Source organism: Podarcis raffonei, chromosome 2, assembly GCF_027172205.1.
Source record: "Podarcis raffonei isolate rPodRaf1 chromosome 2, rPodRaf1.pri, whole genome shotgun sequence".
Classification (NCBI taxonomy): domain Eukaryota; kingdom Metazoa; phylum Chordata; class Lepidosauria; order Squamata; family Lacertidae; genus Podarcis; species Podarcis raffonei.
This window is the reverse complement of record NC_070603.1, coordinates 3,175,001-3,286,763: the sequence shown is the minus strand read 5'-3', so window position 1 is coordinate 3,286,763 and position 111,763 is coordinate 3,175,001. Positions and strand designations below refer to the sequence as shown.

The 111,763-nt window shown below is 45.7% G+C and overlaps 4 protein-coding genes across 15 annotated transcripts in view; 2 read left to right on the top strand and 2 right to left on the bottom strand.

The window, feature by feature from the left end:
• The first annotated feature begins 4,601 nt into the window (after positions 1-4,601).
• Positions 4,602-17,319, top strand: NEMP1 (nuclear envelope integral membrane protein 1). Of its 2 annotated transcripts, none has more exons than XM_053370399.1 (9): positions 4,602-4,832; positions 6,623-6,738; positions 7,781-8,000; positions 9,167-9,239; positions 9,829-9,922; positions 11,574-11,688; positions 12,857-13,082; positions 14,905-15,081; positions 15,492-17,319. In XM_053370399.1, the coding sequence occupies exons 1-9, from the start codon at positions 4,730-4,732 to the stop codon at positions 15,682-15,684; spliced, it is 1,317 nt and encodes a 438-aa protein (XP_053226374.1). In that variant the 5' UTR covers positions 4,602-4,729; the 3' UTR covers positions 15,685-17,319. The 2 variants fall into 2 exon arrangements, with proteins under 2 accessions (XP_053226374.1, XP_053226383.1); XM_053370408.1 differs by having other exon boundaries at positions 4,605-4,832; positions 14,908-15,081.
• A 1,998-nt stretch (positions 17,320-19,317) lies between these two features.
• On the bottom strand, positions 19,318-32,182 carry IGFBP6 (insulin like growth factor binding protein 6). The gene is made up of 4 exons (XM_053370419.1): positions 31,709-32,182; positions 21,436-21,587; positions 20,653-20,772; positions 19,318-20,259 (listed from the first exon to the last, which is right to left on the bottom strand). The coding sequence occupies exons 1-4, from the start codon at positions 32,055-32,057 to the stop codon at positions 20,146-20,148; spliced, it is 735 nt and encodes a 244-aa protein (XP_053226394.1). The 5' UTR covers positions 32,058-32,182; the 3' UTR covers positions 19,318-20,145.
• Positions 32,183-47,110: 14,928 nt separating this feature from the next.
• Positions 47,111-91,750, top strand: SPRYD3 (SPRY domain containing 3). 7 transcript variants are annotated; one of them, XM_053370254.1, is made up of 11 exons: positions 47,111-47,212; positions 49,382-49,528; positions 51,402-51,477; positions 52,259-52,383; positions 54,277-54,412; positions 55,089-55,280; positions 77,931-78,080; positions 80,841-80,898; positions 86,252-86,371; positions 87,338-87,492; positions 89,778-91,750. In XM_053370254.1, the coding sequence occupies exons 2-11, from the start codon at positions 49,401-49,403 to the stop codon at positions 89,910-89,912; spliced, it is 1,275 nt and encodes a 424-aa protein (XP_053226229.1). In that variant the 5' UTR covers positions 47,111-47,212; positions 49,382-49,400; the 3' UTR covers positions 89,913-91,750. The 7 variants fall into 7 exon arrangements, with proteins under 7 accessions (XP_053226229.1, XP_053226228.1, XP_053226227.1 ...); XM_053370253.1 differs by having other exon boundaries at positions 47,157-47,264; XM_053370252.1 differs by lacking the exon at positions 47,111-47,212 and adding an exon at positions 47,223-47,264 and having other exon boundaries at positions 49,386-49,528; positions 55,089-55,268.
• Positions 91,751-93,267: 1,517 nt separating this feature from the next.
• TNS2 (tensin 2) overlaps positions 93,268-111,763 on the bottom strand; it is a 138,524-nt gene continuing 120,028 nt past the window's right edge. For all 5 annotated transcript variants that reach the window (XM_053370130.1, XM_053370150.1, XM_053370140.1 and 2 more), the window contains 10 exons: positions 110,087-111,009; positions 108,157-108,243; positions 106,295-106,426; positions 104,557-104,649; positions 103,152-103,229; positions 100,658-100,735; positions 99,724-99,892; positions 99,443-99,511; positions 97,922-97,951; positions 93,268-97,496 (listed from right to left, as the gene is read on the bottom strand). In XM_053370130.1, coding sequence (XP_053226105.1) covers positions 97,355-97,496; positions 97,922-97,951; positions 99,443-99,511; positions 99,724-99,892; positions 100,658-100,735; positions 103,152-103,229; positions 104,557-104,649; positions 106,295-106,426; positions 108,157-108,243; positions 110,087-111,009 — 1,801 coding nt within the window. In that variant the 3' untranslated portion in view covers positions 93,268-97,354. The remainder of the gene's footprint in view (positions 97,497-97,921; positions 97,952-99,442; positions 99,512-99,723; positions 99,893-100,657; positions 100,736-103,151; positions 103,230-104,556; positions 104,650-106,294; positions 106,427-108,156; positions 108,244-110,086; positions 111,010-111,763) is intronic.

Genomic DNA, 111,763 nt, shown 5'->3' with positions numbered 1-111,763 from the left:
CTTTTACAGTACATACTGTGTGTTCTTGTTGGAAAAGGGATGCACCAGCAGAAAGTTCAGGTAACAGTAGCCACTGTTCATTATCAGTGCAGGTATCTGTTTCATGACGTGCCAGACTGAGCACCTCAAGTTCCTTTTACGTCAAGTCACTTTTTGCAGCAATAAACTCAACCAGCAAACCAGTTATAGAGAGGGATTTCTGAGAAAGCCATCTTGAATTACATCAGGCTGGACTATCAAAACAGGTTGAATGGCTCCTTTCTCAGCTAGAATGTGCTCCTTAATTCTTGTGAGGTCTGTTGTGCTCCAAGGCAAACAAAAAATATGGAAGAATCCCTGTCTCTTACCCTAGCACTTTTTTTTGGTCGAGGTCTCTTTTCCTCTCTTAATCTGACTTCCATCCTGTTTTGTTCCTCTGAGGCCAGGGTCTCTCTCTTTCTGGACTGCTGGACTGGTAGGATAGCGATGTGACCTTGGCACGGGAACAAGGGTTATCCATAGACATATATTTTAGATAGTGTGGGTGTGAACATGCTGTTCTCACACAGCCTTGACAGTCATTATCCCTGCTGGGGAGACTTACAGGGTATGAAAATAGGACAATGAACATAACAAAGCAAAAAAGAAGATTTCACCCTGAAGTGAATAAGTTAGTTATGCCTCTGAACTGTTCATGCACTCTCTCTTGATATTTCCCTTTCAAATGAAAGAGACTGAGATTGCACTCCTAGAGCCAATTACCTAGGAGAAGTAAGACCCATTGAAGTCACTGGGGTGTACTGAGTAGATAAACATAGGATTTCACTGAAAAGCTGCATAATTACTTGGCAGTATGTTCCACTGAATCAAATGGGGTTTACTTCTGAGTAGGTTAGCTCAGGTTAGATTTATTAAATTTATGACCCACATCCTACACCAAAAAGTCCTGAAACAAGGTCTGTATGGTTAAAGCTATGGTTTTCCCAGTAGTGATGTATAGAAGTGAGAGCTGGACCATAAAGAAGGCTGATCGCCGAAGAATTGATGCTTTTGAATTATGGTGCTGGAGGAGACTCTTGAGAGTCCCATGGACTGCAAGAAGATCAAACCTCTCCATTCTGAAGGAAATCAGCCCTGAGTGCTCACTGGAAGGACAGATCCTGAAGCTAAGGCTCCAATACTTTCGCCACCTCAGGAGAAGAGAAGACTCCCTTGAAAAGACCCCGATGTTGGAAAAGATTGGGGGCACAAGGAGAAGGGGACGGCAGAGGACGAGATGGTTGGACAGTGTGCTCGAAGCTACCAGCATGAGTTTGACCAAACTGCGGGAGGCAGTGGAAGACAGGAGGGCCTGGTGTCCTCTGGTCCAGGGGGTCACGAAGAGTCAGACACGACTAAACAAAAACAAGGATTGCACTCAGTCCCTTAAATAATGGCCTGCAAACTGATAAGCAGCATGAAAGTGGGATAACTGCTTACTAAACAAACAAACAAACAAACAAATATTGTATCCTATCATGTTCTTAAGTTGTGTAAGATAGAGCCTCAATCAATATCATGCAAAAATTCTGTGTGGTCAATACCATGTGCTGCTTGTCTTATGAAGCACATTTGAGCTTACTTCTGAGTAGACTTGCATAAGAACAGGAATTCTAATCTGAGATAGCAATGGGGAAAATTGGAAAAGGGCAATCTTTATTCCGGATTAGTCAATCCAGAACACTTTTGTCTCTGATTCTACCCATCATTGGCATGCAGCCCCACAGCGATTACTCCCCCCTCCTGCCATTGCCACCACCAGGGGAATGTGGTCCCCCACAAAATGAAGGTAGTCCACCTTTGCACTAGAGAAAGCAGCAAAGGATTGCTGGGCTTCTTGGAAGCTATTATTTCAACATTGCAACAGTTACTGTTTTGCTCCACTCCTAACCTTGTCTTTTTATTGCCCTAGCTTCTGGCAATATGACAATGCATTACATCAGAAAATTATTAATTTCTTTCTACAATTGTAAATGATTACAAAAGCAATAGGAAACAAAGCCCATTAACATTTAATGGTTTAATATAATGCCATTTTTACTCCCCACTTTCAGGTTAAGTATTTCCAGAATTCGTCTTAGTGTTTTCCTTCCTCCTACTGCAGGAAACACTGGAATTTTCCCATTCAATCATGCATCCATATTTTTTACTTCACTGGAGGGAGTATACCACCACTCTTTATATTTCTGGAAAAACAATAAAGTGTACCCAAACTATAAAATGAACAATCCTGGATATAGCATCTGGCTAGCAGAAGCATTTGTGTTAAATGACCCCGAACTTGGCCCTGGGCCAGTTGGTGCCTGGGGCTACACACGCCACATGCGCACATGCGTCTGACGTCAGTATACCCACTGATGTGCACGTGTGACATCAGCAGGGCATGCTGATATTGGACGCACTTGCTGCAAGCATGCTGACGTCAGGTGCACAAGTCCTTGTGGTGTGCACAACCCCAGGACAAAAATTTGCGGGTGCCCGGCCCTTCATGGGAAATGTGGTGGGAGCTGGAGAACTCAAGACCAGGTGCCTATGACCTCAAACCACACTTTTAGGTAACAATGTTCTGTTGTATTTTGAACTTTATTTTTTCTAAGTTTAGTGTGCTCGTTTTTATTTCCTCTGGCAATTACAGCTACAGGGAAGTGAGATATTGATTGAGTTTGGGGGGTTGAAATGGATAATGTCAGCCTTGGCTGACAAATGAGAACTGAAACCCAAGTGATGTGAGCTAACTTCCCCATCAAAACATGTATAGAAGTTTCTGTTATATTAAGAGCTACATTGGAGACATCCAGCCATTGGAAAAAATATGGACCCTCCCTGTTTGTCTATGGTATAAAGCAGAGCTTTCCAAACTGTGTGTCACAACACATTAGTGTGTCAGCTGCAGTGTGTAAGTGTGTCATGCAAATGCTTTCCTGCTGGAAAGGGGTTAGTTTAACCTCCAGTTTGCCAGTAAAACCTAATTACTGGGTCATGAAATGATGCATGTCTAAAAAGTCTGTCACCAATATGAAAAGTTTGAAAAGCTGTGGTATAAAGGGAAGTCATGCTCCTGCACAAACATATGCATCAGTTTCACCTACTTGTTGGTTGCATACACACTATACTGGACCTTTAAAGCACATTCAAAGCACATTTCCCCCCTCAAAGAATTCTGGGCATTGTAGTATCCCTCATGGAATTACAATCCCAGCAGCCCTTAACAAACACATTTGAAAATGTGTTTCAAATGTACTTTATACACTATGTATGGGTATATTGTTCTAGACCTAATTTCAGGGGGCATGGGGTAAGAAAAAGGGGCAAGTCTTCTTGCACCTGCATATATTCTTGAGCAGGGCTTCCACTGATGGGACTCCATATATTAATCCTGCCCATCATGTATACATGTTAGGAGGGAGCTGACAGGCAACACACTTGGCGTACAGCTGAGAGAAACCAGGCTCGCAGTGAGCTTCTTTATCTGTTCTTTGCACAGCTTCGCTCTCAAAAGATAGGGTGATGGTCACCAACTTTGAAAGAGGATCAGATAAATTCTTGGAAGATAAGCACGATGCCATGTTCTCTGCAACTGAAAGCCATTGTGCCATTGTTGGGAATCACAAGTTGGGTGAGTGTACCTCAGGTGGCAGGATCCACAGGGGCAGCAGATTCTGATGCAGATCTTTATTCCCTCTCTTGTTCCTGATCTAGATCTTGTGGTAATTATACTTTACAGAGTTTTATAAAACTTACTTTTTATTAAAGATTTTATTGGTTTACAAAGGGGCTGTCTCCTTATGGGATAGTTTCCAGGTGTATATTACTTTTGTAATTTAAAGTCTGCCTTCTGGGATCCATCTGTGAACAGAATGTGTGAGTAAACTCTTTTTATACTTTTATAGAAGACTGTGTCATGTCTATCTTTTTATGAGGGACTAAATGGGAAATTACCAAAAGGAAAACGTATTTTAGAGGCTTTAGCGAGCCTGAGCAAATGCATCAGCTGTGCAAGTTTAAAAAGGGGAATGTTACTCTGCTAAATTGTGGAACTTGTTAATACAAGTTGGAAAGGATATAATCAATATATCCTCTCCTGCATCCCTGAACGAATATTCCCACAAGGTGGAGTCGTTTTCTTTCCCTCCACTTGGAGATATTGAATTCTAACAGTTGAAATCTAAAGCGAGAGCTGAAACTGCGACTTGTCACTCAGGCGGTTGCTCAGCAACGAGGTTCAACAGCTGCGCGCGCGCGAAGCGAAACTCGCTTCGATTTACGTCAGACATTCCCTCTTGGTTGCTATGTTGCCGCTTGAAAACGGCGGCGGCGGCTTAGCTTTAAAAACTGTTCCTCTGATTGGCTGACAAGGGACGTCCGCAGCCCAATACGAGTCTGGGGGCGGGCTCAATGTCGGGCGATTTGACTTTGTCGTTGGCCAGAGAGCCAGCGAGTTAATGTGCTGTTTTGCCGAGAGGCGTTACCTCACAGAGGCCGCCGCGGCGATAGGCTTGCTGGCACGTCATTCAGCGCTACCGTCAGGCAAGGCGGCCTCGAGAGTTGGAACTCCCGACAGCGGCCGCGCTCGAGCAGCCTGCCATTGGCTAAAATCCCTTTCGGTCATGCGCAGGGGAGGCCGCGTGGCGGCGAGCCCGGCTCTCCGATAGGGTGCGAGAGGAACCGCGGCGAGAAAGGGACCTTTCGGGATGGGCGGCGGGTGAAGGCCATGGCGGGAGGGACGAACGCGGCCTCGGGGCGGCCTAGGCTTGGCCGCCGCTTCCTCCTCCTCCTCGGGGCCGCGGTCCTCGTGGTGCCGGTGGGCGGCTCAGGTAAGCGGGCGGGAGGAGGGCGGGCCTTCTTCCCCTCTCCCGGGCGGCTGCAGGCGCGGAGCTGCTTCCCCGCTCGTGGAATGGCAGGAGCGCCGAGCTGCCTCGAGGGACGCCCGAATCTCGGCTAAGCTGCCTTCCCTTCCCAAGGCAGGTTTTGCATTTCTAGCCTGATCTTCGGATGAAGGGCGCCATAGAACATTGCTACTAATAAAAATAATTCACACGAAATGTACAGTTTCGTTAAAATGCTGCAAATTCCAGCCAAAACTAGACAGCATAATTTATCCGTGGTCTTGATTGGGAAGTGAAGGCAGAAAGGCGACGTGATTTGTTCCTGGGCTTCGACATAAGAGGCGTTAGTTTGGTGTTTCCCAAAATGTTCATAATTAATTCACCAAGGAATTGGAACTGAGGGACCTAGCTCTATGTGAGACAACTTTATAACAATTGTTATGTATGGTAAGATACTACTACTAATAATAATAATAATAATTGTATCCTGCTCATCTGACTGGATTGCCCCAGCCACTCTGGGCGGCTTCCAACGTACTGTTTATAAAAACATAAATGTTGTCAGGCACTACGTTTCTGTTATTTACCAGCAAGTCTCAAGAGAGCAAACTGGAAATGCCAGAAATGCTTGGCTATGATTTTGGGGTATATTAAGTTTCCTTTAGCTGTAAATGATGGCACTTGTTTACTGGCAAATGTCATATTTGAACAGCCCAGGTGAAAATTGTTGGTAAAAGGCAGGATTCACTAAACTTCTGACACTGACAGCGCAGTCCTGTGCCTGCTAACTTGGAAGGAGGTCCAGCTGAATTTGATAAGGCTTCCCCCCAGCAGTGCCATTTCCTGGAGGCGCAGGAAATCAGCGCAGAGTATGATTTTAAACAATTGAAAACAATAGCTTTATCCGCATCTCCAGTGGCTCTAAAACCTAAGTATATTTAACTGCATTGTGCTTGTTCGTCCCTTGCTAATCCTTGCCACTTTCCTTCATGCATGCACACACACCATAGTGAAATTTAGTTTCTAACTTCCTGAGACGGGAACCTTTTTAGTTATTCTGCAAAGCAGCCTTCTCTAACCTGGTGCCATCCACATGCTGTTGGACTACAACTGCATCAACCTCAACCTGCATGGCTGTTGGTGAGGGATGATGGGCACTGTAGTCAAAAATTTCTGGAGGACACCAGGTTGGGTGCTGTAGTCATAAAAGTATCCCCCCCCCAGGATTAACAAGTTACTTTTTGCATGCTTGTGAATTATTTGAAATTTCCTCTTTGCCAAGCACACATAATTTTTATAGTGCTTTGCAGAATCTACACAATCAGGTGCTTGCCCTGAGGATCTTAAAATTTCAAATTCAACGTAGGAGAAAAAAACATGGTGGTATGTGTAGAAGGTGCATGTGTACATTCATGTCCATGAATGTGCAGGCTCCCTCTCATTGTCCACTGCGTGTAGATTTTGGGGCACCAAACCCTGTGTTAGTGGCTGCTTTTAAGTTGCCTATTGCAGTTCATTGGTGCAGTATAACTTGTGTGAAAATGAATAGTGATGTTTTGGAATTTTTTGGGTCCTCTTTCTAATACTGCTCTTGGAAATAGTGCTTTCTTGGTGTAGGCTAGAGAGCATCATTCCAGCACCTTACTGAATAGACTAATCCTGATCTACATTTTGTATAAAACAATCCAGTTCTCTCAATTCTCAGGCAGCAACTCTGATTTCAGGCAAATATCTTGCAAATGTCTTTAACGCAGTCTTTGGTTATTGTTTGAACTCAGTTGATCGCGTGTTGCCTCTTGAAGATCATCGCATGCAAAAAGAGAATTCCTCTAAGCAGTTTTGCTACACAAACAAGGTGACCCCAAAATGGCATGACATATGGACCAGAATTCAGGTAAGAAATGGAGTCCTTTAAGTTTCTGGCAGTTGACGAACCTCAGCCGAACTTTCTGTCTGCATACTTGCTAACAAAATTAAAGGGAACTAATCCTAGATTATGTAAATCTCTGTTAAGTAGCTACATGTAGCTTTCATAAAAACCTCCATTGTCTTTTGTTTCTCAGCATACTGGTTGGGAGTGTGTGGTGGATGAACGATATGGGGTGCTGTGTAATGCATTTCTCAAGGCTCAGAATTGGAGCCATGATTACTGTTGAAGTGCTCTACTGTGTTACTGTGATGCTAGTTTTGTATACAGTCATACCTCTTGTTACGTTTGCTTCAGGTTGAGCGTTTTCAGGTACCGTAACGGGTTACTTCCGGGTTTCGCTGCTCATGCATGTGCAGACGCGCAAAATGACGTCACTCGCATGCGCAGAAGTGGCGAATCGCGACCCACGCATGCGCAGATGTGGGTTGCGTTCTTTTCAGGTTGCAAACGGTGCTTAACTGCTTGTGTCCTGGGAAACAGCAGGATCAATAATTAGTGGTGAGTGTTGCTCCTGCCCACCCACTTGAGCCACGGTGTCTGGAAAGGCCCTCAGCCTTGATTGAATGGAATACTCACACCGTCTCTTGTAAACTTGTTTTGCTGCTCAGTTGTTTGCATAATGAAGTTCAGCATTGGAACTTTGGCCATCTGTCTCCTCATTCTCTCTCCCTGCCCCCGCCCCCACCCCCATTCTGATCCTGATTTTTCCCTTTCTGATCCTGTTCCTTCAAGTGAATGCTTCTACTTTTCCTTTATAATAATTGTACATTATACCAATCTTACCAGCTTCCTTTGCTGGCACGCTTTCCAAAAGCCCCTTTCTCTTCCTTGGTACTTTCCTCTGAACCAGCCTGTCATTCATCTTTGTAGCGTGCATTTCATAATGGCACATAAGTTTTGTGTTGTTTATTTAGATACCACTTGAGTGGTGATATTCTGATTTTTCTGTATTTTAATGTTGGAATCTCTCTTGTGGCTAACCCTTTCCCACCTCTGTCTTTTGCAGATACGAGTAAAAAGCAGCAAGATGATCCGAGTCATCCAGGTGGAAAATGAGGAAAAGCTTAAGGAACTGGAGGGATTCAATGTGTGGAACTACATTGGCTCCTTCTTCAAAGAGAAACTCAATGACACCTATGTTACTGTAGGTCTCTACAGTAATAAAACTTGTTTGAAAGTTGATGTGCTTGAAGAAGGCTCCAATTACACCATCATCGTTGCTCGTAGTATGTCCTCTTTTACCTTAGTTGCTGGCTTACTGGGGAAGCTGTTAGTTGTGCATCTAGTACTGCTAAATGAATTAGATTAAGCTGCTTACTTCCTGATACTGTGAACTGCAGGCCTTCTGGTTGCACAGAAATGTAGTAGTGATGCGAGGGCAGGAATATCAGGACACTAGCTGGGCAAGTGAGTTATGTAATCTAGATGCTTTGTACTACATGTGGTGCCATAAGTAGGATGAATACTAGGATTTCATGCTGATGTCAGAGGCTTCACTATGTCAGGTTGTGAGGGCCAAATAAGTCGCAGTGACCCAAAGTTCTTTTTTTTAGCTTTTTAACGAGATGTAAGCTTGACTTATATGGTATTCTTCAGGTTTTAGTGATCTCTTACCATTCCTTGTGAAAACCTATGTGTCTAGAATATTTTCTATTGCAAAATGGACACATGACACTCGTATACCAAATGTTTTTTAAAAGTAGATCCTATTGCTTAGTGTGAAATTTCAATTAATGGTTCATTCTTCTATACTTGGGTGCAAATACCCATCACTTGTGAATGACACATATGCACTGATCCTGTATATATTGCGCAGGAGCTTGGTCATTTCAGTATGCATGCACCTTTTGCAATTAGTGAACTGCTGTGTGTGCATTATCTCAGAGTACCAAAGTTTGAGTAAAGTCAAACTTCGTTCAATTCATTTTTGTCTTTTACTTGGGAGGGGTGTTTATGGTGAGAACTACTATTTTAAGGAAAAGTATTAACTGCTTGAATGAGTTATGTGCTATGCTGTGTTGTTTCTTCTTGGTAAGTTAGTGAAGGGACAGGTTACCCAAACCCAGGTAACCTGTCCCTTCATTAGGATGTAGTGTGCTTGTTCCTACAGTAGATCAGCATTCTTATGTTGCTGTACAGGAACTTTGTACTCTGCCCTTTGAATTAATTTAGATTTGCACAAAAGTATAGGGTGGTTTTGGATGATGCCTATGAAAGACAGGAAGCGGTCATCACAAGTGTTGTGTGTCTGGCAGTATTGCTATATGAAGCCTCATCATAAATGGGCACTTGGTCTGACAGCATTTGAGGTTACCTTACACCCTAATCCAAAAGATTTAGCAGCTCAAAGGTCAGTTCAACACAACGGATGAACTGTTTCATTTTCTTGCAGCATTTGATCCCAAGCTCTTCGTGGTTACATTTCTGGGCCTTCTGCTGTTTTTCTGTGCTGACTTGATGAGCAGGTGAGCACTGTAATGGGCGGCAGAAATGCCAGACATAATCTACTGCAGCCATCTGCTTGCCCTGTAACAGCTACCAGATTGATCTTTCCTGTCTAAAGCAATGGTAGTAGGTTATATGGTTTTTGTTTTAATAATGAAAGGCTAATGCAGGGGTGGGGAACCTCAGACTCAGGAGCAAAATATTCTCCCCCATCCCAGGGCTCTCTGTCTGGCCTTTGAGACCCGGGACTCAGGACTGCCTGTCTCCAGCTGTGCCATGGCTAGCAAAGGACATGCTGCTTCTTTGTTCCACAGAAAGTTGCCTTTTGCTCTGCTAAATCATGGCTATGCTGCCTCCAGTGTCTCTCTGGACTCATGGCTTTGTGGGCTTTGCCAGAAGCAACAGAATGAACAATCTGCACCTCCACATGGCAACTGTAAACTCCGGCTTGTTACCCAAAGGCCAGCCAAAGGTTTTGGCTCTTGGTGTATTCCAGCCATTTCCCCTTGTTCTTGTGGCGTGTGTTGAATATTTGCTGCTCCTGACAACCTTTGTGGAAGTATAGATGTTATTCCTGCACAGCAACTGAAATAACAATTGTCTTTGCAGAAGTCCACTTTTCTTCTATTCGGCTGGAATAAGCATTGGCGTGCTAAGTTCATTGCTAATTGTCATCTATGTAATGTCCAGAATGGTGCCCAAGGTGAGTGAAAGTACTGTTCTATTGACAATACTAGATTCTTTGGCAACAAGCATCCAGAAAGCCACGAGTTCAGAGTTCATCTTTCAAAATGTTTAAGCTTTAATTTCAAATGCCTTATTCAGACTGTCCACGGCTTAAAGAACATGCAGGACACATTGACCACCCAGTCTTGGCTAGAGGGATTGTCTTCCATACAGCTTTGTTGTCCATATTCCTCCTTTCACTGTTTTAAGTTAGCAAGAGGAATGAGTGAGATGGCGGCAGCAAGAGGAGAGGAAGCAGGATGTACAGCGGTGCTCTTTCCCTTGCAAATGAGGAACTAACAGACGTAATAATCATTGACCCCAGAGAGGGGAATAATTGAAAATAGGGAAAAGAGAAACATTTGCTTGCTGTGGGCAGATGAACATGGCTCACATCATCACAGAGTGGGATTTTTATTGCACCCTTCTCAATATATGGCTCTTGCCTGATATATAGTAGCTCAGAAGCACTTCAGTGCACGTTTTATGAACTAACTTAATATGATAAATGCTTTACTACTGTGGTTGCCATATATACTAGAAAAAATAATTTTTGGCAGTGTGTGTGTATGTGTTAGTGGGTATATTCCATTTTTGCTTGACTACATTCCGTCAGCTTACCATATGCAAATTCAAATGTTAGTGGTTGTGCAACCACTTATAAAAATCCCAGTTGTGGTATTTTGCAATGTAGGAAAACCCATGCCATCAACCGCACAGTTCAAATGGTATATTTCCCTATGAGAAAAAAATGGCATTCAGCAAATGAAAATGCCCGTCTTTGGACAAGTCTATTCATCTGATAGTTAAATACCGTATTTTTCGCTCTATAACACGCACCCGACCATAACACGCACGTAGTTTTTAGAGGAGGAAAATCCGTAGGCATACCACCCGTAGGCATTCCCTCCATAACACTCACAGACATTTCCCCTTACTATCTAGGAGGAAAAAAGTGAGTGTTATGGTGCAATACGGTAGCTGCTTGAATTGAAATTGCCTGTTTCTTACTGTGTTTCATATTTCATATTGTGGAGTTGTGAAAAGTGTTTGTGTGTCCTTTGTGAAAGCGTTTGGACCAAGTCAAGTGCAGATACACAGTTCTGTAGAGTACCATGGCTGCCCCGCCCCCTGCAATCCCTCATTCAACACCAAAATTGGCCACTGTACTCTAAGACCTGGTTCTCATAAGTGGGTAGAATGGGTAAACCTGTGTCTCAGTGGTATCCATCGAATGATTTAATTCTCTTCTATTAAAAAAAAATAGACCCTCTCCCTGCATGTAGAGTGCTGGGAAGAAGGATTCTAGTAGGGCATGTTGTGTTGTGTGAGCCCCCACCAGCAACCTGCATAGTATAGTCTACATACAGGTTTGCCACTCCACATGCTGTTGTGAGAACTAGGCCAAATGCTTCTCATCAGTCGCAACCAAAGAATCTGGCCTAACTTTATCTTGCCAGCCTATGCTGAAATATGCCTGCCTGCCAGAACCCAGCCATAGAATTTAAATTGTGCAGTTTGCATATGGTAACAACCTAGTAGTGTTGTATGCCTAATTTAGGGCAAGCTTGGATTGTCTGCTCTGTCGAGAATGCGAAAATAGCTTGCTTGTTCTTTTTGTGCCCTAGAAAAGTCCCATCTACCTCATGCTAGTGGGAGGCTGGTCTTTTTCTGTTTACCTTATTCAACTGGTCTTCAGAAACCTGCAGGAGATCTGTAAATTGTACTGGGAATATCTGTTGGGTGAGTATTTCTTGACTTTCTGTGCTTTCTTTTTCATCAAAGCCTGTGCCTTAGGCTATTCTTCATATTTTTGAGTGAATCTAGAATTATAAAATCAGAGAATTTTAGAATTGGAAGTAGCACCAAGGGTCATCCAACCCCCTGTAATGTAGGAAATGCATTGCCTTCACACTTGGGAAATGCTTAGCCTCCACACTTCATCCTCAGCTCCTAATTAGCTTGAGTAAAGAGTACCTAGAGATCTAATTAAGGCAAATTAAGCTGCACTGATACTTGTTCACACCAAAATGACAGCTAAAAAGTGTTCAGCAAATTCTGCTCAAGTATGATTTGGAGTCACTTAAACAGAAATTTAAGTAAAACTGGTATTTGGATGGTATTTGACTTCTGGTGGGATGAGGCACTGAGGTGGGAGTTATGAAGGAAATAATGGCATCAGTTATACTACTGGATACAGTGGTACCTCGGGTTACATACACTCCAGGTTACAGACTCTGCTAACCCAGAAATAGTACCTCGGGTTAAGAACTTTGCTTCAGGATGAGAACAGAAATCGTGCGGCGGCAGTGGGAGGCCGCATTAGCTAAAGTGGTGCTTCAGGTTAAGAACAGTTTCAGGTTAAGAACGGACCTCTGGAACGAATTAAGTACTTAGCCCGAGGTACCACTGTATTGTATGTGTCTTGAAAGCAACCTGTTTCAGGCTTCTAGTTATGCAGTCCTTGTCGACCGTACCAAACCCTGACTTGGTTTTGACCTTGAGAGGTTTTTCCTTTTAATATCCCATGTGAGAAGCACACACTGTGAGCACAGGAGTCATTGATTTAATTACACTTGGTATGATGCAACCTTTCTAGATCAGCATCCCATTCATTTTAAGGCTTTTTGGTCCAGTCTTCCTAGAGCAGACTGTGTAAAAGACCTGAGTTCTTGGCTTTTGTTGCCTTCTGGAATCTACTGTTGGAAATATGTTTTAATCCTCTTGCTGTTAGGGAATAGTCAATGTTTTCTATTTATTTCTGGCTGATTTAGCACATTGTTTTGCTTCCTGGGGTGGTGCTTCATTCATTAAGTCACTCACCATGAGGATAGTTTAGGCTCCAGATTAAAAATAATACTTGGAGTATCTCTTTATGTTTCTTCCTTTATTTCCTTTCCTTTCTTTGCAGGTTACTTGCTCGTTGTAGGGTGTATCAGCTTTGCAGTGTGCTACAAATATGGGCCCCTGGAGAACGAACGCAGCATCAATCTCCTCACTTGGGGTTTGCAGGTTCTTGGCTTGCTTTTCCTCTACGCAGGCATCCAGATACGGCAGATCGCCATCGCACTGATCGTAATTGCATTCTGCACTAAAAACCTGGAGTACCCAGTCATGTGGGCCTATGCTATCTACAGGTGACGGATGGGAAGCAGGGCATTGCTCATCCTAGAAGGCACAATCCAATAATAGACATTAATAGACTAGTAAGATCAGGTGTGTGCTTGTGTTTGTGTGTATGTACTCAAAACACAGTGAAATTTCTAACATGTACGAGAGAACAAGGATTGCCTATTCAAAGATCACTTACTATATTTCATTCAGTGTTGGCCAAGTCTGTAGTTTATATCTGGATAATCAGAAGGAGAATATTTTGCATATATATACAGGGAGTGTCTAGACACTCCTGTAGAGGATAGTTGCTCAGAATGGGATGATTGTTGTTAATCATTTAAACACTTAAAATTCTGGGGCACTGTGCAGCAATCTGCTGTGCAGCATATTAGATTCCCAAACTATATTGTTTCTTTAATATACTAGTGTAAAGGAATGGAGAGGAAAGCAGGCAAATTCACGTACCAGTTGTTAAAAGTTATAGCAAGTTATGTAATTGGGTAAAGTTTCTTCTAATGACCAGTTGAAATAGGTGCTATGGGGACAGTGTTCAAAAAGGAGGACCTTTGACTGGATCCCAACCAGCTCAGTCAGACCTCAATTGCAGCATTCACGTGCCACTGTAAACCATCGTTTTACTCCTCCCTGATTCTCTCCTCCTTCGTAAGGTGGGGCAGAAACAAACCATGATCCTGGCTTACTGCTGTGTCCAAACAAGGATTATGGTTTGTTTTGTTCCAAAGTTTGCTTTCTCATCATCGTTTGTTTGAATAAAACAAAACATGATCTCCAGTTCAGATGTGATGCCAAGCCAGGGATTGTGGTTTGTTTCCTTTGCATACTAGTGGGGAGGAATGAAGCAGACATATTTACAGTAAGCCATTACTTATGGTTTACAGTGATGTTTGAACACACCCATTATCTCTTTTTTCCTCCCTCAGGTGAAGCCAGGTGAAATGGTAGCTGATGGAAACAGGTTGTGGGAGGGGGAATAGCTAACCTAATGCTTTAACCCCCAATTAATGGGTATGCTTTTGCTCCATGCAGCCTGGGTTGCGGCCTGTATGGTGGAAGCTGGGTTGAATTGTTGGTGAGCTTGCTCTGGATGTTGAGTGGCAAATATGGTCAAATGGATATTGTGTTGAAACCGCTAAAATTGGAATTTCAGTTGCTGGATTGAAACATACCACTAGATGGTGCCTTCAGAGATTTTTGCAAGCTCTATCTCCCTCTAAAGACTAGCATCATGTTTAGATGCCTGGGTCCTCCTGCTCTCTGTGTCTTTTCTTCTGTCAGGTGGGCCTATGAACATAGCATATGAGAACATATATATTTACAATACCTGGCAAACCTCTTTTCAATTGAACTTTACAGCAGTAAGACACAAGAGACGTAAGACTGCTCAAGGCATAAAATTTGAGGCTGGGAGCGAATCGCCCTAAAAAGACAGTCAGTCTGTAAAAGGTCTCTCTTTGGGTCTGATGTAAGAAAATGACACACAGGTCTGAGGTCTGTTCAAATGTCTACCTGGTGTTCACTAATTCAAAGAATACCCTACTCCGATTACTGCCAAATTGTGTTTAGTTGTTGTGCATCACAAGACTGTCTTGGGAAGAACCATCAAGATAATGCAGTAAAACTAGTGGGATAGAATCTTTCTGAAGAAGGTCTAGTCCTAGCCCAAAATCACAGTCTTGTGCCCTTTTGGTACAGACTCCCAGTTGCACCCTATCCTAGTGAAGCTCAAGAGTAAACACTGTTTCCTGAGCTGCTCAAGGGTTCTTGGAAGGCACCAGACTTTGATGTTCAGGCTTGCAGCTGCCACTAACGTCATTGCTATCCTAGCAGGAAGGTCTCCACAGCCCCAGAAAAGCCCAGCCCACCACGTCTGCTGACTGAGGAGGAGTACCGGATACAGGGGGAGGTGGAGACACGCAGAGCCCTGGAGGAATTGCGGGAGTACTGCAGCAGCCCAGAATTCTCTGCCTGGAAAGCAGTCTCCCGCATCCAGTCTCCCAAGAGGTACTGTCCAAGATGATTGGAAGATGGGAGGGGAAAGCTGCATGGTGCTTTGGGATCCTTACACCCTTTGGGAGCCTTCAGAAGGACAGCCTGGTTACAAACTCAGCTATAGGAGGGTGGTGGGATCTGGGGTAGTTAAGGAAAGGGCGGGGGGGGGATGAGATGCAGGTTTGAAGCTGGCTTCTCTGCTAGGGCCACACGCCAGGAAAAACTACCAAGTGTGCATTGCTTTATTGAGTGCATGCTACACATGGGGGCTATTCCCCTGGCCATGCCTGCAGTTTGGACTTTGTCTGACAAATGTTTAATTGGCCCATGTTACATGCATTTCATGGCAGGCCATTAAATAATAGTCAGACATCTGCTGGTTGCTGCAGTACTCTCACTGCTCTCTGCTGGTTTTTCCCCAGATTTGCTGATTTTGTAGAAGGTGCTTCGCATGTGGTCCCCAATGAGGTCTCTGTCCATGAGCAGGAATATGGGCTGGGAGGTTCTTTTCTGGAGGATCAGCTCTTTGAAGAGGAAGATGGAGAGCGAGACTACAGCTTTGAAGAAGAGGAATGCGTGGACACCGCTTGGCCCCAGAATCATCTGAGTTTCTGAAACAAAGCCGGCTAGTATTCATGCAGATAGATTGGTTGGTAATGCCCCTTGTTGACATGGGGTAGGAGTTGCAGCGTTGCTGCTCTCATGTTAGAGTGAGCACATGTATACCTAGTCTACTGTGGATGGCACATACAGAACAAGGTGTATATGCTTGGCAGACTGCGCAAATGGGCTGGGGTTCTATTAAAGCCCTACTGCCTACACTAAACAATGAATCGAACGTGCAGTGAGCTACACATGGGGCAGAGTCCTGGACTCAGTATCTTGTGGGCTGTGAGTGAATAAGGCTAGGCAACTGGGGAGCAAGGTGGAGTTGTGACAATCTATTTAAAACCTGCCAGTAATGAATTATTTTGCCTTGATTAGACAGGGGCTCCAGAGGAAGGGCTTACACCAGTGTGTAATGTCCAGCTGAGTTAGGGTTTGCTGTAAGTACCTTAATTGGTGTCATACTTTGTTTCTTGGAAGCCCAGAATGCTGTCGTCCGAGGTCTGACTTTTCATGGTGTCTGTGGTGGTTGGTAGAGATACTGCCCCCTTGGTGGCTCCTGTGCTTATCATCTGTTAGGCAACTCTTTCTTATGCTATCAAACTTGATCCTGTGCTTGGCACAGTTCTTTAATGAACAGCAGATGACCCACATTATGCATGTTTCAGCTCAAACAGGATTTTGTCTGCTTGCAAACAAGATGCAACCAATTTTTTTGGGTGGCTTTCTACTGCTTTCTATGTTTTTGTTTGTTTTGAACTAGTCTCCTCCCAACGTAAGTTTGCCTGTATAGCTTTCTGAAGCTGCTGTTTGGTGTCAGAAAAGACCAACGAACCGATACAGGTACTATAACAGGATTTAACTTATGCCTTGCTACTTTCAAGCACCTGTTTGGTCCTCTCGTTACCACCTGGCTTTAAAAATTCTGACAGCCAAGTTGGGTTCTCGGGGGTTTGTTCCTTTTAGCAGATGCAGCTTGGCATAATCTAATAAAGAGCTGTTAAATTTTATAGGCGACTAAGCCTGTCAAATTCTACCACCCTTTTAACTTCAGGGATAGTTCCTAAATCAAGAATTACAGACATAATGGCAACCCGGTTCACTTAGGTGTAGGTCCTTATTATCATATTTCTTGAGCCTTTTTCAAATTAGTTTCTACAGAGAAATGTAGCAAAGGCCTACGTTTTCAAAATGGTTGTTTTTCCAGAGATCAGTTGAATTGTATCTTCCAAGAGTGGCATTAGGCTCCATGAAGTTCTTTCAGGAATAACTCCCTCAAAATAGTTGACAGCATATGACAGAGAATTTGACTAGTTATATGTGCCTTATTTACCTAGTCTTGGAGCAACATGAGCAAACACAAAAAGGTGATAATAGCTGTCATGTCCTGTGTTCTGGCTATTCTGTTTCTTCTCTGTAGCCTGATACTTGTGCAAATGGTGCCCAGTATATTTGGCAGAACCTGGTCAGCAGGATTTTTGGGATCGGAATTCTTCCTTTTCTCCATATTCAGAGATCATAAAAACAATATAGTTGATCAGAAAATGGGGAGAACTCCATGCTGTTGGTATACATTTTGAATGAATTTAGTGTTACAAGAAACATGGGACTACCTCTGAAAAACACAACCCCCTGTCTGCATCCTGCTGCCTTTCTCCAAAATGGTACAGATTATCCCATGCCCTGATGTACTTTGCTGTACTTTCTCCACCAGCTGCAGCTAGTGATGTGGAACACAGGGAGGAAATGGGAAAGCATTATGATAATGGGACCAGAGCAAGTTGTACTAGACTCTATGGGGAAGAGCAGGAGAGAAGAAATGTCATGGGGCTGGCCTTGGCCACTGCCTTAAGTTTTTTCAGTTCCAAATTCAGGGCTGGGGGGTAAATTGCTGATGCCCTTTCCCCATATTGAGAGCTAAACAGATCTGATCAGACAGAAGCACCTGACCTTGTATATTGCAAAGTTCACTTGTTCAAAACTTAAAACAAGGGTATGTGTAAAATGTCTTCCTCCAAGTGTTACAGTCAATGCAAAATGCTGAGTTCACTTTGTCACAAAAGCAAAACACTTCATCTATGCAAACGGGGGATATAAGCCATGACGTATTTCTGGGATAGTGGTGGAGGGGAATACCTCCTAACTGTGGTCAAACTGCCTACAGACGGTTTAAATAAGTGTGTGTTTCTCTTTTATTTCTCCTACGAGGTGGTCAGTATTTTTAAAAAAGTTACTTTTGACTGTGAATGTACTGATATGCCATATCAATGCTTTCTCAGTTGTGTAGTGAAGGTTAAGATTTTTAATAAAGTCTTTTTTGATAGAAAATGAAACTTGTGGTGGTGTGAGGGGTAGATAAACCTTTCCACCTTATGGAAGGTTTAGTAGAAACCTCTGCTTTGTTTTTTGTCTAAAATTGCCTCTTGATTGTTCCAAGCAGCTATTTGCTTGTTGGACTGCTCTCTAGCATTATGTACAATAAACCGCTTGTGAGTTGGAAGCTTTATTGAAGAACAACAACCTGCCCCCAAACATGAGAATCTTCTTGCAGGTGGTGATTGCTGTTATTGCTTGATCAGAAAGGCCTGTTGATGCTTCCTTATATAGCAAGCCTGCAATTTATGCGGATCTAACTTGTACACATTATTTTTTAGCCAAAAGCTAAAGGCACTGGTCAAGCTGTAATTTCTGGAGTTATGTTACGGTGGGAATAATGTGCCTTAGGCATGCAAGGCCGTAGGGGTTTTGCAGAATAGTAATGGCACCCACACAACTAGTGTCCAAGGAAGGGTAGCAATAGCAACCCTCTAGTCAAATCTGCTCATGTTTAACCTTAAGGGCGAGAAACTTGCTTTTTATAAAAAACACACACAAGCCCAAGACTGAACTTGGGTGACTGAACTCTGTGCCCCAGACTAGTTTCCCTGCTTTCAGAGCATGGTGAAGAGATTGACTACAAAGAACTTCTAAACAACTCAGCTTAGAGACAAGATGCAGTTCTAACAGAAGGTCAGGCACAAGTGTTTACTTGTTGAATTTGATTCCTTTAAAAAACATACAAGTGAGGTAATATAGAGTAACCACATTCATCAGAAAGCACACGGGGGAGAAAAAGAGTAGATAGCAGCCCAGCTCTATCCCACACCCTTCTGTCTTGTCACACGCAGAAGGGTGGTCGCTACTGAGAAGAGGAAAAGCATGTAACCGTAGAAGCTCTTGGGATAGCCCTACCTGACTTCAGCTTCCTTTTCAGGGAGTTCGCTGGAGACTGATGCCACAAATGCATGAAGGAACAGAGCATGCTATTATGTAAAGTAGCATCCACAGGGCTCCTCCTTGTAGAACTTGGACCTCTCAGAACTGATGGTAGCCTCCAAACTTACTTTATTTGCTACTAATTGTTTAGCAGACAGGTTTCCTGAGTAAACAATGTGGCAGGTTATGCTTAGGTGCAAACAATAATAACGGTTAAAAATCCCCCACAACAATGCTGGTGTAGTTCTAATTACCAGATGCAATTATGATCTTTTCCAAGCATTTCTTAGGGACAAGGTTTATTTCTTTAGCTGAATCCTTTTCATTGATGGTGCCAGGAGATTTTCAGAAGCCAAAGAAAAACCAGACTTTAGGACTAATAGCAAGCATGTTATATAGTCCTCAGATTTATTGAATCCAGTGCCAGTGAAACATACAGAATCCACCCCCCGCCCAATTGAAGCACATGGCAGAGAACAGGGAGAACCCAGGCAACCACAGACCCCCTCCATGTAGCTCTCCCCACAATCTGCTTGAGAGGAGGCTGTAAGGCAACATGATACAGAGGGCAGGCTAAGGACCAAGCAGGTGTTAGTGGGAAAAAGAACCACCACGAGTGTCCCAGTGCCCTGTGCCATTTATCCCTTCCACACTATCTAATGATAATTCTAGGTGTTGGTAATAGTGTGAGGTTGCTGTTCTCATCCTTTCCCATTTCATAGTGCCCTTGCGGGCTCTCTATGGTCATTGTTTTTACAAAGTTGTCTCCTTCCCCATTTTTCCTATTACTTCTAGCTTGGTAAAAAGCTTTAGAGCAGCCCTGGTTCTCCTCCCCACACCCAGCATCTGGCTACTCATGTCTCCCTACCGGCTTAGAACATAGGATGCACGCAACATCTACTAAATGTAAAGCTGGCTTAGGTGCCAGCTTATCTTTGCAGTGCAACCACTGATAGCTTATCCAAGAAAACATCTTTAGTCATGTAGTCAGAAGCCTCCTCTTGGCCCCTGTTGTGATGCAGCCAGTCCAGGCCCCTCCACCCTTCTGTAAATTATCAGATGCAACAGCTGCTCCAAGGTTATTCCAGGGAATGCAAGGTCCCAGCAAGGCAGCAACAGCACAATAAGTTAAAAGCAAATATTTGCAACAGTTCTAGTAGAGAGATTCTTCCTGGACAAGCATCTCTGCTGCTGGAGCACTCTACTCCCAACCGCTCAGTCGACATTGGGAAGCAGGCAAAGGGGTTTTTCTTCCATGCCCTCCAACCGGCGGCCTCTCTTATCCACACACCAGCACTGGCCTCTCTTCTGTCCCTTGGATGCCTGACACTGTAGGGGGCAATGATGTTAGTGGAAGATAAGACTACTGTGAAACAGCAGCTTCTCTAGCCCATAGATCCCAGCAATTCCCCATTTGTGCGTGATCAACATGCGCAAGCCACATTGGCTCTGCAATGGGGCTGGACAGGGTCGGGTGGGCTTACATGCATCCCACTGACACACACTGCCTCAAAGCACAACCTCTGTGTATATGGGGAGTTGCCTGTAAACAGTGGGAGAGACTGGATATTTTTAACATAAGATTCTGGTAGGAAAGTTGAAGGCAAAAGAACCAGAACACTAAACCAACTGAGAAATTACTCAGCTTATTACTCAGAGTTACGGCTTGCCATAAAAGCCCAAGAGTAGCTCACTTTGCCTCTAAGCAACTTTTCAGTATACCTGCTTACGCCTGTAGAACCCTTTGGTGTCACAGTTGGGAATGAAGATGTCTTGACCATTCTGGTAGAGCGGGGCCTTCAACTCCTGCAAGATGGCTGCCAGGTGCCTGCGGCAAGGAGCCTGCCAAACAGAAATAGGACAGTAGTTGAGTTGTGGTGGGAACCTGTGGCCTCTCAGATGTTATTAGATCACTCCATCGGCCACAGCCAGCATGGCCAATGGAGAGGGATGATGGAAGTTGTAGTCTAACATCATCTGGAGAGCCACAGGTTCCCTGCTCTTGGATTGACAAAAGAGCTATGATACCCATAGGTGGACAGAAGCCAGAAGAGTCAGCCTGGGTTTAACAGTACTTTAAATACAAGTGTTTGGGTCCCCTTTACAAGTCAAGGGTTTATACAGAAGGCACCGTATAAAAGTGTTAGCATGGCAGGGAGTGATATGCTCACTTCCCATATAGGAAGGAAGGCTGTGAGTATGTGTTAAACCATGAGGAAGTGTTCAATTACAAAATCCTTCTCTGGCTTACTGAACATAATGCAATCCCAGAAAGATTATACCTCATGCTTTTCTGTAAGTAGGAATTTGGTGGTGTGAGAAGGAGAGAGAGAGAAATAGAAGCAGACAGTTAAGAGCAACAATGTGCAGGTTCCTCAGTTCTTCTAGCAGCACTTTCCTGTGCCGGAAGGTCCATACAGAGCAGGAAGCCAGAATGCCAGCAGGGAAGCAGTCCCTTCTATTCTTTCTCTGGGTGGGAAAGTGCAGGCTGCTTGCTCCACGTACCATATCACGCTCCTGTTTGGCATCACTGTCCAGGGACAGCTGCTGTAGTTGGGTTTTGCCAACCGTGACCTCTTGCAGTGGATCCTGGCTCTGTAACAGGAGAGGCTCTGCTGTTGATTGACCGGCATGGTGATTCTCCTCCCAACCATCACCTAGAGAGATGGAAACAGACTTCAGCCTTTCAGTCGCCTTCTTAAGGAAGACAAGGGGAGGGAGGGAGGACCAGCTGCAGGACAGCAGTTCCCAAACTCTACAGAGAACAATGTTGAAGTATTGGGTGCATCCACATTCTCTTCCAAACAGAACATGAAAACAGAAGATGAATGGAACAGTCAGCCTCTGTTATTTCTATCAATATAACTGGTAACATTTACCACCACCCACCCTATGCATGGGGTGTGATTAAGGATGCACTGCATGAGCTGCAGCTGACGGGGTCTGAGGGATCCCAGAAATCCAGCCCTGCCTTGAGTCCTGTAACTGGGCAAAAGGGAAGCAGGACACAGTAGGGATGTTAACTAAACTGCCCTGCGGTTGAAAGAAACATATCTGCCCATTGTTCTGGAAGCTCATCAAGAAAATACATGTGTGAAACCCATCTAGTATTAATTGCAAAGTAAACGTGCCTCTATGCCAGGTATCAAAAGTTGTGATCAGTGAGCAATACCTCTCTAAAGATGGTGGGATTTGCAATACAGGCTAAGACTTTGGTTAGTTTCTCCTCCTTGACATTTCAAATAATCTTACCCTTACCTAGTATTTTGCCAGATGCTGCAACTGGGACATACTCTGCACTTAGTCAAAGAGCTGGAACAGACATTAGAAGCAACTCATCCAGAAAAACCCTCAGCCATGAAGCTATACTGCCCTGAAAGGCACGTAGGATAAAAATGTAAGAAAGAAATGTAGACTGGAAAGCACTGTTTCGCCTAACAGCTATTTCAAATAACCATTTGTCCATCTCCAGCCAAGAACTAGCAGTGTCCAAAGGACAATTTTTAAAGCTAATATTCTCCAGAATGTAGTTTTGGAGGAATCTTAACAGTCACATGCATTTCCCATTTTTTTAATATATAAAAAATCCTAATCTAGTTATCCCTATCTCCTCCAGCCCCATAATGTTGTCACTTGGGACAATAAGCGTTGAACACTTCAGTTCTCCCTTTGCGACCTCAATCAGAATGGAGGCTAGCTGAATTCACACCCAGATATATTGTTGTCAAGTTATGCTTTTCCGGGGGGGCGGGGGCATGTTCAGAACCTTAGCCCAGTTGTGCTTTTTACTGTAGAATTTAGAAAGGAAATAGATGTATAATGCAGCCTTTCTGTTCCCAAATTCCAGCCACTTACCATTTAAGTGAGCATTTCTGTACACAAAAAGCACCTGAGACAAAAATCAACAACAAACCAACCCACCCACCCACCCAAGAAGTATATTTTTGCTGTTCTTGTTGGGGGACTTTTTCTCCCAGGCAGTTTTAATGTATTGGGGAAAAAGAAGGTTAAAAAAGTCCCATTGGGTTTTTCGAACAAAAGCTGATCCAGGGACTGCAGAATTTTGCATGCTGATTTAATAACTGACTGGCATCAGCAAGTCTGGAATAATGGAGAAACTCACCAAGTCCAGGTGTGTCAAAGTAATCATGACAGATGATTTTAGTATCATTTGGGGCAGTTTTAATAATTATGCAGTCATGAAGGAACATGGATTTTTCCCACCAGCAACAAAGGGATACTTCCAGAAAGGAAAGCTCAGTGGGCAGGTTTAGTTGAGAAAACTGTTTCGCTCCACCATCCATGAGACCCAAGTGAAATAAACAGCTTCTAGTAGTCAATAATGAAGATGTAAAATTAGCTCCGCTAAAAATTTCTGCACATGAATGACGTGGGTAAAACACAATCATATACACATTACCCCTTACAGCAGCACACAGAGGACCTGAAGATTATCACTGGTTACGTCTATAGACACATGTGGAGCACGTTACAGATTGTGATCATTGACAACCTGTGGATTTGCTCCACAGCTGACCACTGGCTCAGCTCTCACATGAGACTTCTGCATTTTCCACACAGCTCCTCAAGGGGGCAGCAGAGCTTCCTTGCATCAACCCCTTTCCTGTGAGGTCCTGTACTACTAGTACAGTGGTACCTCGGGTTAAGAACTTAATTCGTTCCAGAGGTCTGTTCTTAACCTGAAACTGTTCTTAACCTGAAGCACCACTTTAGCTAATGGGGCCTCCCGCTGCCGCTGCACGATTTCTGTTCTCATCCTGAAGCAAAGTTCTTAACCCGAGGTACTATTTCTGGGTTAGCGGAGTCTGTAACCCAAGGTACCACTGTAGCTCCAATTCAGTCTGGATTGTACATACAGCACCCTGGCTCAGTGGAGACCATTTAAGGCTGTTGAAACGGTAGCAGCAGGAAGAACGACGGGCCATAATGACAAGTTCCATGCAGGACTGAAAGACAGAACAGGTTCCAGCCATAAAAGATTCACATGTGTTTTGGAGGCTACATGCATATTTATTAGAGAGCATGATGAATCTAAAAACTCAGGGTGCTTCTAGGCTGCCCAATCACATACATGTTTAACTCAGAAGCAATTCACAGTGTGATCAGTGGGACTTGCCTCCGAGGATGTGGACAGGCTGCTTGGACGAGTGAGACCAACCACCTGTCTCCTGGATCCTTGCCCATCCTGGCTTATAAAAGCTAGCCGGGAAGGACTGGGCGAGGGGCTTCGTGGGGTGGTGAATGCTTCCCTCCGTGAGGGAGCCTTCCCAGACCCGCTGAAAGAGGCGGTTATTAAACCGCTTCTTAAAAAACCATCTTTAGATGCGGCCACGATGGCCAACTATCGCCCAGTCTCAAATCTTCCATTCTTGGGCAAGGTGATTGAGCGAGCGGTTGCCGAACAACTCCAGGCACGCCTGGAAGAAGCGGACCATTTGGATCCCTTCCAGTCGGGATTCAGGCCTCATCATGGGACTGAAACTGCCTTGGTCGCACTGGTTGATGATCTCCGGCGGGCTAGAGACAAAGGTGAGAGCTGTTTCCTAGTTCTGCTGGATCTCTCAGCGGCGTTTGATACCATCGACCATAACATCCTTCTGGACCGTCTTGAGGGGCTGGGAGCTGGGGGCACTGTCATACAGTGGTTCCGCTCCTTCCTCCTGGGCTGTGTTCAGAAAGTGGTGGTGGGGGATGAGTGTTCAGACCCCTGGGCTCTCACTTGTGGGGTGCCTCAGGGTTCTGTCCTCTCCCCCATGCTTTTCAACATTTACATGCAGCCGCTGGGAGAGATCATCAGGAGGTTTGGGCTGGGTGTTCATCAGTATGCGGATGATACCCAGCTCTACCTCTCTTTTAAATCAGAACCAGTGAGGGCGGTGAAGGTCATGTGTGAGTGTCTGGAGGCGGTTGGAGGATGGATGGCGGCTAACAGATTGAGGTTGAATCCTGACAAGACAGAAGTACTGTTTTTGGGGGACAGGAGGCGGGCAGGTGTGGAGGATTCCCTAGTCCTGAATGGGGTAACTGTGCCCCTGAAGGACCAGGTGCGCAGCCTGGGAGTCATTTTGGACTCACAGCTGTCCATGGAGGCACAGGTCAAATCTGTGTCCAGGGCAGCTGTTTACCAGCTCCATCTGGTACGTAGGCTGAGACCCTATCTGCCTGCGGACTGTCTCGCCAGAGTGGTGCATGCTCTGGTTATCTCCCGCTTGGATTACTGCAATGCGCTCTACGTGGGGCTACCTTTGAAGGTGACTCGGAAACTACAACTAATCCAGAATGCAGCAGCTAGACTGGTGACTGGGGGCAGCCGCCGAGACCATATAACACCGGTCTTGAAAGACCTACATTGGCTCCCAGTACGTTTCCGAGCACAATTCAAAGTGTTGGTGCTGACCTTTAAAGCCCTAAACGGCCTCGGTCCAGTATACCTGAAGGAGCGTCTCCACCCCCATCATTCTGCCCGGACGCTGAGGTCTAGCGCCGAGGGCCTTCTGGCGGTTCCCTCATTGCGAGAAGCAAAGCTACAGGGAACCAGGCAGAGGGCCTTCTCGGTAGTGGCGCCCGCCCTGTGGAACGCCCTCCCACAAGATGTCAAAGAGAAAAACAACTACCTGACATTCAGAAGACATCTTAAGGCAGCCCTGTTCAGGGAAGTTTTTAACGTGTGATATTTTACTGTATTTTGGGTTTTTATGGAAGCCGCCCAGAGTGGCTGGGGAGGCCCAGCCAGATGGGCGGGGTATAAATAATAATTATTATTATTATTATTATTATTATCTAAGGATGAGTAGAACTGCAGTCTTATCCTGGAAAACTCCAGGGGCTTCCTGGCTGTGAAATGCTAGACCATTTTCACCAGTGATTGATAAATCCAGGATGCTGCACCAGTGTCAGGCTTTGGGGGATCGGCTTCCTCCCCTGTGGCCATAAATGAGCAGATCAAACGAAAGGGTATTCTTACCAGTTAGTTTCTTTAATAAACACAGCGAAGGTCAAAAGAAAGCCTCTAACCAGAATGGCAGTGCTCCCAATTAAGGTCACTCCCCCCTCCGTCCCTATTAATCTACGTCACTCCTATGTTTTGTAATCTGAGATTGTAGCCTCTGTGCTTTCTGTTCTGCCACTTTCTGAGCTCTCTGGGACTTTGGGGGAAGGGGGTGGATAGTACCCAGGGACTGTGAATCTGTTAACTCTCTCTCTTCTAGTGTTATATCTGCTAGCTGTTCCCCATCCAGTATTTCCCAGCTTCTGCCTTCTGAACTATGCCCCTCTGCAAACCACTGTTCCAAAGCTATACTGTCCTCCTGCTCCTGGGAAGATTCAGGATCAGGAGGGGGGTGGCGGCTCCCACCATTCCTCCTCAGTGCAGCCCTCCTCAGGACAGTCCCTGACAATCTGCAAGTTATCCACATGATAAATTATACCTTTACCCAGGTCATTTGATCAAATGGAATCAAGGTTCAATCGATTAGATACAAAGCCCCACTTAGCCTAGCATAAACAGCAGGCAGATGTTGGTTAAGTGTTTTCCTAACTGCAAAAACAAGGCATGGGTAAAATGGCAAAATAGGAAGAGAGATGTATGCATGAGTTACTGAAGATCCCATCCAGATCACAACTGGTCTAGACTCTACACTGCTTTCATCTTTCAAAAACTACTTCTGCACTAATAGTGTCTAAAAGTTTGATATTAAAAAGCTGGATTTTTTTTAGTATTCCAAAGAATTTGTTGGATATTGCTGTCTCTAAGGCAGCTTCTACAACTCATGTAAAGGGTAAAGGGGACCCCTGACTGTTAAGTCCAGTCGCGAACAGCTCTGGGGTTGCGGCGCTCATCTTACTTTACTGGCCGAGGGAGCCCGCGTTTGTCCGCAGACAGCTTCTGGGTCATGTGGCCATCATGACTAAGCCACTTCTGGTGAACCAGAGCAATGCACGGAAACACCGTTTACCTTCCCGCCGGAGCGGTACCTATTTATCTACTTGCACTTTGATGTGCTTTCAAACTGCTAGGTGGGCAGGAGCAGGGACCGAGGAATGGGAGCTCACCCCGTCGTGGGGATTCGAACCGCCGACCTTCTGATCAGCAAGCCCTAGGCTCTGTGGTTTAGACCACAGCGCCACCAGCATCCCCCAGTGTTCCTAGGTTTTGACCACTTGTGTAATCCTCTGCATGTTTACTTGGACATAAGCGTCCTTGAACACTTTATTCCCCAAATAAGCATGCATAGGATTGCAGCTTCAAATGCAGGTTTATTCTGATTTCCACACAATGTTGGCTGTAGTAAATGTTTCTGAGCAAGGTTTGATGCTGCTCCTCCTTACAATGTCAGGCTACAAGTGTATTACAAGGATAGAAAGCTGTCATAAATTCATGAAACAATGTTCAGTGCTACATTTGTAATGTAAAAAACTGATGTCTCATTTTTGGGTTTGTTGAACTGCATGCATGCACACACTTGAATTCACTCCAAGAGGCCTGAATAAGGTTGCCATTTAAAATATTTTAAAGTAGGAGGTGGAGGAAGATGCACTCAGTGCTTCTTAATCATCAGGACAGTGGCATTCAGTGCTTCTTAGTCATCAGGAGCGGAGTGAATTTTACAAGCTCAACACAAGCAGTTCTCCAACCACAATCCCTCAGCAGAGGGAAGGGTTTGGCATGATCTCCACATCTCCAATATCCCTTCTTACCTCTGGATTTTATTTTGAGAAGAGAATGACAATTTATTGCACAAGCCATTTGTGGGACATGCTGACCACAATTCCTTGCTGCTAACTGTGGTTTTCATCTTCTCCATATTAACAAACTAAGAGATCTTTTTATTTTTATATCAGCCAGCGTAACTGGGGCACCTGTTTTGCATGTTCAGTGCCAAGCTAAGCTCAAATCTGCATACCTTAACATTACATTTGCATAAAATCTGCATAACTAGACATTACATTGGAAATCCATTGCACTGGAAGGGCTACCAAGATAGCTGTTTTCTCCAGAAGTGACATAACTTGCTCACTTGGGAATGTTGGAGAATCCAGATGATGTTGGTATGACATCATTCTGTTCCAGTGTTCTCTCCGTTGTCCTTTTGACTTTATAGGCCTAGTTCACTGCAAACTGTCTGACTTTTAGTACAATCCTAGTGCTAGCCTCAGCTCACCCAGCACAGGAGTGGTCCATGAGGCAGCTGTTGCTGAGGCTGGCAAACCCCAACCGTTCTGCATTTCTTGGTTGCTCTGCCACCATTATTGCCCCTGCATCTATGGAGTTCTATTGAAAAAGGTGAGAATTCTCCATATCACCTGTTCAGGAGAGCAAAAGAGATTGGATTCAGACCTCCTATTTTTCCTGCCAAACAGCTGAATGTCAGGATTTTAATCTGCAATGCTTTATTTTTTTTTTAATGTTAAAGACCATGGCTTCCCATATTAACTTGTCTGTGCTTTAAAATCTTCTGCTGATGTTCATTCTCCAGGTGCCTCCTTCATCAGAGATTTGTTATTCAACAGTAAGGGAAAGGGTTTTCTCAGCAGTGGCACCCCAGTTATGGAATGCCCTCCCTATAGAGGCTTGGCTTCCACCAACACTGCAGTCTTTCCAGTGCCAACCAACATTTTTATTCACACAGGCATTTTAAAATTTTGTTTTATCATCATTTTATGCTATAAACCGATTGTATACCACTCTGAAATCCAAATGAGTTGAATGGCAACAAATACATGTTTTAATAAATAAGACCACAGGGTGGGGGGTGGAGGCAATGTCAGGGCCACATGCCAGGTATCAGGGTGTATGGGATGTTAGGAGAGGGATAGCACCTCTGGTGGGGGACACATCATGCTCCTTCTGAGTTAGTTTGCCCACTTTTGATCTCCATCCTGCACTCAGCTCTCGCCTGTGGCTCCTAGAAGCTGTCAGCATGTGACAGCAGCCACACCCAGGGAACGGCTTCGACTGGCCAGCTAAACCAGGTGAGGGGAGCCGATGGGTCTCAGACCCTTGGCAATTTAGGGACTTCCCCTGCATGGGAAAACGGGCTCTGGTGGATTGAATGGACGAGACCGATAGTGGGTCCAGTGGTCAAGAAGGCAGTTTCTGCAAGTGCTGCAGAGGGAAGTGAGGGGCAGGTGGGGTTTGTCAAACCTGGAAGGGAGCCCATCTAGGAGAAGGAAACTCTGATCCTAAATCTCTGCTGCCTTATGAGCAGAGGCATGGGGGGGGGTCTGTGGCTCTGGGCACAATTTTGTGAGGGGGCACCAACAGGCACCCTACAGCAGGCTCCTCCATCAGAGCCTGACTCTGATCAAGAAGCAGCTGTGCCTTGGCTGTGGCGCTCTTGCCTCCAGCCCCACTGGGAGCACACCCCATGCAGTGCAGGCATACGCTCTGCCGCTGCTTGTGAGATATCTTCAGAAGAAGAAAAGGCTATGGAGTACCCCTACAGAAATCCACATTTGGATGGTGCCTTGTATGCCTTCTGGCAATTCCTGCAGCCCAGCTGGTGCCAAACATATTGCTCTGCTTTCCTTTGGACCACATCAGTGAAGCAGAGAGGGAGTTTGCCCAAGACCTCCAGACACACTGCCCAGGCTTGCACCCTGAGAAGGTCACATCTGTGCTACTAATGCAGCGGTTGATTTCATCTCTTGAGACAGATGGATGCCAACAGAAGCCAGGAATCTCATGGCCTGATGTTAACACTTAGCCTTGGCTGTTTCCATGGACTGGACGTGTTCAACTTCAGAGAGCATCAGGAACGGAAGGAACTAAGAATGCACATTATCAGCCTCTTCCCTGTTGCACTTTCAGGATCCAGATTAACTGCTTACTTGTTGTCCCAGGGAGCCTGGGAGCTCCATAGCAGACCAAAATCTGGATTCTGCTCTGGCTAGTTATAGACCCCAACTGGTTCTGGCAAAAAGAGCAAGAAGGTCTAGCCAAGCATAACCAAGATTTTTGAAAAAAGGAAATGCAGGGCCAGCTTCTCTCTTTGTCCACTGCTCTGTGTCACAACACAAAGGATAAGAGCCAAATTTTGCTGGAGAAAATAAGTACCCATGTGAGTTGCCCAGCATCTTTCCATCATCTGGCAGAATGGCTCCTTTCAGCTTGCTGGAGAGGAAAAGCAAAACCAAGGACACTTGCAAGTAATCCAGTTTGCAGATTGTGGCTCATTTCATGCAATCAAAGAAAACAGACTGTTGTCAGCAAGTGCCCAGGAAGCAAGCAAAAACGTGTTTTCAGGAGTTGTGCTCCTGTGCAGAGTTGAACACGCTGCCAGACATGCTCACATCCCCTCCTCTCCTGTTGCCACAGACCAGTACTAGCATTTCAAGAGTTCAGAGGCACAGTGTCCTTAAGTCTAATCATAAATCCAACTCATAAAGTAAGTTCATGACAAGGAGCTGCCAGATCCAAACTTTACTTGCACAGTACAGTATATTAGTTTTATAGAGTTGAAGCCCAAGCTCTTCTTCCCAGGGTTCCTCTCTCCACCACACAAACTAGTGGATTCTTGCAGTCTACAAAGGGAAGTTGTAAAGAACTGTTTGCGAACCCTCCCCAGAGAGAACAGGAGAAGGTGCAGCCCCAGGTGGGCAGAGATGATTTTGCAGTCTTCTCCTTGCAAGACAAGGTTTGGCACTGAGCAAAAGGTGACTCAGGCCTGGCATGAGAGATCAAGGGTGGCAGTGGCGTCTGTTCAGCTCTCACACAAGTCTAGGGACAGAAGAAGATACTGCAGATTCTCCCCATCCCATCCCAAAACATTCCTGACAGCAAACACCCATCTCCTCTCTGATCTTAAGGTATTCATTCCCAAACCTGAGGAGCTGCTTTCACAACAGCCCTTTCACACCCTTCTGACCTAACCGATTTCAGGGGTCATCCCTGGTGTTTATACCTGGGTTGGAGGGGCTATGGAGGCTTCTGGTCCTCAGGATGCATATAGTTAGGTCCGAGTTACCAGAGAGGCATTAAATGTTTCCAAAGTTGGAACAAAACATGAACGGTTGAGCAAAGAACTCAAAGCACACGCATTTCAAAAGTACCTACTCCCCCTGCACAAACATGATTCCAAATCAAGTAACTAATTCAGATTCAAATTTTGTAGTTTAAGCTCAGGGGAAAAAATCTACGAGCCCTTACGACTTTTATGCTTCAAGGCTAGAAAAAGAAGCAGCCAGCATTCCCTACCCAGCACCCGAAAGACTGCTCTTCCCTTTCTGCCCTTGACTGTACATCTTCACAATCTTCAATTTTGTTTGGGGCATAGGGACTGCTGATATAGGTTTAAATCAGACTGTGTGGATTATTTTAATTCTTAATGTGAGCTTCTTTTGTTTCTCCTTTTGTCTTTACTGTATTTACAAAATTAAAGAAATGTAAAGAAAGAACACTTGAATAACTGCCGGCAATCCTATGGCTCTTTACTTGGGAGTAAATCCCACAGTGTTCAATAGGGTTTTGCTCCCTTTGCGCTGAGGATCTTACATGTGAATCTTGATGAAAGGCTAAGGAGGTTCAGTCATCTCCTGCATCCAATATGCTCCCAACCCCCCTTTATACTTCCTCACCCTCCATACTTTATGATCACTTGCATGGCAATCTTGGCCCCGCGATATTTCATGGAAGGATAGAATTGAAGAGTTGCAAGGGACCCCGAAGGGTCATCTAGTCTAACCCCCACGCGGGACTCTCTACCGCCTTCCGCCCCCCCCCCCCGCTTGCCAGGCGCGGCTCCTCCACGGCACTCACCTGCCGCGGGCGCCGCCTCCGTCTGGTTCCGGCCGCCTCCGGCCACGCAGACCCCCCGGCCGTGCAGCAAGGCGTGCAGCGGAGTGCGCTCGCCGGGCCGAGGGACGCAGCGCAAGCCGGGCGCGCAGCTCGGGGTGTAGACGCCGCACGGCTCGCCCAGCACCCGCGCGTCGCAGCCCTGCTCGTCGCGGAGAGCCTGCGCGTCCCGGGCAGAGGATGCGCGGCCGGCCGCCGCCGCCGGGGAAGCGCAAGGGGCGCCGCCGCCTCCTGGCCGCCCTCCACCCGCCGCCGCCTCGGTCAGCAAGAGGAGCAGCAGCAGCGCCGTCTCCAAGCAGCAAGCCGGGAGCATGGTGGTCCGCAGGGCGCCCGGTGCCGGAGCCGCGGACAGAGTGGCGAGTGCGCCGCGCGGCAGCCCTTAAATGCGTGCAGCGCGCAGCGCCAACCCCCGGGCTGCCGGCCTCCTTCCGCGCCAGGTGCGCAGCCTGCCCGGCTGGAAGGGCGCCAGCCCGCGGGGTGGGGCTGCGGGCGACCGCGAGCTGGCGGGCAGCTGGGGCCCCGCGCCCCGCCGCTCCAAGGCGGGAGGCTGCCAGGCGCCCTTCGCGGCGCGGGAGCCCCGTCCAACGGCCGGCCGAGGAAGCGCGCCATGCGCCAAGCGCCCGCTTCTCGTCTTGGGAACTGCCTGACCAGCAAGCCGCGGAAAACCTGCGCGGCGGAGCGCTCGGAATTAGGAACTGGAGGAAAGACCCCGGTTTCAGAATCCCGTAGACAGAGGCGTAGCGGGGGGGGGGCGCTTACCGCACCGGAGCCTCGCGTCCCACCCGGAGGCGCCTGCAGGCTCCGCGCGGCCCGAGAGGGCACCATGGCGCCGGCGTCTGCCCGCCGCCTCTCCCTCCGGCTGCCGCCCTACAGCTGAGCGGACTCCCTGCAGGCTCCTCGCCGCTCGAAAAAGCAACGCGGGCCTGCAGGGCGCCGCAGCCGAGCGCGGCTCGGGCCCCGGGACTGTGGCCCGTCCCGCCCCGAGGGCGCCCAAGCGGCTAGCTGCGCCCCTGCCTATACAAGCCGCGAAGCGCTCTTTCTCGACGCAGCCCACCTCGCGGGGAGCGGGAAGAGGGGATGGAATGGTTAAATCAGCAGGAACCGTGTTTAGGGTGGGCCTGCAAAGCACCATCCTTCTGCACACTTGCTTCGGAGGAAGGTCGCCTGCCCCACTTTCAGGAACTTATTTCGAAGTAGTAAACATGGACAGAATCTTGCTGCACACTTCTCAACTTCTGAACCTAGGCAGCCCGGAGACGCCACGTGCATGCACATTCACACGCAAGGGGGTGCAAGGAGGGCAGCTGCCTCTCCTTAACTTAAGTAAATAATTAGAAATACTAAACTGACCGATTGCATTGCAGATGTCTGGGTTCTTCCCCCCGCAACATAAAGCCTTCTCCCCTTTAAATAAACACTGGCTACGCCCATGTTCCCAGGAAAGTCCCATTCTGTTCAATTAATCATCGGTAAATGCAATAGAAGTATTGCTTTGGAATTCCAGGCAATCAGAATTCGGCTTGGTTTTTAGAAGAAAAGTAAAAAAATAAATCTCGTTCTTAAAGCAGAATATTTTATCAAACATTTCCACATGCACCCACACATTTAACCTTTTTAAATTTGAAGAGTAAAGCAAAGATAACAGTCTCAAGTCGCAGTCAAAATAACTTGCTGCAGTGGAAGAAACCCTGAAGCCCAAATCTAGCCTGTTTTGAAATAAAAGCTAAGATGCAAATTCAGCAATTATGCTATTGGTGTTTGTCTCACCCACCTGAGCACCTGGATTAGAACACCGACAGTGCTATCTACTCAGAAGTAAATGCCACAAAATTGAATGGGACTTTCTTTCCAGATAAAGGAGGAGGATGGCATTGCAGTGCAATATTCCCATTTTGTTTGTGGGAAAAACAGAATGAGGAAATTCTTGCCTGAAGTGGGAGTTTTGTTTTCTCATGTTAGAGAACACAATAATCAGCCATCGGGAAATACTTTTATCTGATGATAGGACTGCCAAGTTCTCTCCCCCCCCCATGAGCCCCTGTACCTTAAAACATGCAAAATGATCAAAAGTTAACAAGAGGCTCTGTTTTCCTCCATGAAAGTTTTGTGAAGTTGCAACTTTCAAGTCATGTGGCAGTGAAGTCGAGGTACTTCTGAGCCTTCAACTGTGCTGAATGACTGGTGTGTTAAAGGAGGTGCAGCTTGCAAACTGTGATCAGGAACACTTTACCTATTGGATTTCTGCCTGTCACCAAGCTGTTAAATGCATGGGGTTGGGGAAGAGAGACAGGCGCTTCACCCTGAGTGCTTGTTTGTGGTTATAACCAACCGTCAGTTAGTGGGAATAAATTGCTGACACTTGTAACATCTGAGTGCTGAAGGATGATAATTAGGTAACAGGGTATTGCAACCACAAAATCGAAGCATAAGGCTTGAACGAATTTACTTCTCCCCCTTTTATTTCATGCTCTTTCCTCTTTTCCTGCAATGCTCCAATTCAGCTCCTTTCTCTGCAGTTGTGCAAACCACTTCTCTCCTGTGCCTTTAACAACAAATCTGCTCCTGTGCCTTTAACATCAGGCTGAATCTTCTGGGTATGGAAATACCTGGCAGGAGCTTTGGCTGCAATCCTAACCATGTCTGTGGGTCTGACTCCCAAATCAGAGGGTTAGGATTGCAGTGCTTGTGTGTCTGCTCAAGGTGAGTCTTTACCAGAGTTCAGTTGAGCTTACTCCCAAGTAAATGTAATGTGATGTCATTTACCTCCAGACATGTCCCACTATGTTCATTGGGTCTTCCAGGAATGTGCATAAGACCAGTTAAGACACACTAGTGAAAGTTGTCCCTTTTTAACTTGGGACTTCTGGGTTAACTATTTAGGCATGGGCTGAACTTTAACTGACACCCACTCAGTGACGTAGCGTGGGTTGTCAGCACCCGGGGCAAGGCAAGTAATTTGCGCCCCCTAACCCGTGGATTTGCGCCCCCTAACCCTAACCCCCAGATGTTGCGGCCGGCCCCCCCTGCACCCCCACGCTACGCCACTGCACCCACTCATTTGTCTAAGAAGGTCAAGGCAGAATACACGGGGTTACCTTGCTTTTCCCCTCACAACAACCCTGCGACGTAGGTTAGGGTGAGAGGTAGAGGAGTCTGCCTCCCAAACTCCTCCTGTTTGACTTAATGTAATTATTTGGGGATGATGTTGAAACTGTTTCCAAACAAAAGCCGGCAATGAGCCCAAACTTCCCTGCTCAGGGCCCTTTTGTGTGTCCCCTTTTTGTGGGGGGAGAGATTGAGAGAGATTGGCTCTTCCTCCCACCCTTAAAATTTTATTCTGTTTGGATCCAGGCAGAATGCTTGGAATACTTAAAGTTTCCAGTCCATCTCTGTTGTGTAATTCAATTGCCCAGCTATTTCCCTTCTTGGCTGGTTCTTTCCAAAAACATGACATCCATCACTTGGGTTGTTTTTGAAAAGTTGCTCTTAAGACTTAGTGTTCCTGCTTGGCAAGCGCTTACAATGTACAGGGGATGAGGAACCCTTACCTGTTCTGTGTGGGGCGTGAATGAAGCTAAGTTGTTAGAGCAGAAGAGAATATCCTTCTGCAGAATGTGTATAAGATCTGCAAGAATTTCTGACTCACAATCAATTAGGTTGCTGAAAAAAAGAATGTTTGGGGGGAAACCAGGAGTGGAATTTTGTGTGAAAGGATTTGTGACCTTGGTTTCTTTTGGTACCCATCACAAATTCCTGGGGTGAGCTTGTGTTCAGCTGCACCCTGTTCCTGAATTCTCAGAACATGTTTGTCTGCCTGAGTCAATACTTTGCTCCTGGCTTTGGTTGATGGATCTTGGGGTTCTGGTAAAATAGCCAAAGGAGAGCCTGGTGGTCTGCCCACTAAGGGCCATCTAGGTCCGCATCCTCCTTCCCAGTGGCCAGCCAGATGCTTCTGGGGGAAAGCCCACAAACAGGACATGAAAGAAACAACCCTCCTCCTGTCCTTTGTACCTGGCATTTGGTATTCAGTGGAGTGCTGCCTCCAGGGGAATCTTGCAGTCTTCACCACTGATTAAAGTTTCCAACTGATAAGGAAAATGCAGCTTTGGCTGCTTGTGCACCTTCAGGCACCAGTTTGCATAACTTTTTGCAGTATGGAGATTAACTATTATCACCTGCTAATGTTTGCCTGAACATCTGGCTGCTGTTAAAGAAACTGGGACTAGCAAAATGGTAGCAATCCTTGGGAGCAGCACACAGCTGGATTCAGGGAGATAGAATGCAATAGAAGACATGGCAATCTAGATCAAGGGAAGTAATAGTGCCACTGTATTCTGCTCTGGTCAGACCTCACCTGGAGTACTGTGTCCAGTTATGGGCACCACAGTTCAAGAAGGACACTGACAAACTGGAACGTGTCCAGAGGAGGGCAACCAAAATGGTCAAAGGCCTGGAAACGATGCCTTATGAGGAACGGCTAAGGGAGCTGGAGAAGAGGAGGTTAAGGGGTGATATGATAGCCATGTTCAAATATATAAAAGGATGTCACATAGAGGAGGGAGAAAGGTTGTTTTCTGCTGCTCCAGACAAGCGGACACGGAGCAATGGATCCAAACTACAAGAAAGAAGATTCCACCTAAACATTAGGAAGAACTTCCTGACAGTAAGAGCTGTTTGACAGTGGAATTTGCTGCCAAGGAGTGTGGTGGAGTCTCCTTCTTTGGAGGTCTTTAAGCAGAGGCTTGACAACCATATGTCAGGAGTGCTCTGATGGTGTTTCCTGCTTGGCAGGGGGTTGGACTCGATGGCCCTTGTGGTCTCTTCCAACTCTATGATTCTATGGCTCTAAAATAGGGTTGCCAATTGGCTAGATATCCACCCAGCCGGTTCCTGTGCCTTTTGAGAGGTTTGCTCTCAATAATTAGGTTAATTAGGTTAATTAGGTTTTTTGCAGATAAAATCGCTCAGATTCGGGAAGAAGTAGACTCCACCGTGGGAGCAGGGCCGGGGCGGGAGAGTGCTAGAGTTCTGTCTAGTCAAGTTGAGTGGGATCAATTCCAATCTGTTACCTCCGAGGATGTGGACAGGCTGCTTGGACGGGTGAAACCAACCACCTGTCTCCTGGATCCTTGCCCATCCTGGCTTATAAAAGCTAGCCGGGAAGGACTGGGCGATGGGCTTCGTGGGGTGGTGAATGCTTCCCTCCGTGAGGGAGCCTTCCCAGACCCGCTGAAAGAGGCGGTTATTAAACCGCTTCTTAAAAAACCATCTTTAGATGCGGCCACGATGGCCAACTATCGCCCAGTCTCAAATCTTCCATTCTTGGGCAAGGTGATTGAGCGAGCGGTTGCCGAACAACTCCAGGCACGCCTGGAAGAAGCGGACCATTTGGATCCCTTCCAGTCGGGATTCAGGCCTCATCATGGGACTGAAACTGCCTTGGTCGCACTGGTTGATGATCTCCGGCGGGCTAGGGACAAAGGTGAGAGCTGTTTCCTAGTTCTGCTGGATCTCTCAGCGGCGTTTGATACCATCGACCATAACATCCTTCTGGACCGTCTTGAGGGGCTGGGAGCTGGGGGCACAGTCATACAGTTGTTCCGCTCCTTCCTCCTGGGCCGTGTTCAGAAAGTGGTGGTGGGGGATGAGTGTTCAGACCCCTGGGCTCTCACTTGTGGGGTGCCTCAGGGTTCTGTCCTCTCCCCCATGCTTTTCAACATTTACATGCAGCCGCTGGGAGAGATCATCAGGAGGTTTGGGCTGGGTGTTCATCAGTATGCGGATGATACCCAGCTCTACCTCTCTTTTAAATCAGAACCAGTGAGGGCGGTGAAGGTCCTGTGTGAGTGTCTGGGGGCGGTTGGAGGATGGATGGCGGCTAACAGATTGAGGTTGAATCCTGACAAGACAGAAGTACTGTTTTTGGGGGACAGGAGGCGGGCAGGTGTGGAGGATTCCCTAGTCCTGAATGGGGTAACTGTGCCCCTGAAGGACCAGGTGCGCAGCCTGGGAGTCATTTTGGACTCACAGCTGTTCATGGAGGCACAGGTCAAATCTGTGTCCAGGGCAGCTGTTTACCAACTCCATCTGGTACGTAGGCTGAGACCCTATCTGCCTGCGGACTGTCTCGCCAGAGTGGTGCATGCTCTGGTTATCTCCCGCTTGGACTACTGCAATGCGCTCTACGTGGGGCTACCTTTGAAGGTGACTCGGAAACTACAACTAATCCAGAATGCGGCAGCTAGACTGGTGACTGGGGGCGGCCGCCGAGACCATATAACACCGGTCTTGAAAGACCTACATTGGCTCCCAGTACGTTTCCGAGCACAATTCAAAGTGTTGGTGCTGACCTTTAAAGCCCTAAACGGCCTCGGTCCAGTATACCTGAAGGAGCGTCTCCACCCCCATCATTCTGCCCGGACGCTGAGGTCCAGCGCCGAGGGCCTTCTGGCGGTTCCCTCATTGCGAGAAGCAAAGCTACAGGGAACCAGGCAGAGGGCCTTCTCGGTAGTGGCGCCCGCCCTGTGGAACGCCCTTCCAGCAGATGTCAAAGCGATAAACAACTACCTGACATTCAGAAGACATCTTAAGGCAGCCCTGTTCAGGGAAGTTTTAACGTGTGATATTTTACTGTATTTTTGGTTTCTATGGAAGCCGCCCAGAGTGGCTGGGGAGGCCCAGCCAGATGGGCGGGGTATAAATAATAAATTATTATTATTATTATTATTATTATTATTATTATTATTATTATTAAGCTTTTCATGGCATGAAACACAAATCACTTGCGAATGGCTCCAGGTCAAGCTGCAGGCATAACCAACAAGGTGCCCCCCAAATGTTATTGAATTCCCAATTTCCATCAGCCCCAACCAAAATGGCCAACAATCAGGGATGGTGGGAGTTAGAATCACACAACACTGCCTACCCAAGTTAAAGGGACAGCTACAGGAGCCACTTTGAAAGTTGGCAGCCTTTGCAGTAACAGCGGCGAGAATACTACTGGCCCAGAAATGGAAACAGGAACATGTACCAACATTGGAGGAGTGGAGAATGAAGCTGATGGACTATGCAGAACTTGATAAAATGACAGGGAAGATCAGATATCTACGAGATCAAAAGTTCATCGAGGACTGGAGGAAGCTAGTGGAGTATTGGGAATGTATAAGTGATAATGAAATAACGTTAGTGGCATTTAAAGAAGCTCTGTAAAAACTTAAGAAATATTGTAAGAAAGAAAAACAGGTGTGGAAGGGTATGTCAAAAGGCAATAGCAAATTTAGGAAATGTGTAATTATAAAGGTTAATTTGGATGATTGTCAGAGAGGCTGAAGGAAGTTCAAAAACGAAAAATTTGTTAAAGTTGTAATGTGGTGCGATATGTATTTTTCTTGATGAAAATTAATAAAAATATTATCAAAAAAAAAAAAGTTGGCAGCCTTGTGCTAGTACCTCTAGTCCAGGTGTCAGCAAACGTTTTAATCAGGGGGCTGGTCCACTGTCCCTCAGACCTTGTGGGGGGCCGAACTATATTTTGAAAAATATAAATACCCTCAACCTGGTTCCGCAGCTGCCTCCGGACCTGGAGGAGGAACACACTCTGCACGCTCTCAGGAGTGCATCTCAGCAGCACCCGCTCACTGGAGTCGTTGAAGAGCAGCAGCTGCCCCACTGACTCATCCCTGTGGAGCTCCCAGGTAGCGTGCTCCATGCGGTGCATCCTGTCATCCGAGTAGCTCTGCTAGGCGCGGGGCCAGCAGGCGCACCAAGCTCCAGGTGAAGTGCCACAATGCACCCGTCACGATGTCCATGGTGTGGCCCAGACCCGCTGCCCGCCCGCCCGCCGGCCTCTCCATCCATGGAGAGGTTTACCTCAGCCGCGGGTGGCAAGGCTTTGGATTGGCTGCAGGAACTTCCTGCAGCCAATCCAAAGCTGTGGAAGTCAGTCCCCACGTGACGAGGTGACTGCAGTGTGCGGGGACTGACCGAGCAGATGGCAGGATCCGTGGGCTGGATTTACGAGCCTGGAGGGCAGCATCCGACCCCTGGGCCTTAGTTTGCTGATCCCTGCTCTAGTCTTTGTGCAGCGGAGGGAATATTGACAGATACAGTTTGACATGTTGCAACCTCTTGGCAGAAGCAGGAAAAGCTGCAGGTACCCAAATGTTCTCTTCTGCCCAAAGGTCCAGGTGCCTGCCCTTTACTGAATTCAGCCACCTTCTAGAGGCTCTGCAAGGTATATCTCAAATGGATGGCACCCTTTGAAGCTAAAGCTATCTTTCAAACTCCTTTCACTCTGCATGTTGCTCTTGCACATTCAGAAAAGATCATCACAACCCTTTGAGTGCACATGCCCTTTTATAGCCTTGGAACAGACCTTTGCAGCAGCCTTTTTGCACTCCCATAGGCAAAATTCCAGAGGAATCTCTGCTCTTGACTTTTGGCACTTGATCGCCCATGTACTGCGAAGGAGATGCAGCTCCCAGGAGTGTAATGGAATGCTCCCTGACCCACAGAAAGGGAGCAGGCAGACAAGATGTAATTTTCAGGAATGACCCTTGGAATGGCAGCCTCTGCCCTCCCCTGGTGGAGTGGCAGCCTTCTTGTTGGGCCCAGGAGAAAAAGTGCTGGGGAAAGTACATGAGGTGGGTGGTGCCAAGGCTCTGTTGGAAGCTCATCAAGAATTCTGTAGCAGCATCTCCCAACCCAGTGCTTTCCAGATGTTTGTTCAACAACTTCCACCAGCCTCAGCCAGCATGCCCAGTGGTCAGGGATGATGGGAGTGCTAGTCCAGCAACAGCTGGAGGACAACAGGTTGGGGATGGCTGCTTTGTAGTGATCCTTCACACTTCTGGGACTTGGCCTGTTTAGGGCTGCTGACGGTTTGTGGCCAACAGTTAAGACTTTCTTACAGAAGGAGGCATGCTCCCAAAAAAAGACACAGCCTTGTCCTGTTCTTTTAGCTCCTGGGCAATTTCCTCTCTCTCTTTGTGTGTGTATATTCAAGAACCAGCACTTCAGACTGCTTGCCAGAGGGTTGCGTGGTTTTTTTGAAAGCTAGTAAGCTTGAGTAAAAAATTATCATCATTCTCAATGAGGGTATGTTTGAAATGTGTAGCCCACAAGTAGCCCGCATGGTGCCATCCAGATGTTGGACTCCCAAGTCCTACATGCCTCAACCAGCATGGCAAATATTCAGGCATGGCAGGGGTGTTGGAATCCATCAGCACTACATGGGCTATCTCTGGTCGAAACCTAAACTTGCCAGATCATTGAGATCAGAAATTGGTCTCCTGGTGCACCATTTTAGGAAGCTGCTCACACCTGCTAACCACCTCAAAGACATTGGTTAGTAGGTTTTTAGGCACTGTTTCGTAATAAAATGAAGTTACACCAGGGTGGTGGCTGACCAAGCGTGGACAAGCAAGCCTTTATTGAGGCAAAGGCAGTGCTATTCTAGAAAAAGAGGTGCCAGAACTCACCATGAACGCCTGCCTAGTTCTCTTATAATGGTGGTGGCACCCACTGGAGAGGTACTGGAACTGAAGCAAGTTCTGGCTGAAAAAAGCTCTGGGCAAAGGAATCTTGTCTCTTTAGTTAAACACTTCCTGTTTTCAAGTGCAGCCGATTTTATTTATTCTTGATATGGATACGCAAGAGATTAGTTATGAATTGCCCTGACTGTTCTCTTTTAATAGCTAGTGTGTCATTTTCTGTTACCATGAGGGTGAGGGCTTTAATAGCTAGTTTTCATTCACTATTTTCATTTTTTAGAAGTGAAAAAGCACTATTTCTCCATTTAAAATGAAAATAAATAATAGAAGGAAACCAGTGATGAAGTCTCTACTCCTCCTGCACCTAGAACAGAATCTCATAATAGGGCATTTGAAGTGTCTTATTAAGACAGTTTTCTTTACTTAAGTCTCCCAATGAAGTCAACATGGAGTAACAAGATAGGCAGGCCCTACAAACAGGAAATCTTAAACATTGGAAAGGGGACTTATACATAAAGTAAACATTAAAGAAGGATCTTGGTTATGTGGAAGAGCATTGCTGGACAATGCAGCACTATATTAGGCACCCTTTGAAACCTCCATTTTAATTGCACTTCGAGCAAATTACAGAATAGCAATGCTACATCAGCGGTAAAGATAGGGCTACAGTGCAGAAGCAACCATGGGAAAAATATTCCTTCTGCATGTCTGGCGGAAAGCCAAGGAACAGAGAAGTATAGCAAAATGACCCAGGGTCATAAAAGAGCTGAAAATAGAGCAAATTACCTGCTTGCAATGAGTCTGGCTTCATTTCTGCAGTATATGAGCATTTCTCCCTCCCTCCCTCCCTCTTAAGTTATAATTCACTTATGCACTAGAAAGCATGGAAATATTAAGTTAAGGTGCCCACCTTCACTTCCACAGTATGTTGACGATGGCTTCCACCGTGTATTGCACTCACAATTTATTCCGCATGCACTCATACTTTCCCTTGGTCTTCCAACTTCAGTATTCTTCACCTGCTGATTGGTGGCAACACTGTTGTTGGGGTTGGTGATCTATCACACTTTAATAGGATGTCTGTTTTTGTATCCTCAAGGATGTTCAAGGGCGGGGAGCCTGTTTCCCTCCAGATGCTGTTAAACTACAGCTCCCATCATCTTATAGGGCCTTCTTTTCATCTGTTTCAAGCCTCCCAGTGGGCAGTTGGAAGAGGTGCTGTTAACGAACAGCAGTTATTGATTGGACCCTTTATTTAATTATTGACAGCTATTGCACTCTAGGGATAAAGGCTGCTGCCTCAGTGAAATAATTTTCCCCAGGTTTATGCTGCTAGATGGTGCACATCTAGCTTCTAAACTTTGGAACTGGCGTCCCCTTATGCTGCTTGCACTTTCTGAGCTCTGCTGCACTGTGACGTTTCCTTCCTGTACCCAGGATAAGCTCCCAATTCTGCTATCCTTGACTCTGAGGTTTGGTGAGTTAAAAACGGCTGTAGAGCTTCAAGTGTACTACTGCTGAAGTTCAGATAGACTGCTCCTGTTCAGTGCTGTTCAATTCCCCAGCCTCCAAGAAACCAAAAGCAACTTCCTGGCAGCTGCTGCCAAGTTTCATAATCTACTTTTCTCTCCACCCTCATCAATGTTTAATGGCTGAATGTGCTTTACTGTGGAAGGATGCAAGTAGAAGGCTTTTGGGAAGCTGAAAATGATGGACCGGTACTCTGTCCTGACTACACCTCTAAACAAACAGATGTTTGGCTTTTTACCTACCGTCTTGAAAACAGGCTTAATTGTACTTTTTTTATAGTATTCAGTATTTATAGTATTCAGAACAGGGCCTACCGAGATTTCCTTTGGAATTTTCTCCTCACTTTACAGCATGTCCACCCCACAAGTATCAGTTTTGCATCAATTTTATTTTTGCGAATCGGCAGTGACAGAGCATATGCTTTGCATACAAAAACTCGTAGGGTCAATCTCTGGTATTTATTTGGCAGGTAGGAACTTCTGCTTAAAATCCTGCAGATGAGCCGGTGATCCAACTGGTTATAAAGGACCTTCCTCTCTACCCCCCCCGCCTTTCCCCCTGAGAACCCAGACTGAGCATTGCACTTTTGTGAAAGTTCTGTGATAGTTCTCTGGAAATCCTGTGCCTGCACAGAACTACAGTTCCCATCCTAGGGTCCTCCTAGGGAACAGGAATCAGTATTAAACCAGTTCAAATCTTTCATGTAGATATGCCAGATCATATCTGGAGCATGAGGGTCAGGATGATTGCCCCCCCTTTCCCCCAAACAGGGAATCAAGGCGACTTACAGATAAAAACAACAGCTAGAAACAGGGAAAAGCCTCTCAATAAAAGCAATTAAACATTGGTAGAATGAAAACTAATAAATGGAGAGAGAAAGTGAGAGGGAGGATTTTAATTCTATCAATGTTTAATTTTAGAACTATATAGATATAGATTATAGATATCGTTATGTGTGTATAAACACACAGGACCGGCCCAATACATTTTGGCACCTGAGGCAAACTACAAAATGGTGCCCCCTCCCTGGCAGGGAAGAGGGCGTGAAGATCTGCATCAGGAACAAGGGGGAAGGAATAATGATCTACATTGGGAGCAAGGGTGGGAGGAGACCAGCAGCCCCTCCTATTTGCCAAGAGGCCACTGCAGCCACCCAATATGGCAGCTAGGCTCTATTCAGCTTGGTAATTTAGGAACTACCACAGCTGACACCAGCCATCACTGGCAGCATTTCTGAGGGTGGGGGGGACTGCCTGCCGCACCTCTCATTGCCACTGTGGCACCAGTAGCAGGCAATGCATTCCTTGGAGGCTGAATATGTTGCCCCTGTGGATCCTGCCACCTGAGGTGGGTGCCTCACTTTGCCTCATGGATGAGCTGGCCATGTGTGTGTGTGTCTTATAAAGTGGTACCTTGGGTTACAGACGCTTCAGGTTACAGACACTTCAGGTTACAGACTCCGCTAACCCAGAAATAGTACCTCGGGTTAAGAACTTTGCTTCAGGATGAGAACAGAAATTGCGCAGCAGCGGGAGGCCCCATTAGCTAAAGTGGTACCTCAGGTTAAGAACAGTTTCAGGTTAAAAACGGACCTCCAGAATGAATTAAGTTCTTAACCAGAGGTACCACTGTATAGTTTTGAGGTGCCCCCCCCCCTGCTAAACCCTAGAAATGAGTACCGGTAAATGGTAGGATTTTGACTATTTGAAGCATTGAAGGGAAGATTGGAGGCCAGTAGAAAAATACAGGCTAAGCTTCCTTTCCAAGCCAGGGCCTCACCTGGGATAGAAGCATTAACATGGCAAAGGTGTTGGGCCTGGGCAGACAGAGGTTGCCAAGGAGATGGGAAAAGAGTGTCTTTAACCAATACCAATACCAAGTTTTATTACGGCAAAAGCCAGTGACACTAAACACCACAAGATCAAACAAAAAGAAATCAACAACATCAGAAAAAAAAAAGGATTACACAAGGGAACTTTGCAGTGTGCCGTTCAACAGAAGAGATTTACGCTTCCTGATTACTAAAGTGCAAAATTTGGCCACCTCATATGATATTAAGCTTGAGGAATCTTCCAGAAGGTATTTTCGTAGAATTTCGGGGGAGGATTCCAAATAATGTTGTAGGGGTATGAATTTTGATAAAAGCGGCAAAATAAGTTGAACTCGCTCTTCACTATAAAATTCGCAAAATAGAAGGATGTGTGTGACAGATTCTACCTTATTAGACATACAGGGGCAGAGGCGCGCATGCATTGATCTTGATGCCGGCCGTGGAAAAGCAATCGGTCTTCCGTTTCTGGTATGATGGCGACCAGCACTCTACTAATGTGAGCCTGTTGATTTTATCTTTTTATTCTCTCTTACTCCTTTTAAAGACTATTTTAATGAACGCTGAGCTCAGATAAATTTAAGCTCCTCATCGCATTCTATCCCACGCTTTGTATTCTTGACTCTTCTTGGAAGTTTAAAGCTGAATTGACTATCTTATCACACTGCGAAGAGTTTACAGGAAGACTCATGGGCTGTTCCCTCCACAAGTTTGGAGGCACAGACGGAGCATAATTTAGTGTTATGCCAATAACCTTTGGCACACTACTCCTCCTTGAATAGGATACTTTCAAGGAAAATACTCCCTCGACTCTTTGAAAAACCTAGGGAAGATAGAAGAGCGAGGTAAAGGGAGAGATGACTCAGCAATTAGACAGCCCTGCTGATGCGAGGAGGGGGGTTGGAAAACGCTGCAGAGAATCTGAGGACTTAGAGGAAATGGCATGTTTGCCCCTCACCAAGCAAACCAAAATCAGCGAATTCTTTTATGGAAAAACAAAGGATACTTTTAATATTCCGACCTCGAATAGCCTCTCTCCATTAGCAGAGATAATAGATAAGGAAACTACACCGAAGGAACTATCCGCTAAACAACCCACTAACCCCTTAAACAACACCATCACGAGACCAAAAGGTCCCAAAAGAGTGTCTTTAACATGGAGTGCTGGGAAGAAGGGTGAGGGCAGTGACAGAGATTGATCATGGACAGTCTGGCTGAGAGATGCCTTTGACTCCCAATGCTGCACTACTGTGAGGAACAAGCCACTCTTGAAATGACCATGCTGTAAGATCTGGGCTCCCTCCATGCAGACTGAAGCTGTAAGTATGTGAATAACACACACCACCATTTACAGAAAGGTAGCCGTGTTGGTCTGCCATAGTCAAAACAAAAAATTTTTTTCCTTCCAGTAGCACCTTAAAGACCAACTAAGTTAGTTCTTGGTATGAGCTTTCGTGTGCATGCACACTTCTTCAGATACACTATCTGAAGTGTATCTGAAGAAGTGTGCATGCACACGAAAGCTCATACCAAGAACTAACTTAGTTGGTCTTTAAGGTGCTACTGGAAGGAAAAAAATTTTTTTGTTTTGACACACCACCATGTCTTCAATTCTCCACAGCAGCACAACCCCTGGATGAGGCCTGCAACACCCCTGTGAATCTTGCTACCACTTGGCAGAGCGTGGGGGTGGTGCTCAACATTTGTAGCAATATATATACAATGGTACCTCGGGTTACATACGCTTCAGGTTACAGACTCTGCTAACCCAGAAATAGTGCTTCAGGTCAAGAACTTTGCTTCAGGATAAGAACAGAAATCGGGCTCCGGCGGTGCGGCAGCAGGAGGCCCCATTAGCTAAAGTGGTGCTTCAGGTTAAGAACAGATTCAGGTTAAGAACAGACCTCCGGAACAAATTAAGTACTTAACCCGAGGTACCACTGTAACTGACGGCCATCTGTCTGTGTCTCAGCAATGGAAGAGTGCAATATCAGAGATAAAGTCAAACTGTTGCAGCCCCTGCTGTGGCTCTAGAGACCAAGACAGGAGAGGCATGTTTTATTGCAGCTGGGGCAGAGGAAGGCGTCTCGATTTGTTGCTACAGATGCACCACACCGTGATTAGGGATTTGGTGCGTTTGAGCGGCCATTTAAAAGGAAATCCCTCCACTGCCCGGACAGCTCGGTCAGCAGCGCATGGCTAGATGTGTCAGCCGCCCATCGGGGTCGAGCGCGGTGCGATCCCGCCACCTCCAGACTCCTGCACGGCCAAGGGGTTGCGAGAGCCGCCCCGCAGGGATCACGTCCAACTGCACGAGTCTCCCGCGCCAACGACAGCAAGAACAACCTGCTTACGTCACAGTCGCGCTCGCTCAGCCTTCTTCAAAAACGGCGCCCACGTTGGCGGGAAACGACGTCACGCGGCCCCATTCAGACCTCCTTTCCCTCGCCAGCTCCGGAAGGCGCAGAAGCCACGCCCCCGCTCCTCATTGGCGGAGCCGGGGCGAGGCGAGGCGGAGCTCTGCGACGCGGCGAGAGGGAAGGCGGCGCCACGGAACCCGGATGTTGGCGGGGCGGCAGGAGGCGCGAGGCGGATAGGAGGACGCGGCCGGAGGGAGAGGCGAGCGCGGGGCGGGGCGGGGCCCATGGAGGGAGACCCGGGGCCTCTCGGGGTAAGGGCGGCCGGGGGGGGCGGGGGCGGGCCCTTCCCCCGCTGACATCCCGGGCCGGGAGGGAGGGAGGGAGGCAGCTCGCCGCTTCCCTGAGGAGAAACTCCGGGTGAGTTTCCGGGCGCCGGGCGTCCTGGCCTGGGAGGGGCGAAGGGCAGGCGCTCTGCATGTGTCTCAGAAGCACGGCTGCTGCTGCCACTGCCCCCCTTCCTCGGGGGGAGGAGCCTGTTTGAACCCTGGTCGCCTGGCTCCTCCCTCCAGGAAGGGCTTCTGAGGCGGCGGCGGCGTCGCCCCACAACCGCCCCGCCAGGTGGGAAACGCGGCCTGGCTGCTGGGGAGGCTCCGGGGCTTCTGACTGCTCTCCCTTTGCTCTGGCCTCGAGGTCTGCCCAGGGGTGGAGAGGCTGGGCCTCGGGATGCCTCAGCAGGGCCTGCTGGGTGTTTCATCTTTCAAATTCCGAAAAGGAGGGGTGCTAAAAAGTAGTAATAGGACTTGGCAGCTCCAAAGATACTTTGGTTAAATTAATGTAATTTAGTTTTGTGTGTAGAATTACGTAGAAATCCTTTTAAATGATTGCCAAGTACTTGCAGTTACATTATATATTAATAGTTATTATTTAGCATTGCATGACATTTTCAGAAGGTAAAATTATTATTTTGGGGTTTTCCAAAAGCAGTTAATGTACTTCTTCATCAAACATATCAAGCTAAATGTTGCCCAACCACACAGAAAATAGTAAAATTTGAATTCCTCGAAGCTAAAAACATATTTTCAAGACCCCTCGCTGAAGGAATTTGTAGACATTAAGTTTCATCCCCTAAATTGACATATCCTAATAGCACAGATTGATGGAAATTGCAAGTGGAAAAGGTGCTGCCGCACTCTTTGTGGACTTCCTGTAGGCGTCTCATTGATTAGATGGGGCTCTGGCTTAATCCAACGGGTCTCCTCTTCAGTGTTTGAAACTCCCATTGTTCTAGGTGCATTTTGCGACAGGAATATCATTAGCGTGAACAGTTTTCTCAGCTCTGGGAAAGAAGGACTTTTTCCTTCCTCCCCACTCAAGAATATTAGGGGGGTGGGCAGGGGAAGGACTAGACCATGTGAAAAATGAACATAATATTTTAGCTGCAGCTCATTCATTTTCAGCTTTGTATTCTTGATATTAAAAAATCGTGCTTAGACATTTTGTTGTTGCACCCATAATATAGGTTTAAGGTGCCATTTAGTTCCTAGCTTTCATATCTCAGTTTCCAATACTGCTCCTCTTAGATTGCATTCTAGCCACCACATGACTCTGACTGGAATCTTGAGGTTTCTGTAGACCGTAGATGGGTTGTGGCTGCTCCAAGAAAGTTGGAGCATGTTCTAAGCAAGCACCACTAGCAGAACAGGTGTGAAGGCACACCTGTTTAGCCAAGCATTTCCCCATAACCTGTACTTTGGATTTTATTGTTTTAAATGTCATGCTTTTTAACTGACTTGGCATACTGCATACAGGCAACTCCACATTTGCATAGGGGTTGGTTCTGAGACATTGTTCTGCCCCTGTTGTGGGGCCGAAAATGGCGCATGCGTTAGTTGTCACATGTGCCTCTTTCTGTGGGAAATTGAGTAGTTGTCAACTTGACAACTTAATAACTGAGTTGTGCAATTGTATACTTGGCATTTGATTGTGTAATGCTGAGTTAACACTGCTTGGTGCAGGAGTAAGGAATGGTAATCAGTTTGCTGCAGTGGCTGGAGCAACTTGGTTGAAATGGATGCTGTTGAGATAACATCACTAACTGTTGGAAACTGGTTATCCCAAGTATCCCACTCCTGGTTTTTTAGTACATTGTTCATATCTGTCTTGGAAGCTTCATGACCAGCTGAGGGTTTGAACCTTGTTTTATTTTGTCCAAACTTGTTCCACTAGGGGTTGGGGAGCAGAAATGTAAACCATTATTAGTAACAGTATTTCTGTTGTTGTGATGATGATGTGTGTAATGGCTGCTTGCTAAACACAATAAGTAGAACTGATGCCTATAGTATATTCCCCGGAACTTCTGGGTTCTTGGCAATGCGGCATTTGCTCAGTTCAACATAGACTTCTTTTTGAACATGATCTTCTCCCATAGGTAGATCCTTACAGCCATAATGGATGATTTAAACCTGCACTACAGATTTCTGAACTGGAGGAGAAGGATCCGGGAGATCCGAGAGGTGCGAGCTGTTCGCTACCAAGAAAGGTTCAAACATATCCTTGTTGATGGAGACACATTAAGGTAATTTTTGGTGCTGAGAAAGCCAAGGAATCTATTTTGGACTTTTGAAGAAGCACATTTATTAGATATTCTTACAAGAATATGATGATAAATTTAATATTTATCCCCTGCCAATCTGGCTGGGTTTCCTCAGCCACTCTGGGCGGCTCCCAATAGAATATTAAAAACACGCTAAAACACCAAACATTAAAAACTTTCCTAAACAGGGCTGCTTTCAGATGTCTTCTAAAAGTCAGGTAGTTGTTTATTTCCTTGACATCGGATGGGAGGACGTTCCATAGGTCGGGTGCCACTACCGAGAAGGCCCCCTGCCTAGTTCCATGTAACCTCAATTCTCATAGTGAGGGAACTGCCAGAAGGCCCTCGGTGCTAAACCTCTGTGTCCGGGCTGAACAATGGGGGCAGAGATGCACCTTCAGGTATACTGGGCTGAGGCCATTTAGGGCTTTAAAGGTCAGCACCAACACGGAAATGTACTGGGAGCCAATGAAGGTCTTTCAGGACCGGTTTTATATGGTCTTGGCGGCCACTCCCAGTTACCAGTCTAGCTGCTGCATTCTGGATTAGTTGTAGTTTCTGGGTCACCTTCAAAGGTAGCCCCACGTAGAGCACATTGCAGTAGTCCAAGTAGGAGATAACTAGAGCATGCACCACTCTGGCAAGACAGTCTGCGGACAGGTAGGATCTCAGCCTGCGTACCAGATGGAGCTGGTAGACAGCTAACCTGGACACAGAATTGGCCTGCGCCTCCATGGACAGCTGTGAATCCAAAATGACTCCCAGGCTGCGCACTTGGTCCTTCAGGGGCACAGTTACCCCATTCAGGACCAGGGAGTCTCGCCCCCCCAAAACAGTACTTCTGTCTTGTCAGGATTCAACCTTAATCTATTAGCCGCCATCCATGCTCCAACCGCCTCTTCAACATTTTGTACTTCTTACAGATGAGGATTTAATCCCTTTAAATGCATGTTGATGGGAAATAGCAAATATGTGGAATAAACTTAGATCTCCAAGACAGATGGCCTAGTTGTTGAAACAATCAGAGCACCAAAAGTTTTAAACTCCAGAATTTAATGGCATTTAAGCCCCACCTCACTGCTGACTTTCCTTTTTATAAAAAAAGGAAAGAAAAAAGTTCATAGGTCACTCTTCACTCTCCTCCTTTAGTGACCCACTTGGTGCATCAACTTTGCTGTCATTTAGAACAGGTTGGTCAGCTGGCTGAGTGGGTCAGACCTAACAATAAAACAATTTTACCTCTTTGGTGGCTCTCCAGACAACATATTAAAAAGAAAATATTTCTAAGTTGTAAAATAAAACCAAGGTTCCCTAGTCCTGAATTATAGGAAAAGAAATAAGTTTTTTTTTAATTGGAGAACTGAGGTCTGGGTCATTTAATTCCTTTTGTGTCTTTTAAACTCGCCTGCCCTGTAAACCAAATGTTGAAGTCTCTATAAAGCATTGAATTCTACACCTTTGCCTAGGTCAGTTGTAGCCAAATCCCTTTGGATGTTGTTAGACTACCTCCCATCAGCCTCAGCTAGCATGTACCCGTGGTTAGATATGATAGGAACTATAGTCCAGCAACATCTGGAGGGCACCATGTTGGCTACCTCTGGCTCAGTTATTCTGTCTCCAAGTGGCTTCTGGTCTAGTCAGTGTCATGAAGAAATACTGTATCAGCTGTGGAGATCTTGCTCCAGGAGGGAGGTGATTGCTGAAGTTTAGGACTTTACTGTTGGTAGTCCCTTGCTTCTTTTGTTGTGGCCTGATATCTAGGCCTGAGTTTTCTTATTTGCTGCTGCTTCTAAAGCGCTTGCATTTTGTACTTTGATTGGAGCTTGGAGAAGCTGACCTCATATCTTTTCTGCAGTTACCATGGAAATTCTGGTGAAGTCGGCTGCTACGTTGCTCCTCGCCCACTGACCAAAGACAACAATTATTTTGAGGTAACTTGCTCAGCTCTCTTGACAATTGGGAGGAAGATGAAGTCATGTTGCTCAAGAGGATGTCCATTCTGCTTATACACAGTTGGATACAATCCAGTCATTCTTAGCCAGGGGTTGGCAACCTAAGGCCCATGGGCCACAAGCAGCCACCAGGGGTCATTTAACCGGCCCACAAGCCGCCCGCTCGGTGAGGCCCCACTGCTGCGCTAAACTGGCGTAGTGCTTCTGCAGCGCCAGAAATCGCATCTGCACAGATGCAGAAATTTGGGAGGGAAAACGTGCGATCTGGCCCACGGAGGGATCTCCACTGGAGTGAACTGGCCCAGGCGAGGTAAACCTTGCTGACCCCTGCTCTTAGCCATTATAGAGTGTGTTAAGGAGTTTAAAATGCTCTTGTGTCTTATGTCTGTAATCTTCATAACAAACCCTATAGCATGTCAGTAGTATGTCCATGTTGCAGATGGCAAATTTGAAGTCAAGAGATTAGTACCTTCCTTAAAGTCACCTACATAATTTTTTTGTATGAGAGATTTGTGCCGGGAACTTGTTCCTCTTAGTTCATATGCTACAGTGACTCTGCTATCTTGTCATGTCAAATAACATTTCTCACCTCCAGTCCCCAATGTTATTTATTGTTACATTCTGCACAAAGTCAGCTTGTTTTAAAATCTACTCAGCAACCCACTCATGTTTCCTTTATATACCAGGCAGGAAACGGGCCCTCTTCCTTGGAGGAAAGTACTACTGTCTTGGTGCATTCTTTCTTCTGTCTTGTTCCTAGGTGTCAATTGTGGACAGCGGTGTGCGAGGGACCATTGCAGTGGGGCTGGTGCCTCAGTATTATAGCCTGGACCATCAACCCGGATGGCTACCAGATTCAGTTGCCTACCATGCCGATGATGGCAAGTGAGTTAACTGCTTACATTTCAGGAGCTTAAGAGCCATTCTACATGTTTTTCCTCCTCCATGGGTGTAAGAAATAAGTATGGCCAGTGCTTTGTTTCTAGGGGGACGCATTTTGTGAATCTAAGTTTGGCTTCATTGAGGGGCAGTCTTTCAATATGAGTAGGAAAATGAGAGTGCCCCAAACATTTTTTTTTAGAAAAAAACACTGACTATGGCTGTCAATTGATTCAGCAGAATTTGGTTGCTTCAATTTGCCATTCATAAAAACCATACTTTTACTTGTTTTTAGGTGATGCACATGTGCCATGGCTGGCTCTCTCCTGCATGTGATGGAATAGCGTGTTCTAAGATGAAGCAAACTCTTAGATTTTCATTTTAAAATGTTACTTTGAAATGTATCATCTCATTCAGTGGTCGCCCACCTTGTAGATCAAATGGCTTAAGCAAGTTATCTTATCCTTTAGTTGGCTAAACATTGCAGCCACTGAAATAATTCAATGTGAACTCTTATGTGTAACAATTGCATGTATATCTGACACACACATGCACACATGCTCTTATGCGAGGGAAACTGGAATTAGAAGCAGGTTTCCAGTGCATTTACAGTAGGTAAAATACCCACATTTTGCAATGTTCACACATGGTGGTGTGCATTCTTTATTTCCCCCTCTGCTTCTCCTGGTGACAATGTGCATTTCTTAAGTGTGCAGTTGCATCTGAAGGTCTTCTCCTGCTGCACCTACCACCATAAGAAGGATAGTTGGTGGCCCCTGGAGAGTGATGCCCTGCCTGTGAAATTCCCTCCAGGTCTGGTGTCTGCTTTGCTTTCATTTTGTTGCTAGGCGAAGACCTTTCCTTTCCCAGGTTGTTAACATTGCTAACTTATAAAGCTTCTAATTCTTTTTGAGTTGTTGTGAGTTCCATTGCTTGGAATTGTATACTGTACTTTGCTTTCTTTTTCTTCTAGATGACTTGTGGTTTGTTGGTTTTTACTGTTTTGAAAGCTGCCTTAGGAATGCTGATTGGCCATTGAAGGCTGAGGGTATATGTTTCAGAAATAATAAACAATTTTTAAAAAGAGCTGCCAGGGCTTAAGTTCCATGGGAAATAACTCTCCTCCCCTTACATCATATGCTTTGAAGAGTTGTGGCTCCTCAGTATTGAGGACTGTGTGTCCATGCTTGCATGCACATGGGACTCTTCTCAGAGAATCTGGCTTGCTTCCTGCAGCAGCCATTCTTGCTTGCTTGCAGATCTTACTCTTGTGCTTGAAAGCTCATGGGGTTGCTATTCTGTGTTTTGCAGCACAGAGGGGAGAGGAGGGAGAGTGACCAGAGGTAGTTGCGTGTGAGGAGAAACCCTGAAGAAGGCATCCTGGAGGCTTTGCAGGGCCTGACACTCCCCCATCTTCAGCACCTATTATTTTAGATTAGGAGTTGCTGTCCTCTGGCCCTCCAGGTGTTGTTGGGCACCTCCCATCAGCCAGCATAGACAGTGGCCAGTGGTTTCTGAATCAGTCTTCTCCCACTCTAGCAGTGGTCTGCTGTAGGATGTTGGTGCCTTTCTGATACCAATGTGTAAGTAGCCAATTCTAGAATACACATAAGATAATGGACTGGGATTCTGGCTATTCCCTCTTTTCAAGGGAACTTAGAAGGATCACTTGTGACATTTCTGGGTTCTTCTGTTTGGTGAGGAAATTGATAGACCTTAGCGTGAAACCTTAAACTGTGGGCTTCCCAAACTCAAAGAGTGTTCTTTAAGATTATAGACCTGTTTACTGTTACCCTATTAGTCTTGTGCATCATAATATTGTCCATTTTTCCTTGGATAATGACACATCTTGTCCATTAAAACTTATTTCAAGATCTGCTTGTGTGTTTACCCATCCAGACTTTACAATGGCCGAGCCAAGGGCCGTCAGTTTGGGACAAAATGTAGCTCTGGGGACCGAATCGGCTGTGGGATTGAGCCAGTGTCTTTTGAAGTCCAGACAGCTCAGATATTCTTCACCAAAAATGGAAAGAGGGTAAGTTTGGTAGCTTCTTTGTTGGGGGTTAAAGGAGGCATTGCCCCAGGGCACATCCTGAAGGCACATAATGTAGCAGCCTTGCTGAAACTAAGCAGGTCTGGGTCTGGTCAGTTCCTGAATGGGTGGCTTCCTGGTAACCCCATGGAACCCCAAGGAAGAAACGTGGATATATAAATGAAACAGAAAATATAGTATTTTCCTCTCCCAGAGAAAGAGGAACTTCCCCGAGGCCACCTATTGAGTTGATGAATGAAATGAGATTTGACCCAGGGAACTCCTGGCTTACAAACTTGGAGTCATCTGGAGAATGAGGCGATGGAATCCTGGACTGTACCAACCTTGATTTGCGAGTGGAATTTCATTTTTTAACTCTTCCCCATGTAAATTAATCCCCTCCTTGCGTGTAGAGAACTTAGCACATCAAGGGGAGACCCATGCTGTACCTTTTGCTCCATCTTGCTAGTTATCGGAATACAAAGGGGTGTTTTTTAAAAAAAAAATCTCCCCCATCCCAACAGTCTGAAGTGGTACAGTCCAAGAACTCTGCCAACTCACTCTGCCACTTCATTCTGTGCAATCTGTAGAATGGTTCTTGGCCAGTTCGCTACACTGATGTGTTCTGGAAAACAGAAGCAGTGTTATGTATAATGGAGAGATTGGCTTCCTCCCACAGGTGGGCTCCACTATAATGCCACTTTCCCCAGAGGGGCTCTTCCCAGCTGTGGGAATGCACTCACTTGGGGAAGAGGTCAGACTCCATCTTCATGCGGAGCTGGGCAATGAAGAAGAGGATGACAGCATCATGATGGTGGACAGCTATGAGGATGAATGGGGCCGACTGCACGATGTGAAAGTGTGTGGCACAGTGAGTGAGCATCTCTTGGAGGGGCGGGGTGTGATGGATCTCCTGGGTAAGGCACCTGTGCTTTGGGGGAAAGCCTCAAAGACCCACCCCAAGAACAGCTACTTGCTCTCTGGAGTGTGTATCTGGGTGGGAGGGAGGGATATCCTATCCTCTGTAGACTTGTCCAGCCCCATGAATAGTTGTCATTCATCCCAGCTGCAAATTTGGGTTATCAAGTACCTCTCAGTTCTTAAACAAAGTGACGCCAACCAAAAATAGGGTGGTTGTTTCTTTATACTTGGGGGACACTCTAGATCAGGGTCTCCAGCTGTTGTTAGACTACAACTCCCATCATCCCTAGCCAGCAGGACCAGTGGCAAGGATGATGGGAACTGTAGTCCAAAAATAGCTGGAGACCCAAATTTGGGAAACCCTGCTCTAGCTATACAGTAAATGTTTAACTGTCTATGTTTAAAGCTGCTTAAACAACCTAGTAAAGAATGCTGAGTCTCGAGGAATCATGGGGTGTTGAGGTTCCAGTTTAAGGGTGTGGGAGAGGAGAAAGGAAGGAATAACAGGGAATTGGCCTCCCTATGTCCCTAATAGCTTTTTGTAAGTATATTGAAGAGGGGATTACGGTTGGGGGAGATGGTTCAAAAAAGTATATTTCCTTGCACCGTACAGGGAACGTCAGGAGTCAGGAAAGGAAAAATGACTCCTTTCGCCTCTCCAGACCCACCCTCCCCCAAACACGGACAAACACACATAACCACCCCAAGTTCAGTGCTGTCAGACAGCTCTAAATCAGATCCCTCTACGTCTTCATAGCACAGCAGGGGAAGGACTCACGCAGGACAGGACAATCAAGGTGTCTTATCTCCCTGCTCCCACTCACTTCCCTGAATAGTACAAGTTCCAAGCTGGCCAGAACCCTCAATAGCTTGTTAGGATCAGGATGCGTTGCAAAGTTCTGTTGCAGGCTCCACTTTTTATTCTCTGCATGTACCTTTGATTATTGGTTGTTGAGGACAAATTGGCAGGAGGACGGGTGTGATTACTGTCCTGCTTTATGAGGGTCCCAGTTTTGGTAATAGAATGCCAGAAGCGTTTAGATGCACTGTTGGCCTTAATCTGGCAGGCTCACTTACATGAAAAAGACACGTGCCTTTTTTCACTTGGTGATGAAGATCTGCAATCATGTTGGAGAGGTAACCATGTGGAGTTCATAACTCTTGCTGGTACCTCTCGGCTTCATTGACTGGTGGGGGAGATTCAGTACAAGCTGAAATGCCATGTCTCTGTGTATTAGGAGAAGATGCACTTGGCCTAAAGCCAGTTTGCACTAACCATTCAGCAAAGCGTGCTCTAGGGCAGAGGTTTTCAGTCTTTTTGAGTCCATGGCTCCTTTGACCAAGTTCATTTTTCTGCAGCACCCCTGTGGGGCTCAGGAGTCCAGGAATGTCATCCCTTGCCTGCAGAGCTGGCAGCCTCTCGCCATTTTTTGAACACCCTCCCTTGTGGAGTGTTCCTTCAGCCTTCTCTCCTTTCTCCTTGGGAGTCCTCTGGGCAGCCGCTGCTGCCCCCCCCCCCGCCCCAAAGAGAGGTGTCTCCTCACACTGCCCCACAGGGGCCTAGGACTTGTTTGTCCATTCCCAACAGCAAGAGCTGGCGGACTGGCTGGCTGGGCTCCCTTGCCTGCTTGCTTGCATACTCCAAAGCTGCCTCAATTCTTGGCAACCAGCACTCCCTGGGCAGGCCCATAGGCATCATTTGCCTGTGGAGCTTGTAGCCAGGGCTGCTGCAACAAACAGCCACGCAAGCCTTTGGGAAGCAGAGTCTTGAGAGGGCATCAGAGGAGGGAGGGAAGGAAGGAAGGAGGGACAGAGGCCAGTGTTGCCCATGTCACCCTGATGATAATTCAAGGCACCCCAGGGTGCCACGACACACTGGTTGAAAACCGCTGCTCTAAAGCCTGGAGTGTGTGGCTTTGCTCCTCTGAATTCTCTGTTATTCCAAAAGTGGCCTCATTTCCTCATGAGATAGCATATACCGTCAGTATATACTGATTGCTGTGCAGGATGTAGAAGAGCAGAATAACTAGGATGCTGAAGTGTGTGCTGAAGGAAAGCTTGTGCATATGGGAGTGCTGGAAAAGGGAGCGTGTGGGTTGGAGGCAGGTACAGGGCTTAAGGGTGCTGACAAAATAATGGACTTATATGGATTTAGTGATGGATCTTGAACCTGTCTTCCCTCCTTCCTGCTTAATTTTCAGACTGGCTTCTTAGTTTGTGATCAGTTCTCTAGAAATCCAAAATAGAGCCGTCTGGGCCTGAATCTGCTCTGCATCTCCCTCCAGTGCAGAGTGGGTGAGCAGCCCAGTAACCCAGCAGCACTCTTCTTGCTTGCTCTCCTCTCTAGGGGCCCTGACTAAGCACATGGTGTCCTGAGACTCCTTGTGTACTTGTTTTAGAAGCATTTTTTCTGTCTCCTGTGGGCTCAGATTGATGCTTGGCAGCATATGAAGAGAATCTGCTGAAATCCCAAGGGCTGGGCAGAGTACACCAGCCTTCCCTCCCTCGGGGCGGCAGAATAGGAAGAATACAGCCTTATGTCTAAAGTGAGATGTGTTTTTTAGTCCTAGTTTTTTGGGAAGTGGGGTCCAACTGTCTGCTCAACAATACTTTGAGCACATGCCTCATATGCTCAGTAGCACTCTCCCCTTCATATATTCTGACCCATTCTGGGAACTCTGCTTTCAAAGCTCCTGTTCCTTGTGTTCACACCACATTCTTTCACTTTGTTTTTGGCTGGGCACCTCCCAGATGTAATGCTGCAGCCTGCTGTACTAAGTCAGGGTGAGGAGCCCGTGGTTCTCCCATATGTTGTTGGATTCCCAGCTTCTTTAATCTCTACACAGCATAGTCCAGTGGTCAGGGAAGATGAGAGTTGTAGTCCAGCAACATCTGGAGGGCCAAAGATGTGCTAAGTGGTGGTGACTCCTTGTGACGCGGATATGCACATTGTCTGTTGTTGGTTCTACTGCTGCAAAAGGAGGCTTTGGTGAAGATGTTTTGGTTTAATCCCTTGCTAATGCTGATTGTGCTATTATTTTCTCCCAGAATTTCTCATCTGGCTTTCTTGCTGTTCAACAAATGAAGGCCTAGCTCTCACTGTGGTGGCAAACCTGACTGTTGGTGTGATGTAGATCTGTATGGTCCAGTCTACCTCCATACAAAAAAAAGTTTTTAAAAACAAATATTTCCCTGTATATAGAAAACAGAATCTTGGGGGTGTGCAGAGGATTTTATTTATTGTATCTGTTAAAATCACTTTGTGAGAATTAGGCTGAAATAATCTTGCAGTATGTGCCTTTGAGTTCACGGAATGTTCCTAGGATGAAGAGGTGGCCTTGGGTGCCAAACAGGCATTATATCAAAGTTTTGTACTGGAGTCATTTTTAAATGGCTATTTAAGAACCTGAAGCCTTGGATCAGTTACTAGTTGATTTGATGTTGTGCCACCTAGAATCTTGCTCTACGGCACTAGTTTGAATCTCAACTAAGATAAAAAGTTCACTGGGTTACCTTGACCTAGTTCCCTTCACTCAGCCTAACATACCTCACAAGCTTGTTGCCAGACTAAAATGGGACAGAGGCTTATGATCCTCACACTGAGTTCCTTAGAAGAAGGGTGGGATAATAATGTAATATTACCAGCACACAAACTTGACGCTCCCCAAGTCTCACATGGGATATTGGTAGGGCAATGTCTACTCTGGCCACAAAAAATAATGTGCATAAGCACCAGGGAAAGCTGACTTGTGCAACTGGTGCGGTTTTTGCAAATGGAGAACCTCTGCATGGATATTACTATTTTATAAAATGCTACTGGTTTTGCGAGTAGTGAGGAATGGCAAGGAGTTACAGATTTCCATTGGTGGGAGAAAACATTAGGTCTTCCTCTCACATTCCAGCTGCTGTAAGCTCTAGTTGTGAGTTGAACCCTGTGTCCAACAATATGCATTTCTTTTCCATTACTTAAAGAATTGTAGCACACACCTAGTCCTGGATATTGACGTTCATGTGATTTGGGTTTATCAGCATATTTCAGTCACTGTTCTTGCATTCAAATCTCTTTCCCAACAACACGAGGGTTAGAATCATACAGACTTGTTTTCTGCTGGATGCCAGAAACTGGAGTCCTCAGGAGTTAACTAGAGCAAGCTTCTGTCTTTTTGCAGTGATGCAGAAAATGATTGTCTCACACTGGAATGTTTCTTGCATGGCTGTCAGTGTTGACCATTGTCACTCTTGGCCTTGAACCATCTGGGCCAGATGTTCACTCAGCTTCATTTGTGAAAGCTTCCAGTGATAGATTTGCTTATCTTGCCTGCTAAAGTTGCCCTGTTGCCTAATGCTGTCGTTGTTAACAGAATATAACTTGGGGTGGGTGGGGGAAGGGCCATCTATAATTTTAAAATTGTTCTCATTCTGTCCTTCCCATAGCAGCCGTAAGGGAGCCATTTGGCACCCACATACCCTTCAGCAGCCCAGTGTGTATTACTGAATCCTGCAGTCTTCTATGCATTCAGAACACCAAGTTCTTCTGACCTTGATAGTATTCTTATCCTTGGAAATAAGTCATGGTTGGGGAGCTGGTGGATAACATGCATTATGTGCATAAAGTATATTTCCTTCCCCCCTTTAAAGTTATATTTTATTGAACAATTGCAGAAAGTGATGTATTTGATGTATATCAAGCATGTGTTGGAGAAACAGGAATACTACAATTGCAAAATGCATAATATATGATAAACCATAATTCTGGGACTCACTAGGAAATCATCACTTAAAATTCTCAAGGTAATAAGAGAAACACCAAAAAAGCCTTTTCATCTCTAACATGGAATGATTTAATGCAATATTAATATAATGCAGAGTCCATAAATTAAGCAATATAAGAAACCTTTTCCATTTCTATCTTAGGCATCAATATCTGCTTACGCAAATGATTGATGGACATTAATTTCTCAAGTTTTCATGCTTCTTGAACTTGTTTGATAAGTTTATGCATATTGGCAAAATTCCAAAATTTATAAAGCCTTTCCTCCCACCATTGTGCAATGCAGGGTTTTTTTGTTTTTGCAGATATAGCATCTGCATTACTTCTAGTGAGACAGGGAATGCATTATGGAAATAACACACACTGAGGATTCTTGTCTTGTGGGCTGATCTTTAGGAAACCAGAGTTCTATAAATCTGCAAGTTTCTATACTACTTTTTGTTTGTGTGACACTTTCAAAAGGTTCTGTTGAAGGCTGTGTGTTGCCCACTTCCTGTATCCCTGCCCTCTTTAGGCCCCTTCTGCAGGATCTCTTCAAAAGCTTTTCTTTTCTGTTGAATCAGAGATGATAAACTAGTGGCAGGCAGGCTGCATCTGGCCCCCAGCACCACCATTAAATCTTAATCCAAGGTGTGGTTAACAGAAGAACATTGTTCAGACAGTTTCATCTGTAATGAAAGTTTTTTAAAAAAAATCTAATGGGGTGTAGATTTATTGTATTGCTAACTCTTTTGCAAAGGACTGTTGACAGTTTGCCTCTTAAAGTGGTCTTTCCGGAAGCTCATTTGTTTCCATGTGTAGCCTTGCACCCAATAAATTGATCACATATGTCCCCAGACATTGGATGCAAGTGATAAGATTGACTTCTGCAAGACGCAGGGAAATTCTTTTTAAAAATACTCATAGCAAGAAGCTTGGTGCCAACCTGCATTTAATAACTCTCCCAGGGTACAAATTTATGTGCATGCAAGTGAATGTCCTGGGGTGTGTGCTAGTCATGGAGGAAGGGTCTTCCAGACCTCTGCAAAGCAAAGAACATGAGTGGCCATACAAGTTTATGAGGAGAGCAAAGGAGTCATCTCAAGGTGATGCCCACAGTACACTCAATATTTCAAATGTGCTCACGAATCCAAAAGGTTGGCCACCGCTACCCTAGCATAAGAACATAGGAGCCTTGTAGATCAGACCAAAAGTTCATCTCATCTAGCACCCTGTTCTTACAGTGGCCAACCAAATGCCCCTTGCAATCTTGTAAACAGGACATGCCACTGGTATTTAGAGGCATGTTACCTCTGATATCATTACTAAGAGCCACAAATTCATGTAAGATAGCCTGCTGTTAAAGCCCTCCAAACATGTAGGATTAAAACTTACCTGACAGGCATGACATGTTCTGTGGTGGTTGAGTGATGCCACCAAAAAGGGCCTTCCTGTGGCAAGTTACTCCCCTTTCCAGCTGTAGCACATGCAGGTCACTGCCACATGAATGGATGCCATTACATTTTGGATCTTAACACACTCCTCCCCCCCCATGTCAGCCTGGAACACGGAGGGGTGGAGACTCACACCCTGAGGGCAAAGTTTGCACAGTGAATAGTGATGAATGTTACAGCCAGGTTGGGCTGTGTACCTCCAGGAGGCTTCATGGTGACAAAAGCATGTGCTCTGCCCCGAGGCTTAAATTATAGAGGCCCCCAAAGCTGTTATCTGGAAATGAAGAAGCTTCACAGTGGGGTGAAGGCACTGCAGCTTTTTCCTTTGTAACAAGATGCTGTCCCAGGCTCTCATCTGGTGTTCTTCAGTAGAGAACATCTGAGGACATGCCAAAGAGACATTCCAGACCTTTTCGTGAAAGAGAGCCAGCTGTTCCACCAGCAGATTAAAACGGTGACTGGAGGTCAGCCCCTTAAAGCCAATATTGCTTTGGTTGATGTATTTGCCCCAACCAAGACTCTGGGTTGTCTGCTGTTTCCAACTCTATCCTGTATACTGTCTGGCTGCTGCATTATACCACAAATATCTGAACATTGTACTCTTCTGTTAGACAGAGCTGGAAGGGGAAAGGTAGGGTGTGGCCATGTTAATGGGATCTGTCGCCCTTCGTATTTTAAAATGCCTTGATGCTTTTGGCTTGCGTTCTTCCTCCTTGTCTCCCTCCCCCCAATCTCTTGAACAGTACAGAAACAGCGATAAAATCATAAAATCATAGAATCATAGAGTTGGAAGAGACCCCAAGGGCCATCGAGTCCAACCCCCTGCCAAGCAGGAAACACCATCAGAGCACTCCTGACATATGGTTGTCAAGCCTCTGCTTAAAGACCTCCAAAGAAGGAGACTCCACCACACTCCTTGGCAGCAAATTCCACTGTCAAACAGCTCTTACTGTCAGGAAGTTCTTCCTAATGTTTAGGTGGAATCTTCTTTCTTGTAGTTTGGAACCATTGCTCCGTGTCCGCTTCTCTGGAGCAGCAGAAAACAACCTTTCTCCCTCCTCTATGTGACATCCTTTTATATATTTGAACATGGCTATCATATCACCCCTTAACCTCCTCTTCTCCAGGCTAAACATGCCCAGCTCCCTTAGCCGTTCCTCATAAGGCATCGTTTCCAGGCCTTTGACCATTTTGGTTGCCCTCCTCTGGACACGTTCCAGTTTGTCAGTGTCCTTCTTGAACTGTGGTGCCCAGAACTGGACACAGTACTCCAGGTGAGGTCTGACCAGAGCAGAATACAGTGGCACTATTACTTCCCTTGATCTAGATGCTATACTCCTATTGATGCAGCCCAGAATTGTATTGGCTTTCTTAGCTGCCGCGTCACACTGTTGGCTCATGTCAAGTTTGTGGTCAACCAAGACTCCTAGATCCTTTTCACATGTACTGCTCTCAAGCCAGGTGTCACCCATCTTGTATTTGTGCCTCTCATTTTTTTTGCCCAAGTGCAATACTTTACATTTCTCCCTGTTAAAATTCATCTTGTTTGTTTTGGCCCAGTTCTCTAATCTGTCAAGGTCGTTTTGAAGTGTGATCCTGTCCTCTGGGGTGTTAGCCACCCCTCCCAGTTTGGTGTCATCTGCAAATTTGATCAGGATGCCCTTGAGTCCATCATCCAAGTCGTTGATAAAGATGTTGAATAAGACCGGGCCCAAGACAGAACCCTGTGGCACCCCACTAGTCACTCTTCTCCAGGATGAAGAGGAACCATTGATGAGCACCCTTTTGGTCCGGTCAGTCAGCCAGTTACAAATCCACTGAGTGGTAGCATAGTCAAGACCGCATTTTACCAGCTTCTTTACAAGAATATCATGGGGCACCTTGTCAAATGCCTTGCTGAAATCAAGGTAGGCTACATCCACTGTGTTCCCTTCATCTACCAGGCTTGTAATTCCGTCAAAAAATGAGATCAGGTTAGTCTGACATGACTTATTTTTCAGAAATCCATGCTGACTATTGGTGATCACAGCATTCCTTTCTAGGTGCTCACAGACTGTTTGCTTAATGATCTGCTCCAGAATCTTCCCTGGTATTGATGTCAGACTGACTGGGCGGTAATTATTTGGGTCCTCTCTTTTCCCCTTTTTGAAAATAGGGACAACATTTGCCCTCCTCCAGTCTGCCGGGACTTCGCCTGTTCTCCAGGAATTCTCAAAGATGACTGCCAGTGGTTCTGAGATCACATCTGCCAGTTCTTTTAATACTCTTGGATGCAGTTCATCTGGCCCTGGAGACTTGAATACATCTAAACTAGCCAAGTATTCTTGTACTATCTCCTTAGTTATTCTGGGCTGTGTTTCCTCTGCTGAATCATTTGCTCCAAATTCTTCAGGTCGGGCATTGTTTTCTTTATCGGAGAAGACTGAGGCAAAGAAGGCATTGAGGAGTTCAGCCCTTTCTGTGTCCCCTGTTTGCATTTCACCATCTTCTCCTCTGAGTGACCCCACTGTTTCTTTGTTCTTCCTTTTGCTACGAACATACCCATAAAAGCCTTTTTTGTTGCTTTTAACCTCTCTAGCAAGCCTGAGTTCATTCTGTGCTTTAGCTTTTCTGACTTTGTGTCTACACGTGCTGGCTATTTGTTTGAATTCCTCTTTGGTGGTTTCCCCCCTTTTCCATTTTTTGTACACATCCTTTTTTAATCTTAACTCAGTTAAAAGTTCTTTAGATAGCCACCCTGGCTTCTTTAGGCACCTTCCATGTTTCCGTCTCATTGGTATTGCCTGAAGTTGTGCTTTTACTATCTCCTTCTTAACAAACTCCCAGCCATCATGAACTCCCTTTCCTTTTAGTATTACTGTCCATGGGATCTCACCCAGCACTTCCCTAAGTTTTATGAAGTCAGCTTTCTTAAAGTCAAGAAATTGAGTCCTAGTATGCTTGGCTGCTCCTTTCCGCTGTATAGTAAACTTCAGAAGAGCATGATCACTCACGCCTAATGATCCTTCCACTTCTACCCCACTAACCAGGTCATCAACATTGGTTAGGACCAGATCTAAAATGGCTGTTCCTCTTGTTGCTTCTCCCACTTTCTGGACAATGAAGTTGTCTGCAAGGCCAGTGAGGAATCTGTTTGACCTTATGCTCTTGGCTGAGTTTGACATCCAACAAATATCCGGGTAATTGAAGTCCCCCATTACTACTATCTCCCTTCCTTTTGCATGCTTGGCCATCTGTTCCAGGAAGGCATCATCTATGTCCTCCGTTTGGCTTGGGGATCTATAGTAAACTCCCACAATGAGGTCACTGTTATTCTTCTCTCCCTTAATTTTGACCCAAATGCTCTCACTTTGGCTTTGAGGTTCTAAATCTTGGATCTCTTCACAGGTATACACATCCCTGACATATAACGCCACTCCTCCTCCTTTCTTGTCTGGTCTGTTTCTCTGAAATAGATTGTATCCTTCCATTATTACATTCCAATCATGGGACTTATCCCACCAGGTTTCAGTGATGCCTATTATGTCATATTTAGTTTGCTGTACCAAGAGCTCAAGCTCATCTTGTTTATTTCCCATGCTTTGCGCATTAGTGTACAGACATTGAAGTCCATTAATCATTCCCCCGTGTCTCTTATTTAAGGATTTTTTCCTCCCACCACTAGGTTTGCGTGCTGTTTGCTCCATTTGGTCTATGACATTTGGATGACCATCTTCATCAATTGATAGACTCCTACCTTCAGGAGCACTGTCTCCCTCCCCCACATTAGTCAGTTTAAAGCCCTCCTGATGAGGTTTCTGAGATTTTTGGCAAAAACATTCCTCCCAACCGTTGTGAGGTGCAGCCCATCGCTTGCCAGAAGTCCATCTTCAAGAAACTGCATTCCGTGATCTAAGAATCCAAACCGTTCCTGTTTACACCATTTGCGAAGCCAGTTGTTCACTTCCACTATTTTTCCCTCTCTCCCTGGGCCACGTCATTCAACTGGGAGGACAGATGAGATGACAATTTGTGCATTTAATTGCTTCAATTTCCTGCCCAGAGCCTCGTAGTCTCTTTTGATCTTCTGGAGGCTATTGCTTGCAGTGTCATTGGTTCCCACATGAACCAAGAGGAAGGGGTATTTGTCAGTGGGTTTTATGATTCCTTGCAGTCGTTCAGTTACATCTTGGATCTTAGCCCCGGGGAGACAGCACACTTCCCGAGACATCTTGTCAGGCCCACAGATCACTGCTTCTGTTCCGCTCAGCAGGGAATCCCCTATCACCACTACACGCCTCCTCTTAGGTTTGGTCGGGGTTCTTCCATGAGCTGTCCGTTCCACGGTCGCCTGCACATTCCCTGAGGACTGACTTTGCTGCTTGTCTTCATATACCTGATCGACTGTAATGAGGGAGAGATCCTCAAATGGAGTCTGCTCTTCGTCTTCCATGCTAGGGGAGAGGACCTCAAAGCGATTGTGTATTTCTAAACAATCAGAGCGAACCCTGGGCCTCCTACTTCTTTGAGTCACGTTTCTCCATATATCTGGCTCCTGTATTGGTGAACTAGCCTCCTTCTCAGGGGAGTCCCCTGTCTCCTCCTTGGTGGAGACGGTGTGCTCTGTTGCTTCCAAGAAGAGCTCCAGGTCTCTAATTCTTTGGAGCGTAGCTACACGTTCCTCCAGTTGCTGGACTTTGTCTTTTAAGAGGGCAACCAACATGCAATTGCTGCAGGTAAAGCTGCCTGCAACCTTTGGCAAGATGGCAAACATTGCGCAGGAACCGCAGGCGACTGCAGCTGTTCCCTCACCCTCCATCTTGAGAACGTGTCGTTGGGGGTGGCTACAGCGGTCCTCCATCATAAGAAGCGTGAAGACAGGACAAATAACTCCCCCCCAAAAACCCTAGGTTTCCCCCAACAAACGTTTGAGACAAGCTCCCCTAAATCTATAAGATGGATCAAACTGCGCGCGCCGCTACCCTGCAAGCTCTGATAAGCTCCTCGCACAGCTAATCACCTGCCTCAACAGAAACCCTGCCCCCTCTGACCTTTGCAAAACATGAAAAATGTTTGTTGAGTCATGACCACCACACTGAGTGCCTTTATTCTATAAGCTTGGTCCTTCTATCCAAGAGAAATTGGAGTGCATTTTAATGTTCACATAAACTGGCTTGGATCCTTAAATATGTTAAGGAAGTTCATGGAAAGAAAGTTTCTCGTGCCTCCCCCAAGCATCCCTGAATGGTCGGGATGGACCTCCTGCACAACAGGTAATGCTTTTTTCATGAACTTCCATAAGTTAGGCTACAATCCTAACACCACTTAATAAGCCCTATGTAATTCAGTAAGACTTAATTCTGAGTAGACATACCGTATTGGCCCAAATATAAGCCATACTTCCCCCCCAATTCCAACTGTGAAAAGTTAAAGTGCAGCTTATATTCGTGACCTTACACTGCTGGCAAAGCGGCGTGGCTCCCCTCCCCCAAGGAAGCAGCCCAGGAGCGCAGAGCAATGGCGCCCAGCTCACCCGCCGCTCCCAAGCCTCCCCCGAGACGTCGGAACGAGGGGGGGGAGGCCGCCAGCAAAGCAGCGCTGCTCCCCCGCCCCCAGGTAGCAGCCCAGGAGCACGGGGGAATGGTACCTGTAGGACTTTCTTCTATATTTGCCATTTATGGGTGTGAGTGCCTGCAGAATTTAAAGGGAGCGGCTTATATTCAGGTATTGTCTTTTTTTCTTCCCCCCTCTGAATTTTGAAGGTGCAGCTTATTTGCAGGTGCAGCTTATATTTGGGCCAATACAGTAGTTAGAATTGTGTTGTTAACTTAATATTTTCAAACTATACACTAGGGAACTGGTAGAAAATACAGCAGCTAGACAACTGGCACCAAATACAGGGAACTGTGATTATCTCCCACTTTGTTTCCCCAGCAGAAATTAAAGCACATGTTGCAAACCTTCCTCGGGACAGAATTCCAAAGTGCACGTGTGTGTGTTGGAGGGGCTACCACCAAGAACCTCTTTGTTTCTGTTGGCTGCCTATCTTGCTTCTACTGTGGTAGGACAAGAATAGGGACCTCTGAGGGATATTTTAATGTGGAGGCAGGCTTATGTAGGAGAAAGCTGTCCTTAAGTTACCAAGTGGTCCTAAGTGGTTTAGGGCTAGAGAGATGTAACTAAGCAACCACCTGTGGTCAGTGCAGAGGCAGTTCAGATATTCAGTTGTGTAGCATCTTCTGATAAGGGTTGGGGGATATATCTAACCACATGTGGGAATTGGGCAGAGACACTGAACTGGTCGTTGGGGATGGGGTTGTTAACTGTGTTAGCATTGATGAATTGGAAGAGCCGCAAAAAGATTCCATTGAGCACATGGATTGATAATATGGACAGATTAGCTACATACGAACAAATTGCATGTCGACACAAATTAAGAATAGATAAATATGAAGAAATCTGGAAGGAATATTTAAGCGATAAGGCAGACAGTGGTGGGAAGTAGGGGGAGGAGAGGTGGGGAAAAATTGTTAAAAAGGTGTAGTCATAGGTATGTTGTTGTTTAGTCGTGTCCGACTCTTCGTGACCCCCTGGACCAGAGCACGCCAGGCACTCCTGTCTTCCACTGTCTCCCGCAGTTTGGTCAAACTCATGCTGGTAGCTTCGAGCACACTATCCAACCATCTCGTCCTCTGCCGTCCCCTTCTCCTTGTGCCCTCCATCTTTCCCAATATCACAGTCTTTTCCAGGGAGTCTTCTCTTCTCATGAGGTGGCCAAAGTATTGGAGCCTCAGCTTCAGGATCTGTCCTTCCAGTGAGCACTCAGGGCTGATTTCCTTCAGAATGGAGAGGTTTGATCTTCTTGCAGTCCATGGGACTCTCAAGATTCTCCTCCAGCACCATAATTCAAAAGCATCAATTCTTCAGCGATCAGCCTTCTTTATGGTCCAGCTCTCACTTCCATACATCACTAGTGGGAAAACCATAGCTTTAACTATACGGACCTTTGTTGGCAAAGTGATGTCTCTGCTTTTTAAGATGCTGTCTAGGTATATCAGTATTCAAATCTGAATTGTCAAATTGTGTTATTAGTGTTATTATGGTTTTTGTTGTATGTGTCTTTTGCAGTTGTTGCAAAAATGATTAAATAATTTTTTTAAAAACTGTGTTAGCATTGCCTGATACTCTGAAGTTCAGCTGATTCCTGGGGTTCTAATAGCTGAGGGTATTCTGGTTTTCTATTTAAAGTAGTTTTGTTATTTTATGTTGCAACAGAAAACTAACAGCTTTGATGAATATAGGTGTTCTGATGTTCTTGCCATACTACAAATTTTCCTTTTTCAGAATAGCGGTTACCATTTTGATAACTACTATTCATCCCAAGCAAGTGAGCTATGGTTGCCTCCAGTTCTGAGCTCTGCTTTCAGTGCTCTCAGAACAGGGTTGTAGTTTCAAGTCTTGGGAATAATGGTCCTTGAGAGTCAAAGAGAATCAAGGAATTGTAGAGTTGGAAGGGAACATGAGGATCATCTAGTCCAACCCCCTGCAGTACAGGAATCTTTTTGCCCAATTTGGGGATCAAACCCACAACCCTGAGATTAAGGTCTCATGCTCTGCTGACTGAGCTATCCTAGCTATCTAATGCTGTTGGGTGCAGCTTCAAACCAGCAATATGCTGCAGTACTTGCCCTAATGAGACGTTGATACATAGCTATCCTAAATCAGTGTTCTTAGTTTATTTGGAAGTTCTTTGGAATTCTTCCTGTCATTTGAGTTGCAAGATTGCTGAGACTGGGGTGCTTAGATATAGCAAAATACCAACTGTGGTGTGCTCCTACCCAATTGTTGTCCCCCCCCCTATCTCTTGAGCTGTCCTGATTGTCATTCAGGTCCCACTATCGTCAGTCAGGCTCCACTATTATCTATCTGTTACTTTGTTTAGACTGCCTCCCAGCACCACCACAGTTTGAATTGGCATCAGTTTGGCTAAGACCCTCCAGGATTTTTGTTGTTATTACTGCTGTTTGGACTGTATATTGACCCAAGAATTAATGGTCCATCCTTCAACTCCTCCTTCATATCAGCCCCTGGGGTCTTTGAGTACATTCACTGACATGCCCTTCTCTGTGCACATCAGGAAGACTAATCCTTCTACTTTTGAGGAGCCTGGTATTACAAAATAATTCAGTGATCCATTTGCCTTTAAAGTTATTACTCAGTTGCTTTTTTAAAAAACAAAATGTGTCTCCAGAAGAAAGACTAGTGTCAGGACAATTTTTGGTCCGATGTGCACTGGGCCTTTTGACAGGGTTCTCCAGGCCCTTTGACCTTCAGTGTAACAACTCTAATATCACCAGCATTCTGGTTTCTCCATCTTTGTTGGCTAAACCGACTCAAGGAAATAAAAAACAAAAACAAAATCCTGTGATTGAAAATGTCAAATGTTCACACACACAGAATAAAAGATTAAGCAATATAATATTTAAAGCAAACATGTGACTGCGGATGTGCACTGCATTAGACGGTTGTAGTTTATTTGGCAGAGCACCACCTGTGCCAGGAATTGCAGTGGGGAAAGTTGTTGCCATTCATGAGAGCAGGCACAGAAAGAGTTGTGCTCTTCTCCTCTGTCATTGGTGCTTTAGCATACCCATACCTCTAAAAATTCTAATCTGGAATAATAAGAACTAGAAACTTCTTTATTTTTCTTTTAACAATACCTCTGATTCTCAGAAGTCTGGTGGAAGTACAGTATTTTTGTGTTTGGTGTGTTCTTTGAAACATTTTGCACGGGATTGAGGTTTGACGTTTGTCAGGTGATGGCAGCCACAGAGAAGAATAGCTTCCTTCTAACAAAGGTGAATAGAAATAACTGGATTCACCTAGGTGACTCAGCAGAATAAGTCTCACAAGCTTACGTTTGTTGCGCAGATGGCCCAGATCAATGGTCTTGATATGGAGGATCAGGACTATGGGGATGGTAAGTTGGCTTTAAACAGTTAAGTGTAACTCCAAACTCTGCAAATTTGATTATGAAAGACTCTCCATTCAGCAACACCATAATATATGGTGCATTGGCTTGGAGCTGGGCCTGTCTTATTCAGGGTTCCTTGCTTCCATCTACCACACCACAAAATGGCCTTTGCTGGAATTAACTTGGGGTTTATTAAGGACGAATTTTTCTCAGCCTGCCCTGTAGACTCTGCTCTGCCTAAATCTGGAATGTGCTACCAGTTTTAAGTTCCTTCAGCTGTTGTTGGCTGAGCATGGGGCTCATGTGACCAGCAGAAAGAGCGGGGCCTACATCTGCTTATCTAAGAGGTTCACCTGTTTGTCTTGGATGCTCTCGTTGCTTGGCCAACATGTTGTTGCCTTCATCTGCTGGAAGCTTCCCCTTATAAACTATGGTCTGAAGTAAAATGCCATCAGGAAGGGCTCTGGGTGGAATTTCTTTTTCATAATTGTGAGTCTGGTGGAGGTGCAACTTTGGGCTAAGTGTTAAAGGAGAGACAGGCCTCTGATGGCTCAACAAATCCTTTTTGTGTGTAGCTTCACAAGCGGTTGGGGTGGTTACTAACAGATCCTCCCATGTTCAGAACTAGTATATCCTCAACTTACCGGATACTAGGAACAGACAGAGTGCCACTATATTTCCATTATGCCCCAGTCTGAGCTTCTCAAAGATATTTGGCTGGGAGAAAGAATGTTGGACTTAGGTGGACCTGTGGTATGATCCAGCAGAGTTGTTTGCACATTCTTAACCCTATGCCTGAAATGGAAGCCATTGCCCACAGAGGCCTTACATAAGCCCTTGTTTTCTACATGCCTATCCCCTGTCCCAGTCTGAGATGTGGACCTTCCCTGACCCAGACAGCTCCCCCCGCTCCCTGCAAGAACAGGGAAGCCAACCATTTACATTTCCTCTCTTATTTCAAAATTATCCCTTGCCTTTTCCCACTTTATGCTGCTGTTTTCACTCCTAGGGTCTTCTGCCATTCAAGATTTAGGTTCCTTTTTCATGGTTAAAATGGATGATTGCCTTTTCTTCTGAGTAAGCTTAATGACTGCAGAACCCTCCCCCAAAATGCTGTATTCTGGTACTTACATAGCCTTTGCACTGTTGATTTAAGGGGAAGGTATCTCATGTGCCCTCAGATAATTGTACTTTATTTTTAGCTGAGAAATGTATGGGTGGGTGGGTGGGTGGGTGGGAGAGAATTGAGCATAGGTGGAAGAATTGTTAGCCATTCTAGGCTGTGGGAGAATTCTCCACTCTGATCCTGGATAGACAAAAACCATCCATGGAAGCTTCCCACAATGCAGCTTTAGCAATGTATAAACCCACACCATCCTGATTGCGGAGCAACACCAAAAGCATGTATTGCTTATGGTGATTTGGAATTAGTTAAGGGTGTTTAGATGAGACATTTTCAGGCCACAGAAGGGATTTGCAGAAGCGTTCCTTTCCTATTGTTCTAGTGTGCGAAGCAGTCCTCTGAGATGAAGCCCTGAACTTTCAAAAGATGCACAGAACTGCTTATCCTGAGTTTGGACCCAGCCAAACGGGTTGAGGACTGCTGGATCCTTCCAGGACAACCTCTTTCCTCTTTCTGTCCTTTGAATTGCAGTGCCAAATTCACCCACATAAACGCCCTCTCTTTCCTGGCTCTTTCCCTGGCCTGATGGAAAAATAAAATGCATAACTTGCATTCTTCCTTTGGACAATTTAATATTTTGTTTATTAAAAGCCCACTCTTCAAAGGCTGGGCGTGGGTTTTCGGCACGCTGGCAGAGTGGGAGGTAGGCCTGGATTTGCTGTGCGTCTCTTGAAAGTGAGTGTGTGTCTGTTTTTTCAAAACTGGTTGTCTTGGAATTTTGGATGTCTGAATTGCAGTAGCCTGAAGCCATCTATTTTCCTATGGTCACCCTCCTGTAGTATTAGAAGTCTGTCTCTTTTTTCTTTCCTTTTTCTCTTTTTTTTTTTGTTAACTAGCTTTTGAATTTGTACTTGGTAGGGTCATTGAACAACACTATTTTCAGCTAGGAATTTCCTCTGGATTTTTAAAAAAAGCATTTTCTCCTGTATATTGCATTACGTCCCACTTCAGTGTGTTTCTGACTGAAGAAATCCAGCAGCATTAGTTCTTTTCATGAGCCTGAGTTTTCTGTCCCCAACAAGTAAGCCCTGAGGTAAAAGTCAACATCACCAGATCTTGAGGGCAGAAGTCAGCAGCCTCAGGCATTCAGTTAGTCTTTTCAGGAAAGCCAGCATGGAAACTGTTTCCTAAAGGGCCAGTCACCATCCAGGCTTTGTGCTGGCCTGTTGCACCAAGGTGGCAGCTGGCCGTTTTTGGTGGAACTGCCACCCTTTTTTTCTAGGGAGCTTATATCTGTGCCTTTAACAGCTGCATGACAAATAATTTACAGGTGCAGCTTTTCATGAGGAAAAGAAGACTGGAAAACATTGCCTAGTGAACTTCTGCTTATTGTGCTGCTATGAAAGGCATGACAGTGTTGCTTAACAGTCTGTTCTTCTTCAGGCCGCTGGGAACTTGCTGGCTCTTTCATATGTTTTTTTGAAATATTAATGAAATCCTTCACCCCGGATGCCTTTTTAGAATCCTGTTTTTCAGGAAAAAATCCTTAAACCTGCCAGGAAAGTGAAGTTCTGTGATCTGAACAGACTATGCAAATTCTCAGTTTTCTGGCTGATTTGGTACAATTTCCATTCTGGTTATAATGAGAGAAGGGAAACTATATAGAGGCTGAATCACTTCACCTCTTCAAAACACACCTCATGACAACAGACATTGCCTTTATATGGTCTAAAGTTTTATTTTCAACATGATAGGGGCTAGAAACTTTTTTAAAAAATAAAATAAGATAAAAACTCAGACTCCCAGGATGTTTAATCTTGTGTCAGGTTCAAAAGTCTATACTTGCATGTCACATTTGTGGAGACGCCATTTATCTTCATAGGTTTTTCTGTGAGAAGTGCAGCTTATCAGCCCATGTCTCTGTGCAGGTCCGCTTCATATAGTGTGTGTTGACACCAGGTCACTTTTCCTTCTCGCTTCCAGAAACATATGCACAGTGACTGTATCAACAGTACCAGTAGGATTGTTGTTATTTGTATCCTGCCCTTCCTTCTGAAAGGAGCCCAGGATGGCATACAATAAAATACAAATACACCACAAAGAAGACTCTGTCCTGTGCCTACTAGCTGTACCATGAACAGGGCCTCCATCACAGATCTGAAGGTACAGGATTGCTAGTACTGGAAGAGGCTCCTCTTTAAGTACTTGGGCCACATGCAGTTTAGAACTTTAAACATGAAGGCCAACACCTTGAAAGGGCTCAGTAGTTTGCAGCATTTTAAGCTGTTCCACTCAGCAGCTGCTAAGCCACATTCTGCTGTAGCTGCAGCTTCCAGAGTATAAGGTGTCTTCAAGGGACACCTCATGTAGAGAGCATAGCGGTACTCCATTTGTTATCTAAACCCAGAAACAGCCAAACATGAGGTGTACAACAGGTTTTCATCTGTGCCATTTATTTCATTCTACAAATCATCTCTACCGTATTCTGCACCTGGCAAGCTTCTCGAATGCCTGTGCTTCAGTTAAGGCCCAGGGAAAGCCCTCATCAGGTAACTCCTGCCTGCCCAGGGCTTTTTCAGATGAGAGAAAGTGCAGCCAGTCAGGGGGGCTACAGAGTGCTGGATAATTGTTTACTGGGAAGAAATACCCCCACCCCACCCCAGTCTTGGCCACCTCACAACAATAAGCTTAAGACTGCATTCCCACCAAAATCCTAAAGAAATTCTGAAGTGTCCTGAGAATGAGGCAGAAAAAAGCTGAAGCCTCTTTTGCAAGGGAAGAAAACCTTTGAGAAACTGGATGACATATTTCAGCACAGCGCTAGGGTGGCAGGGCAGCACAAAATAGAAGCTTGGGGCCATGAAGATCAGGTGGGGTGGGGCTGCCTGGCCCAAGCCTGTTCCTGTTTCAGGCCTTCTGTACTTTTGATGACTGAATGGAGTTCTTAAAAGGCCTGCCATTAAAAGGGGATTAAATGCTTTCTAAAGACAGCCCTGGCAAGTGATTCATCAGGGCTAGGTGTAAACACACCTTGCATATTTACCCTTTTTGTCTGCTCTTTTGCCTATAGCCAAAGGGGCTCCTGGATATATGCCTGTTCCTGCCCTAGTTTGTCATCTTTCTTATTTTCTTAAATTTATATCCCGCCTTTTCATCTTGCCAAGGAACTTAAAGTGACATACATATGGTTCTCGAGACCAGACCTGCTTAGTTTCAGCAGACCGATGGTCCCATGTACTTTCTCATTGATTGATTTGGGGCTGGCCCATTATGGAATGGTAAGGTGGCCTGCCACTGGGGCAGATTTTGAAGTATAATTTAAAGGGCAGAAAATAAGTTCGCCTTTATTTGCATTACATGTCTAGATCCAGAACTGAAACGTGGTTTTTAGGACAACCCTAAAGACTTAGCCGATAGTCAGGGATGTTTGGAGTCTAACAACATCTTGAGGACACCACATTGGCTACCTCTGTTCTATAGGGTAAAGGTAAAGGGACCCCTGACCATTAGGTCCAGTTGTGGCCGACTTTGGGGTTGCAGCACTCATCTCGCTTTATTGGCCGAGGGAGCCGGCGTACAGCTTCCGGGTCATGTGGCCAGCATGACTAAGCCGGGCGAACCAGAGCACCGCACGGAAACGCAGTTTACCTTCCCGCCGGAGCAGTACCTATTTATCTACTTGCACTTTGACGTGCTTTCGAACTGCTAGGTTGGCAGGAGCAGGGACTGAGCAACGGGAGCTCACCCCATTGCGGGGATTTGAACCGCCGACCTTCTGATCTGCAAGTCCTAGGCTCTGTGGTTTAACCCACAGCACCACCCGCGTCCCCCATTCTATAGGGAGATGTATGCATAAGAATGACTATTGTACTAGAAACTTCGCTACCAGTATACCAGCTGTATTATTGGGACATGGAGCTAAGCATGGTCCCTAAATGCAGTTCATATGTGCAGTGATAGTCACTTGCCCAGAAAGCTGAATAGCACCCTAAAATTGTCCACTGGCTTGAAGAGAAGTCAGCACCAGCAGTTAAGACTAGTCATGTATAGATGAAGGAATAAGCTAGATGCTTGTATTTAATCCAGACAAGATGCATCCATAAGAGGCACTTTCCCAATCACTCAGTAATATGTACCATCTGGAAGGGAAATGTAGGACAAGAACATTAGTTCAGTATCAATAGCCAAGTCAGACCAAGGTTGAATTTCCTGTGCTTCCCATCCCTCTCATTTGAATTCTCACTCCCCCAGTCTGGTTTGGCATCTCTTTTTATTGTTAAATTGTTTTATTTAAATTGTACATAAAGCCACCTTCAATAAAACTACTAATAACAATAACATCATCTGAAACTTGCACAAGAACATCACATTTAAGAGTTGTTCTTCCTCCAGGATAGATCGTTGTCAGAGTAGGTCACTCCTTATGTCAAGCTGCTTCCTGTTCTAGCTGCTTGAAATGTTTGCTTTGTGCTTAGATGGATGAGTGGTTCTTGGAATCCTATGGCAGCAGTGCAGAAAGCTAGTGGAAAGGGTCAATGGCCTGTTTTTCCACAGGGCTGTAGGAGCCAGGAAAGATTAGTTCAATATGTGGTTGTGCTTCATGAGGGGTGTCTGTGTGCATGCACACCCATGCCCTTGGGACTAAGATACTTCATGAAAGTTTGCAGTAGCTGTTGATCACATCATTGCTGCAACTACAGCTATAGAACTCCTAGTAGAACAGTGTTAGCTCGATGATGGAACACCTGGCAGTGTCAATTATACCAGGGGGTGCATGATATCCTGGAATTCAGCACAACCATATATTTTCTCAGTTCAACTCTTTGTTTCCTTCTCTGCTAAAAATTGAAGTGGTAGAGGAACACTGGAGGCAACTGAGCACGATCTTCACTGCTCATCTTGCCTCCTTGCCGCTCACTGCACATGCAGAATAAATTATGCAAAATGAGAAGATATGTGAAAAAAGTTCTTCCCTTTTAGCACTTGTAGCACTTTTGAAACCTGTGCAGAAGACTCTGCTTTGAAAACTGGTGTACGAAAGTTTGAAATGTACCTGGCAGACAAGGTTTGGGTAGAAAAAGAGGGGAGAAGGTGGTCTTGTTTATTAAAATATGGTTTGCTTTTACTGTATCTGTATATGTTAAATAACAATGTTAGTTCTCTAGCTCAATATGCTAAAATAAGGAATGCATAATGATTTATTTTCCTTATGTTATCTAATTTCACAATTTTGCTGCTCATGGCATTGCTTCCTTATGGTATATCTTTGTTTTCAAAATGATTCCATCCATCCTTGATTTTTTCCCACCTGTAATGCCAGATTCAGGGTGGGGTATTGCTGGATTTCCAGATTTATGAACAATGGAATATCTTTGTGGCTATAAACATAATTGTATGTTTTCTGTATTAAAAACATTTCAGTTTTTTTTTAAATGTTGATCTCCTAAAGTACTGAAATACCTTGAATACTGGAGACTTCCAAAATAAGATAAGGATGTTTGCCAACTGCATGTCTTGGACTCCCACTTAATTTATTTATTTATTTATTTATTTATTTATTTATTTATTGTTTGTTTGTTTGTTTGTTTGTTTGTACTAATATCCCACTCTTCAGCAGGGCAGTTTATAAAAAGTACCACAATTAAAACAGCTACAATGTAGAATTAAAATCCATTTGTTGTTCATATGTCTAAAATTTGAGGAGGAAAAAAAGGCTGCCTCATCTGGATATATTTCAACTTGTTGAAGAAAAGTGGTCTTGCATGTTTAAGGTGCTTATGCACAGAAGTGGATATACAGTATTTGCAGGGATAGGATTTTCCATATCATGGTTTCATACATTAGTTTGTCTTGAACTGCTTGTACATGTTTTAAAGGCACACCAATTAGCTATCTATCATGCAGCCATTCAACCAGTAACTTGTGCTCCTCATAGTTCTCTCTCCATTGCCGACCAACTTGCATTCCTTTCTCCGTTCTGTGAAATTAGCTTAGCTGAATGACACCCCTTTTGTTATTCTTTTCATGTATCCATGATAATTGTTTGGAAACATGATGCTATATTCTGGATGATTATCATCAGCTGTGAAAATGTGGTTTCTGTTCCCAGAAATGAAAAGTGCAGATTTTCACTGCATTCCCCCACCCTTTTTAAGGCGACATCAGAATCTGCCAAATGATTGGAGTGGAGGGTGCTAACTAACAAGTGGATGGGTATTAACATGCCTTGCTTGTGATCCTCCTGGAAAACAACATTGGGCTTGATGGACTGTCAGGTCTGATCTGGACAGCCGATCATTGTGTCATCCTTTTCTCTGCAGCTCCTGGAGTACGTGGGGAAGGGGAAGAGCATAATTGACGTGGGTCTAGCCCAAGCTCGGCAGCCACTAAGTACCAGGAGTCACTACTTTGAAGTTGAGATCGTAGATCCAGGAGAGAAATGCTACATTGCACTGGGCTTGGCTCGAAAGGTAAAACTGTGGTGGGGGGAAGAGTGTGCTGTGTTGTGTGCTTAATAGAGCCCCTTCAAATGCACTGCTCAGGATGCCATCTCATTTGGCTGGGGACTGCTTAAGAATGGTGTAGCATGCATGATTACTTGCATGTTCAATGGAAAATTTCCACTTGCACATAGTCTTATGTGAGTGAGGTTACAGTATGACACCAGGCTGGAACTAGAAAAATTATTAGTTCTAACATAGTCCCAGGAAAGAGCTCTGCAGTGCCTGGTGTCTTTTGCAAAACAAAGAATGGTTGGAAGTTAGAAAAACACTGAAGCAGATATCTCACTGGGTGCACTTGAACGCTGGCTGTAACTTGGTCTGTTTGAGGCTTCTTTGTGAGGTGGAATGACACAGCGGCTGATAGAAATTATGCATGCAATATGGTGTGGTGAGGCGCTCTACATGTTTCAGCTGCCACATAGAAGCCATTTCACACAGTCTTGGTGTCATGGTCACATTGCACAGGTATGGTGGCATTTTCCTGCAAACTCATCTTTGCATAAATGAGGGAAGAGTTAGATCTCTAAGCTAGCCTCCTCCTTTTAAGGACATTCCTCAGTGCAAAAAGCCACATGATATCAAACAAGTGCTTGTGGCGCCCCTGGCAGTTAAGTGTGTTGCCATGGGACAACCGCTTTGGAGAACCCCAAGGGTCTAGATCATTACTTGGTTCCTCCCAGCCTTGGGGTTCTCTGTCTTTTCATGCTTCTTTCTCCTGCACAATTTCTGCTACAAAGATTTTTCTGAGCCAGGCTCTCTTATTGCTGAATTCCAGATAACAAATTAGAAGCAGGCCGGATTGTTCTTTGGGGCTGGTTTGGCGTCTGTCCCTCTTCCTTTCCTGTCTGATGTGGCCATCTGGTTCTGTTGTTTGCCTCAACACATGGTCTGGATTCACGTGGCTGGGTTGGCCTTCAAGGCCACACCATTCCATTCCTTCCTCATCTTGCTACAGCGAGCAAGCAAATCCCAGCAGCCATACAAGATCCAAAAAGAAAAAGAAAAAATAACTGGATCAACTTCCTTTCACCCTCCCTTGAGTTCCTGTCCCTACAGGAGGACAACTTATCCCCTAAACAATCTATTGATTCTACATCTGGTGTGGGTGTGTTTGTGTGACCACCAGAAGCTGTTTTGTAGGAGACTTGTTTCCAGATCAGCTGGAACCCAGGGACTACCATGCCAAGTCTATGAGTCTCAACCAATAGGGTGTGATGGCTAAAAAGTAATGTGCAGCTCATTTTCTTATACAAGTGTTTCCAAACTTCTGTTAGCTAAAGCACTTTCTTTTTTCCTGAATTAAAATTGGAAGCACCTCAGATTTTCACCAGAAAGATTTTGCATTTAGCGCATGAAATAGTAAGAATTACCTGCCTTAGATGAGCCCAATACATACATTTTTGCATGGCTCACTGATTGTAGGTAATTCTGCCACTTTGGGCATCAGGAGTACAGATGGGGGAGGATCTGCCTACAGTGGCGGTGGGAAGACCAGAGCAGTAAATCACACAAAGACACAATGGGCAGCAGCAGCAGCAGCAGCTTTCCTGGATTTTATGAGCTCCAAGGATATGCTTATTTCTCTTGGCACACAGTGTGGCAGTTTCTGTTAAAAAGTTAAGGTGTTTAAACATTTAACCAACACTGTTGTGCTTTAAAACACACATGTAATGATGTGTATTTGTGCTTCCCATCTTTTTAAGAGATGCTTTTTTTGATTGGAGCTGCAAGCACAGCTATTGCAGATGTGGCATAACTCTTGCCTTAGCTGCCTTAATTCCTGTAGAGCTGGAGCTGCTTAAGACATGCTAGGTCTAAGATTAGCATTTGAAATTGCAGAGCACACAAGAAAGTATACATTTCTTATGAAAGGCATAAAATTAAGGCATGCTGGTCTGCTGTCGTCTGCTTTTGGTAAAATTACTCAGGTGGGTCCCAGGTCAATGAGGGCTTTGAAGGGAAATATCTGCAGTGCTCTTGTTTTGTACCAATTGAAGCTTTCCAGTGTGATAAGAAACCACGTTAAATGCTAATACTTGTTAAATTAAATGGCACGGTGTGGTTAGATTCGAAGATCTTGCAGCATCTTTTCCTTAGACTCCTTGAACCCTTTCTTAGTCTTTTTCTTGTCCCTTTCAGCCTAGTGAGAGAGGCAGTACCTGGTTGTTGAGCTCAGGGAACTCCATAAAGTGCTGCTGAGTCACCCTAATGAATGCCCTGCAGGCTGGAACACTGTGAGTCTTGGCTACTCCAGTAAGGGCTTTTCTTCCTCCTCAGTTTTGTGGCCATAAAGCTTTGTGGGTCTAATCCCTGTCCATGCTGAGTCAAGGTTTCCCAGAGCATTGGGATGTGCCCCTCTGAGGTAATGAGGTAATGCTCTGGGGAATCTTGACTCAGCATGGACCCCTGTCTCAGTGATCACATCTTGGTGCTGAAGAGAGTAAACAAGATGTTGAAGCTGGGATAGCTCACTTGGTAGAGCATGAGACTCTTAATCTCAAGGTTGTGGGTTCAAGCCCCACATTGGACAAAAGGGTCCTGCATTGCAGGGGGTTCTATGAACTGTGCAGCTGTGGTGGGAGGGAGGCAGGAATCAAGCACCTTTCAAGTGGAAACCCCTTTTAAAATACAGTATTGACAGCTTGTCATTTTTCTGCTGAAAGAACCTTCAGTGATAAAATTGTAATGCTGCATGATTTGCTCTGCTCTGTTTCTCTCTTGTTCCAGGACTACCCGAAAAACCGGCATCCTGGCTGGAGCAGGGGATCTGTGGCCTACCATGCAGGTGAGTGAAGATCTGCAGCACCAAGGGCCAAGCTTAGGGCACAGTGGGGAGAGCAGTTTGGTGGCTAAATGATCTTTCTTGATATACTTTATTTGGTAATATATTCTGCAAACCAGGGCTAGACATGGTATTACATCTGCACTGATCAAACCGTGATTAAGGTAGTTCCCCGAACTTTACAGCCTCTTGATTGCAAAGTGACAAGATGGTCTTAGTGGTCCCTCCATCTAAATGATCTCTATGAGCAGGACTTAGCTTGGTAGGAGATTTCACTATCATCAGGAATCTTTGCCGGGGTTAACAGGCAATGAACTATGGTTAAGTGTTATGTTTGCACAGGGTGGTTTCAATGAGAAAATAATTATCTGAAAAAAGAACCTATATGACTCAGAGCAGTGGATTGGATAAACTGTTCATGGGAAGAGGCAAAGAGCTATGTAAACTGCTAAGAGGTTTTTGCAATTAAGCAGTATAGAAATCCTGTTAAATAAATAAATGTGGGAGACTGAAGCTCCATCAATTGGAAAACCTTATCAGATTCCCATTCCCTTCTTCCGTACCTGTGTGATCTCACCAGGCTGAAGGGCTAGAAACTTAAAAAAAGAAAAGCTGCAATTCCTGTGAATTTGAATTCTTCACTTAGAGTGATTCCTGCTCTTGAAACAGATGGTAGAATGTACATAATTTTGCTTACAATATTGCTAAAGCTCGTCACTATAAAAAGAATACAAGACAGATAAACAATTGGCGCCTCTGGCAACTGTCCACACTTCTTTGAGAAGCCTTTCTCACAATTTGAGATTGGTTGCTATAAACCAAAGATTGCCTTTTCCTCAGGTACAGACTCTAAGGCCAGCTGCCTGAGGCAGATTTGCTTCCTATGAGAGCCAGAAGCATCTCAGCTTCTCTAGCCTTGACCATCTGCCGCAGATTTGGCCTGTGATCTCTTCTGTGTATCCTTGAACTGAATGTTTTCTCCTTTTCAATGCACTCTTGATTTCACTCCTCAGTCTAAGTGGTTTGAAGTTGGTGGTGAGAGCTGTGAATTTGGGCACACTTGGGAGCTTCAACATTCGTGCTCAGGCTGCCTTGTGAGGAGTGGCCCATGACTTCATAAGAGTGGAGGAAGAGTTGGGAGGCAAGCATACGAGATAAAATAGCAGTTTGTGTCATGAAGAGTGCTTAATGTGTTTGTACTAAGGTATCTCTAGGCTGGATTAATAAAATCCACTCATCCTTCTGTGTGGTAAAGGGTCTTCATGGGTCTTCAGCTACTGCAGGACTGGCCAACTCCAGATGCCATTGGACTACAGCTTCCATTATTCCTGACCATTGGCCATGCTGGCTGGGGCTGATGGGAGCTGGAGCCTATCAATATCTGTATCTAGTACAATAAAGGAGCCCGCCAAGAGTATTCAAAGCATATTATTGAGCATGCTCTCTCTATTTTTCCAAGAACAAGATAGGAAAATTATTTGCCTTGAGGATGATCCATGGTTGAAATGCATTGTACATTCATACTAAACAAACTGCTACTTTTTACTACTTTTTACTGTATTGAGCTTGCCTCCTCCCTCTTCTGATTTTGAGTTTGGTGCTATCCTCAGTACTCTCTTGCCCTGTAACTTCATGGCCACCATGAGGCTGTATATATGTGAGCGAGCACACCATGCAGGCCACATGTTCAATGCAGTTCCCTCTTTTGTTGGGATAGGATGGCTTTGGTAAAGGAGCAGTTTGAAACTTTTCTGCTGCCCTGGACTGACTCTTATCTGCAAAGAATAACAGCAATTCAGCTTCAATCCAGCAATTCTGCTTCACTGGATGCTCCTGGGTTCTGCTATTATGAAAGAGGGAGAAAAACTCCCTATATACTTTCTCCACGGAAAGCATAATTTTACCAAGAGGGCCTTCTCGGCAGTGGTACCCACCCTGTGGAACACCCTCCCATCAGATGTCAAGGAGATATGTAACTATACAACCTTTAGAAGATATCTGAAGGCAGCCCTCTACAGGGATGTTTTTAATGTTTTATTATGTTTTTGTATCCCCTGGAAGCTGCCCAGAGTGGCTGGGGCAACCCAGTCAGATGGGTGGGGTACAAATAAAATAACATCATGAACATCAACAACAAAAACAACAACACACCTCCATCATTTCCCCCCTCCCCCTACTTGCCTCCCCTCAAAAAAACCAACAAACTATTAAGAAGTGTGTTAGTTTACCAGAGCTCATGGACCAGTCCTATACCAAACACTCTGCCATTTTCTTGATATCCTATATTCTGACTGGCTCGCAGCTTGAATGGCTAAGAAGCCATATACAATCAAACCCTTCTGGTCAGCAGACCAGGAGAGCCACCCACACACCCATTGCTGAACATGCCTTCCTTACCTCCAGTTGCCCTTTCCTTAATCACTTTGCTGGCTGCAGTGTCTTTGGGTTCTGATCTCAGCTGGCTTGTTACTTCATGCCTAATTCCTGGTCAGACTTTTGAGATGGATCCCACTGCTGCTACTGAATAACCAGAGCCCTGCTAGGGGAAATAGCTTGCCTAAAATAAACTGGGATCTTGGTATGCTGGGAAGCCCTTTGAACGCGGTTCGAAGAGTGGGAGGGGAAATAGAGATAGATGTGAGTTCAAGATACCTCTCTACAAGTTCCTGCTCAGTGTAATAACTGAGAATGGCTTAGCAAACACAAAGAGCCTTTGCTCCTCTCCAGTCCTTTTTGCTCTTGCACTGTGCTGCGTTCACAGCGCTGAGTTAGTCTCAGAATATCCTATGAACTAATACTATCGGTTAAGCTCTCTCTCCACTTTCTATGAGCTGTAGCCTAGAACAAAAATTGACTACATATTGAGCTTAGTAAGGAATGAGTGTAAGTCCGAGTCCCAGTTTGGGTGGTGCACTTAAGCCATTATGAACTGATCCATGCATGCGGCAGAATAGGGAGTTAGAATGGACAGTGCCATATCAGATGGTACGTTGAGGATCATGTTGTTTAAATTCCTCCCCATGTTAAAGCAAACAAAGACAGCTCCCCACAAATAGAAAAGCAGCACTGCAAAGTGTGAGCTGGGTTACCGTCCTGACTCCCAAACGCCTCCATTTTGGAACATTTTGGCTCCCAAACGCCGAAAACCCCAAAGTAAATGCTCTGGTTTTCAAACGTTTTTTGGAAGCTGAAACATCCGATGTGGCTTCTGCTTGAGTGCAGGAAGCTCTTGCAGCCAATTGGAAGCCGCACCTTGGTTTTCGAACATTTCAGAAGCTGAGTGGGCTTCCAGAACGGATTGCGTTCGACAACTGAGGTTTGACTGTACTAGTTATTTGTGGGAGTTTGAGGGAGCATTCAAAATAATATTCCCACCTTCAGCCTGAAGTCCTCTGAACCAGTTGCATCTTATACTACTTTATTCTGCGTAGAGAAGGCAGCCTGCATCTCCTTCCTGGAGTGCTTAGACAGCAGCGTTAGTGAGAGAAGGTGCATTCAACCTCCGCCTCCCCTGTAAGGCCATCCCTCATCCTTCTTTGCCCTGTAGGCGTTTCCCTCTCCAGCCTGCTGTTTTGATTTCCTTGCCTGTGCCTGTTGAGCAGAGGGGGATTCCCTAAAAGGCACTCTTGCTGGACGGCCTTCATTATTTTAGACACACTCTGGAATGTTTACACAACATTATTCCCAAAGTTTCCTTGGCAACATGGGAAAATATTTACTGCCCTTTTGCTGAACAAACCTCCCTCCTTCATGGAGACAAAGGACCTTGGCCACATGCCTTTTGCTCCGGGCGCCCGTATCCGCTGCATAGCTGAACTTGGAGAGACAAAGCGAGTGCCAAGGCCTTTCAAGTGGTCTGGGTCCCCCCTTCCCTTCTCCCTTTTGTTCTTGTCTGCCTGGAGGCAGGGAACTGTTTGGACCACCAGGTTCAGAACTTGCCTGTCTTTGATCATGGGTGTCGAATAGTGTGTTTGCCCTCTCTGGCCTGGCAGGGTAGTGTGCCTGATTGAATGAACCAGTTTGTTTGGCCCTGGAGGGACTGCATGGTGAACAGGCATTATGGGAAAGTTTCTTAGCACTTCAAGCCCTGAGGAGGCATACTCAGCCATCATGCCAAATGTGCTTTAGGAGTTGAAACCAGGCTCTTCACAAATCATGATTCATCGTTACCTACCTCAGGGCTGTTACCCTGAGATATACACTCCTGACTTCATGTACAGGGAATCCCAGATTGCTTCCTGGAACCATTTCTCAGTTATGAATGTCATGCTAGGGTTTTTTGATAGTTGTGTCAAGAAAATTCTGATCATGTTAAGAAGCGTGTATACTTCTAGCTTGCATCTACCTCTGGTTCATCCTTTGAATGTGTAAAATTCATGAAACATGAAATGAAAAATTGAAAAAACATAAAGTGAGTTGTGGGGTTGTTGTCTCAAAGGTGACCATGGTTTAAATGAAGTTTCAGTCCTGCTGAAAGGATTTCCCATCTCTGATGACAAACAAGACCCCACATTGCATATCAGCTCTGTTCAGTCACCATCCAGTTGCTTGCTTAATGTAGAAATGGTGAACTTTCACCCTAATTCTCTACATCTCACCTTTTGTACTTAGCATCTGACTGTCAGTATCCTTAATGGCATTGGAATAAAACAGCCTAGAAAATAAAGCTGAGCTGAACTTGTATGACTTTTGTGGTGGGAGAAGCTTTCTTAAAACAGCTAATCTAATTGCATGAAAATCTTAAGTGTTTCTCTGATTTTTGGCCATGTTTTGGATACTAATCACAATAAAACCCTGAGGCTGATGTTTCAGGTTCCAGAAAACTGCACTCCCATAGCTATTAGTCCACAGCTCAGCAGAGCTCCCGAGACTTGGGAACAAGAGAGTTATGCAATCCTTGAGCTTGTCTGAGTAAACACTGGAAAGCCTCCAAGTGAATTGAAAGTTAGGCAGAGTCCCTTTATATCAACTCTCATTGTCCCTAACCATGGAACATAGTGGCTGGTGGTGATGGGAGTTGGGAGTCCCATAACTTCTGGAGGGCCACAGGTTGCTCACCCGTGTGTGTGTGTGTGTGTGTGTGTAGATATGCTTTCTCTTTCATTCATACATACATGCTCTCTCTGTAACACCCCCCTCCAAGCTCAAGCGATGAGGTATGGTTTGGCTGGACAGTGTGGCTTAGGGGATACCTGTGGCATCTCCACCTGAGCTTTTGAGACATCAGCATTTTGCTTTGCTGGTATTGTGGGGCCAGGCAGGAATACCCATAAGTCTCATGTGCTGGTTGAGGTCAGCATTTTCTTCCAGATTTGTTCCTAGACTTTATCAATGGTGCATCTTTTCTCTTTTGCAGATGATGGCAAGATCTTTCATGGGAGTGGAGTGGGCGACCCCTTTGGGCCTCGCTGCTACAAGGGAGACATTATGGGCTGTGGGATCATGTTCCCGCGTGACTACATCCTTGACAGCGAAGGTGAGTGTCTAGAACTTGGTGAATCATGATACTAAGTAAAGCGAGCAATAAATACATCCCAGTGGATGGCTCTGAGTCATAACATGCTTGTGTGAACAGAGCTTGATTTGCATTGGCAAGTTTCTGCAGACAACTTTTCGGAGACATCTGAAGGCAGCCCCGTATCAGGAAGTTTTAATGTTTGATGTTTTTGTAAGTGTTGGAAGCTGCCCAGAGGGGCTTGGACAACCCAGCCAGATGGGTGGGGTATAGTAGTAGTAGTTGTAGTAGTAGTAGTAGTAGTAGTAGTAGTAGTAGTGGTGTTAGGACTAATCTATTTTCTCTAGTACATTGTATAATACCACTCTGACAAATAGGACATGTTAGCAAGCTGAAATCTTAGCATGTTTATATTGGTCATCTATGGTCTAAACTTTTGTGTGTGTGTGTGCAGATTGGGGTGGTGGGTTTTTTAAAACCTAACTTCCGTAAGACTCACTTTTTGGCTACTTAGAGGCAATTTTTAGTTCCACTGGTGGCAAGGCAGCTGGCTCATTTACAAGCCTGGATTAAACTGGCATGGTGGCATTGTGATAACGTATCTTCGTACTTTCCTCACCTGGTCCTTCTACTGTGCAAGGTGACCAATGTTGCCATGTTCCTGAAGTTGGAACTCAGCTGTTGGCCTCACTTTGCCCTCTTCCCTGAGGATTCTGATGGCCTAGTGTTCCTGCCACCCTCTTCTCTAAAAGCAAGAGTTCTAAAGGTTCTTCATTGCCAGAGGAGTGCTAGACAGAGAACAGGGTAGGGAAGCTGTGCTTACCATTAAAGGGTTTGAGGGGAGGAAGCTTCCTTAGTGACTGTAGATCTGAGCCAGAGGCAGTTTTGTGGCTGTCAAGCCTACCCTTGGAATGATTTTCCTGTAGTGGTTGACTGGCGTGCATAAATTCATGGCAAGAATTATATAGGGGTGTGGGTGCCCTACAGGTGACAGTGATGACAGCTGTGACACGGTGGCTATCCGGGCCAAACCGCGAGGCGTGAGGAATGTCCTTTACTTGCACCAGGAAGCTGAAGAGGAGGAGGAGGAGGAAGAGGATGGGGAAGACATGGAGCAAGAACATGAAGGCAAGAAAGTGGTGGTAAGTGCCAGCAAGAGTTACTGATAAGACTAACTTCTTTCTGTCAAGATCAAATGGAATTAAAACATGTCATTTAGAAGAGTGGAACTGTCCCTTTCCCAAATCAGGAAGTGCTTGAGAAAGTAGAATGGCTTCTATTTGGAAGCAAGAAACAGAGCAGCCTAAGTTCCCTTAGGAAATGCATGCATCAGGTTTATTGGCTCAGCCCTACCCTTGCAACAGCCTTCTCCAACAGGGCACCCTCAAGATGTTTTGAACTTTACCTCCCATTAGCTCCACCCAGCACAGTGAGTGTTCAGGAATGATGGGGCTTGTACTCCAGGAAGATTTGGAAGGCACTGCGTTGGGGAAGGCTACCTTGCAACTTGCACATTACCAGTGTTCATTACCCTTCTGGTTGTACCCCTTCCCCCTGGTTGGTGACTTGAATAATTCTGGTTGCAGAATGTAGGTTCCCTTAGCATATAATTCCGACTTTTATTTTCCGCATATTAGTGGTTCTACAAGTAGCTTCCACTATTGAGCAGGTAATGCAAGAGTTTTGGAAGATACTTGATCACAAATAGGGCTGTGAGTATCGGTATCTCACTTTAACACCTGCAGCTCTTGGCTTCCATTTGTTTTCTTTTTCAAAATGGTTTCTAGTCCTTAATGGCTGCAAACATAAATATGTGGCAATAACTTTTGAAATTCTAAAATATAAAGCAGGGAGGAAAGAATTAGCACACTTTTCAATGATCTGGGCATTTCTTCTCATTACTTGCTTCTCATAATGTGTAGCTAGAGAAAAACTACTTGCATTGAGCAAATTTCTTCAGGCCACAGAATCTCATTTTAGAGTTGGGAGCTTTTTCTTTTAGCTTCCCCCCCCCTCAGGTTTCTGAGGTACCAGAAGGTCTAGCTTTGCAGCCATAGAGGCTAGAATCTTTTATTCCTTATAGTATAATGAAATGTCTCCCAGGATGCTAAATTTTGTGCTTCCTGACACAGTTCTGGAGGATCTAGTAGCTGCCTTTCCGTGGACAGTTCAGTGCAAAATGTGGGATCCTGCCCCCTGAACGTGGTGTTGAGAGGAATATTGTTGGCTGCACTTCATAGTTAATCACATGGTTATTGTCATCTTAGTCCACAGTCAGAAGGCAGGGTCCTACCAGGCAGGAGCTCAGCCATTTAAGTTGGCAGCTGTTTCATACGTCTACCAAGTGTTGCCAAGGGATAGGTTACAGGCCTCTGTAAAGCAGCTAACTTGCTGTCAGCCTCTCAGGAGTTTCTGCGGTTCTGTTCCCAGTATATGCTAGGGAAGAGAAAAAGTCATGCTCCCATTGCTCTGTGATTATCATCTTGTCCGTCATCACTTGGTCTGGTTTATGCTAGTTTTCTCATTGTGTTTAAGGTTCCCCTGGTGGCTGCTATTAGCAATGCTCCAGGGTGGCTTTACTCCCAGATTTGGGGTCACAAAGAACTTGAGATCCCAGCGTTGTGCCAATATTTGAGTTCCCATTGCTGACATGCACTGCTGGTAATGTTGGTTTGTCAGAGTCTAGAGCAAGATGGGAACAGTGAATTAGGTAATAAGCAATGCCATGTGATAATATCCCTTTATAGATTGTATTACTTCAGACTGAGGGTGGGGAGGGGGTGTCAATTTCTGGATGTTCCCTGATTTTTTTGGACAGGGGGAACAGAACTCTGAGCACATACAAATCTAGCAAATCAGCTAATGCTTCAGTTAGTAGCACCTTTCCTCTAGCTGTGTATGTGGAAGGAGACCTTTCTAAACCTGAACATTCAAATGCTTAATCTTCCCACCTGCAGCCTGAAGTGGTGCAGTCCAGCAAGATACATATCAGGTTAAGGTAGCTGTTCATGCATTTTGTCTCAGAGATTCCTTTATGCACAAGCTGGGCTTGTACTTGCTAAGAACTGGTTCCTTGCCTTATAGGAAACCCTGGATTACAAATAGCTATTACTAGATTTGGGCGGGACACTGGACTTTGCTTTTGCTCTGACCGCCTGGAAGCTTGAATAGAGCTGGATAAGAGACTTTAGTTGACTGTCTTAGGTTGTCACCTGTAGTCTTTACTTTTTTAGTCAACTGAGTTTGTAGAAGCTGATCTAATTTTGTGCATTGTTCTTAAGCACATAACAAATCAATCTGCCTTTTGGAAATTTCATCCAGAGCCTGGTTCTGCAGAAGGAGAATCAACTGCAGAGCTAAACTGCACAGATCTAATCTGAAGTCTTGTGTTTCTTTTCTCTCTCTCCCCACCCCTTTTCCCTCCCAGGTGTTCTTCACGCGCAATGGGAAGATTATTGGCAAGAAAGATGCTGTGGTGCCGTCTGGGGGCTTTTATCCCACTATTGGGATGCTGAGCAGTGGAGAGAAGGTCAAGGTAGATCTGCACCCACTCAGCGGCTGAGAATGAAGGGGTGTGGGGAGCCTCTCTTTCCTGCTGCCATTCCTTGGACTGGCCTGTTGGTTCAGGTTGTTCTCTGTTGGACTTGCAGCCTCTGCCTCCAGGGGCAGCATTTTGTCTGTGGGGCCATATAGATCATATAGATATCTGTCTAGCTAACACCACCTGAGCCCACCTATCTTGGTCTCCCCCCCCCAAAAAAAATCCATATGTGATTTCAGATACTTTTGGGCTCCTTGTACCATTGCTGGATGCTGGATCAATCCTGAGGCTCTTGTTCCCAAGCAGGTCTGGGATTAATTACTGGGACAGTGTCCCACTCTCTTCCCAATCACAATGTTCCGAGTCTGTGTGGCTCTCGCTTCTCAGCTTTTGAAAGGGAGGCTGGGATATGGCCTGGCCTCGTTGCCCTCTGAATGCAAAGGGCCCCGTTTTGTGGTGGAACAGCACAGCGGCTCTCTACCACTCCTGTGCACCATATTGCACCAGGCATTTGTTGCCCCTCCCCAGCTGCAGGCCAGCCCCACAACATCTTGCCTTTCTGGTTTCCCTGCAAATCCCTTTGCCACTTTTTAATGTACACTTGCTCCTCCAGTTGAAACGCAGCTTGAGAGGAGCCCGTACCAATTTTGAGGATTGCATGAGGGAATTTTATACAGATGGTGAAAATCTTTCTTTGACTGTATTTCCCTGTGTGCTGTGTGCACCTTCCTGTCACATCACTTGTTTAAAGGAGGCGGCCTTCCATCCATGCTGAACTCCCTTCCTGCTGTTGTGCTAGCATGCCTTCTTCCTAGTGCCAGCCTGGAGGTGTGCTGTGAGGGCACCCTGCCTTCTTCCCAGCTCCCTTTCCTGAGCCACTGAGATCCCTCAAATAATTGATGCTGGACCCTGGAAGGGTGGTGCTTGTCCTGGGCGCAATGCTGCTGCAAACCTGTACTGCTGCTACTGCCATTTTGTAAGTGGGAGTGGGAGCAAGCAGAGACATGGGGCGTGAAATGTGCCCTGCAGTTTGATTGTAAAGCGTTTTCTCTTCCTCCTCCAAGTTAATGAGGGCTGGCCCTTGATGTGTAGGCCTGCCCTTGTCTTCCTTTGCGCTCTAGGTCTCTTGTCCTCTGCGTTGTGCTTGCTGTCTTGTAAGCTTACCTGAATAACCTCTGAGGTTATTCAAAGGCTCTTCAGAACTGTAAGAATCTGTCATGATGTCACTTGTGTAGGTGTGGCTAATCTATGGCAGGAGATCCTTGATCCTTGGGGGCGGTAGACAGGGGAAGGACAGGCCCCTACACTAGCCCCTCTGGCCCTATTGCTGCTATTAGTTTTCTCAGAAGCTGGTGGTCCTGCAAATAGTTGCACTGGCTCCCTCTTGTGGTCCAGTTACCTGGCTTTGTTGCAATTGTACTTTTTTTAATAGGTGGGTTGGGAACATAAGCATCCCTTTGTGGTTTGTTCTTGCTTGAATGTTGATGTTGTGCCAGCAACCACCCCAGACTCTTTGGAAATGTGACAGCACCTCCATCTTCAACCTTAATCCATGCTGCTGTTGCCACTGGTGGCTGCTTCCTATCACCAAAATAACCTAATACTTGAGTGGGATGCCAGTGTGTGTGTGTGAGAGAGAGATCAGCAGGCTTTGCTGTTGCAATCCTTGGAGAGAGCCAAAATACTGTCACCCTGCACCCTGTTGTGCAGCCTGCTCTTGGGCTGTGTAAGCTGACGGTTGTCTGGTCTGAACAGAACCACCTCCTCTCCAGCTCTGCATGGCACCGGTTCCTGCTGCATTGCTGTAGAAAGAATCTTTATACATCCAATAAAGTTGAAATGTCCATATTTATCCAGCACTGGAATAGGCTTCTGTGTTATTTTTATAATGCTTCACTACATCCTAGCCCCATTCTCCTTTGTTTGGACCTTATATCTTCACAGTGCCCTCACTGGTTGCACTAGCTGGCCCTTGGGGCCCTTCAAAGTCTACGATTTTGTGATTTTAAGTGTGTGCTGCATGTGGAAGTGGCCTCTTCTCCCCACCCAACAGTGGCAAATGTGCATCATGATGTTATTGAAGTGGCAAGCGGTATCTGTTTCTGTGTATGGAATTGGAATGTCTGGAGCTGGGGCTACCTGCTGTTGCATGTGACTAGTTCCTGTAGCTGTAGCCAGGGCACATCCAAAGTGTGGCCATAACCTCTTTCTGGTGCTACAAGCACAAGGAGAAATTCAGATTGCAACAAAGGACTCCTGCTTGCTGCAGCCTTGGTTTTCCCCTTCCCAAAGTGAGAAGCTAAACAAGACAATGATTGAAAGACAGACACAGGTGCCAAATAACAAAAGTAGAGCAAGCACCCGTTGGGTGTTAATTTTAAGAAGTAAACAGAAGGTGTGTTGCCGTTTATACACAGAGAAGAAAAATACAGATATAAAAAATAACCAGGCTTAGTGCTGCAGCTCCCCCCCCCCTTATATATAGATATATATTATCAAGACATCTCTGGCTAACATCCATATATAAATTCTTTAGTAGACAAAAATAGATCTCTGTACTAAAACCAACCCCCCTCCCCCCAAGATTTGGGGGCTAACTGAGCCCCATTTTCTCCTCTTCTACTGATGTGCCGTCTTTAATAATATTGGTGGCTTCTTTGCTTTGTTGCGTTAAAAAGCACAACACACGCACACACACACACAGAACCAAGCTCAGCTGTTGCTCTTTTTCTACTTGTTTACATATGGCACCCACCAATGAGCAACAGCAGGGCTTAGTGGATTGCACCTAAGAAGCAGCCTAGAAATCAAAATGGCAGCAATTGTCCAAGCTATTAATGCAACATCATACAATTCCCAATTTTTAGAGGGGAGAATCATTCAAAGTTTTCTAGCCATATTAATGGTAGAACCATTGAGGCTGTGGTCTGCTTATTTTTAAACAAGGCCAGTGCAGGGCCTTTGCTAGCTCAGGTTTTATGTATTTCATGTAGACTCTCCTTGCCCTGTGACCCATAATCCTAGTCCTTCTCATAGAATCATACAGTTGGAAGGGACCACAAGGATCATCTAGTCCAGGGGTAGTCAGCCTTTTTATACCTACCGCCCACTAATGCATCTTTCTTGATGGAAGGAGGATTCAGCTTGTGCCATAGCACCCCCTCCCACCCACTTAGAATCCTGAAATGCCCACTGGTGGGTGGGAGGGACCAGGCTGACAACCCCTGCTTCTTCTCTGAAAAGGAGATGCATTGTGTGAGGATATTCCAAAGTGTAACAACACAGCCCTGAGGAATGCTTGTGATAAGACACCCTCTGTAACCCCTTTTTTAACCTTTATAAAATAGAGAGATTAGGCAGTTTGCCAGAGAAGGTGATGATTTAATATTTTTATGCTATCATAAGCTATAGTGACAGACTAATTTAAAGTAAGTAAGTTTCAGTCATCCCAGAAATAGGTTCTTCATGGCCCATTGCAGCATCTTTTGCTCACCTGGTGCTCTCCAGCTGTTTTGAACTGCACCTCCCATCAGTTCCAGCCAGAATGCTGCCTGGGCAGGTGGGAGTTGGGGTCCACCAGGTTGGGGAAGGCTGTGATACAGCGCAAGAAATATGACCACCTTTGTAGCTCAGGGGTGGGGAACCTGTGTCCCTCCAGGGGACTTCAGCTCCCATCAGCCCCAGCCAGCATGGCCAGGGATGATGGGAACTGTAGCCCAACAATATTGGGGTCTCCCTCCCCCAAGTTCCCAACCCCCATTTTAGTTCCAGCTCCATTAGGTTCTCATGAAACAACGTGATATAATGCAAAGTAAACAGCTGCTCTTAATAAAGACACACGTCACAGGAAAGCAACCTGAAAGTTACTTGGTGGTCAAAAGGATGAGTTGTCTCACTGGGCTTTGAGCCTCTGGGAGAGACACTGAAAGCAGCATTTCAGCAGATGCGTGTTCTCCTGTCATGGCATTCCAGTGCTGGAAAAAAGGTACAAGAAGTGGGGTTTTCTTTTCAGCAAAACTGCTACATGTATAGCAGCCCCTTCTCAATTAGTGCACTAATGAAACCAGGATAAAGCACAGACAAGGGAAGAGGCACAAACGCCCTTTGCGAGGAATGGCTGCACATTTCCTTATGGAGGGAAGAAGCCACACATGCCTTTCATTAGGGGGAAGAAACACACCTGGCAGGGTTTCCTGTTATCCTCAATGAAAATGACAGTAAGTGAAAGAAGAGTAAAGGCGAGGTTTGAATATAGGAGTGTTCAAAGGCTCACATACACTTACTCCTCAGAAGTTGGCTTGTGCTAACATTGCAAGACTAGGCTGTTGTATAGCATCCTCTCTCTGGCTGCCTCTATCCACTAGACGCTGCTGCTTCTCTGAAAAGGAAACACACTTTGGAATATCCTCACACAATGTTGCAACACAGCTCTGAGGAATGCATGTGATAAGACACCTCTCTGTAACCCATTCAACAGCTTTTTAAGGTGTTCCCAAGACCTTGGCTGAACAGAGCCCCCTGCTCCTCTTTGCAAATGTGCATATACAGTTAGTAGGTGCTCCTTAATCTGGCAGAGAATCTTGTGTTCAAAAACATACAGCACTTGCAGACTGTCAATACTTTCAGGTGGGATTCAGTTGCATACTGGCAAATTAAGGTTGCTTGATTAAAGTGGCTTTTTGTGCTCTTGCACAACAAGCCAAGAACAAAACAACACCCCAGATTTTTCATAGTAAGGCAAGTCATGAGAAAATACACAGGGAAGGGTAGAATAACAGTTCTTTGTTGCGGTGTCATGTGAACTCGCCACAAAGAAATTAGAAGAAATGCTCAGTAAAACAGCCAACGTTTGCAAACATGCAAACGATGACTTAATAAACAGGTCATCTGAAAGCAACCACATACAACTTCAAAGATATCAACTGATTGGTCCATAAATGGCCACTCCCAATTTTCTCTTCATTGCTTCACTGGGAAAAACAGCACTTTGTTTACAACTGTGCCCTGGAGAGAACTGGAAACTGATCTCAAAAGGTTCTTCCTGACAGGTTCTTACATGGGATTGGTGCTGCCCATACATGCACAGGTTCTGTAGCAGCTGCAATAAAGCGGTAGTCCCCCCACCCTGCCTTTGATCCATTTTTTTTTCCTTTTTGCAGAAAATCTGATTTAAAAAACACACCTGTTGGCTGTTTGTAATACCCAAATTACTTATTTGCAATAACAAGCCTCTGGCCGGAAGCACCCACAGAGACAGGTCCAGATGATCCAGCCATAAATCCATGTACTCAGTCTCTCTGCACTCCTGAGCTAGGAGCAGAATTCAGAAAACCTGGTTCGTCACTCTGCTAACCCCCAGGTTACTGCTGCCTTTAATTTTAATCAGAATATGAGAGCAGTTGGTCCCATTCTCTTCACTGTGCTCTGGTCCGTTCAGCACACATTGCTGCCGCCACTCTCAGCTCCTGCCACAAGGTAATTTGAAGACCAAGCATCCTTACTCAGGCACTACAGCAGGTTCCATTGCTTCCCACTTGACCCCTCTATCATATACAGTTGCCTAATGCCATAAATGCTGCTCCATTATAGAACTAGGAGAAAGGTAGCTCACCAGAGACGTTATGGACTATGCACCTCCTTTACACACTCAGTGCATTTTCATGCATGACCCTTGCTGCAATGTGAATGCAAAACTGGCTTTGGTCAGAGTGTTGATTTGCATTACAAATCTTTCTCCCACTGATGGCCTAAAACCCACCCCGTGTTAATAATTTTGAGTATTTACAGATCCTACTGTTTCCCTACTGCAGTCTGGGTTCTGTCTTTTTGGATGCTGTTTACATCAGGGGTAGGGATCCCATGAGCCTCCAAATATCTCTGGACTACGGCTCTCATTATCCCTGCCCCTTGGCTGTAATGGCTGAGGCTGATGGGAGTTGGGGGTCCAGTAATACTACCCGATAGCTTAAACTCTCTATGTAAGAGGTGTGAGTGAATTGCCCCTCTTGTGCTGCTCAATTCTATTCAAGATGTAGATTGGAATAAGTTGAAGGGTTGTTGCCTTAGAATCCTATCCAGAAAGCAAGGCCTTCATTCTAAATGGCAAAAAGTAGTGGGAAAATAATTGAAACCCACATCCAAGCATCAGAGCCAATGGTGAGAAAGACTGCCAGACTGATAAAATATATTGGTACAGCAAAGGATGAAAGGGAGGGGCATTAAAAATAAATAAATTAGAATTCTTAAACACCCAAGACCAGCTTTGCAGCCATAGCTTGAGTGTTTAAAACAGGGCGGACAGGCTTCGGGCTTATGAGATCTACTTCCATTTTTTACTAAAACCCGGAGACCCTCTAACCACTTTCACAGTCTTTCAGACACACACAAATAACACTCCGGGGAGCCCCCTGCCCATCTCCTTTGTTTCAGTAATGTAACACTGGGGGGGGGGTATTTTCTGGTTGTCACAACTTGGGAGTCACAAACACTTGCTTATCTACTTCAACACATCCAGAAAGCTAACAGTAGAACTGACTGCTGTCCACCTAGCTTAAAACTTCCAAAATGGATCACTTATCTTACCATGTTGAGCACTTTTCCTCACTAATGGAAGACAAGGTTAGTACTTTGAGAAGTCTAAAGGGTATTTATAGCCAGGCTGGACTGACCTGCATGATCAGAAGCAGACATGGGGCTGGGACCTCTGGCTGCTGGTTCTGTGCCGCAAAATGGCACACATGCCCATATGCAAGGGATTTGCAGGAGTGGGGGAAACAGCAAGTAGGGGGAGAGCTTAACCTGCCCACTAGTCTCCTCCCCAACCCCAACCCTGGCAAACATATCCCCAGGTGCTTTTCGCACTGGGGCTTTGACCCTGCAAACAGAACCACCCGCCTTCTGTTGCTTTGCAGCGGAGAAGCAAGAACCAGATTTCCCCAGCATGGTGTTTGCAAGCTGGCCCTTATGCTACCCTTGGCCTGCCCAGAGTAATTCTAACCTCTTCGTCTACTAGGATGGTACAACATGCTGCCTCTGAATGGATGCAGACAGTTCCACATATTCATTGCTTCCAGACGCCTTCAGTTACTGTTGTGCTGCAGAGCCTTGTCTGAGCTTATGAAAAAAATCAGCCAAATATTTAAAGCTGTACAGTCCTTTTCTAAGTTGTCATCCATTGGCACGTTTGTCTGCTAGTAAGAAAACACAGTGCAATGCTGACTCCTGGGGTCCAGTGAAGTGAGTGCAGCCTTGACATCCACTCCCCCTAGAGCCCTTTTTGCTGACCAGTAGGTGGGAGAGAGGCAGGGGAGTAGAAAACTCCCTAGTAGTGACTCCACCTGGGCCTGCCAACCTGCCCAATAACAGCTTCTCCCCGCATTACATGAGCAGCACAAATCAGTGGTCAAGGTGGGGAGGAGGAGGAAGAAGAAGATGCCTGCAGAGAGATCTGCAGCAGTGTCCCTTCATCTCCGGTGAGTCCCCAGCATAACCTTTGTGATGAAGTTGACAATGGCCGATGCCGGTTGCTCAGGGTCTAACTCAGCAAAGAGGTGGCAGACGTTCTCACATGGGCTGCCTTGCTTCTTGGCCACAAAGCCAAAGATCCTGGAAGAGAAAAGCACTGCTGAATATTTGTGTGCATGCGTGAGAGATGGTCCTGGTACCCATTTTAACTGATTCTCCCTCCTTCCCAACTCCAGGCTGATTAAGGCACCTGGATGCAGCATCAAAAATGGAAAGTCAGGGCTCAGCTCTCAGGACCAGAATAAAACCAAAGAGTTTTGGAGGAAAAAACACCCACATATTTTTTTGTACTCTGTAAAACACTGTAAATAATAATAATAATAGCAGTAGTAATAGTAATAGTAATAATAGCAATATAATCATCATCATCATCATCACAGTCTCTGGGACACAGAGAGGGGCTCTATTCCTGCCCAAATTCTCTTGTGCAGGAGGGATGTTAAAACAATGGCTGACAAGACCTTTGAAAAGTTAGCCACATGACCTTTGGCCTCCCCAATGCTTACTTGGACGTGGTGCCATCTGGGTTAGCCCACCTGCAATTAAAGAGAGACAGACAGAATAATATCATTTCAGAAAAAGTGTATTTACCCTCATCCTCTGAGACAAGCCTTCGACAACCCCCTAAGAGGTGGCCACTCAAAGCAAACACACAGCATGCTTTGCTTGAAAGGATGTCCTTGGGAAGCTGATCGCCTTTTAACTAGAGCAGCTCTTTATGTCAGTTTAAGTAATGCCATCTTCCCACCCACATAAATTTAAAGGAATAAAAGGAATAATAACACAACATGCTTTAATGCAGCTGTTTGGTTAATACCAACACACTCCAAAAATGCCAAGGAGCCCCCTCACAAAATATTTAAACTCAGCTAAAAAGGGCAGAAGTTTAAGAAACTGCCTGTGAAGTCTTTATTTGTTTTTAGGTATTAGGTTTATGAATTCCCCTTCCTCCAAAAGAAGCCCAGAGTGATGTACAATAAAAGATAAAACAACAAAATACTTAAGTAGATAAAACATATTACAAATCCCCAAATCTCTATGAAATAACAACATTATTAAAACATAGTATCACTTGCTGACGTTAGGCATAAGACAATAAAAGCTTGATCTGTAAAGGTCTGGGTAAACAAAGACATCTTCAACAGACACCTGAATGCAAATAACGCTGAAGGCAAGCCTAACTCCAGGGGGTCATGATTCTAGAATCGGGGGGCCTTGCTATCCAATCTTGAACCATGAATCCTAGTGGGGACCATAAGCAGAGACAAACCCACTCCACCAATGTTAGGAATCACATCGGCTGGCCTTGGAGAAGGTGCTGCTTCGGATACTTGGACCCCAGAGCTTTAGAAACCATGATCAACACAATGACAACAGGCCTAGGGAAGGTGGGTATGGTTGGCCCAAAAAGGCCTGGTGGGCCTGATCCGGCTCATGGGTTGAAGGCTCCCAACCACTGTTCTCAACCAAGGTGATTGCACTTTCCACCCTAGGGGGTCTTTACAACATACAATTCCTCCTCCTGCACATACGCACAAACTCATTTATCATAACCGTGGTCATTTTATTAGTCACACAAACAAAACCCCACAACCACTTATAATTAGAACCTTGTGAGCCCACCAAAGTAGGAAACGCAAATATAGGACTGAGCGACATCAGTAAAGAAAAATAATGTTAAATGTGCTATAACACTGTGACACCAGATGGCGCTGTGGAGTTCCGTCTTTCAGCAATGTGATTTCCCATTATGAGGTTTACAGTGCATTTTCCTGAAACTTTTTTTTGATACAGCCATAGTCTCTACACAACAGCTTCTTCTTAGAACTCAACTTACATCTTGCTAACATTTTCCCCAGAGGCCCAGGAAAGATCGCACAGACGAGCCTCTATAGGAGCTCCTCCACAACCTCAAAGCTACAGCTGTAAAGGCTCTAGAGAGAACACTGACAGCAGACTGGCCTTCTCTGAGTAAGGCACAAGCTAAGCAAAAGCCCGTGGCAAAGCCAGGCTAAGCTGCTGGTTACCTGCGGTCCTGAGGATCTGTGCTGCAGAAAGTGACGCTGCTGACAGGATAATGGCGCCGGAAAAAGAGCCTGCAGGTAGAAGGAAATTTTCCTGAATCAAGAAGGGAGGAGAGGTGCAAAAACCACTGTGGGTCTCTCTAATGACAACAGGAAGAAGAAAATACACGGGAAGAGCAAAACATATCAAGATGGGCAGGGAAGACAACAGCATACTAGGAGGAGAGGAGGGACTTGGCCCATGGGTATCCTGGTGCCCCTAGAGCAGAGGCAGGGTGACTCACTTTCTCTGGTTGTCTGTGAGCGTGATGCCCTGGGCTGACACCTTGAAGTGCACGACGCAGGCAGAAGCACGAGGAGCGGCACTCAGGGTGCTGGTGGCTGCCTTGGCCACAGCCTGTGGGCCTGTCAGGGACTCTGTTTCCACAGAGCTCAGGTACAGCACACTGCAGGCTATAATTTGGAAGAGGGGAGGTGGAGGAGAGAGAAAGAGATGGGTTGTCCAAAACTGCACCTTCCATAACCACATAGCTCAGACCCCACCCAGTTCCCCATCTGCTCAGGCTTCCAAACACTTAAGGGAATCCCTTCCATTTCATCCTTGTTTGATTTTCTGCTGCTGAAACCAAAGTCTGAATTAGATGTTAGCGAGCCGCGGTTGGGAAGAGGCTGCAGTGGGAAGTGGGAAACAGGGAAAGGGTTAAGCAACCCTTCCCTCAATCACTTCTTCTCCCCTGTGAATTTCATCCTCTCCTTGCTGCTTTGCAGCTTTTCAAACTGACCAGGACTCCACAGCTGTATCTGCTGCTGAATGCCTACAGACCTCCTTACCTATTTGTGACAAAAATAGCCTAATATATCTTCCTACTTGAGTGACACTGACATCTAGTGCAATATTCAGCTTCTTGTGCATCTCAACTTCCATGAAGAACAAAAAACAAGGTTTTGTTACTTCTATTTTTCAGTTTTAATTTGTATACCACCTTTCTTTATTGGGATAGCACAGTCACTGGAGCATGGGACTCTTAATCTCATGGCTGTGGGTTCAAGCACCACATTGGGTGATCCAATGCAAGTAAGTCTTAATAATGGGGCTTTAGCACTCTGTGTGGTTATGCATCCCTTCACCTGTGAATATCAGAAGTGGAATTCTCTAAACTGCTGCTGGTTGAAAAAAAATGAACACACACTGCCCTCCCTCTCTGCTTTGGTACTGACCTGCTCCCTGTTTCAGCAGATCAGCAGCTGTGCTCATGTTGGTGGGAACAGCCAACTCTGCGCTCTCCTCCACAAGATCTGAAAAGGGGAAGGCAAAGAGAGAGACAGCACTGTCTAACATGCACACAGTGGTTACAGCACGTGGGGCTTGCATGTGGTGAAACAAAGTTCAAAACTTCATTCAGATGAAAAATGTTATTTTTGTTTCAGTCATTGCAAATTTTGGACAAGATGGACTGTTTCAAGAAGTGGCAGAAAGATATCTCTAGATTTGTCTGGCAGGGCAAGAAGCCCAGAATAAAATTTAAAATACTAACTGATGTAAAGGAAAGAGGTGGATTTGCCCTGCCGGACCTTAAACTTTACTATGAATCAGCAGAATTCTGAATTCTGCTTCTTGAGAACACAGACATTTTGGACTTGGAAGGTTTCAATAATGTTTTTGGGTGGCATGCATATTTGTGGTACGACAAGGTTAAAGCATTAAAAGCATTTAAAAACCATATTGTCAGGAAAGCATTGTTTAATGTCTGGATAAGGTACAAAGACTTACTGGAAACTAAAACCCCAAGGTGGTTGTCACCTATGGAAGCAAAGGCTCAGAAAAAGCTCAATATGGAGGCCAATTGGCCGAAATATTGGGAAATATTGGAACAAGATGGAGACAAATTGAAATTGCAGAGTTTTGAGAAATTAAAAGATAAGGTGCGAGACTGGCGTCATTATTATCAAATAAGAGAGGCCTATAATTTGGACAAAAAAATTGGCTTCCAGGTGGAAAAATCAAAATTGGAAACAGAACTGTTAGATCCCAAAACTAAGATACTTTCAAGAATGTATAACTTGCTGTTAAAATGGAATACGCAGGATGAAACGGTTAAATCTGCTATGATTAAATGGGCGCAAGATATTGGTCATAACATTATGTTTGCTGACTGGGAACAGTTGTGGACCACCGGTATGAAATTTACGGCATGTAATGCCTTAAGAGAGAATATTATGAAAATGATATACAGGTGGTACATGACACCAGTCAAGCTTGCAAAAATATATCATTTGCCCGATAATAAATGTTGGAAATGTAAAGAAAATGAAGGTACATTCTTTCACCTTTGGTGGACGTGCCCAAAGATTAAGGCTTTCTGGGAGATGATCTATAATGAAATGAAAAAGGTATTTAAATATACCTTCCTAAAGAAACCAGAGGCCTTTCTCCTGGGCATAGTTGGCCAATTGGTGCCAAAGAAGGATAGAACTTTATGTATGCAACAACAGCAGCAAAGATACTTATTGCAAAGTATTGGAAGACACAAGATTTACCCACCCTGGAAGAGTGGCAGATGAAGGTAATGGACTATATGGAATTGGCGGAAATGACTGGCAGAATCTGAGACCTGGGAGAAAAGCTGGTGGAAGAAGATTGGAAGAAATTTAAAGACTATCTGCAGAAATATTGTAAAATTAATGAATGTTAAAATGATGTTGGATTGAAAATAAGTGGCATTAGCAACAAAGTTAATAAGAATATGCAAAAATGAATTGACAATGGATGATAATATAAAGATAAAAAATGTAAAGACACGGAGTTAAGATAAATGAAAGAGGGCAAGGATTTGCTGATTTGATTATGTAAATGGGAATACAAAAAGGGGAGGTGTGAGGAGGTCCAAGAAACAAGGAAAGGAGTTTAAAGTTATGAAAAACGGTTTTGTTTTTAAACTTTCTTTTACTTTTTGTTTTGTCTTTTGTATGTTGTATTTTTTATTTTTATTTTTTCTTTTATGTATTTTTGTATTCATGTTTTTGTAAAACTTTAATAAATATTTCTTTAAAAAAAACAAAAAACTTCATTCAGCTGTAAAGATTAGCGTCCCTCGTCCCAACCTACAGGGTGGCTGTAAAGTTAAATTTCTGCCATGGTCTTCTTAAGAGAAAGGTGGGTTGCAGGTGTGGTAAATATGAAGCTGCCATAAACAGCTGCCTTAAACCTTAGCATTTAATGAAGTACTTCCAAAGGTGGAAAGAACTTTGCAGTTACTATCTTGTAATCCTTACAACTGTAAGGTACATGAAGGGTGTGGGGCTGAGTGGCAAGAACCACCTGGTAAATTCATGAGAGTCAGGATCTGACCTGAAGACTTATTGATCCATAGCTCTATCTCTGAGCCATCACATTGCTTATACCAGCATGGGAAACAGTAGCTGGAAAACTTGGCCGCATCCTGCTAACAGTAGACACACTGAAATCAATGGACCTGCTAGTTTTGTACATTAATTTTGATGGCTCTACTCTGAATAGAGATTAGTTGGATAAAATCCAAGCAGCAGAGATGGCAACTTGCCTGGAATACACACACCCATGCCCCTTTCTGCTTTAATGTGGGGAAGCTGCCATACAAGCATTATATTTGATTGTTTCAAGATTTATAGCCAAACTATGTCCCCACTGCACCCAGATCTCTTGACTCCCGAAAGCTTCCTGAGCACTTCTTACCTTTGCTTGGGATACGGAGACGGCAAGGCAAGGAGATGGGCGTGATGGAGTGCTGGGACACCAGGGCTGGCAAGCTTCCTGCAAGGAGAAGAGGAACAGGCATGGAGCACAGCACTGCTTCTCCTGCACGGCTTCCTGACAATATCTCCTCCCCTGCACATAGCAAGCACCCTCTTCCTCCCTCAAGCCTGGAGCCCTGCTTAACCTCCCTGGCAAAAGCATAACATAATTTTTCTAGATGAGGATATCAGGAGCTTCCTGGAGGTAGAGCCCACTTGCCCCACAAGGTACATAATAACATTACAAAGAGCCCTGCTGGATCAGGCCAATGGCCCATCTAATCCAGCATCCTGTTCTGACAGTAGCCAGCCAGGTGCTGGAAACCCATAAGCAAGACCCAAGCACTCTGCCCTCCTGCTCCTTCCAGTCACTGGACTTCAGAAGTCTTACTGCCTTCAACTGTTGTGGCAGAACACAGGCAAACACAGACATCCTGCTGGCAGCCAGTGATAGCTTTACCCTTCAAGACTCCAAGCTGGTGGCTTTAATACTTATCTGCTTAGGTATGTGTGTAACTTTTTACATTGCAAAATATACCGTATTTTCCCCTCTATAACACACAGATTTTTTCTCCTAAAAAGGAAGGGGAAATGTCTGTGCGTGTTATTGAGCGAATGTGTGGTCCCTGGAGCCAAAAAATCAGGCAAAAATCAAATCGCGCTTCACGGAGAAGGGAAACCTGAAAAGAGGAAGCGGCTGCTTTCCTGCATTCTGCCTCAGGGTCTTACTGCCCACCCTCCTCTGTTTCCTTGCTGTGTTTGCTCAAACGGAACAAAGAGCAGGGAAAGCCCCTCCCCTCCAGGCAAGCAGAGGGGAAAGCAGAGTGTCGTTCCTTCTAATTCCTCTCTGTGCTCTGGTGCTGCTGAAAACATGCAGGTGGGGGAGAGAGAGAGAGAGAGAGAGAGCGCGAGAGAGAGAGCTGGCTGGCTTGGGTGCTTGGGTGGGGGGAAACTTTTGCCTTTCTTTCCTCCCTCCTGTTAAATCCCTCTCCTGCATGCTTAGCCAGCTGCTTCTCTGCACACCCCTCTCATGCTCCTTTTTCCTTCTTTGTTTTTCCTTCCCTCCCCACTTAAAATGTGGTTACAAAGCATAGATCCACATGGATCCTCAGGATTTTTGCATTGGGTCACCCCAAATTCACCATCAGATCACATGTCTGTGGCCACAGCATGAAGCACAAAAATGATACATCCACTGTTTCATTCAGAATGTTTTTTCCCTTGTTTTCCTCCTCTAAAAACGATGTGGGTGTTATGGTCAGGTGCGTGTTATAGAGCGAAAAATACGGTAAATGAGAATGTGCCAGGTGTATGGCCGCCTCTTTTTCTTTATCCCAGTTACTCACCAAAATGGGGCTCGTTGTTGCAGCCTTTGATCTTCACCCCCTTAGGTCCTGTCTCAATCAGGAAGTGACGCACCAGCTGCTCAGCAGGATCGCCTATGGAAGGATGGAGAAGAATTTGGGTTGGTTTGTATTTTTAAGTGACCTTAACTACTTTGCACCTCCTCAGCAAATATATGAAGCAGAATGTAATTATCCTTTAGGTTTTGCCCTTCTTTGAATTTTGCAATGCAGTTCTCAGTTCAATGAATGTATTAAAATATGTTTCAAAAGTGCATATTTCTAACATTCAGAATATATTTAGAAATGTGTACAAGGATATGAAATACGAACTTACATACAAATTTTTGTATGAAACTCACAGATCAGTCTGAAAGTGGGATGGAATGGACTTTTATGAATAAACACAGGCAAAACTGACACTGTGCAGAAATAGGATGAACTGTCCATCCCTACTCCTAAACAGCCTTGGCCCAGTATACCTGAAGGAGCTTCTGCTGAGGTCCAGCGCCGAGGGCCTTCTGGCGGTTCCCTCATTGCGAGAAGCAAAGCTATAGGGAACCAGGCAGAGGGCCTTCTCGGTAGTGGCGCCCGCCCTGTGGAACGCCCTCCCATCAGATGTCAAAGAGATAAACAACTACCTGACATTCAGAAGACAACTGAAGGCAGCCCTGTTCAGGGAAGTTTTTAATGTGTGACATTCTAATGTATTTTTAATCTTTGTTGGAAACCGCCCAGAGTGGCTGGGGAAACCCTGCCAGATGGGCGGGGTACAAATAATAAATTATTATTATTATTATTATTATTACCCTCTCCCTATGCAACATGCTCTCAGGAAGAGCAGAGTACTCATCAAGTTATGGCTGCTAGGGTCTCTCCTATATACTTTTTCTTCCAACCTCTCTCAAGCAAAGAGAGAATTTGCCAGGGATGGAAACTTACTTATTTATGTATCTTCCAATTAACCACATCCTCTGGGGGTTCATAAAGTTAAGAAAGCACAGATACAATAAAAAGTAAACCTATCGATGAAGGGGAGCAGGAAGACATAATACGAGGACAAAGATCACATAAAACATTGTGGCTTAAGAGCCAGCAATTCAGAAGACTCTTGACGGGATAAAAGGCTAAGGAAGGAATTGGGTGGTTTGAAGAGGAGGGATGGGCAGAGGAGGGAAGGAAATCTATTAGCAGCCTTCTCAGTTTCCCCTCCGCATTTCCCTTCTCGGCTGGACATGGCCAGGACACGGCTAAGAGGCACGGGAATGTCAGAAGCAGCTGGGTTCATATTGTGCAATACTGAGAGGAGGCTTTACTCCTTGGGTGTAGCGTGCCTGTCTGTCAGTGACAGATGAGAGGACAATGGACAAGAATGGGCAAATTGCCCATCACTCTTTGCACTGGGAGGCTGGAAAGGTTTGCCCAAATGACAAGACCCCGCTCTCTTGGCCTCACAGATGTGGTTTAAAGGAAAGCAGAGCAAGATGTTTGGCACCAGCTGGGCTGTAGGAGTTGCCGGAAGGAGGCTTACAAGGCGCCAACCAACCATCTTAGGAACTCCATATTTGAGTAGAGGTTTACTCTGTAGCCTTTTCTTCTCCCAAAGGTGTCCGTGAGGCAGTGTAGGTTTAGGATCAGAGTTTTCCTTCTAACACTGCAGCGACTGCTTGGGAGGCAGGCACTCTCACACGGGGCTGTAGCTACTGCTGCAAGTCAGGAAGTGTTGGTTTGTTGCTTTTACCTTTGGTGGAGTGGTTGATGCTGTTGGGTGGAGGTGTTGCCACTTTCAGAGCCAGGCCGTAGGCCCCCTGGAAGGAATTACTGTCCCGAATGAGGAAGGTCCCAGGCTCCTTGTCCTTCAGAAGGGCAATGGCTGCTCAGGAGCAAAAATGTAAGTGCATCAAATCTTGTGTATGCAGAAGCCTGCAGTTCTGCCATCACACTACATTATTCTTCAGAATGAGGCCCAGTACCAACGGGGTCCCTGGTACTTCCTTGTGTAAAATGGACACCCACTTCTTTAAAGGCACCTGCTACTCAGCTTATGATGGCTGCCTCCTCTCCAGCAGACAGGAAGCAGCAGTGACCATTTCCCCAAAACACAGGCAAATACAAAAAAAGTCAAGTGTTTGCTATTAGTGGTACCTCGGGTTACAGACACTTCAGGTTACAGACTCCGCTAACCCAGAAATAGTACCTCGGGTTAAGAACTTTGCTTCAGGATGAGAACAGAATTCGTGCTCCGGCGGCGCGGCAGCAGCAGGATGCCCCATTAGCTAAAGTGGTCCTTCAGGTTAAGAACGGACCTCTGGAAGGAATTAAGTACTTGACCCGAGGTACCACTGTACATACATTACATACAGAGCCGTAGATAGGTGATCTTGCACCCCTGGCAGAACCATCCAGATTGCACCCCCTAGCCACGGACAAATTAGCTCTTCTTTCCGCCTCTCCTCCACCCCCCCTCCACCCCCCCTCCACCCATTCAATTCCTCATGCACTTCACCTTGTAATGAATTCTAGTTTGTAATGAATTCTGACTGAAGGAGGCCAAAACAGAGAGAGGACACCAAGACGGGAGAAGGCTGACCTACGTGATGGTACATCGGTGTCTCCCCACTTATGTGCGGGTTACGTTCCGGGCCACTCCGTGCATAAGTGAAGTCGCATAAAGTGGGGAGCACCCCACTTTAACAGGGAGAAGGGCATGGGAGCCAACTCTTTGGGGCCAATGTTCCTGCACCCCCCCTAAAATATTATGAAGATGCCCCCCCCCCAGTTAATGGGCATTGCCATTCAAATAGTGTGCATGTGCTCCATCTCAATTATACAGGGTGGTGCTTACCTGCCCCCCCCCCATATATTTTATTCAAGTTGGCACCCTTGAGGGAGGGTGTGCGAAAGGAGAGAGAGGGAAAAAAAGTGACTCTGGAGTAGGCAGGCTTTGAAGCTGGCGACTTTCCCCTGGTGCCTGGAGAGGCAGGGGTGCGGGCAGTGAGGTGGGCCAGGCAGCACCAGGGGACGAGGCTGGTGGACCTTCCCAGCCCCAACCCTGAGCAAAGTCCAGGAGAGGCAGAGCCGGCGCCTCACAGCCAAACAGGATGGAGCGCTTGGGGCGCACACAGGCTCCCCGCCAGGCTGCCCAGCCAGGAGGGCCAAGGGGTGAGGGGGCAGCCGAGAGCAGGCCCCGTTCAGCACACCCTCTTCCCCGCCCTGTCTGGGCTGCGGGCAGGGAGCACTGGCCGGACAGGGTGCCTGGCGGAGGGTCTTGGCAGCCGATTTTAGGTCCCCCCCCCCCCGCCTGCGCCCCTGGCAGGGGCCCACCTCACCACCCGCTAGCTATGGCCATGATTACATATGCTATTACAGTGCAGAGACATTTTAAATATGATCACCCAGTGGGGAACATGAAGTTAACATCAAGAGTCACAACTCAAGCAGACACATATTTCACAGTGATTAACTGAATTGCAAGAGAGATCTAGAGCACTGTTTGATGCTTTTTAAAAACAAGGTCGGGAGAGCCTGCTCTAGAGAATGTGTCAAATACTGATTTTGTTAAATCCTATCCAAACTAGGCAAAACTGCTTGGGAATTGTGTACCTTGATCCCGGGACAAATGAGGCTTGTACCAGAACTTTGATGTGTCTTGGACAAATTTGACGCTAACCTGGTTCTCTTGCTGTGAATCTGGAAGAAAAGAAAATGGAAGATAGTGTGGCTCTCTTTACAAAAGGCAGACAAGCAACAGTGTTAGGAATGGCTTTTAAAAAGTGCAACATTAATACTAACACAAAACATTTTTTGCAGCCCATTAAGAGTGTTTGACATGCTTAACTTACATTATTCTTAAGTCAGGGATGGGGAACCTTTGGCCCTCCAGATGCTGCCTGACTACACTTCCCATCATCCCTGACCATCGTCTGTAATACTGGCTGAGGTTGATAGGAACTGGAGCCCAACAGCCCCTGGAGGGCCACAGGTTTCCCATACCTCTTCCAAGTGACTCTGACCACAATCCTATAAAGTAGGACAATATTACAACAGGGAAGGGTCACAGGTAGAACACAAGCCCAAGTCCCAAGTCCAATCTCTATTTGAAAGGATCTCAGGGGACAGGTAAGAATTCCAGAGAGCTGTTGTGTGTCAGAGCCGAAAATATGGGGCTAGATGAGCCACTGATCTGATTCAGCATAAGACAGCTTCATGTCCTCATTATTCCCAAATCAATGGGGTCTGCGGCTTGTGAGGAGCGCTTGAAGGAGCTGGGTATGTTTAGCCTGGAAAAGAGGAGACTGAGAGGAGATATGAGAGCCATCTTCAAATACTTAAGAGCTGTCACATGGAGGAGGGATGGTGCTTGTTTTCTCCTCCTCTGGAGAGTAGGACTCAAACCAATGGCTTCAAGTTGCAAGGAAGGAGATTCTGACTAAACATTAGGAAAAACTTTCTGACAGTAAGAGCTGTTCAGCAGTGGAACAGTCTCCCACGAGGGGTGGTGGACTCTCCTTCCTTGGAGGTTTTTAAGCAGAGGTTGGGTGGCCTCCTGTCATGGATGCTTTAGCTGAGAATCCTGCATTGCAGGGGGTTGGACTAGATGACCCCTGGGTCCCTTCCAACTCCAAGATTCTATGATTCTGTTCACACAGTAGTTTGTAACATTTAAAACCAACATCAACAGAACAGAATACTAGAACCTAACAAATCCCAGCCACCTAGATTCTTGAGGTTGCTGGAGTGCCATATTTTATTCATTCTGGACCCTGGATTTCAGGGCTAAGCCCCAGGGAACTTTGGTTCAAAAGGAAGCCTGCTTCTCCTTACAGCTAACACCATTTGAGATCAAGGCCTCTACTGTTGAGTTACAAAAACCAAGTGTTGGAGCCTTCCTCACAACAGGAACCATTTCAGAATGCTGGTGCCTGGCTAAATGCTCTTCTACACAGAAAGTTGGCTTGTCAGGGAGAAGGATTCATAAGCCCTATTTACGTGTTACTCACATGTCAGGCACCAATGTGGAATTTAGCCTGACTCCTGATGTTGAATTAGTCTCTCTCAACAATCATGTGTTGCATGCAGTTGTGTGGAAAGAGAACCCAACGTGAAAGCTGCTACTCTATGTGACTGGGACACCTGATTCTGACTGCGTGAAGCCCCTACACACAAGCAGCAGCTCTCACACTGGGCTTTTTTTACACAACACATGGCTGTTGAAAGATGATGTCAGGAGTGAGCCTAGAAGCCAACTTCACACTTAACCCCCTGCAGGTAAGTAACACATGAGCAGGGCTTGACGGATAGCCTTCAGCCTGATGCACATGGTATCTTTTCACAGGTGGGAGCATTCAAAACCCACGGTCCCCACCTGCATCCTGAACTGGTACAGTCCAGGGAATGAGGAGCACCTCAGTGTCCTACATCCAAATGAGTTATTGAGATACTCAAGGGAGCTGCAGAGCAGAGGGTGGGCATTTAGGAAGCCACAGCAAGGGATTAAAAATGAGACCATGGAGCCAAACGCCACACCAAATACCTGTTCTAAGAACGGAGCTGTTAGCTGGGCCAGGTGTGTTGCCATCAGGTACGCCAGGTGCAAATGTGACATGGTGAGCGGAGCCAGGGCTACGGCCAGGCGGTGAGCTCCTCTCCCAGTTCCTGGCTGCCGGTATGTGATGCTTTTCAGGCAGCGGGGGCTGCTGTGGCTCGCAGGGCGGATCCCGTTCAGAGAGGCTGCTCTCTGCGCCCGTGTAGTAGGCTGTCGCAATGGGGAAGGCTGGGGTTGGAGAGCCCTGCATGTCCGCGAAACCATAGCCAGGGGCTGGCGGCTGGACACTGATTGGGTAGGGCCCAAGAGAGGGGCTGCTGTTGGGGCACCGGAGAAGGGGGCTCCCCTCGGCCTCATTTCTCTCACAGTGCAGCTGCCCGTTGTAGGCTGCTGGGATCTGAGGTGAGGCTGGAGCGCTGGACACAGTTCTGCAGCCGGGAGGCGGCTGGCTGTAGCAAGGGACCCGTAAGCTGCTCCTCAGGGCCGGCCTCTCCATGACGGGGCTTAGCTGAGGCCGTGAGGCTCCCTCAGCAGACGATTCGCAGGAGACTGTCGTGGCCTGGAGGCTAGAGCTCTCTGAACCATTCTGGTGTGGCTGGTCCTCTGCCGGGACGCCATGTTTGGCTGTGGGTGAGGGGGTGAGGTGTGGAGGGCTGGAAGAACAGTGGGTGCGTGGGCACAGCTGTGGTGCTTGGAGGCCTGGTCTCAGAGAAGTCCCATTAGCCTGGGGGCGGAAAGTGGGGAGGTGTGTGAAGGCCTGCATTGGGGTGAGCATCTGTGTGGGGCTGCTTGAAGAAGCCATCTTCTCTGGGCCTCTTTTCCAGCCAGGAGAAGCCAGCTCTTCGGGGCTCAGCCGCAGCATGTTTTCAGGGGGGTTGGTGGCCCTGTTGCTGGGCTTGTAGGTGCCAGGGCTGTGAGAGAGAAAGCATATCATTAATAAATCTTGACAATAGCATCTAGCATGCCCAGAAAAAGGGGAAAAGCCACAGCCGCTCAAACTGGTAGTTGGGTGGGAGGGACCCAAGTGTATCCAAGGGCCACAGATTACTATTAGGGCTCATCCACGCTTCCGTTTGTCCTGATCTCTTGGCAGGGGTCTGAGAGGTTCTTCTTTTGTCTGCCACTTTCCCCGGAAAAACCCCATGTTTTCCACTGAGACAGAACAAACGTCAGTTGGATTTTCTGCAGGTTGATGTTTGTTTTGATTCAGCAGTAAACTGCAGGGGGTCCAGGGAAAGTGGAAGGATGAAAGGAAAACCTCTCTTACCCATGCCTAGAAATCACAGGGCAAACAGAAGAAAACAAGTGGCAAACGGGAGTGTGGACAAGCCCTTATTAGAGTTTGGTACTGCCTTTGCCCAGTGAGGATCGTCAAGGTGGCTTATTTGGGGGGGGGGGGATTACGGCCTTTCACATAATGCACACAAGATTGACTGGCCCACAGTATTGTTTTACTGGCTCAGCTGAGCAACCACCTCAGTGACTGCACAGTTCTTCTGCCCCATTGCCTAGAGGCAGTTCTGAACTTATCAGGAGTTGGCAAGTTGTTGCTTACATGCTTGCAATAATAAGAGTTAACCCATTGACCAATAAGCTGCAATAATAAAAACCAGTCAACAAAACAGCTGTCAGACTCATTTAGAGTGCATGTGCAAAATGTGGAGT

Excerpts from the sequence above, each read along its gene's own strand:
- NEMP1 (XM_053370399.1), top strand. The coding sequence starts at position 4,730 with ATGGCGGGAGGGACGAACGCGGCCTCGGGGCGGCCTAGGCTTGGCCGC. Across the intron at positions 9,240-9,828 it reads TGTGCTGACTTGATGAGCAG|AAGTCCACTTTTCTTCTATT; the intron begins GTGAGCACTGTA and ends TTGTCTTTGCAG. Across the intron at positions 9,923-11,573 it reads TGTCCAGAATGGTGCCCAAG|AAAAGTCCCATCTACCTCAT; the intron begins GTGAGTGAAAGT and ends TTTGTGCCCTAG.
- IGFBP6 (XM_053370419.1), bottom strand. The coding sequence starts at position 32,057 with ATGCTCCCGGCTTGCTGCTTGGAGACGGCGCTGCTGCTGCTCCTCTTG. Across the intron at positions 21,588-31,708 it reads GGAGGCGGCGCCCGCGGCAG|GTGATGGTTGGGAGGAGAAT; the intron begins GTGAGTGCCGTG and ends CCATCTCTCTAG. Across the intron at positions 20,773-21,435 it reads CCAAACAGGAGCGTGATATG|GCTCCTTGCCGCAGGCACCT; the intron begins GTACGTGGAGCA and ends TCTGTTTGGCAG.
- SPRYD3 (XM_053370251.1), top strand. The coding sequence starts at position 47,238 with ATGGAGGGAGACCCGGGGCCTCTCGGG. Across the intron at positions 47,265-49,385 it reads GAGACCCGGGGCCTCTCGGG|ATCCTTACAGCCATAATGGA; the intron begins GTAAGGGCGGCC and ends TCCCATAGGTAG. Across the intron at positions 55,281-77,930 it reads ATGTGAAAGTGTGTGGCACA|CTCCTGGAGTACGTGGGGAA; the intron begins GTGAGTGAGCAT and ends TTTTCTCTGCAG.